The sequence below is a fragment of the Ruditapes philippinarum genome, unplaced genomic scaffold (assembly GCF_026571515.1).
Source record: "Ruditapes philippinarum isolate M1 unplaced genomic scaffold, ASM2657151v2 ctg12_1_1_1_1, whole genome shotgun sequence".
In the NCBI taxonomy this organism is placed as follows: Eukaryota; Metazoa; Mollusca; class Bivalvia; order Venerida; family Veneridae; genus Ruditapes; species Ruditapes philippinarum.
In genome coordinates, this window is record NW_026861084.1 from 712,622 (window position 1) to 822,664 (window position 110,043).

Consider the following 110,043-nt stretch of genomic DNA (forward strand, 5'->3'; position numbering starts at 1 on the left):
AGCAACTAATAACATCTACTTGAAAATTGTCTGATGATCAGACACTACTTCTAGTATCATTAAATAGCGTTTAAAATCTGATATTTAAAACAAATAAGAAAACACCACGTAGGCCGTCATTGCATTAAAGGCAATGACCATTCAGACCGGATGATCAATTCATTACTTGAAGCTCACATTGTGAGGTGATATATAATTGTCTATTTTTTATATTACAACACTTTTTAAGCTGCCAGAACTATTGCAGATTATTGTCTTGAAAGCATTGTAAAGGGAATTTGCGGTAACATCTAATGAATGGTATTGACCGCTCTCATATTAAAAGAGTAACAAGAAAACTGTAATTATTTATATAATTTATTTTAATTAGGATAGCAAATATAACAGTTTACAGATATATATTTTACTTCACAAAAACATCACGTTTGTCATTCCGAATTCATTGTACATAATTTGCAAGAAAATCTCAGTTCATATTTTAGCTCTGCAAGTTTTCATCAATGAAGTTTCTATTTCTTAAAAACAGCCTTTTCTAGTCCCATCATAGGTGACTCAAAGAACAACGAAACCACAAATGCAGCACCGTACGACAGAACAAGGTTGCCAAGGAAAAGGTATACCTGAAATGTAATCAAAATATTATTTTGAAGTTCGATATTGTAGAGGCTTCTGTTTACAGTACATATATACCAGTTTCATCACATAAACCACGACACAGTAATAAACCTTCAAAATAAAGCAAACTAATAAAAACGATATTTCACTATTGTAATAACGCTTGGACGTGGCGTCATTTGCTTTGCAGTATAATATTATATAAACATATCAATAAAGCGCGCTAATGAAAGCGTTACACTGTATACGCGTCAATGGCTCATTTTAACAATAAATCGTTCTTATTTTTGGATATATAATGAATAGAATAATTATTATATTCGTGTAGGTTCAATAGTATTTTTCTTGTATAGAGCTCACACATCTTAACAATTGATAAACATTGGCTTGCAATAAAACTTAATTAAATATCTCTGGCGAGAATGTTGTCCTGTGTTATCTCTGTTTCCCTAAAATAGCCGCTATAAAACCACAGTTCTTTTGCATTATACTTTAAATTAAGTTACAGTTACATGTGCTTTAAGCATTCAGAGAGTTCTAAAGAAATCCTGTTAATGCTTCCGTAGTACATAACTGCTGCCTTGATATGGCATTGATATTTGAAATTACCTTGAACTTTTTTGGAGAGATCGCTGTAATGTATACAGTTTGCAATTGAAGCTTACATATTCACATAGTCACATATGTATAGTTATGAATATAAACCCTAATCATATTAATTTTTGTTATGAGTCAATATTTATATCTAAATATTGTATCAATTTTTGGAACAGTTTTTTTGTTTAATAACGTCTTGCGATAAATGGCCGTTGCTTTGTATCAAAGTCAAAATCTGTGATAAATAATTTAGATAAGTGTTTGATAATAACAAATGTGGTTATCTCTTTCAGGCGTAATTTGATAAAAATAGGTTTGATATTTTGATAAAATGTAGGTGTAAATGTTGACAATGTCACGGGACATTCAAACACCTGTTGGTGAATTTGTGTAATTAAAATCAAAACATGCATTTAACTTAGGTCTGCATCTACTATTTCTATATTAAATATTAAAATCTAAACGAAGGCATCTCGCAATGAATTTATGTCAAAAAATTGTGTTTATAGTATCCTTCCTGATTTAATGTTATGTCTTTGTGGCTCTATATTTCATTGAATTTCTTTATCATCTCCAGTAATTGTGCGCATTTCCTCATGTTTATCAACATAAAGAAATGATCATTTTTGTAAATTCAAATTCTCAAAAGTGACTTTGTACCTACATTGCTGTTTTAATGCTTTTTACTGGGTCATAGAAGACTGGTGAAGAATACTTTCTTTCATCTTAAGTAAGATTCAATCCTAAACGATTTCCCTGTTTTTAATTATATGGGTATAACAAACGAAGCACAAACCGTATCATAGTCTGTAAAGTATAAAGGTTGCATTCTGTTTTCATAGTACTTTGACATCACAAGAGGGTGGAGCAGATAAGCACAATATGTTAGTCGCCCAAGAGGAACGTATGGACTCCAGGACAGCACGTCATTGACAAAACCTAAAGCAAATGTTATAATATAGAGAGATGATATTTTCCGCTTATTCTAAGGTTGTATCGTTCATTAAATATATTTTCAAGCAATTCACTGACACTCTTAATATAGTATTTGTCGTTCAGCAGATATATTCCTTTGTAAAGGTAATGGTATTAATCTGAGAACCTTTAGCACGTGTGTTTGTTCTCTTATCCCTTTTTTACACTTTCTGTATTTTGTCATTGGAATATTATAGGAATCAACAAGAATCGCGACGCCTTCATTTAAGAAATTATCATCTGTATTAATATTGTGAAAACTGATGCTGTTCTCATAGTTTTATAAACTTGGCGTTCTTGTGGTTTTAGATCAAATGGACAGGCGCTTCAGACATAATAGTTCCTGATATGTTAAAGGTGTACTTAACATAAGAGCTCAAGATATTAAGAATAATTTCACGGTGTTGTATAGCATGGAAAATATATTTTTAACAATTATAAATGCGAAAGGCAAATACTTGTATCATTCATGATTGTATTATTGTTAAATGAATATATACGTTTGTATTTAATGTTATTTCTTGACTGTCTATTTTAAAAATCCGCCAAAAATTAATATAAATAACTCACAAAATACATATAGCAATTACGTGAACATATATCAATATACCTCCATTTCCTGTGGCACAGGCAAAAATGATCCAACACACAGCTACACCCCAACCTGTCCGGTGTAGTGCATAATACGCCGCTGAGTCGTTAGTACTCATGATGTGGTTGTCTTCATATGTAAAAGGACCATAGATTATTGCTGTAGTCATCAGCACACACATTAACCAACAAGATAGATTGATCCACTGGAATATAAAAACAGTTCTTATATATACATATGTTGAAGAATATTATCGTTTCATATTCTTATTTACAATTGCTTGTATCTTAAAGAATAATTGCTTTGGCAAAATATTTATATCAAAACTGAACCATCTGTAAAACCACTCCAAACTTCCTTTACTCTATATGGCCAACAAAATGTTGTGATTTCTATTTTAGAGAATAACTTAATGATATATTCTAAAAGTGAGATAAAATAGTGTACAAGATGGGGGATCTGTTCTGCTATGAAAGATAACATAATCACAATTTAAAAGAAATTGATACATTCTTGGCCACAATACCTTTGGTAATTTGCACTTGCAGTTGCATTTATACAGTATGTATCCGGTCACAAGGCCGACAATGTATGGCCCTATTCTAGTATACACCGGGATGTACATCAGCTCCCCATAGTGTTCATCTTGTCTTAAAATACAATAAGGAAACATATACAAGAAGGTTTATTAGTAATGCTAATTCCATTACTAACACCGTCATATATATCATCATTACCAACATTGTCATTATCAGTTTCGTCGTCTTCATTATCATCATCTTGAGCACCAGAACAACATAGCAACATTACCAATGATACCAAAGACAAAAATTAATGTATTATACAGGATTAGGCATGTGCTCAGTCAGGACATCGGCAGCTGGTCCGCGGTTTATTTTTGCAATCCAGAGTTCTGCAAATATTCTGCTCATGCCCTGTGCCTCTCAACAAAGTGCACGTACCGAGTGGAAAAGAAAGTTGGGCATATGCTGTTTTTTCAATTAGTTTATTTACAAAAATAAGTTAAAAACCAAGTGAAATTTAAGAGCTTTTAACACAAGTGTATATAATTGTAACTTATATGAGAAATATAGATATAAAAACATCATCATTCATAAGTATTGTTTTGTTTTTTTTTAAATGATACATGCTACACAGTTGATAATGTGATAGTACAAATTTTGAGATGCTTATAACAGACATGCATTTTGTAGATTTTTACCATTAAATATACATGCATGTTCATGTTGCAAGTTATATATCTCTAAGTCTTTGACCTACTTACTTTGTCGGGGCATACTGTGAAAATGATTGCACGGGAAATTCGTGAATGTGGGAAATAACGCCTGATGCAATAATTGTACTGGCTAAGAAAACTGCCGACACTATCCCTCCAAGTATTTTGTTACTGGAATAACATATATTTAAAGTAAATTATCTTACATTTATCTAACTTTCTTACTGTCGGGTAAATTGTACTGTAACATTGAAAAAAAACACCATTTTTGTTATTCGAGAGACAATGTTCATGATAAGTATGCAAAACATACAAAATTTAACTTACAAAATAGTTTTCATAGATTACTGTCATTATTTTTTCAGATAACTCTCACTAGAACAAACTTAAAAAAATGCAATTTTGATTAAACTCGCAAATCTAAATTTCACCATGTTACTTTATCCTGATATCTACATTCCCTTGAATATGTCCTCTTATCTTACTGAAAGATTTTATTAGATAAGAAATTAGTTTGCAATTGTTTTCATATTGCCATATATGTTTATAGAAGTTTGTCATTTATACCGAGAAACGTACTAGAAAATTGGAACCAAAATCAGCGGACTTAGGATGTACATCTGCATATCATTGGCTAGGTACCAGCTCCATCCCATACACTGAAAACAATGGGGGGAAAGAATGTGCATTAGACAGGAAATATAATTAAACTTATATGATTTAAGGACTCCCTTGACATGACGGACATTGAGATTCGTATACCTTGATGAACAATAACTTTCATATATTTCGCTCACTCCGTTTTTCCATACTAATCATTTGAATTAGGTAAAATGGCCGAAAGTCAAAATCGTTAACTGCTTTTAACTAAAACTAGATTAATAAATCGCACAAATAATGTTAATTTTCAATGAAATTTTGTGTATATTAATTATTTTTTGCATATTTTTTCTGTTTTAAGTGCTCCAATTGATCTATGCAAGAATTTCAAATTTCATATTTTAAACTGTATTTGGTTCCATTGTACTTCCTTTAATGTCAATCTTTCTGGCTTATTATTTTAATAAACACTTTGTCATTGATGTGTTAAAGCTTTAATTACTTAACAAAATGTTAATGTCTTCGATATCAATATTGATATGCACAGGTCATATTTGTTTTATATAGTAAGCCTTCAAATCACTTACTTTTCCAAAAGAAACTTCAATGTAAATCTAGCAATTTGTCACTGAATGTTAATTCTCTTTAAAACATATTATACTTTAAGGTCAGAAAACGCTAATAGCCGGCAGAATCAATTAACGAGACATTCATCATTCCTATATCACCTATACATTGTATAACATTTAAATCAACGACGCCATGGGATAAAGTTTAGAAGTGATGGAAGCAATTTGGGACTTTACAAAATAATCAAGCACACCATGGATTTCAAGCGGTGTAGACGAACCTCAATATGATTTAGTTCTCTTTTCTTTCAAAGTGGGTGGGGTGATTTACTTACCATAACAGAATGAGTTATGTGGTGACTTTCCGGCTTGACTGGTGAAGAAGACAGGTGCCCCTCCATGTCTTACTTCATGCAAGAGCGGGCATATGAGTAGAACCAACGACGTTCGTAAGCTAGCTTTTGAGCTTTCTCACATGAGGAATCCGCAGTGAAGATGTTGCGGGATATTTCTTTTCATGGTATAAAACAATTTGAACTTTTAACTTTTGCTAATACTGTTAAAGTATTCACCATTTCTTTTGTTTTGACAAAGTTGTTGACATACAAGAGATTTGTCCACCAATTATCTCGACAGCTCCCCATAAATGTATTATCGCCATCGGGTTGAAGAGCACCGTTGCCGATGTATCGATACAATATCGTTCCGACCAATATGATCAGCATGTACGGAGGTGTCAGCCTAAAAATTACAAATACTGCATTATTTGTAACAATACAATTTTAAACTGATTTTCCATGGATGATTTGAAGTTATGCTATTTCAAAGACCGGCGGGAATATCGCAATATTTACTTCTTAAATATAAACGTCCTACAACAAACAAGTTTTAAACAAAAATGCATAAGATGTTTTAATATTGCTGCTGTTATTTTTTCCTTCATTTCTTTAAAAAAATTTGATTTAAGAAGAAAAAATGAAATGAGCCGCGTTACGACAAAACAAACATAGTGGGTTTGCTACCAGCATGGATCCAGACCAGCCTGCGCTTCCTTTATACTGTTTGTAAGCGAACAGCATGGATCCATGCTGGTCGCAAACCCATTATGTTGGTTTTCTCATGGCGCGGCTCAAATATTGTTTGTTTTACCTCCAAAATCTGTGAAAGTAGAACATTCCCCAGTTGAGTTTTTTTGCTCCACCGACCTTTTTCATCTCACGGAGTGTCAAATATGCTACCAAACAACCACTGTTGATAACAGAAGAAACAAGATTGGTCAAAACAAACAAGATGTGTTGTGTATAAGCGTAAATGCTCCAGCTTTTGAAATGAGTTTTAGCTAGGATTCAATCTTCTTGAGGCAAACAGAAATTCAGGAAATAACCAACTCATTTGCCCTTTGGCTTTTTACTTGGGTAAGAAACCAAGAAATGAAAATAGAAATCTCATTTAAAAATGTTTGTTGTTGTTGTTTTTCTTTCAATATCCGATTCATAATCTCAAATATGATAACTAGTTAGTCACGTTACAACATACCTGAGGGCGAAGAAACTGTCTACCGACGGTGTAGCATTGATAATTCCCATAAATAAATACTGGTTAATCTTTGTTTTTCCAAACTCAAACATGTTTGCTAAAAAATTAAGATTAAATATTTTCATATATCAAAGTTTTTTTGCTCATATATCAAATTTTCACTTCCTTATATCAAATGTTCGCTGCTCTTATATCAAATTAAATTTTCACCAATCATATATCAAATGTACCATGTTCATATAATTATCAAATTTTCCATGTCATACATTCATATATTAACTTCTACCTGTTTATCTATCTCTTTTCATGTATGAAATGATCCGTGTTCATATACCAAATGATTCCTGTTCATATATCAAATAAATACATTTCATCATAGGACAGAACAACGCTGAAATACTTATTGAAATGCTTATTCAAAACAAACTTGATACGATAAGCTTGTACTTTGATCCGTCTTCTATGTATAAATCTTAAATCGAAGAAAGCAAATGTGCATTTTACAACGTCAGATTTGACCCATACGTAGACCTAAAATTATATAACGGTATTTGGAAGCAATATACCTAAGAAGAACAATGTGTTCCATCAGTCTTCAGTTACTGTTTGTTAGTTTAAATGTCGAGTAAAAAAGATATTTGATAGAAAAGTTCATATAAAATTATATTGCTTTCAATTTTTAAATTACATTGACAAGGTTCTTACAGGTATAATTCAAGCCGAAATAATAGGTGTGTCCCAAAATGACCCAAGCCATACTCAAGAAACGAATGCCATTGATAGCGCTTAAACTTCCTGCGGCTTGATTGGTGCCAAGCAATTTCCGTGCATTGGTATAGGCGGAAAATGCCAAAAGCGCCTTCACTAATCGACCTGAAATATGTAAAATACTAACAAGTGATTTAACCTGTGATCAATGCATATACAACAAAACAACTTATAAACAATTCTTGTCATACATAAGTAAAACAGATACAAATGTTGGGAACACGTGTTTAAAACAAATTACACACCAACCTTTCTTTAAAATCTAGATTTCTTATTTCAGGTTAGACAGTACGATATCTTAAAAATTAAAATATTTTACTTTTTTCATAACAGTATCAAACGGCAGGAATATTAAATTTGTATTCAGTTATATTGCGTGCTTATTAAATGAATTTTAATACCTGAATCAAAAGTGAAAACCACGGATACCTCAACAGTTAACTGTTTTGTCAGTTTACGAACTGACAGCGGGGCGGACGGACAAGGGCTAAGTTATAACATGCTTTTGATGTAACAATGATTAAACTTCTTTTTACCATAAGCTAGAGCTTACTAAATTTCTTTTTTCTTTTTCGAAACTGTTCACTATTATTGTAATTATTATAATTATTATTTGGAATATCTTGATGAAACATTAAAAGTCAGTGAGCCGACTTAAAAGTCAGTGAGCCAACTGTATACAGCCTTGTCAGAATACATGAATGTGTTGACTGACCTGGTTTTATGCAAGTGTCAAAGTCTGAACACTTTCGGTTCTACATGATATCATTTGTTTTCCTCGGATAATCTAAAACTTGACCCTTTGTAACTGTTGCAGGATATTTGGAATGATTTTGTCAAAACCCTAGTAGTTTTATATCAAACAAAAGATTTTAAAAATAGCAATAATCAAGTTTACATTTAGGTTATTTACATACTCATTTCTTGGCATTCTTACTTTGTTCATTTCCTCGGGGTTTACTTGTGCTGAAGCCGGGGACATGTACCGCACCGTTCTGCTTTCCAAGATCTTGTTTAAATGGTAGAGGACCATTTTCAACTTCAGTCACGGAGTACCCACCGTTAACATGAATGTTAGTCATCTTTATATCATCGCTCTGAAGACTGTATGAATTCGGATCATCGTCACGTGGGTTAAGTTGAATAGCCACAATGTCATAAATAGTCGCAACTGCTACGACGCTTCCAAGGATTGCAAGAAAGCATCTACAATTGATTATAAATCATAAAATAATTGCTTAGCTTTATAAAAAAAAATCTTATAATTTTATTGTTAAGTATGATTGAGGAACAATGTTTGATAAAATGGACCATGTACTTGTAAACTCCAAAGAACCTATGAATTGCAGCGTTTGTTTTGAAAAATATTTTGGTAATTGTCGTACTTTACATTTTGCTAATAATATATTGTGTACTACAATGTATATGTGGAATTGTTTCCTTTGAAACTATCCATCTCTTTACAAAATTGTGTAATGTCGAGGAGCATAGATCCTTATAGTCACACCATACAGAATATAACTGTCAGTCTCATACTAAATGGCGGATTTTAACTTATCCTGACAGAATATAAGTATTTACGAAGGACGGATCTGAAGTGGAAATAGAAATTAACTATGAGAAGTTGAAATTCATAACAACTGCATAAAATATCTTTGCTTATTATTTATTCAAACTGACAAGAAATATTGCGGTTATCGCGAAACCTTTAATGTGACACGTTAGTGCCAGCGTATGGTTCACTTAATAAAAGAATGCGTGTACCCTAAACCAGAAAACAATGGGCGAAGTTAAATAAAATGGAGTTTTAAAATGGGTTACATGTTTTGAAGCCTATATATCACAGACAAAATGTTCGTAATAGTTATTATCATAAATAATCATGGTGATAGTAATACGTACAATACTTGACATGAAATCACAAAAGAAATATGTATGGGTGTTGTTGGTAAGGGTGAAATACATTATCCGATATTTCACATATTTATATTTTTAAATTCATCCATGAATATAAGAGATGCGATGTCTTATAGAAATACCTTAGATGAAGTAGATAATACAGCTTAAATATATTAATAATTCATCCTATATGTTGATTTGAAAGGCACATGTTTCGATCTGATCTTGAGATTTATGTTTATATGTGCTGTAAAATTATTTATATTTATATTACGATGTATAATTGTACAAGTCAAATAAAGTATCTATATGGCAGATCATAAATTGTTCTAGAACAAAATTATTTTTCGTCACATAAATGCTCATTTTAAATCACTTAGAACTTTATCAAACATTTAATTTTTCAGAAATATGTTATAAACATTTCTATTATCTTTAACAATAATTGAATACTTTGGAAAAGTATCCGTTGAAGACGGCTTGCAACAATTTAACAAGTAAGATAACATTTCTTACATAACCGCAATAGACTTGGAGTCTAACGTTTTCTCTTCAATGCACGAAGCAGTGGTTTCGATGGGCACTGTAGGTACAATTGCCTGTATAGCTGTAAAATAAACACATAATACTATTATAAAGATAAATATTAATCTTGTAAAATTATTTGCAATCCCGCCATGACAAAAAAAATCATTAGGTCCCTTTTATCTTTCACCCGTTGAATTTGTGTAAAAAAATTGTCCAGTTTTTAATTTGAAGCATATTGAGCAGTCAGTAGTATAGAGCATGGCCAGATTGGCTCTAAACAGGTGACAAGATTTTTATTATTATCATGTTGAAAAATTTCATACCAAGCAAATGCAGAATGAACTTTATTTGTGCTATATTTACAACATTTTACTCAATTACTTACTAATAAAGGATAGTGAGTAAAAGTAATGGTCATCCAGGATATCAAAATTGTGCCGGTTCTTGTAATATTTATTTAATACACATAAGGGATTCCTAAATTATAATTTTGAAAAAGAATCTTATTTGAATTTCTATGTATATTCTATTCATTGATTGGTATCATAACTTGGTTCCTTGAATTATTGGTGCTTAAGCTGGTTATGACTCAGAAATGATCTGTACCGTTTTAGATATGGTAAAAATGTGTTCAATAACGTTTAACAATTGATTTAGAGCATATTGTATGCTTTCTGCCGGAAAAAATTAGAGCTGAATTTGTCATAGAAGTAGCAAATGTAAAACAATGTGTTTTATTAACCAATATTCCAAAATGCAAAAGAAGCAAAAGATAGTGCATATTGATCATTAACTTTTAGGAAGCTGTACGAAAATACAAAAATGAAAAAAAGTTAAGTATAGGTTCTTTACTTCATGAGCATTTTGTGAAAAATGGCTGTTTTCATTGAAAAGTCTCCCGTTACAAGTTCAAATTGCTATAATACTATAAACACTGCTTCAACACTAATCAAACTTGGCACAAATGTTGACTGGACCATTGCCCTTGCAACAAAATGCTCAGGCTTAAATTTTCTGTTACCATGGCAACGAGGGGACATCTAGAAATTGCCAAAAATCACTATTTTGCGTTGATTTTTTCCATCAAAATTGATTTCAAAGTGCTGCAACTTCTCAATGGATTGAGATAGAGTCAAATGATTTTCAGCGTTGCTTACACATTACCTTATGATCAATCTGGGGTCATTCATTTATAGCCTCTCACAAGTCCAAAATTTTCTTGGGCACATCCCCCTTCTGGCAACCCCCTGATGTATCTTTTGGTTGGGGAGCCGCGCCGAAGATTTTTTTTTTTTTTAACAACTTTTTTCAAACAAAAACAAGTGTTGGGGGCCTAAATAAGGCATTTTTTCACCATTTGAGACAACAAAAGGGGGGGGAGGCGTTAAAAGGCGTGTAAATAACGTAATGGTTAAGGTTATATATACAGAATTTTAAGAAATCAATTTTCGAGCGAGAAAATTTAGTTTATTTAAACTCTGTATATAACCTATAACCGACTTACAGTTAGTTCCGCCTATTCAAATTGAGTGCATTATGTAATTGGCGGAGTCCATTTAAATCGGCTCATTTAACGTATAGGCTTAATAGGCCTTAAATTCAGTGAATTACATATCCGACATCATCTTTAAAAATAATTAGGATAAGAACAAAGCGCTAAATAAAGTGCGGCAAAATCATTTCACAAAAACAATATTTTCATTATTTAAGAAATAAAATATATCCCAAGCGTGATAAAATCACTGTTTGGAGTTCGGATGCGCGTCGTGATATAATGATGCGCATTCGAAGAACAAACAGTGATTTTATCAAGCGATAAAATCACTGTTTTGGATATATAATTTCGATTCTAACACGATATCAACAAATAAATGCTGCCGTACCTTATATCGAGCTATATTTTATTGCAAGATACACACACTTTCGGTCCTTCTTTGTTCAGTAGCGAAATATGCGGATGTTTTAGAATATATCATGCTATATGATATTGTTTTATTTGACAGTGTTTAATCAACACAGAATCCCTCCAATGTCGGACGATACAGTCCCTCATTCGGGCAAAGGTAACTTGGCAAACAAACAGCTTTGTTTGTTTGTACATTACTGTCTCGGACAAATTACGCTGACAAACAAAAAAAAGATTTCATCGGTTGCTTTATAAACTCTGAATTACTTAGAATACGTAATAGTTATCATTATTAAGTTATAGATGTCTTACAACAAATATAAACCAATGTTATCGTAATGCGACTTTAGTATTGCTAGAAAGGGCAGTTTCTTGGTCAAGCAATATGAAGTCGTCTTGTCTCACAAATTATCGAAAGAAACAAGGTGCATGTTTAATCAAACTTTTAGAACGAATGAGAGAAGTATCAAAATATCTATGGCAATAGTATTATACCAACCTGCGTCTAAGATAATCTTAACATCGTTGTTGGAGCAATGTCTTGACGCACAGGAACCGAGAATCACCATTTGAGTGCCATACTGAAAAACAGACTTAAACAGTAATGATTTGTAAATATGAATTTGTATTTGTTATTGATGAAACATTAAATGAGTCATTAGCAAATAACTATTTTGCAGATTAAATATGTTTAACACTTTCTCAGATATAAAACGATAAAATTTAAAAACATTTTTAAGCCCGATTGCGTAACAAATTCTTACAATTTATATAAATCACTAAAAACTGCGCTTCCTGGAACGAACCAGTACTGGTGTCATTAGAAGAAACATGGTCTTGACCCGAGTCTGACTCGAACCCATGATCATTTGGTTGAGAGGCAGACACCTTAACCACTAAACCACAGCTCCCCACATAAAATATACAAAAGGCTACAATGTATATGTTCTTTATACAATATAATAGTCTTAAAAAATATCTTTGGTGAAAGTCGCGTCCGGTTTTGTTTGTGTGTTTTTTGTTGTTTTTTGACTCACAGATTGCTTGTTTTTCGATATTTTTCTCTCATTGTTGGCTTAAAATGTAACAAAACTAAGAAAATCTTTATTTTGTCCTTCATCATGTACGATAATTTTGTTCAAAATTTCATATACTAGCAGAATATGTATGTTTAGCTGGATAATGGATACAGGTTTGGAAATTAAAAAAAATCAACGCACCCAAAATTTTTGAAAAAGGATAACGAGAGTGTTGCACGAAAAAAAAACAACAACAAAGCTCTGAATTTTTAAAATGCTTAGAAATAGACAAATCAAAGTATTTCTTCTTAAAAAGAACATGAACTCATCTCCTAAAAATATTCTAAAACCTTGATCTAAAATGTGCACTACCTGTGGGACTTTTAATGGCAATATAAGCCGGCAATATTTTCCGTCAAAATCCTGCATCTTATTTGTATACTTGTTGAAGGACTGAGCATGGATACCGACGCATTCAGTCATATCACCCATTGCCTTTAGATTAAAACCGGCTAAATTACTTGGAATCTTGAAGCCAGCATCAAGCACTGTAAGTAAAGGAAGATAATCTCTGAAATAACTGTGACCGTGTTTGATCTAGCAGGTAGTAAGTAATTCATTCAAAAATGCGTGATCAACATATGAATTTCAAAACTAAAATATGATAAGCAAGATCAACCAGGAAAGGCGACGTTCAACGAACGCAACCCCCTCACGACCAGCAAGAATAACAAGCGTCAAGGAGCCCAAGATGGCTCCAAATAAAAACAGGACAGGCTAATCTCTTAAATGAAACATACGAAATAATGAATAATAATGAAATAACGAATAAATTTTCATTTCAAAATGGCAATTATTACAGCAATAGTTTGCTGATTGGTAGCAATTGATTGACGTATTATTACAATCTATATATTCATTTTATTATAGTACATGCTATGATTTTTTGTTTGCATGATTTCATCATTTTATGGATATTAAGTTTTTGACACCCCACCATGGCCGTCACCATTTTGTGTTACCGTAAAAATTCATACCAATAACTGTCTCTTCTTTTGTTTGAAAACAGTCACAAGAGTTCATTATACTAAGTTAATTAAACCAAGACAAGCAATCTATTATGAATAAGTCAACAGTTGTGTTGCATAAGCCGTTTAATGAGTCTGAAATATTTGCTTTTCAAATAAGATAGGGGATCGTATCGACCTAAATAATTACGCTGGAACAGTCTCACTCAGTGATTAAGGGAAAATATATATTCACGTATTCTGACGGCTGGAGTAGATAAAAGAGTAATACAAAACAATATTATTTAGCATAGAGTATGATTAAAGGACACAGAACGATAAATGAATTTTTAGTTACATTACCTAGCACAATGTAATTGATATATTGCCTCGAAACTTAAGATTGTATTGTTCTTTTGTATTCTTGAAAAAAGTCTTGTATGTATTTTATAGAAACACATTATATGGTTTATAATTTATCTGATGGGTCTAGTGTAATATAATGCTATATGAAGGTGAATTCTACAGTAACATAATGTTTGAAACGTTGTTATAAGTCCACTTATTTATTTTAGAAATATCTTTTGCCCTTAAACAAGTAAAAAATAAGTCTCACCTATTTTTTCTCTTGTTAAAAGACATTGAGTAATTATATTAAAAATTAGAAACGATATGTAATGTAAATAATTAAACTATGTTTTTGAAATGAATACTAAATATTCGGGGGTCACCGCATAAACGTTTATTCTTTGACGTTTGACTGTGATAAGCCTTCATTATAATTATTTAGAATTCATAACGTGATAAAAATGCACATATCTATATTTATAGCCATGAATCCAAACCAAATGTTGTTGTTGAAGTATATGAAATGTTTAAAACAGTTAAAGTTACAATTGGAAACATTTTTTATATCTGATAGAGGTAGTTCAACTTACGTTTCCATGCCCAGCCTTGGTATGCTTGAAGTCCATCTTTCCACATGTACAAATCGTTTATACATGCCTCACTCACGTTCTTTTGCTCAAGGGAATTAAAACTAGACGAAATGTATTCTATAACAACAGGTAATAACTTTGTCAAATCGCCTATTGCGGAATTTGACAATTGCAAGGAGCCTAACAATGATGATATTCCATTATCACTATTGTTCGCGCTTCCTATTAACCCCTCAATAATTTTAGCAGTATCTCCTCCCTTCGAATTTCCAACCAGTCCCGCAAGTGCTTTAAGTAACCCTTTAATCCCGCTCTCATTTCCCAATATGCCATCTATTGTATTAGCTATATCTGGAAGTCCGTTCCCGTTTCCTAATATTCCCTCTATTGCTTTAGCGATCTCTGGAATTCCGTTCCCATTTCCTAATATTCCCTCAATCGCTTTCGCGATCCCTGACATTCCGTTCCCATTTCCTAATATTCCCTTTATTACTTTCGCAATCCCTGACATTCCGTTCCCATTTCCTAATAATCCCTCTATTACTTTCGCAATCTCTGGCATGCCGGTCCCATTTCCTATTAATCCTTCAAACATTTTAGCAATATCTGTCATACCACTAGTATTACCCAACAATCCCTCTATTGTTTTAGTTATTTCTGCCATTCCGCTCATATTTCCACCTCCAAATAGATTGTTGAAAATCTCAACAGCATTTCCGAGTGCGTTTGTTATATTTTTATCATTTAACAAATTCTCGAAAACATTTGATACATTTGTATTGGTTAGATTTCCAAGAAAAGTACCAATAACATTTGTAACATTTGTAATATTTGCATTATTCACTGTGCTGTGGGCTATATTTGTGGTGGTAAAATCTCCAAGATGATTATCTAGAACGGTAGTTAAAATGGCATTGCTAGCCTGTCCGAACGTAGTCCCTGCAATGGTCACTGCAGCTCTCTGCAGCTTTGTTGTCTGGCTTGGTGCTGTTGTCTCTGAACTTCCAGGACCAGAACGACACATTAACGCAAAACCAACAAGGAATATCGTACGCATCATCTTTTACAACTGAAACGTTACCGCTACCCTCTTCGTTCAAATGCGGTTCACTGTATAAATTTATATTGAGATTCGGTTATCTTTTGATAATAGTATTTCGCAAATTTGGAAATGTGTAACGATGTTTATGACTCAGCTATCGTGTGCTAAATGTTTACATAAACTTTGCCCTATATATTTAGGTCAGATGTTGCAGTTGATGATGGTTAGTGTGACTTTCAATTTATTGTAAGGACATTCACTTGAAAATGTTAAAGAAATTTAAGTTCCTTTAACGGCTTAAAAATGTACATGAAGACAAATCTGAGTCTGCAATATCTTACTAGGATAAAATTATTAAATATAGAAGAGTCAACTAAATTTCTTTCTTTTTTTAATAAAATAAAGAAAATGAGAATCTCCAAAGCAAGTCCAAACGGCAAAGTTGAATATGTTGCAGGCTCAGTTTCATTGAGTCTGTTCGTGGGTGTTACTGGAATCTGTGTTTGTTTTTTGTTGGTTGTGTGCTGTTGGTGTTTTTTTATTATTATTTATTTATTTATTTATTGTTGGTGGGGCGGGGGCTTTTTCTTTCTTTCTTTCTCGATTTGATTTTTTTTCGTTTATGTATTATTATTATTTGTTTTGGTTTGGTTTTTGTCTTATATACCTTTAATGACATCCTTTTTAAATCCTCTACGTCGCTAACTTATTTGATATCTAGAAAAGCAGATTTCTCTGGAATAAGACTAAAGTGGCAAAACAATTTCATTACTTTATTTATATTACTGTATTGACTGAAATTTAACTTATCATATTATCGTGTTCAATCGTAGAAAAAAAGATATTCTTAAAATTTATTCATTTTAGGAGACTATTTTTTTGTATGCAATGCATGATGCAGATACGAGAACGTTAAATAGTTATAAGTCAGTAACTAGTACATGTAAATATTTCATCACATATTAAAAAAATTCAGACAGTTTAAAATGGTCGAGTCACCTATAATTGTGTTTACGTATGTGTGAACCTCTGGCCTATTGTGCCTTCTTATTTGTGAACCTCTTACGAACGTACTTTATATAAAATTGACATTTCTTAAAACGTTCTCTTTAATTGTAACTTTTTTGAAAACCCATCATAATTTAAAAACCATTTTTAAAATTTCGTTTTGCAAATTTTTCCTAAATATTATTTTTTAATTTTTGTATTGTGTCATTGTAGAGTTAATACATTGAAACCGATGTTCACATCTTGAGACGACAAGCCAAGTGAATTCGTTGGAATGATAACAAGAATAATTATTTTTAAATACAATTTTCAAATCATAAAAATAAATCCTGGTTTCGTTTTCTCATTTGTTTTCTCGTTTTCTACATGTACAGTTATAAAAAGGTTATACGTACCTTCAAAATGCCCTAGATTTACCTAAATTTTAATAAAAATTTTATTTTATTAACGACCTAATTTTCAAAGTCGTCTTTATAGCTTTTTAATATAAAAGACAGGGGTTAAATGCCCAAGTGGCAAATACTGGGGTTTTTACCTAAATATAAAAAAAAGAGTTAGACCGAAAATAAACTATGTGTATAAGACATACAGTTTAAAATCGTCAATACGGGTAAATTTGCACAGATCCATGAGGATACTGTATTGACGTAACTAAAATACATTGTGGTCTTCCGCTTTTATTCCGCTTACATAAAATACAAAGCATTGAGTTATACCAAAAGTTTTCAATGCCAAAACAGTATTTGGTAGTGATTTAACGGATCTATAAAATCAAAAGGCTGTTGTTTTTTCTTATGATATGATAATCATCACGTCAATTACTAGATAAGTAGATTTTTCAATTCACTTACTTATGTCATGAAATAGGTTAGACTTTACATTTCAATATCAAGTTGTGATAGAAATTGACCTCAAAACTCACAATGTTTACATTAATTTATGTGATAAAAGTTATCTACACCTCCTTGTTTTGTCTGGGTGCACTTTAACAGATCATAATCCGACGTTTTGTACTTTAACGAAAATATACACTGTATATATGTATTAAAACATGTCCCACGTGATGAACTTTAAAAAAACATATAAACTTTAACTAAAATTAATATAATTTTTTGAAAAATTTAAAATTAGCCAAAAAAAAAAAACGGAAATAATATCAAACAACCAAACAACCATTATTTGATTGGTCACTGAACGTTCATTGTCTGTATAAATAATATGAAATATAATAACGGTTTAAACTAAATAAAATGGAACTTTGAAAGGGGATCAGGGGTTTTGAGCCAAGTATAAAAGCAGTCAACTTATCCTAAGAGTGATTAAACAATATTTCGGTTGAAGTATACTGAAACCACACAACTAGAAAAAGATAGAACTTAAAGTACCACAAAGACACATTGATGTCGTGGTGAACGATCTTCAATAGTCAGATATATAACATCTCGATATCATGTTGAACGTACGGGGCGATTTTTTACGGTCTCCACACGCCATAAACAACGATAATTTGGCAATGAATAGAAAAATAAGGAATCCCTATATAGAACATCCAAAACGCCGAAACTGAAAAAATACAGGCTTGGTTTGATAGAACCTAGCTTTCCATGGACAATTCTGATTATATACAATAATATGCAATTAATTAAACCAAGATTCTTATTCTTCATTTAAAGCAATTATTTATTTAATAGAAACACATTATATAATTGCATGGACTATAATGTTGATATAAATCTAAAAAATTGCAAATTGAATACATTTAACATTTAAGTAAGGTAAATGCCTATGTTTCCAATTCAAATAAAGGAGAATTTATTCATATTTTCGATCATCAGATATTCAACCGTTCTTTTATGGAGAAGTAACTTAATAAGAGTCTAACACTGGCTCATTCTAAAGACACTGGCAACATTTCACGCTTGCTTCTGATAAAAAATATAACAACGTGTAGTCCTATATATGACGTCGCTTTGAGATATTATTGCTTCTGGGCAAAGCAACGTCAGGCTTGACCGACATAAACTATAACAAGCCTGTAATGTCTAATATATTGGACTAAACAACGTGTAGCAACAGTAGGACCTAGAATTCACGAAGAAAAAACGCAAACCTATAGCTAAGAACTCTTTTCAAGGTCATCGGTTTCCTACTGCAATTAATGTACATAAGATGTACATGAATTGGAATTAAATGGCGCCGACTGTGTTTTAGTTAAAAAATGGACTTTAACATATGTGTTTATTTAAAAGTCCATTTTTCCGGGGAAGCTCTTTCTGTCTGTTGGGCCTTCTTTTTTCTATTTTAACTCATTTAGGTTCAATCGAAAATGAACAAGCGCCTAGTGATTAAGATTTGATTTAACGAAAAACTTTTGGTTTAAAGGGGTCTCGTTTAAAGTGGTGAGTTGGATCAAATTCAAAGGTAAACCATTTGTTATCCATTGGTTTATATATCTTAAGTCAATTTTGTCCTCCCCCTCGTGTAATTATCGATTTGTTTGTTTACAGGCAAAAATAGCACATGTTTTCGCGATCACTGGAACGTCTGACCTTGGCAATTTTCCTGTTTTGTACAATTCAATCAAGTTTTCTTTGTTAATGAATAAAAAAATTAGGAGTATAATATGGAAAAGGCAAAGCCTCAAAGCGAGTTCGATTTTTTTTTTACCGTAAAATATTTTAGAATAATCTTTCATTTTTATTTTAAAGTTTCCGTTTTAAAATTGTCATTCTGTATTTTATACACAGCTTCCTCCTTTCTGTTATGGTTCAATTTTCAATCAGAGTACATCAGCTTTTATCGTTATCATGTCATTCGAAAAGTTGCGATGTGTCAATTCGGTACTTCGGACGAAAGTTTTCAAAACCATTACCTAGCAGGTACTCGCATTACTGTAAAGCTCGCTTTGCAAGCAGGCCCTTCAAGCGAGCTCGTCGATCGCACTATTTATACGAAAAAGGTAAAATGATAAAGCAAGGTCTATTTACTTTTACAGGGAAATAGTATAAAATACTCGTTACTTTTTATTTTACATTTTCCGTTTTAAAAACTGTCATTTGGCGGACATTTGACCCTATGTATGTTTTGAAAGGTTGGACATTTGCCCTCTAAATAAATTTTGTTTAAGCACGCTGCTGTTTAAAGAAAGTGGCTTATTCACAGCCATATGGGCCCAAACGGCTAGCCAAAAGTTCTAGCCCTGCATATAAGTCACGTATGGTTAGCCATGACACACTGTCTTGTCTAGCCGCACAGCACTTTTCAAAATTATATGAAAGTCGAAAATGCATACATTATTTTGCATCTTTAAACAAGTATTTTTTACCAAGAACCGGCATTTGTCCTCGTATGTTTACTTAAATAAAGATGCTCTGCCATTTTGTCAAAAAAATAAAAGAAAACTATGGAAATGCAAGTGTTGTCATTTTGATAAAAGTGTCAAAGTTACATGTATGACGCATGATACAAAGTTAACTGTATATGTGTATGCAAAGTTATATTTATGATTAAAAAATAGTTTAAGTAAGAAAGTTGTTGTTTTTAGCTCACCTGACCACGAAGTGGTCATGGTGAGGTATAGTGATGGGGCTATGTCCGGCGTCCGTGCGTCGTGTCGTCGTTCGTCGTCAACAATTGGGTTGTTAACAGTCTAGCAGTCACAGTTTTGATTGGATCATCATCAAACTTTGTCAGAATGTTTGTCTCAATGAAATACAGATCGAGTTCGAAAGATGGGTTATCTCGGGTCAAAAACTAGGTCACAGGAGCTAAAAATAGAAAAAGCTTGTTAACACTCTAGAGGCTGCAGTTTTCATCCAAATATTCTGGAAATTTGTCAGGAAGGTTGTTTTTGATGATATCTAGGCCAAGTTCGAAGATGGGTCATCTCCGGTCAAAAACTAGGTCACAGGAGCTAAAAATAGAAAAAGCTTGTGAACACTCTAACAATTGGGTTGTTAACAGTCTAGCAGTCACAGTTTTGATTGGATCATCATCAAACTTTGTCAGAATGTTTGTCTCAATGAAATACTGATCAAGTTCGAAGATGGGTTATCTCGGGTCAAAAACTAGGTCACAGGAGCTAAAAATTGAAAAAGCTTGTTAACACTCTAGAGGCTGCAGTTTTCATCCAAATATTCTGGAAATTTGTCAGGAAGGTTGTTTTGATGATATCTAGGTCAAGTTCGAAGATGTGTCATCTCCGGTCAAAAACTAGGTCACAGGAGCTAAAAAATAGAAAAAGCTTGTTAACACTCTAACAATTGGGTTGTTAACAGTCTAGCAGTCACAGTTTTGATTGGATCATCATCAAACTTTGTCAGAATGTTTGTCTCAATGAAATACAGATCGAGTTCGAAGATGGGTTATCTCAGGTCAAAAACTAGGTCACAGGAGCTAAAAATAGAAAAAAGCTTGTTAACACTCTAGAGCTGCAGTTTTCATCCAAATATTCTGGAAATTTGTCAGGAAGGTTGTTTTAATAATATCTAGGTCAAGTTTGAAGATGGGTCATCTCCGGTCAAAAACTAGGTCACAGGAGCGAAAAATAGAAAAAGCTTGTTACCACTCTAGTGGCTGCAGTTTTCATCCAAATATTCTGGAAATTTTGTCAGGGAGGTTGTTTTGATGATATCTAGGTATAGTTTGAAGATGGGTCATCTCTGGTCAAAAACTAGGTCACAGGAGCTAAAAATAGAAAAAGCTTGTTAACACTCTAGTGGCTGCAGTTTTCATCCAAATATTCTGGAAATTTGTCAGGAAAGTTGTTTTGATGATTTCTAGGTCAAGTTCGAAGATGGGTCATCTTGGTCAAAAACCAGGTCACAGGAGCTAAAAATAGAAAAAGCTTGTTAACACTCTAGTGGCTGCTGTTTTCATCCAAATATTCTGGAAATTTGTCAGGAAAGTTGTTTTGATGATTATCTAGGTCAAGTTCGAAGATGGGTCATCTCCGGTCAAAAACTAGGTCACAGGAGCTAAAAATAGAAAAAGCTTGTTAACACTCTAGTGGCTGCAGTTTTCATCCAAACATTCTGGAAATTTGTCAGGAGGGTTGTTTTGATAATTTCTAGGTCAAGTTCCAAGATGGGTTATCTCCGGTCAAAAACTAGGTCACAGGAGTTAAAAATAGAAAAAGCTTGTAAACACTCTAGTGGCTGCAGTATTGAGTCAAATATTCTGGAAATTTGTCAGGAAGGTTGTTTTGATGATTTCTGGGTCAAGTTCGAAGATGGGTCATCTTAGGTCAAAAACTAGGTCACAGGAGCTAAAAATAGAAAAAGCTTGTTTACACTTTAGTGGCTGCAGTTTTGATTAAAATATTCTGGAAATTTGTCAGGAAGGTTGTTTTGATGATTTCTGGGTCAAGTTCGAAGATGGGTCATCTTTGGTCAAAAACCAGGTCACAGGAGCTAAAAATAGAAAAAGCTTGTTAACACTCTAGTGGCTGCAGTTTTCATCCAAATATTCTGGAAATTTGTCAGGAAAGTTGTTTTGATGATTTCTATGTCAAGTTCGAAGATGGGTCATCTCTTGTCAAAAACTAGGTCACAGGAGCTAAAAATAGAAAAGGCTTGTTAACACTCTAGTGGCTGCAGTTTTCATCCAAACATTCTGGAAATTGGTCAGGAAGGTTGTTTTGATGATTTCTGGGTCAAGTTCGAAGATGGGTCATCTTAGGTCAAAAACTAGGTCACAGGAGCTAAAAATAGAAAAAGCTTGTTTACACTCTAGTGGCTGCAGTTTTGATTCAAATATTCTGGAAATTTGTCAGGAAGGTTGTTTTGATGATTTCTGGGTCAAGTGCTAAGATTGGTCATATCCGGTCAAAAACTAGGTCACAGGAGCTAAAAATAGAAAAATCTTTTTAACACTCTAGTGGCTGCAGTTTTGATCCAAATTTCCTGGAAATTGGTCAGGAAGGTTGTTTTGATGATTTCTAGGTCAAGTTTGAATATGGGTCGTGTCTGGTCAAAAATTAGGTCACATTGCCCAAATATGTAAAAATCTTTATAACACACTAGAGGTCACATGTTTGACTCAGTAGTCATCAAACTTGGCCATGATGCTTGTTTAAGACATTGCTTGGATGCGGTTGTGTCAGGTGAGCGATCCAGGGCCATCATGGCCCTCTTGTTTATGTTTATGACTTGTTGTTTTATTTATATGAAAGATGAATTATTAATTTTTTTTTTTTTTTTTAATTAAGCACATTGAATAAATAATCTTAACGGCCAAAGTAGCTAATTTTCGTTGATTTAAAGAATAAACTCATTGTCACTAGAACCCTGGTGTTGTGTGTTTATATGTATAATTGTATTGTTAAATAGATAAATATTGATCATAGAGGTAAAGGTATATCTGTAATAAATATTGAACATATATATAAGCATTATCAATTAGCCTAACTTAATGCCTATACAGGGAATGACAATAGAATTTTAGAATGCGTTGCATGGAACATGCAAACTTTCCTAGATGATGAACAAACTTCAACTGTTAGAAATTTACGCAGTTATCAGAGCCAAACAACATTTATTTCGGTGCTTTTTTCATTTCTAAAGGTGTTGAAAATTAAACTTATTGAAACAGAAAAAGGTTATTATAATAACTATGTAAACAATTTCAATTGGTGTTATTCAACTGCATCTAAACGCTCTTTTTTTCTTGCCATCTGAATCATAACAAAAATTGATACTGATACATTCTTTTAATCTTTACTGTAGCCAACATTGCGATTAATATCTAAAAAGTAAACATACAAAGACAATTGCTGTTTCTTGGGTTAAAATCCTTGTATAAAGACATAAAATAGCATATGCATTTTTAGCTCGACTATTCGATAAGAATAAGTAGAGCTATTGCAGTCACCCGAGCGTCGGCGTCGGCGTAACCACTTATGTTAAAGTTTTTGTAATAGTTCAAATATTTTCAAAGTCCATAGACATATGGCTTTGAAACTTTGCACACTTGTTCACCATCATGACCCCAACCTGTAGACAGGAGGAGGTAACTCTAATAAGCATTTTGACAGAATTATGCCCCTTTTTCGACTTAGAATTTACGTTAAAGTTTTTGTAATAGTTCAAATATTTTCAAAGTCCATTGACATATGGCTTTGAAACTTTACACACTTGTTTACCATCATGACCCCAACCTGTAAACAGGAGGAGGTAACTCTATTAAGCATTTTGACAGAATTATGCCCCTTTTTCGACTTAGAATTTACGTTAAAGTTTTTGTAATAGTTCAAATATTTTCAAAGTCCATTGACATATGGCTTTGAAACTTTGCACACTTGTTCACCATCATGACCCCAACCTGGAAACAGGAGGAGGTAACTCTATCAAGCATTTTGACAGAATTATGCCATTTTTTCGACTCAGAATTTACGTTAAAGTTTTTGTAATAGTTCAAATATTTTCAAAGTCCATTGACATATGGCTTTGAAACTTTGCACACTTGTTCACCATCATGACCCCAACCTGTAAACAGGAGGAGGTAACTCTATTAAGCATTTTGAAAGAATTATGCCCCTTTTTCGACTTAGAATTTACGTTAAAGTTTTTGTAATAGTTCAAATATTTTCAAAGTCCATTGACATATGGCTTTGAAACTTTGCACACTTGTTCACCATCATGACCCCAACCTGTAAACAGGAGGAGGTAACTCTATCAAGCATTTTTTTACTATCAAGCACTAAGAATAGTCGAGCGTTGATGTCCTACCGACAGCTCTTGTTGACTTTGATGTTATTTTGAAAAGTGCCATACAGCTAGACAATACATTACAGTGTGTCCTGGCTAGCGGCTATAACTATTGGCTAGCCGTATGGACCGATTATAGATATATACTAGATATGCATAAAGGAGATACTTTATGCTCTGGGCAATATTCAGACAATATCAGGATATTTTATCATCTCTAGTGACCTTGACCTTGCAAATATTAATCTAAATTACATGTGTCACACTTGTAATCATGATAATTATCATTAATCGCACTCCAGAAAACTGAAAACTTATGCAATAACATTTTAATTCAAACAATGCTTGTTTAAAAGTAATTAAATCACTGTTTTATATTTCTCAGATTTCATAAAAACAAAGCAGACAAAAAGAGGGTTTTCTAACAATGCGGTTATGTTAATTCAATGTCTATAATTTACATGATAATGATCCAACAAAGATATTTATATGACCCCGGGCATATAGTAATTGAACGGTCCGTCCGCCCTAGCAACCTAATAGGGATAGGGGGCCATCTAACTGTAAACAGAACAAAAGTGAACAATAGAGTTCATTCCGTAACAAAAGAATAAGGGGCCATGGCCCTCTATTAAACAAAAGAAAATAACAAAAGAAATGGCCCCTTAGTCCATTTAAGTGGCAATTGTCCATCCGTCCATCCGTCCGAGCAAACATTTTGGGTTTAGGGGCTATATATCAGTAAAGAGAACAAAAGAGAATTAACAGTAAAGAGAACAAAAGAGAATAATAGGTTCATTCCATGATCAAAGGGTTTAGGGGCTAGTAGTCCTTAAGAAAACAAGGAAAATAACAAAGAAAATAGCCCCGAAACCCAAAATGTTGGAACATCCTTCTGTCTGTCCGTCACAAAACTTGTCCCGACTAATCCATATAAACTACTGGTGCAATTTCATCCAAACTTTGCAGGAATGATCAGTACCAAGTGTAGTTGTGCATATTGTCAGCATTTTCCGGTTCAATGATTTTTGTAAGAGAGACCCTTTAATAATTTTTATTTTTAAAGTTTGTCCGGACTACTTCTCTTGTACCACTAATGCAATTTCAATGAAACTTTACAGGATTGATCTGTAGCTCAAGTCCTTGCGCATATTGCACAGGTTTTCCGGTTGAATTATTTTTGGCCGAGTTATGGCCCTTTGATAAAAAGGTGTTTTTTTCTGTGTGTTGCCAGATACACAAAAGCTTGTCCGGACTTATTTTTATAACACCTCATAAATTGCTGGTGCAATTTTATCCAAACTTTACAGGAATGATCAGTACCAAGTTATGTTGTGCACTGTCCGTCTGTCTGTCCGTCTGTCACAAAACTTGTCCCAACATGAAATTGGCCATCATGAGGCGACACATGTGATCACTGATCACTCTTGTTTGTAATAGTTTTTTTGTTCAATTATGAAATCATTGTAGTTACATGTTATTTTGTTACTATTAAAACATATGTTTTATATGTGCCCCCACTTTAGTGGCAGGCATTTAGATTTACCCTTGTCTGTCCGTCTGTTCACTTTTGACTCGCATGTAACTCCAAAAGTGTTTGACCTAGAGTCATGAAACTTTACAGGAATGTTGATCAGCATGTGTAGTTGTGCACCTGGGTATTTTCATCTGGATATTATTAGTAACTTTAGAGTTATTGCCCTTGACTTCGTAAAATTTTGCAATTTTCAACTTGTGTCGCATGTAACTCAAAAAGTATTTGACCTAGAGTCATGAAACTTTACAGGAATGTTGATCAGCATGTTTAGTTGTGCACCTGGGTATTTTCATCTGGATATTTTTAGTATTTTTAGAGTTATTGCCCTTGACTTAGTAAAAATTTTTGCAATTTTCAACTTGTGTCGCATGTAACTCAAAAAGTATTTGACCTAGAATCATGAAACTTTACAGGAATGTTGATCAGCATGTGTAGTTGTGCACCTGGGTATTTTCATCTGGATATTTTTAGTATTTTTAGAGTTATTGCCCTTGACTTAGTAAAATTTTGCAATTTTCAACTTGTGTCGCATGTAACTCAAAAAGGATTTTAACTTGAGTCATGAAACTTTACAGGAATATTGATCAGCATGTGTAGTTGTGCACCTTGGTATTATCGTCTGGATTTATTTAGTATTTTTAGAGTTGTTGCCCTTGACTTAGTAAAAAAATTTGCAATTTTCAACTTGTGTCGCATGTAACTCAAAAAGGATTTGGCATAGAGTCATTTAACCTTACGGGAAGGTTGCTCAGCATATTTAGTTTTGCACCTGGGGTTTCGCTTGTGGATTTATCCAGTATTTGTAGAGTTATTTCCCTTGACTTAGTAAAAACTGTTTCATTATGTTGTTATTTGTTCCTTGAGTTAGAATCAACCAACTTAACCATAGTCTGGAGAAATCATGATCGCATCTGTGCAATTTACAATAAAATTAGTTATAGTTTGCTATTTGATATCTATGTATTATAATTAAGACACAAGTCCATGAATAATCATTTCTTGTAAATTTATCATTTCTTTTGTTTTTGAGGGGTTTTTTTTATTTTATTTTTTTATTTATTTGATTCATGCTTAGATAAACAAAAGAAGCATATTGAATAAGTCAAATATAACCTTGACCATCATAATTATGATAATGTTACTGATTTTGCTTCAAATATTGTTTAACTCGGGTTGTACAAAGAAAGTGGTCATTGCCTGATAGCAAAAAAAACAAACAAAAAACTTCCAATTTTCACCAATTACAATGTTTGAACATAAAATCATTTAATTTTCATGATTGGTTACTAGGCTTCTTTAGAAAACCTGAAACAAAACAAAAGTTCATAATTTGAGATAGGAATGACATTATCTATACAATTTATTAGGCTGTCATTGATTCTGTGCATAGCATATAAAGGATATATCAATATCGGATGACAAATATCAATGATACTCCGAACTATTGATAATAACCTAAAATTACTTGTCTGTCATTCACTTTTATACCTGTGTTGAAAACATGTACTGTTTATAAAAGCCCATTGCATGATTTTTTTTCCACACATGGTATTTTTTTGTCATTCACTACTGTGAAATATTTCCACTATATAACAACAGCATAGATAACTGTTTCTGTATATGTTTCAGGTGCATTTTCATATTTTCATATTTTTTTGACATTTAATTAATTAGTCAAAATGAGCAATTAGTCAAAATGAGCAATTTTTTAAAATGATATTGTCTCTATCGATGGAAGCTCTACAATTGAGTATTATTGAGGCAGTTTTTTTTATATTAAACAGACATATTTATTTTTTTCTTTTCAGGAAGATGAACCACCTAACCAGACTTTTAAAGACATTTCAAGTTTTGCCTTCAAAGATAATAGTAACTGTCCCATGTTACAATGTTTTGTCGAGAGGATTTACCTCCCTTCTTAGTAGTTCAAAAGCAGCTGTACCAGTGAGTTCATTGTTAGATATTAAACCACTTGAAGTTCAACAGCACCGTAATTACAAGATGCGTCATATTTTGAAGAAAAGATGTCGGGGATGTTATTTTGAGCGTCGAGAAGGAAGGTTATTTGTTGAATGCACATTAAGACGGAGACATAAACAAATGCAGTTTGTTAAAGGTTATGGAATACCTAAAGATGACTATTGTAAAGGGAACTGGAGGAAGGCAGTGCACTGGGCTTATAGAACAGATGGAAAGCTATATAAGTGGGGTGACAATTCACAATTTTCCAAGTATCCCTGGCTGAAAGACAGATTAGGGCATGAAATTTGATTGGGAGAGAAAACTCTAGTTATAAAGTTATTACTAAGTTTGTGTTAGTTTCTGAAACATGTACAGACAAAAACTAAAACATGACTGTTTAGCATTTATGCAAAGGCTATCATTCTTTGGAATATTGATTCTCTAATTCAAAGGAGTTACAAATTACATACAACACAAAAGTGAAACTAACTGGAAATAAATTTTTTGATGCAAGTTAAGTTTTGTGAAAGTAAAGAACAAAATCTTATCTTTTATTTGTGAACATTTACTAGATTCTAAAAAAGTTAATTTTGTCATTAATGTTGAAGCAAAATATAATTTGGTCAATAAGAAAAATATCATTTAATGCAAGCATGAGAAAAAATGAAAGGAAAATTTATAAATGATTTTAATAATTACAATATGATCAGTTTTATTTTGGTATAGCTTCTTCTTGAATTTAATTTTACTTTATTATTAAAAATTTGATCAAAATTAAATCACAGTGAGAAAAGTGTTTATATTGTCTTACATGAACTTGTCAACATGAACTTGTCATTTCTTCAATTTGAACAAAACTGTTCATCATTTTTGGGACAATTTCTATATATGTACTGACTGAATAGGGAACAATGTGCAGACAGACCATGGTCAAACAGCATGGATGTGCCACAGGTGAAAATCAAATTGATTGGTCACTTCTCTAACCTTCCTGTATAACGGCCTTCCAGACTTTTCACATATAATTTATTTTTTGAAATAAGGAAATTGTACCACAATCTTATATTAGAATATCTAAACACATTTACATATGTATATAAAAAATACTGCAGTTACATGTAAGATTTTATGGAAAAGGTGTAGGGTTATGATCAATCAACACCCCCTTTACCTGTAAGATGTGCTGGCTAATCTTGGTCTTCACCAGTTACATGGATAGGATCATTTGCTAGAAACTGAGTACCCTTCATCACTGTGGGGTCCTCTTTTTTTATGATGTTATTTTTGGCTCAACTATTTGATAAGAATAAGTAGAGCTATTGTAGTAACCGGAGTATCGTCCGCATCGGCGTAACCACTTATGTTAAAGTTTTTTTTGTAATACCTAAAATATTTTTAAAGTCCATTGACATATGGCTTTGAAACTTTGCACACTCGTTCACCATCATGACCGTAACCTGTAGACAGGAGGAGATAACTGTATCAAGCATTCTGACAGAATTATACCCCTTTTTTTTACTTAGAATTTATGTTAAAGTTTTTGTAATACCTCAAATATTTTTAAAGTCCATTGATATATGGCTTTTAAACTTTGCACACTTGTTCATCATCATAAACCCAACCTGTACACAGGAGGAGATAACTGTATCAAGCATTTTGACAGAATTACGCCCCTTTTTAGTTTGACTATTCGATAAGAATAAGTAGAGCTATTGTAGTCATCCTGTCGTCGGCGTAACCACTTACGTAAAAGTTTTTGTAATAGTTCAAATATTTTCAAAGTCCATCGACATATGGCTATGAAACTTTGCACACTTGTTCACCATCATTACCCCAACATGTAGACAGGAGGAGGTAACTTTATCAAACATTTTGACAGAATTATGCCCCTATTTCGACATAAAATTTATGTTAAAGTTTTTGTAATACCTCAAATATTTTCAAAGTCCATTGATATATGGCTTTGAAACTATGAACACTTGTTCATCATCATAACCCCAACATGTAGACAGGAGGAGATAACTGTATCAAGCATTTTGACAGAATTATACCCCTTTTCTGACTTAGAATTTACGTTAAAGTTTGAATACCAGATATTTTCATATACTATTGAAAGAAGTTGAAATTTTATACTCTTCTTTGAGAGCATAATAGGATTCTCTTCAATGCCTATAACAGTAACATGGATTTAAAGGAAAATTTGGCCCTTTTGTTAGCTTGGAATATTGTACATTAACAAGGGTCTTTTACTATCAAGCACTAAGAATAGTCGAGCGTTGCTGTCCTACCAACAGCTCTTGTTTTATTTAAATTTAAAGTTTTATACCAAGTTCTAACTTAATGATGATCAGTGATGACAAGGTGCCTGCCTATCACAGAAAGACATATGTTTATATTTTAACATTAGAATTTCTGAAATAGGAGGAAAAAGATTGCAATGACTGCATGTGCTATTATTAAAATGTGATAGTTTATTGTACTTGATAACCTCATATCTTATAGCCTTTGCATATTTCAAGTAAGGAAATGGATAGAAATTACATTATATTACTGAGCTTTTGGATATGATGAGACTGGAAATAATTTTCCGAGAATAATGTTCCATTTTAAATAAGTCTAGACAAATAACTTGTGCACAAAATCCTTCAGTCACTCCCTTTTTTCAGAATAATTATTCTAATTTTGAAAAAGATCCAACATTGAAAATTGTTGCCAAGCTTATCACTCAAATCATGCAAATAATAGCACAAAAATACCATTTCCAATTTATTTCTGAGTATAATTAATTATTTTATGCATATCTTTCACATTTGAGTGACCCAGGTGATCTTTTTACATGTTGTTAGAAATTCAAACCGTATTATGTTAGGTTTAAGGACCATAGTGGAGTTCCTTTAATAAGGAAACAAAGAGGTGATCTTTTGACCCTAACAGTTTTTGTGTCTCCTAGAATATAACCAAAAAAAAATTGTAATCTACTATCAATAGATAGTAATGGGTCATAAAGGAGTTCAAACTTTGTTAATTGTGACATGTCCATGAGATAGATTAGCGGTGAGAAATTGTAACAAAAGTTATATTTAAATGACTGGCTGTGAACTTAAATGTCTGTGAAGAGTACTAAATTTAAATTAATATATATACAGTTAAAAAAATCAAGTGATCTGCAGGTTCATAAGAGTTGTACATTATCTAATGACTGCTTCTGTTTACTTGGTATATGGAGTGTTAAATTGTTCAAGGTCATTTTAACCTATAGACTATTATTTGTTAAATTAAGATATGTGTCTTGGAATAAGTCCCATGTTTCATAAACAGGTTGCCACTTTTTAAATCAATTAAATTAATTCAATGTTATGTAGCATCAACAAGATTGTTTTGTGAAAATAAATAAAATATACTGGGGGAAAAAAGGGGGACAAGAACGACACAGCCTAGGGTAAGGGGGACAACCTTGAGTTTTCTTTACAACTCACAGTAACAAGTGTTACCTACCTTTTTTCAAAACATGAAATGTACAAATGTTTATTTTTTATGCCACCGCAGCATCTGCGATGCGGTGGCATATAGCGATTCACCTGTGTGTATGTACATGTATGTGTGTGTGTTTGTTTGTGTGTGTGTGTGTTATATAGATTATATAGTGAACTTAAAAAATCTTCTTGTGAAAAACCACTAGTCTAATTTCAACCAAACTTGGCAGGCTTGTTCCTTGGGTGAAGGGCTTCCAAAGTTGTTCAAAGAATTTCATTCCATGCAGAAATCTGGTTGCCATGGCAACCAAAAGGAATTATACTGATAAATTAAAAAAATCTTCTTGTAAAGACCCGAAAGGCTTAGAGCTTAGATATTTTGCATAAGGCATTGTCTGGTAGACCTCTAACAAGATTGTTCAAATTATAGCCCTGGGGTCAAAATTGGCCCCACCCCGGGGGTCATTGATTTTCATTATGTACATATAGTAAAAACTTAAAATACCTTCTTGTAAAAACCCAAAAGGCCTAGAGCTTAGATATTTTGCATAAGGCATCATCTGGTAGACCCTTACCAAGATTGTTCAAATAATAGCCCGTAGCCCTTGGGTCAAAATCAGCCCTGCCCCAGGGTCATTGATTTTTGCTATATGTACATATAGTAAAATCTTAAAACACCTTATTGTAATTTTAGACCCAAAAGGCCTAGAGCTTAGATATTTTTTAGTTATTTAAGGCATTGTCTGGTAGACCTCTAACCAGATTGTTTAAATTATAGCCCTAGGGTCAAAACAGGCCCCGCCCCAGGGGTCATTGGTTTTCCTTATATGTATTTAGAAAAAAACTTTAAAAAAAATCTTCTAGCAATTGACAAAATTTTAATGCTAGAGGTTAGATATTTTGCATGAAACTTTGTGTTGTAAACCTTTAGCAAGATTGTTCAAATTATAGCCCTTGGGTCAAAATTGGCCCCACCCCGGGGGTCATTGATTTTCACTATGTACATATAGTACCCCGGGGGTCATTGATTTTCACTATGCACATATAGTAAAAACTTAACACACCTTCTTGTAAAGACCCAAAAGGCCTAGAGCTTAGATATTTTGCATAAGGCATTGTCTGGTAGACCTCTACCCAGATTGTTCAAATTATAGCCCTAGGGTCAAAATAGGCCCCGCCCCAGGGGGTCATTGGTTTTCCTTATATGTATTTAGTAAAACATTTTAAAAAATTCTTCCAGCAATTGACAAATGCTAGAGGTTAGATATTTTGCATGAAACATTGTGTTGTAAACCATTAGCAAGATTATTCAAATTTTAGCCCCGGGGTCAAAATTGTGCCGCCCTGGGGGTCATTGATTTCAATATATACATATAGTAAAAATATAAAAAATGTTATTATCTGAAGGTACAAGGCTTAGAGCTTTAATATTTGTTAAATAATATCATCTAAAGGTACTCTACCAAAGTTGTTCAAATTTTGCCTCTTGTGTCAAAATTAGCCCCTCCCTTGGGAGCCATAGGTTTATCTTATATGTATATAGTTAAAACTTAAAAAATCTTCTCTAAATTTACAAAGGATAGAGTTAAGATATTTTGCATGAAACATTGTGTAGTGAACCACTACTAAGATTGTTCAAATTATAGCCCTGGGGTCAAAATTGGTTCCGCCCCAGGCTATAATTGATTTTCATTATGTACAAATAGTGAAAAAAAAACAATTTTTGTCTGAAGGTTCAAGGCATAGAGCTTTGATGTTTGATATATAATATCATCTAAAGGTCCCATACTAAATGTCAAAAATTAGCCCTGCCTGGGGGCAGTGATTCTCATTATGTACACATAGTAAAAACAGAAAATAAAACAAATGTTTTCTGAATTGGAGAAAGCTATGGCTTAGATATTTGATTTGAAATGTTGTTTGTTGGTTCTGTATCAAGATTGTTATTAAACCCTTGGGTCAAAATTATGCCTTGCCCAAGGGGACAGTGACCTACTTTCTTGTCCTTTGATGTACAGCAATGACATTTTGACCATGTGCACAGTTTTAGTTGTAAAATTGAACTTTGACCTAGATTTTGATGATTTGATATACTTTCTTGTCCTTTGATATACAGCTATGAAATTTGAACCATGCGGTGGCATAGCATTTTTCTCAAATGCAATCATGTTTAAAGCTGATAAAAGTATGGGATGCACAGTGCAAATTTGTTGATCATTGTTTAACTTTTACATCTTGTATATTATATACATGTGAGTAGTTCAAATAGTTTTGAATGCTTTTCAGGGATGAATTGAAAGTTCACTGAAGACTTGCCTAAAAAGTTGTGTTTAAAACTATTACTCTCAAAAGTACATGTTTGTACTATTTAATGCATGAATCTAAAGCCTTCTTAAAATCAGCACAATTTGTGATAATTTACCACTTGAAATCCATGCAAGCTACTTACTACTGAAGATTTAGTAACTTTATTTGTTTGGTTATAGTAAGTGCTACTGATACTGAGGACATTCCATTCCAGGAAGAAAATCTTCAGTTTTGAACATGCTACATCAAGGTCCATTACACTAGATCTCTAATTAATTACCAGAATGGTGTACAAAAGTCTTGGAACCAACCTGATATTCCTGGATTTGTTGGTAGACAGTTTTACATTACCTTTTATGATAAGCTTTTTCTATCAGTTTTGCAAAGAATTTAGTGAACATATTTGTTAAAGTCGGGACAACATTGTTTGTTAAAGTATGTTAACATTTTTATGAAAGTCAAGACAGCATGTGAGTAAATGTCAGCTCAGCATGTTTTGTGAGAAGTCTAATCATATTATGTTTGTCAAAGTCATGTGACCATGCTTGTTAAGATCATGTCAGCATGTTTGTCATGTCATGTCAGCATCTTTGTAAGCTGATGTCAGTCTTTTTGTAAAGTTCATGCCAGCATAATTGTCAAGGTCCTATGAACATGTTAGTCAAGGTCATGCCAGCATTTTGTAAAGGTCATACCATCATCTTTGTCAAGGTCATTTCAGCATGTTTGTCAAGGTCATGTCTGCATTTTTGTAAAGGTTAAATATTTACTTAATGTGTATGTAAAAGGTCATGTCAGCGTGTTCATAGAAGTTAAATCAACATATTAAGGTCAAAAGTAAGGGCTAGTCAACGTGTTTGTAAAGGTCAAGTAAACATAGGTATAAACGTCAAGTCGGCCTGTTGGTATAATTCAAGTCAGTGTGTTTGTAAAGGCCAAGCCAGGTTAAGTCTTAATGATTGTAAAATTCAAGTCAGTATGCTTAAAAAGTAAAGGGTCAGAATGATTTTTGAAATGTCATGACCGTGTCTTTTTAAAATTCAAGTCAGCATTTTTATAAAGTTCATGTCGGCTTGTTTTAGTAAAATGTCAAGTCAGCATGTTTGAATAGAGCGTATTCATAGACTCAAACGAGCAACAAATGTAGTTATGAGGATATAACATGAACGTTTTTACTCTAGATGAAACGTTTCAGAACTTTTCAAATATTATTAAATTACTTCAAATTACTTCTTCACACATATTTAACAAAATACATGTTTACATGTGGTTCATACACTGATAACATATCTCTTGAACTAGATCAGAATGGTTACAAAAAGTTTTAATCCGAATTCAGGATGACACCATATTTTACCAAACTCGCATGTGTGTTGTAAAGTTGGCTACAGATGTATAAAATGTCAAATGTGGTTTGACAAGTTCTAACATTAGAGCCTAGGCCTCATAAAAGTAAAGCTTGGCATCATGTATAGCATGACAATTAAGTTCTAAATGTAACAACTTCCTCTCATTTAAAGTATATTTCTTGGTCAGTTATTGTAGGGAGTCCGGTAATGCGTTTATTACGGCCCTTTAAGGTCTGAGCCACATAATACGCTTCGGGTAATATCGTGTTCTGTCGACATTTCCCGTGCTATTCCGTAGCCTCCATCGTAACCACTCGACTTGTTTCGTAAATAATTTCTGGTTCCTGGTTACCACTCAACGGTTAACACGATAGTGGGAAACCATTACGTCATCCGAATGTTCAAAATGGCTGCTCGCGACAAACGGGGCAGATATTCCAAAACTATTTTGGGTAGGAAAACGTCCGTAGACGGTAATTATTTTGAAATTGACCACAATTATACTGATACGTTAACGATGTGTAACGGACAGGAATGTAATCGGCCTTACTGTGAGTCTGATATCCATATTGACCTGCCAAATAACGTGAAACGCGATGGTTGGAGAGTTGGAATGCGTGTACTAGATCTGGGTTTTTTGTTGGACAATTTGAAGTGTTGTTCTGTATGTAGGCTCGGACCAGTGCCTTTAACTAATAGAAGTGTTGTTGGTGAGCTTAGGAAAGGACTGGGTGGCTTTCTATACGTCAAGTGTCAGAATATAGACTGTGGAGAAGTCAATCGTGTACCTTACTGCAAAACTCACAGGGTCAAAAAGAGAGGCATGCCATGCTTTACAGCGAACACAAATCTCGGAATAGGTAAGCAGTCAGGAAGTTTGTTTGATTTCATTGTATTTTATTATTTTATTGAATTAATGTATAACAGATCAACAACATGTATAGTATGCCTATGAGTGTTCATGCTGCGGTATGACTAAATACCGAATATGAATTCATATTCACGAATATGAATGGAAGGGCTTACAGACACTTCACCCCCCAGACACTTCACCCTAGGCCCTTTTTTGCAGACACTTCACCCCTCAGACAGTTCACCCCTCATTTTAAGAAATTTGATTGAGACACTTCACCCCTCATTTTTTTATTTTGTGTTTAAAAATTATGCCAATTATTTATGTAGATTATGTTAAATACATTCAATAGTGATTGAGTATGTTTATTGTTTTAACCCATTGTGTAATAAATTTTGAGTTGTTTTAATTCTTGAAGTTTTGGTACTAAAGTTTGTTTTCAGTTTGATCCTTACCATATAATAATCATTGAGTTACGTTCATTTGGTGATGGTTTGTGCTTTATCCTTGTGCTTAATTTACATAACTGGTGCTATTTATTTGTTTAATAAATGACATTATGAATGATCTTTGTATTAAATGCAGGATAATTGTGTCTGATAATGATGATAAATAATTTATATTTACTATATTTTATAAAGCAATCGATTCATTCATTCATATTCATTTATATTCATTTTATTTATTTATTTAAATAATTTATTTATTAAGAATAAATTTAATTTTCATACAATTATACCATTTTAATTCAATTATCTAATCAATTTTGAGATAACTGTTGAATAAACAAATAATCAACATGTTGAATAAACAAGGTGACATGCAATAAACACTTAATGGATGACAGTGCTGTGATATATCATTTGGCAATACAACCAATTAACCTAAATCAGCTTAAAACTTAAAAATTAAAGTAATAAGCAAAGTTTTTAATCAAATAATACTAAAAATAATAAATATAAACAGATATAAGCATTTTGCTGTTGACCAACTTGTTTTATTTACTTTATAGAAAAAAATGGATGAGGGGTGAAGTGTCTTACTGATTTTGGGGGGTGAAGTGTCTTAAGGGGTGAAGTGTCTTCAAAATTTGAGGGATGAAGTGTCTGGGGGGTGAGGTGTCTTGCTACCAATGGAAGTACCGAATATGAATATTATTTTCTTAAAATCACCTCTTATGGGATTATTTATGTCAACAGACACTATAATAAATTCTAATCTTTTGGTTGTAAATTATTTACTGTGACCAAAAACTTACCCGAATAGGAAAATAGGTAGTCTAGGCCTCATGTTTTCATTATATCATTTTTGGAAAATATGTCAGTAATGTCAAACTCAAATGTGCATCAATTTATGCTGCACTGAATTAAATCGCCTTTAGCTGAATACAGTGTTCGAAATTAGCAGTAGTCCTATAGCCCCCGACTACTAAATTTCTTCTTGGGCTACCAACTTTTCACAGTAACAAGCCCGACCAGGCTACTGTATTTTCAGAGGCAATATATAAACAACTGTTTTGAACAAATAAATCGTGCTAGTGAAATGTCTTTTGGGCTAGTGAATATTCCAATCTGGTAGTCCGACCAGCCTAGTGGATTCAAATCTGAATTTCTTACACTGTGAATACGGTATGTACCGGAAAATGGAAAATTACTTTTAGACCCTGTTGATATTTTAAAGGTTAACTCCCTTTACTTTAGTCACGCCATTGCTGTAAAATATCACACATGAATTGTGAATATATAATATTGATATTGGATTTTTTGCAGCTATGATTGACAGTGTTGGTGGTGCAGGAAAAGTGAATAATCTGTTGTCAACACTTAATATCCAGCCAATACACAGGAAAAATCTTAAACACATTGAAAGGAGGTCAGGCAGTTTCGTCGAAGATGTTGCTGAAAATTCAATAAGAAGTGCAGCAAAGGATGCATTTAAGAAAGAAATGAGGTGAGAATTTAGTTTCAATTCAAATTTGCTGATTGGTATACACTATATATCATCATTTTTATCTTCAACTCCAATAATATTTCAGCATGTTTTATAATGAAATAAATACAATGTATGTTGTTGATTTTCATTAAGAGCATGTGAATCTTACACTAGTAACCAGGGCAGATGGGAATTCCCAGTCTGACATGCAAGGAGATATTGTATATTTACCAAGGAATAAATGAAAGTTACACATTCAATATTATTTTCCTTTTTTAGTGATATTGCTAATGAAGAAACAGAAGAGGCAGCTAAACATATGGAAGGACTTATAGATGACCTTGGAGTTTGTCCAATGCCTGATGCATCACCATCATTAAAGTAAGTTTCTATGTTGTATTTAAGTGCAACATACATTGATTTAGTTGTACATGATGAATAGTATAAAAAAATCTGGAAAAGAGATATCTCGGAAGAACTGAAAAACAGCAAAATTATATGAAAGTTGCAAACTCTGTTTGATTGAGTCTGTTTATAAGAGATTATGAAATGTTCAGTATTAATGAAACTTGCGCTTTCTAGCACCAGCTTGAGCAGTATCCAGTTTTCTACTGATATCCATATTTATAAACTGAAAGTCTGATTTGAATTGTTACCTTTTCTAGCCTTTTTTCCATTAATTTTGGCTGTTTGCATAATAAAATTTATTTTTTGTTGAATTATTTATAATACCTATTTTGATTTTAGAGCAGTTAAATTTTGTTTTGTACAATTTTGCCATCATGTGTTTTTCATGTAATTAATTTTATTAAGCATTTAGGTATATTTCTTCTGATACTTTTAAGAGAGAGAATACAACAGACTACTGTGGATTTTGACTCTCCTGCTTCGGAAACTCCAGCAAAACATTATAAAAGAAAATTCCGTACAAGAAATGCTAGTGATGTTGAACTGAAGGCTAAGAAGAAGCTAATGCCCAAATTTCCATGCAAGCGGCGATATGGAATGTCCTGTGCAGTGGATACTGCATGGCAGAAACGTGGATTTGACAGTCAAACAGGTAACTTAATGTGTACAGCTGTAAATACTTAGTAACTGATACATTCTTTATCATGAAATACAGCATTTTTTTACACTACTTTGGGAATGGTGCTGGTACCAGGCTGATTGGGGAAAAATGTGCTATTTTTACTTAAATTGGGAATTTTTTTATGCATTTTTTTCAGCTACAAGTAAGATAAGTCATCATGAATAAAGAAAAAAAAACACTGAAATATAATAATTAATAACAGAAATATAATTCTAATTAAAAGGTATCTTAGCTCTTGAGAGACATAATTATTTGAAATCATCATTGTAGAGAACATAGACGTTTAGCTGTTATTAGAATCATGTATAGCTTAGTTTTCTGAGTAAAAAGGATTTTCAGAACAACTTATTTATTAGTGCCAACAAACATTTTGTTGTTTCAGCCCATACTTTTTTCATGAGCAAGTCTCGTTATGGGAAGAAAATTGTGAAGGGTATAGTTAGTCATAGGCAGTGTTCAACGTGCACATGGTGGAGACGAAACAGACCAGGGAAGAAAGTCCGAGAACACAGATGTGTACGTAATCATACCGGAAGCGCGAGGCTGATGGAGAGCACAAGTGGGGAAAAGGGAGTCTTAGAGCTTGCTAATGAAGGTACACCTGTAGAATACATTGAAGGGGATGGAGATACAACTCTTCTAGCAAGACTTAAAAATAATCAGAACATTTCATTGAAGAAAAGATTTGATAAAAACCATATAATGAAAAACATTGGCAAAAGTTTGTATTCTTTACAGTCTCAAAAAGGTGTGAAATTAAGTAAAAACACAATAATTCATTTACAGAAATGCATTTCATATGCTTTGTCAAAAAATAGTGGTAATGAGGTTGCTCTTCAAGAAAATTTATGTGCTATAGTTCCACATAACTTTGGTGACCATCAGTTGTGCAAAGCCAGCTTTTGTGGACAGTTGAGAACCCCTGATGAAAAGTATGTTCACCGTTCTTTACCGTATAAAACAAATTTAACTGGAGAAGTTTTGCGTGAAAAGCTTGATGAAATAATGAAGCCAATAATACTCAAAGCTAGTCAGTTTGCTGATCTTGGCTCCAGCCAGCAGTGTGAACATGCTAATCGAGAAGTCACTCTCCGAGCACCAAAGAATATTTATTATGGTGGCACAGAGGCATTAGATTTTCGAGTCAAGGCAACAGCTGCCTTCATCAATGAAGGGAGACATTATATTTCTAAGGTACATTTCTTTCAATACAGATTTTCTCGTTATATTTGAGTTCTGTTGAGTTATCTTTTAAGTTGAGTTGCCTAGGTGAATGATCCAATATATATAACACAAACAAAGCATTTTTTTTTTTTATGAAGTTTAATAAGTTAAAATGTGGAATTAAATTTTGCGGACACCCATATTAGATAACAATCTGTCTTTAACAGCCGCATTTCTTGTTTTTGTAAGTTTGTCTGCTCTAGAACAAGACAAGTGTGTTGGAATGATATTGCAAATGTTTTCCAGTGCTTTGAATGAACACAGACATCATCAAAAATGTTATAATATTACACTTCTTTTTTTTGAAGTTCTTTTTTTTGTGTGTTTGTACATAAATCAAACAGTTAAAAATATTTATTATGCAATCAACTTGATGTCTTCTGAGACTTCATTCTGGATTTTTTTATTTGTTTTCCTTGTTCATGTTTTTTTTTTATTGTTCTATTTTTATTTTAAATTATTGTTTTTTGTTTGTTTGTTTTTTGGTTTTTTTTGAAGCTCTTTGTTGAGAGCTTTTATAATTACTGTTTGTTCATTACAGTTTTCTGGTTCTTGTTCTGTGCACAGTTTATAGACATATACCAATGTCACTTCACAGTCCAATCTTGGTAAGTGATGTTAAAATGGATTTAATTAAATACTTATTATTTATGTTAACATTTCCTTATAATACTACACGTTTGGTGTCTTTCCACTGGGTAATTATATATAAATAGTGTTCTATAATCTATATTATCTGTACACCCAGCTGCTGTTATCTTAAGAAGTTATGTTAATTATTTTTTCTTGAATATATCTACAAATTAATTTCAAGTTGCATTGATTATATATGCAAATAACCACTCATATACATCCTTATAACCTGTCAAAAATCTTTATAAATAATAAAACGTTTGACTAAGAGATGTATGTAACAAATATAATACACGTATAGTTCCGAATATTATATAGTTCCGTGGTTGACTTTGTTTATTTATGAAAATTCTTTTCCATGTATAGTACATATTCTTCTCTTTATCAAACAGGTGAAAACTGTTGCTGGTATTTCCCCTGGTAAGCATACTATAGATTATGCTGACAAATGTCAGAAAAAAAGACAACATAGTCAAGAAGTGACACAGTTGCCATCGACAAAAAAAGGCGCCTTATCTTGAAACAAGAGCGAGCGGTTACCCAGCAGGCACATGAAACACTAGAAGGAGTCTCATATCAATCTGGTAAATATATTTGCCCTCACATGACAATTAATATTGAATGGCTACTGGATGTTCGGAAAATTTAACTTATTCCTTCCATGAATTTCAGACTGTAAATTGAGGTCTTGCTTGATAAACTTGAAAATAAATTGAGTGTTTTTGTGACCAAAGTAATTATTACACTCTGTTCTTTTCATTTATGTGTATTTACTGTTTGCTGACAGGCATTGGTCATGATCAAGAGGTGGACATTGAAAGACTACCTGATCCTATTCCACGTGGAGTGTTCAAGCAAGTTATACCACATGGACCACCGACCTACATTGTAGCTGATCTGGAAACCACTGATCTAAGTAAGTGACTTTTTTTCAACCTATAAATTTAGCAAATCAGATGGAGCACAGGTCTCTAGATCAACAGATCCTGAGTTATAGCCTGATATGGCAATAAGTTATTACGTGGAAAAGTTGAAAGGTACAAAGTACTGGTAATTTCACAGGTAACACTGGTAACAGCAGCTGGGTAATTTGCAATTAACTCTCAATAAAGAAACAAAAATAGTTGTTACCAACCATATTAATAGTGCATAATTGGGAGACATATGTTTTTGTTTTGATTTTTTTTTTGACAAAAAACCTTCTAGTTCTTTGGTATTTGTTATGTTTTAAAAGAATACATGAAGTATTGTGAACTTGGATAGAAAACTGATCTTATTTGTTTTTATTCAATGGTTATTGTTACCTTTGAACATAATTTTTATAGTAAATTACGATCATTTATGTTTCAGTAAGGGGAGATCAAATTCCGCACATCACCCAGATAGCTGCTGTTGAAATGTCAACTGGTTCTACATTCAACAAGTATGTTATCCCAAAAATTCCTATCACATCAGCTGCAGAGAATGTTACCAAAATTATTATGGTTAATGAAAAGGTGATGGCAGTGGATGGTGTGACAGTGGAGCCAGTTCCGTTACATGTAGCATTGAAAAAATTTCTTTCATGGCTTGAATCGTTTGACAATATTTACATTATTGCCCATAATGGAAGGCGATTTGACTTTATAGTATTGACAGCAGCATATAAAGTTTGTGGATTGCTACCAAATTTCTTGTCGGCTATCACAGGGTTAGTAGATTCATTACCTGTGTTCAAAACATGTGTATCCTAATAGAACTTCATACAAACAAGAGGATCTAGCCCGTGATCTTTTGTGCAAGGGCTACAATGCACATAATGCAGAAGCTGATGTAAAATGTTTATCGGAGCTTGTGTCCCTGATGGTGTCAACGCAAAATGATTGTATGATTGTAAAAAGTTTTCCACCGATTGATATTAAATTCAATATGGACTGTAATAAAGAAAAAAAGAAAAATTTTCCAACTCTCGAAGTACTTATAGCAGCTGGGGTGATGAAGAATGCAACTGCTGACAATATTGCAAGTTCCGGTCTGAACTTTGAACACTTAAAAACAATATTCAGGAGAAAAGGAGAAGATGGACTGTTAAATGTTTTTACTGCAAAAAATAGTGAAGGCCAACCTCGAGTAACCAACGCAAAGAGGACTCTAGAGTCTGTGGTGCCTAAACTTGCAGCTTACTTTGAAAAAAATTGTTAAAGCTCATTTTGTATGTGCAGTATTTTCTAAAGGGTAATATGGTAAACACATAAAACATATAATGTGTTACACTTATAACATTGATGGCATTATTTGTTAAATGTCAGACCTGATTTTTTGTATGGATGGAATATGACTTAATGTTATTTTTAAAAATAGTGAAATGTTAGTGGGTGGGATATAGGCTCATATTGTTCAATTTTTTAGTGTTATTAATACTATTTTGAGCCTTGAAAAGCAGTTTTTTCACAATAGTTTAGCTAAAACATTTGGTATTAAATGTATTACTATTTTGAAACATTAATTTATGATGGAAGCAATCTAGTAATGTTTAAATTTTGATTTTTTGCTACATAAACAAATTTATTCAGATTTTTCATGTGTCGACCAGTGAGCGACAATAAATTTGAAAACTTTTTTTTTTTCAAAACTAGACGGTAAATCTTTTTGTAATTTGGTACAAAGCTTTTTATACATATTGATATCAATTTCTGGTAAATTTCAGGTCTGTCACTTTATTCAATTTTTTTTGTCGATTTTTTAAAAACGTTCATAGTTTTCTGAGAGTGGTAAAAGCTGGGGTGGGGGGGTAATGATTTTTTATTTTTTTCAAATATGTTGAATGAAATCAATATTTATGAAGTATTGTATTGTTGAGCAATATATTCTGTATGACATTAGGCCAGTATGAATGAAATTTTCTTTCAGTTTCAATAAAGAAGAATTTTTATTTATTTACTGTTGGTTGGATTTTTGAAGGTTATGGGTGGGGGTACAAAAATAACAATTACTACCTTAATAAACGGTGAAAGTTTTTATTATTTCATGTGTAAGTGTCTTACCTGATATAGAAAAGAACTAGCATGAATTTTTTTCAAATTGCAATATTGACCATTATGGGGCTCATTTTGTTAGACTTCAAGGCATGGGATAATTCTGGTAGTTGAGTAAAAAAATGACTTGACGAATTTGTCACATCACGTTCTGTTATTTAAGTGGTCCCTCATATACACTGGGAGTCCAATAAATTTTTTATGGTGTCAAACATCGAATTTAGGCAGTCCGACTCCTTATTTAACCAAATTGTTTAAGGATTTTGAATGTTTTATTATGTTAAACAGGATTTCTGCTGCTGGCATTATATTTTAATGCATCCATTTGTTTGCAAGAGCCTGAGAATTGTGCATCCAATTAGGCCCTTTAAGGGTAAACTGATGCAGGTCCTACAAAAATGTGCAACATTGTTTATCAGATGCTACAATACATAATGATCTGTCATATACAGTTCATTAGGACACAACCATTTAAATCGAGTTACATTTCTTTAAACATTTTGATTAATAACTATTTCATCACGTAGCGAAAGTAAAGTGTAAACTATGTGAGTTATACATTGTAATCTAGCTGATATTTCTTATATTTGCATCACAGAGATGTCGTACTTTTTCTTACCAGAAGCTATAAATGTGAAATATGGAAACATTTATGGTCGGCTAACACGGCAAAACTGAAAATTTCACAAGCTCGTTTAATTCAGTATGTTCTTGGACGACATTTGGGAGTACAAGCTATAGGCTTACGTTCGATTTTTCCAGGCATAACCTCAATTAAATTTGTAGTATATGTTATCCTTCAACCCAAAATAATAAAACCAAATTCAACTCCCGAATTTATCTTTTTCCAAGTTGCATTGGCATATTTGACCGTGCAAAGTCCTATTTCATAAGTTATTTTTATAGTTTATGTACGAAGAATGTAAAACAAAATGACCATCACCCAAAATAAATGCTACATGTAATATACATGTACATATGAATATCAAAATCCAAATATATGGGGAAAAACATGATAATATTGTTACACACAATAAAGTACTCATCATTTTCAAGTTCATCATTTCTAAAACATACTATATATCAATAAGTACATATATAAGCACCGCATGAAAATAGTTAAATCACATCAATTGTAGTATTTACCATTGAAGAATTCATAAAATTAAAGCGGCAGGATTTGGTGTTTGTTTGATTGGGTTTTACGTCACACGGACACAGTATAGGTCATTTGGCGATGTTCCTAATTTACTGGTGGAGTAAAGATCCCTTCCGTAAATTATTTCTGGCATGAATAGGCACCTGAGTAGAACCACCGACGGATAAGCTAGCTGGATAGCTTCCTCACATGAAATAATACAAAGTCCCTGTCGGGACTCGAACCCACATCGGTGAGGGGCAGCAAGTGGTTTGAAGTCAACGACCTTAACCACTCGGGCACGGACGCCCATGATTTGGAGTGATAAGAACAAATTTGGTTATGTATGTCGCACTCTTATCATATGGCGCGTTTTCCTAGATCTTTCGACTTTTCATATTGAGTTGAGAGAAAAAATTCAACCTGTAGACTTTCTATAATCAAGTATGCTTTTGCTTTTGTTGTTGTTGTTTGCTGTTCCTGACATAATAATAACTCAAAAGCAAAGTCGGAATGATATTAAATTATGAAATCTTAGTAACTTTGCACGATATACTGATTAGTGTTTCCAAATATCTATTATGATGGTATCCTCATTTTGATATCGTTATCATAATGTTCTACCTTACGTTAAAAAAATCAGCAGTTACATTTATATAAAAAAATACATTTGTCTAATGTAGTTCTTAAAAAGCGAAGGAAACAAAATTAAGATTCATATATTTCTTCTTTATTTCTTTCTGAACACATGCCTGGTGCCAAACATAGACAATAAATACCGGCGTTATGTTTGTAACAGCTCTGTTCGTTATATATAATGGCTTAATTTTGACTGTGTTAATAGTCATACATGTAACTGGTGTAATATCAAAGCACTGAATGCACTGATTGGGGAGGCTATGACAGAATGTTTCAGACTTCTTTTCGTTTTGCTTAAAATTTGCTGTTATTTCAATTATTACCAAAATAAGAAGATATGCACATTGCGCTATTTATCCTTACGGTTGTGTTCAACCATTCATATATATGGTTAATATGGTTGACTATTCATTTTTCTAATATTCCAGAACATTTCATTGAGGTCTACATTCGGACTGTTTATCATGCAAATTTTTGAAAAACCTAAACTGTCTATAATAAATGACATACCAGCAAGTATGACGACTGTTCATTATAAGATAACAATAATATTTTACAAACTGACGGTTTCTTTATCAAAATATTCTAGGACTGTTCATCATAAAAACTTTATGTCATTTTAATATCATTGAATGATAATAACAACTGCAAGTTATGCAACATTTTTATTGGACGTAAAAATTATACACATTTACATGTACCATAATTGAGATCAATATCTTGTCTTAATATCTTAATCAATGTCTTGTGATGGGTATTAATATTCATGCTCTACGGAGAGAAAGTTGTCTTCTCCAGAAGCAAATCTCGAATAAAATCACGTTTCAGAAAAATTATTCCCATTTTCATTACTGACAGCGTTGGATAATATGAAAGCTAAATATTTCTTGAAAAAAATACATATCTGCAAGCTTATTCAAAATTGAATCAACCTAAGTGAAAATTGGATCAGGAAGTTTTATATCTTTTTTTTTACCGCCAACACTCAACCATGCAACTTATGGTAGTTAATCGATAGATTATACATGGATTTTTAAACCTCATTAGCTTGAAATATACTTACTGCGGAAAATCTGTTGTTAACAGGGTTTGCGGTTATTATAGGGTGTTTTCCCTGTCGACCATTTCCCGCAAATAGATGAGAACATCGAAGCGTCAGTGCTATGAAGGTGTTATAAATTGGGCGTGTTTTGGGAAATTTTTGTTGAAACTTCTCCAATCCCATCCAGAGGGCGTGCACGTCGCGGAGAAGGCACACGGCAAGGTTATGGTCAAGTCATCATAAAGTACCAGAGGTGATTGGTTGACCTGTCGTGACTTACTCTAGAGGTTTGGCGCTAAAAATGCCATTTTTGTTATCGTCAGTCAGAGAGTTGATGCCTTGACAGTATTGTCGTTTCCTTTACGACCAACAAACGAAGAATGGGCTACCAGGAAGATTTTGCTTGAGAAAGACGTCCCCGATGCTATAATCTCGGACATATATGGTTATTCCGGCGCCGAGTAAATAAACTTAAAACACACACACTTTTGTTGAAAACAAAACAAAAAAACAACAACACATTTTCTGTAGTAATTTTTCAAGTGTTGTAAAATGAATACGAAATTCCTCTTATGCCGCCGTTTTTTTTATTTTTTTTTTTTATTTTTCAAAAAGACATTAATCACTTCAGCGCGCGCAACTATCGTTTTCAAATTAAAGTTTCTTTTTTAAAGCATCTTATTCTTAAATATTTTTATGTATCTCATAATCTGTATTGAAACTTTGAATTTTATTACACATGGACTATTAAATTATGATGCGTTGCCCTAGAATTGAATAAACTTTCAAATTACACAATACGGGGTCATTCATTTGATTGAAGGCTGATCTTTGCGTCTTTCTCTTAAATAATTATTTCCTTGTTAAAACATATTTGACCATATATTTCTGTCATTTAACTGTTCACTTTACTTCCGATTTTTGTTGTACGGAAACACATATGTTTCTATTTGTGTTTTCTAATAAATTCGAATCTATAATCAGTTTAATGGGATCACCACCTGTACTACTATTAGGTACCTTGGTCATGTTTTTTACCCCAAATATTTGAATTTTTCTATTGGGATTAAAATGAGCGTAGTTAACTTAACAACTGGTTGAATAAATCCCTGACCTGTCAAATTCTAATTATGAGATTAGTGGGTATATAAGACTTTCAAAATATTCCTAAACAAAAGAGCACATGTTTAAATTTATTCCTATACAAATAAAAGATCAGAGTAGGAAACTGTCAATTGCCAGACATATTTCTAAAAGATACTTTTATGTTAAAAGTTTGATTAATGAATAATGTAAGATGAAAATATATAAGTATTGCTTTTTTATTTTGCTAAATTTAAATGTAAAATGTAATCTTGTGCTGAAATTTTGTCGGAGGGTCCTTACGGGTTTTGTAGTAAAATAGATTTTTTAATTAATGGTTCAAGAATATAATGTTTTCAAATTATATGTTCATCACCATCAGTGAATTTTTAGTTAAATGTATGCAAAATATTTACTAACAGCTATATGATATAGCGGTTTATGAGCGTTTTCCGCGTACATCCTCCTAGGGTGTACTAATAAGTTAGTTTTCCATTGTTATCACGCAATCATGATCTGATGTAAGCGACAGTTTACAATTATTTGTCTTTAAAAATAATTAAGGACTATTAATGGCTTATAACAACAAAAGAACATGCATGATATTGAGAATACGGTGTTGCAACGTTCTAGTTAATGACCCGTCATAGACAGTTGGTCGCTGCGTAGTAATTGGGAAAATTGTTATCAAAAAATAAAAAGAATATTTGCCCCAAATTAAAGCATTTAGATCTACTTATAAATTTTTTCATTTATGCTTTTTGTTAAAAAATATTGATAAAGTTTATTTATATAGAAGGGTTTTCATACTAGAACTATTATGACCAACGTAATACGACTGCCTAAACCTGAATTACCGCGGCAGTATGACGTCACGGAGTAGTGATTTTTGAAAAAATAAACAAAAATGTTTCAGATAATTATTATCTTTACAAAATTGCAGATATGAAAATTAAAGAATGAAAGTATTTTCATATTGTAAATGTCTGTGGTGAGTGATGAGTCAGCTTTAAAAAAAATCAAGGTACTATTTTTTTACCTGATTACCGCGGCAGTAAGATTTGACGAATGGTATACACATTGGGGAGGCATAGGCCTCCCCCAAAAAAAATTATGCAATAAAACTTGGGTTTGATATGCCTAGAATAATTACATTGGGGGAAAGCAATTCATATCAAACGATAATTTATGATTTATAAGGGGCTGTATTGAACCCGCCCTTCTCCAAAACAAACTGTGGTATTAAACCCAATTTAATATTTTTGAAATTGTTGCATCGTTCTATTTATTCACCGTTAAAAATAGATGTTCAAATTGATGTGAACCCAACGACCGTTCTTAATCTGTGAATTTAACGTTATTCCCTTTAAGTCAAGGTGATAACGGTCCGTGGCAATTCCCAAATAACTAACGAACAAATATCTAAAGAATACACCAAATTGAGTTAAAGGGCTGAACTTGAAGCAAGTTAGGCCCTTTGATTGTTACGCCAATGATTTGTCGGATTTTTTCCCTGGTGGCGTTTTTCGTGTTTGCTGCAGAACATTCGCGAGCCAAGACTTACACACTGGCAATCCGGTGGCTGTGGAAATTTTCCGTTGAAAGGGTTAAAAAAAATTAATTTAAAATTTAGATAATTTCAATTTAAAATTGAAAAAAATGTAGAAAAACCGTTTTATTTGTGAATCATAAAATTGTCCCCTTTTTCTTTTAATTTTTAATATTATATGGAATTAAAACAAATTTTTTACATATTTCCCCCTAAATTTGAACGTTAAAAAAAGGGAAAAAATAATTGATAAAAAATTTTCATTTTAAAGGGGTATAAATTTATAAACTGATGAATTATTTTAATTAAAAAACCCATTTAAAAGCTCCATTATTATATGGTTGATTTCCGAAATATCTGTAACATAGTCATTTATTAGAATGTCTCTGTTATTTAATACAGATGAATAATGTACGTAAACAGAATAAAATGTTCCGGAACAAAATATAATTTAGGTATTTTAAAAAGGTTTTATCTGTTTAGCAATGATTTTTTGCGCACGCGTCATTCGCTTATAAAGCAATAAATTTCCAATTATTTTCTCATTCAAGCATTTTCAAGTTTTTAAAAAAGAAAATCTTCGATCATGGTTCTTGGTCAAAATTTAATTTTGTCATTTGAAATTATTGATGTAGTAATTTTGGGAATAAATAATGACGTGATAAGTATGAATAACAATTCCATCCCCTTCTTTTAAGTGCGTGCAAAATATCCATGTTTCAGTATAGTGCTTTACAAAAACAATGCTTATTTCTTTTTATAGGTGCCCCTGGAATGAAGGTGTACGATGTAAAATATAGTTTTAAAGGAAATAAACACCAAGGACCATTTCACCAAGGAGGTTAATCTTATTTGAATATCCAATACATGATAAATAAAAGTTGTTAAACTTGGTCGTTTAATTAGATTTTCATGGCGGTTGGTCAAAATGTAATTTTCTTTGATATAGTGTACATGCACGTCATGTTTATAAGCATGTGATCTGAGGAGTACAATAACGTGTTTGCTTCTTTGAAAAGAAACATGCAAGAAGTCTTTTTGCAGCTGTTTAAGATTTTTTTAATTGTTCAAATTACAGTAAAGAATTTTTGATCGGTCGAACTGCATCTGTGAACAATTGCAATATATCTGTAATTTTCGTCAGTTTCCGGAAAATCTCTTAATTAGGAATAATCAGCGAGATGTTCCGATGTTAGAGGAGCAACAAAATTTCATAACATAGTATTTTGTAGCTCTATTGCTTAGCTGTTACTATATTTTTCGAAACATTAAATTGTATACTATTCAGATTTAAAGGGTGACAAACGGAAAGAGCCATTTATTGTAAAGTAAATTATATTTTTCGACTTTTCCTTTACCGATTTAAGTCGTATTTAGAAGCTGACTATGCGCAAAACAATATTGTAGATTGGTTGTAATGATTTTAGCCATTAATTAAGTAAGATTTATTAACTTCAATTTGATAACCAAAGAATGGATGCCACCAGCAATCATCCTCAACACTGTGGGGAGGTCTGATTACCTCTCCGATGATGACTTTCACTTATAAGATTGATGTATGTGCTTTTCCTCATGTTGGTAATATGCAATAGAAAATACTTATCTTGCTTCATACATACTTTATCGGTATTTAACTTTAAAATTATTTTCAAAATCACCGAGTGAACTTCAAAGTCTTAAGTTTTGTAATACAAAACATATCAAAGGCCAGTCTAAGTAATAAAATCAACCAAAATAGTTCTAATTTAAATCTGGCATTGCGGAAAGACTTGAAAAATATCTATCTATTGTCGCTCATTTATTGAGAGAGGAACCCATGTGGTCAGCAGGAGAAATACCAGTCCTTTCTGCTGTTATGGAGGTCACGTTTGACATTCCTCAACATATTGTTGACTTCATTATTGCCTTAAAGTCAGTCCAAACAGATACGTTACTCTACAGTCTGATCATCTCTAAATAACGCTATGCACTTATATAAGAAATAATTATTAGATTGCATTACTCCACCGCCTAAAAATTAGCAGTGAAAGACGATTTTAAATGCATTTACTGACTTTTTTTACTGTTCTCGAATCAATTATTTCAATCATTTTGAAGATTAAAGATTAAATTTGTTTAGAATTAATAATTAAATAAAATCTGAAGTCATATTATAATTCTAATCATGCACTTCCGAATATTCTACAATTTGTCGCAACATAACTCACTGAATGATTTTTCAGCTGATGGTCGCTGGTACCATAGAAATCACAAAACGGCATACAACGGGAAAGAAAAGATCAAGTATACAATTACTGCTGAAATTGATGGAAAAACTGTAGTATCCAAAGGCAAAATTCACCCAGGTTAATTTTACACCATTTGTTATTACATATCTTTTTTAGATAAATATGTTACTGCCGATAAATGTATACCCGCATAATTGTGTACTAGTATTTTGGTATAAAACATTTTTTTATTTATTTCAAAATAATACTCATTTTGTACAGTGTACTATTTCCATGAAAATAAAAGTAGAATGAACTTCGAAGATTGTGAAAATGTCAATTTTCTTAGTATATAGTATATTCCGCTGTTATTAATGTAAACATAAAAAATTATATCAAATACAGCTTTAATTTCCTTTTGATAAACAATTAATCTATGAGAACATTTGTCCTCTGGGTTGTATTAATCTAAAGAAAATTGCCGTTTTTGTAGAAGAAAGAAGCGTTGCCTTTGCTCCACCTAAAATAGTCAAAAGATGTTCGTCAGTTTTCCGAGATGATTTTAATGGAGCATTTAATCCAAACGGCTGGAACTATGAAGTGTCTATGTATGGTGGATATGTAAGGACATTATCATTATATAATAATACTTCACTCTTAACTTCATATGTAATGAAGAGAACATTTGACCATTCATATCAATAAAAAGCAAAACTTAAACTGAGACAGCCAATACGATAAAAGTTATTGATAATTTATATTTAAAATACTTTCGTTTGTTTTGTCGGGTAATTTTCCTAAGAGAAATTTAACCGTCCATTATAATATAGGAGGCTAGAGAAGGTGTTACTTTTTTATTTTATTCAGAAACTTAAGGAGTTATTCTAAAATTTTCTGTTTGAAACTTGTTACACATATATTTTCAGAATTGGGAAGTACAGGCTTACGTTCCTGATGCCAAAAATATTTTTACAAGAAACGGACATCTTTTCATTAAACCCGTAAGTGATCCCTTTTTTCAACACATTTTAAAAGCCTTGTGAGATGTAATACATACGGAATATTATGCTGTAGTAGCTATCTGAGGCTTTGTATTTTTCTACGAGCAGCGGTGGAAAATTGATATCAGTTGTCAAGAAATAAATTCATGACTGACGGATGAATACGCAATTCTTGCAAACTTGCCACGCCTTTAATAATTTTGGTTCCCATTTCCAAATGCAACGTTATACAAAGCTATGATCGGAACCAACGTCAAATATTGTCCGGCTCTTCCATATATGGTACCGTATTTGTCACTAACATAATACGGAAATTTCTATCCGTTGAAGCGTATTTGCGCTTCAATATTTGTGTGTATTTTAGGGAGAAAATTTATAGGTATATAATAAAAGGCAGTGTATACTGTTTATCCGCATCGTCTTGTTCATCATCATTATTAGTTTTTTTTTTCAAAATATTATCTAGCTCTGTATTCATCAAATTATCGTTTATGTAAACACTAATTCCTTACAAAAACAGGTATACAGTAATGTGATATATATAATTTCTTTCGTTTGAGCAGACGAATTAGAAAGAAATTATTTTCCCTTCAATCGTGTAAAGTCTCCGATAGGGGTCGCGATTAGCGCACGAAGTTTTCGTGCGTAACGGTAGTCAAGTTATGTGTCAGTTCAGCTTTGGGTTACTGACCATTCTACACGTCGATTATTTTCTTTCTTTTTTTTTTTTTCAGTATAGCGACCCAAGTGCTTTCCGCAATTAAATATGAAATTATGAAATGATAATTGTGTTTGTTTGTTTCTTCTTAGTTAAGGAGACGATATAAGGTTTAAGGGAAAAATAGTGCTTTACAGAGCACGCGTGTCTATTTATCTTGTCTTCTTGAACAGGTGTATTTTGTGTGTACGTGCACATGTCTTAAGGAGATCTACATTTATTTGAATCTGACAAAGATGTTAACACAATTTATCCTATACGTTAGGCATAAAATGACTCTTCGTGAATGGCACATGTATCAAGACAAAGGGAACACATTTATGTTGGCAATAATACCCATACGTAGAGCTAGAAAATGGTCTTTTTTCTACCGATCATCATAAAAGGTTTTGTAAATATTTCAGACTCTGACAATAGACGATCCTAGGTTCACTTCACTTACAAGTGACGTCATGGATTTGAAAGGTATATGGCAGTATTATCAGTAATAAGTATTTTACATAATACCATTATGAAAAGTCATGATAAATGTCCAAATAGCCGTACTCAATTTTTAATGTGACTTTTACAGTGTATAGTTGTATGCTATAAGTATTTGTTTACTGGCGTTCTGTCGAATAATTATTTATACATGTACGTATTGTAGTCTTAGATAGATATGTTTGCTTCGTTTCAAGAAAACTTGCTCAAGTAAAAAAAAAACGAAATGAAAAAATAAGTCACAGACAATATGGATGTTACACTGACTGCCAATACAGAGCGGAATATCTAGCTCGAGAGTAACTGTTAACGGCGGTATCAAGGCTCTGCTTATGTTTCTCTAAACAGTTACCCGAGATATATATATATAGATGCTCCGGTCTGAGACAGCCTGTGTTTGATCCTTATTTGATAATATCACACTGGCCATAGCTTTCGCAGAAGCGGTGGGTCTACCGGTGCGGCGATGGAGAATTCGTCGCAGAAGCGGTGGAAAAACATGGCTGTCGGATAGTTTTTTGCTGGTGTCGGTAAGTTTATGACTTATTTGTACGTTATGTTTTTATGTTTAACTGATAACACCTAGTGAGACTGGAGCCCACATATGTACTCTTCCAACTTATTACACGCATGGGGTGCAAATCATGACCAGTTATGCAAACACTTCTGTACAGTTTGACGGAGGGGACGCCACTTTTGCCTAATTTTGTTTATAACACTATAAATGTACTCAAAACTACCCCTAGATACACTGGCATCGCATTCGTATGTATGATAATTACACAAAACAACCATATTTTGGAACTTTTGGAAATTGATATTACCATTTTAATAAAAGAATTGACAAAATATTGATAACAACGCAGACGGCGGTGGATTCGGTTGCAAAGCAGTGCGGTGGTCCCGATATCATTTATGTCTTTTTTTAACGTTAAAGTCACAGACACTTAGGAGTTGAGCTCCAAACACCTAAAAATACAAATGAAATATATATTTGTTAATCCTAACACATATAGTTGTTATATATATCAATGAAAGTAAATATACGCTTTTTTGCATCATGTACATTATAAATATGTTTTTATAAAACAATCCCTGTTTAAGATACTAGTTTAAAATATTGGGGTTTATGTTAGCTACATTTATCACACACCCGTGCCGATTTTGCGACTTTCCTTAGCGTCATTAGCGTTATGCTAACATAGTGTAAAGACGCGCTTAATGTTAGCGTTATACTATAGGCGCGTCAATGAAAACTGACTCTTATTTCACTTTAAACGGTCTCTATTTTGGGTATGTGATAAATAGAATATTAAATTCGTGTAAGTTCATTACTGAATTTATTGCACTCGTTGAATAAATTAATATCATGCTCGTCAGAGGCTCGCATAATATAATTTTATTCAACTCTTGCAATAAATTCAGTATTGAACTTACACTTATTCAATGTCCTCTATGTATGGGTTGTCTAAAAATTAATTATAATGTATATTTCTATTTTCAATCTATGCATCATGTACCTTATCAATATGTTTTTATAAAACAATCCTTATTTTTGATTCTAGTTTAAAATATTGGGATGTATGTTAACTTTGTAGTGCTTTAATGGTAATTTTAACTTATAAATTGAATTAAAAAATACCTAAAGTTTGTATTTTCTTTACAAACTATGCATTCATTTAAGTTATAAAATGTCTTGATAAATTAAATCCTAGTTTGGACACTAGTTCAACATATTGAAGTATATGTTAACTATGTATCGCTGAAATGTTAATTATAGCTTAAACTCGTATATTGAATTTAATTTATCAATTTAACAAATCAAAATGTTTTTGTAGTTTAACACACAAGAGTCATCATTAACTATGTATTACTAACACATTGGTCATAAATTTATTTTGAACTTTATTTTTACTTATGAACAGTTGTGATAACATTTTAATACATTGATAAGATGAGATGAGATGAGATAAGATCTGTTGATAGTGACACTAATTTTAGCTTTACTGAGTATTGCTTTATCTATTTTTTTATTTAATTTTATTTCATTTTTTTAATATAACTTAGCATGTTAACATTAAATTATATCAAATTTTTATTTAACATGTACAAAGCTATAAATAGGCTGCATGTAATATAAAAAATTATAGAATGCATTTTGAAATAAAATATTACAAAATACCTGACAAAAAAGGTAGACGAAAATGTTGTTTATTGGCCTATGAGCGAATTGCACATGCACGCGTTCAAATTATCGTATATTTTTGTTTGTAAATTGTAATTGTAATCTTTAAGTCACAATTTAAATTGTCGCTCTTTCGTTTTCGTTGCTTTTCACGGTCTGTCGTTCCTCCTTTGGTTGGACAGTTTGGTCGTTTTTGTTGTCCAACTTTGTGTCATCTATTATAACGTTTGCTACAATATTTTTCTATATGAAAGCGTATTTGAAGTTTCTGGTTAATCTTTTGATTATATCATAATCTATTTCTAGACAATAAAGACGTCTGGCTCTGCCAGACATTATCAATCAAATTTCTATGTTTGTATTTTAACTCTACTGAGGATGACACAAATTAACAAGGAGGAACATGTACCGTGGTAAAAGTAAAACATAAATACATTTTCAAACTTTTCATGAAAATAAACATGAATATTGAGGCGTGCTGCTTTAAAATCCTAATAATTATATATTTATTAATTCCAGCCTATATACTTATCATATATTTCAATAAAACTTACATATATGCTGTTTTGAAGAAAAAGTAAATATTTATACGTCAAAAATATACACAAGATAAAAAAAAATGTGTTAGAAAAAATTCGCACATCCTCCAAATCACCTTGCAATTGATTCTATTTCCAATATTTTCACATTATCATTTTGTCAACAGGCGACACGAGTCATCCATTAAACATATATTACTGGTACTTATTATATATTTTCATCATATTTTTCTTTTTCAACAATATCAAACTTCATCTTCAATATACAAACACACTATGTGACAAAATGTAAACTATCGCCGTTTTATTTATTTACAAAATATTTCAACAAATTCAAGCGTTGCACTCAGCTCTGTCGTATTTAAATGCGGTGCGCTATGAATGTGAGAACCCGCATTATCCCGAATGACTCCGATTATAGCAAGGCTGGTTCAAAGCGCATTTATATACAGCATATCTGAAAGTCATTTTGTTTTCAAAAAAGCGTATATTTACTTTCATTGATATATATAACAACTATATGTGTTAGGATTAACAAATATATATTTCATTTGTATTTTTAGGCGTTTGGAGCTCAACTCCTAAGTGTCTGTGACTTTAACTTTAAAAAAAGACATAAATGATATCGGGCCCTTCGCACTGCGTTGCAATCGAATCCACCGCCGTCTGCGTTGTAATCATTTTTTGTAAATTCTTATATGAAAATGGTAATATCAATTTCCAAAAGTTCCAAAATATGGTTGTTTTGTGTAATTATCATACATACGATGCGATGCCAGTGTATCTAGGGGTAGTTTTGAGTACATTTGTAGTGTTATAAACAAAATTAGGCAAAAGTGGCGTCCCCTCGTCAAACTGTACAGAAGTGTTTGCATAACTGGTCATGGTTTGCACCCCATGCGTGTAATAAGTTGGAAGAGTACATATGTGGGCTCCAGTCTCACTAGGTGTTATCAGTTAAACATAAAAAACATAACGTACAAATAAGTCATAAACTTACCGACACCAGCAAAAAACTATCCGACAGCCATGTTTTTCCACCGCTTCTGCGACGAAATCTCCATCGCCGCACCGGTAGACCCACCGCTTCTGCGAAAGCTATGGCCATACTTAATACATAATGATCATAATGATCTTACAAGGGGAAGAAAAACAGGGTTTTCTTGAACCGGTGTAAACAGTAGATATAATCATGATTCACGTGCAAGAAATTCGGTTTAATTGAAAGTATATCTAAGTGGAAGCAATCGTTGAGGCTGAAATAACAAAGGGGCTTCGAGTTTGTGGTTGGCACCTTTTCAACATAAATAACAGCTGTCATTTGACTTTAGCTATGTACGGATATTGTACCAATGCCGACAGATATGGCTGTCTGAGAGAGGGAAAATACGGAACGTTGCCACCAGTCATGTCCGGAAAAATCAAGTCAAAAAGTGCCATCAGATTTGGTTCTGTCGAGGTCAGAGCTAGAGTACCAAGAGGAGATTGGATTTGGCCAGGTATTTGAAGTTTCATTATGTTCTGTTATAAGGGTTAAAGACAGATCTTTCACTTAAATAAAACTGACAGTGTGTAAATATGGTATTCATTTGGTTAACACATATACAAAACTAATACTTATTATATGATACGAATTATCAACATATTTACTTTGTCATAGGACAAAAATTGCAGTGCATTACTTAACATTTCACTGTCATTAATATTGTTCCATTTATTATCTGGAACGAGAAATACACAACCTGACAAGGACTGACACTATAAATGGGTTTAGTTCTTATCAGTTGAATATGAGACAATTGTCACTCGGAGTTGACTTCGTCGCGTTATTTAACCTTACAATCAAGTCTGTTATAAATCGTCACGAAAAGGAAACATGTTAGTACAAGGTTATAGAACTGTATCATATAATGAGATCGTATCATAGTTTGGGGACATTTCTGTTGAAAATGTGTATACATATACACGCACAATGCGTTAACTGGAGTGCAGGTATAAGTTATACGCACTCAAGAGAATACCCATTGATTGTCTCATTTTTGCTGGGGTTTACTTATTGTGACGGCAGAGGAAGGAAAGGCGGTAGAAATATCATATTCAAATGCTTGTTCATTGGTTACTTTTTTTCTGGGGTTTCATATTGTGGCAACAGGGAACGTGTTTTTATGTTTGACTATGATACAAAAGAGAAATAACATAGAAACAGTCGGCAATCTGAATAATACTCAGGGGCTACGCCCCCCCCCCCCCCCTCGTACAAATTAGATAGCCTCGTGATTCGATACTCTTTCTATTACTAAAGAGTACTCGACAACAATTTATTTGTAAAAAATGTGATCGGTACATGTTTAGGTAATTTACAAATGCATGTAATATGCATGTTTTTAAAATGCAGTTCAAAACACCGTCCGGATAGCTCAATGGGTAGAGCGTTGGACTGAATCGGGCGATGCAGGCTCAACTTGTTTTACTTATAATAAAAATTATATAATCAGTTCAACAAAAACAAACGCTTTTCTTAATCTTTCGACGTTTAGTCTTCTTCAGAAAAAAATGACGTTTATAAAATAATAAATGACAAATGACGCAACGTCCGTTTAACTATACGCTAAACAGAACGTGACGTTAACACGGGAATAAAAACTTTGTCCAATAAATACAGAATCTTTCATGAATATAAATACAGCATTATACAATAAATTACACATATAATATGGATCTGCACATGTGATACAAAAATTCTCATAATTAATAATACTAAAAAACCTTGAAATGAGCAAAAACATACTACATGTATACGTATACCGGCTCAATAATGACAAAGTTATATATTGTACAAAACTTTGCATTCATACCATGAGGAGATAATGTCTTAAGCTTATTTTTTTTTTTTTTTTTTTTTTTTTTATAATTAACTTTGACATAAATGTATAGTAAGATATCAGATTACATTTTCGTAGGCATTGTATTAGTTTTCCCAAATGTTTTATGTCAGATTATCTTAATTTGAGCAAAGAGTTCACATATATCCAATTTATTTCTTTACTTATTTGAGATACTAGTATCATGATTTGGTAAATGTACATTTGTCCAGTATCATACTCGATAGTTGACATTTCAATTATTCCGACAAATTTGTACCGTATACATTATCTTATAGATATGATAGTTCAGTGTTAAAAGTACATGTATTTACTAATTGACCAGTGTATTGTAGCTATTTGGATGTTGCCAAGGGATAGTCATTATGGTGGATGGCCAAGATCAGGGGAGATCGACATCATGGAGAGCAGAGGTACCTGATATGTTTATTAAGATAACTCATGCTTTACATAACTTGTATGCATTTTGTTGTTTTTTGAGGTTTTACTTGTTCATCGTTAATTTCTAAAGATTTGAAGAAGAAATTTAATACGAGGCAGTATACATGTATAGTCTGGTAACAGAGCATATGTTGTAAATAAACCTAATTTGAACAAGTGGCATTATCACCACAAATTGAATTCTGTTCCCATGATACCAATCTGGTAAGACTGCACATATATGTGTAGACTTGCCTTGCTCTAAACATTTAACATAGATGTGTTGTTTTTTCATGTAGTGATCACAGGGTAAATATGATCAATAATATTCCTTTTACTTATATTGATATTAATCAATCCTCACTTGCCTTTCTGTTTTAAACTACATTAGTACATACGCATATTTTTGCTAACCATGGTTGTTATGCAGAAATAAACAAGAACATTTTTTATATATATTTACGATATTTTGCTATTGCTATTGCTACTTCTCCAGAAATCGTTGGCTACTTCATTATCAAGGTCACGGAAAAAGGTGTGCAATTTACGTGGGTTTTACCCTACATTAATTTTGTTTCAACTTACCACAGGGAACACACAGGCTATTGATGGAAACAATGTCAACCATGGCGTTGGTGAGGTAGGAGCTACGATGCACTGGGGACCTGATGCAGGGCAAAACAAGTTTTACCTTACACACGGGGATGTGTAAGTTGGATATTAATTTGCTCTTCTTAACTTTTTAGCACTAGAACTGTTAGATTGATAATAGCGATCATTTTAAAAATAAAAAAGACAGATATATATTTACGACTAGATCTCAACATTTTGTTACCGATGTCTAATGTTAAGATTTAAGGAAACATGCTGTTAAAGTTTTGTAGTCTTAACTAATGTATTACTTTTTGACAATTTTGATCTTCTTTTTTTCATTTAGACACGGTGACTGGAGCCATTCTATGCATACTTACAAACTGGATTGGGATGTTAATCATATTCAGTAAGTATAAACTAAGTGATTTATGCACAGATTGTCGTCATCCGAAATTATCTGCATTGACTTGGTGAACGCGTTACCGTAATATATCCAATATTTTAGTTCACCTGAGCTTTACCACTCTATGCAGGTTAACTCCTTGTAAAGAGCCTTTAGGTCACCATTTTGCTTTTATATTCGTCAAAATTTGTTAAAAATGCTTATATTAATGTTTGAAAGTTGGACATCTTTTGTAAAAGAACTAGGTCATCAGATTCAATCAAGAAAACAACATGTTTACATTCTAATAGAAGATCATAATTTATCAAAGTCTGTAGTAAGTTTTAAATGTATAGATTTTACCTTCAAAACTGGATGAGGAAAAGCGACCGAAGATTTTTAGTTATAGTCCTCGGATTTTACCTTTAACAAGACAGCTATATGTCTTACACTGCTGGATCATTTGAATTATATGTAGAAATTTTCAATTATCAACTGTACAAAATAAGTTTCTACACTTTTGTTTTACCATCATCAGTTAGACAATTCGAAGAATAGGGACAGCTATTGTTCCCACACCTACATCGGTATCTCCGACAACACAATTTGGTTAAGGTTTTGCGCGCAAGTTGGTATCTCTTAAACTACTGAAGGGAACGGGTTTAAACTTAACACATTTGTTCACAGCTATTGTCTAGCATGATTGGCACATGTTTCATTACTCTGAGCTCAGAGCTACTTTATACGGAGTAATGCCCATTTTCTTACTGTGAAGTACTGGGTATAGTCTAGGGCACTGTCATAGAAAAAACTCTGTTTTTTCCTATTCTAGTATATCGGTTGACGGTCGCACTATGATGGATGTTCCAATAACACAAAGTTTCTGGCAGAAAGGTGGATTCGGTGGTAATAATATCTGGGGAAGTGGTACAAAGGCAGCACCTTTTGATCAACCGGTAAATTGACTAAATTATTATATCATAAACCGTTGCAAGCCAGACATACGATTTGTATTTTTAACTTTCTTTTTTTAAAAAGTGTGAGCTTTTGCTACAGTTATATGTTGTTGTTCACGTTGACGTTGCTGTTTGCAATGCCGTATCCTTCCGAAAACTTCAACGTTGGTCATATTTCTTTTGTTTTGCAATGGATTGCATATATACTTGGACAAAAACCCTTTGGGTAAAGTCTTCAAGTTGTATGAATAAGTTCTGTAAACCATTTACTACAAGGTCTACCCTGATGGTCTTGCTCTTGAAAATTAAAAAAATCTTGCTTGGTCGCCGCTTAGCGGTGGCTCATGACTACATGATGTACTCGTACAATGTTATTACTTTTCCTCACTTTTAACTTATCTTAATATTGAACTTTTTTCTTAATTTCATTTATTAATTTCGTTTGCACCAAACCATGTCAAATTATTTTCATATCTTACCGTTACGATTTCGATTTGGCGACTGAAGACTGTCGTACATTGAACTTAAACTACCAAATAATGTCAACCTAAAATAGATCTTTTATTTTTCCGAATAGCCCATTTCACCAGCCTTTCGTAATTTATCGGAAACATTTGTAGACACGCATCACGTGGGAGGTAAAGTGCTAATATGTTTGACCAATGAAATACTGGTTCTCGAGTGTACATGTATTGTTTATATTTACGACAATGGCGGGTGATTCAGCGGCTGACGAGCGAGTGTTTATTGAATTAAAAGATGCTTATTCTTCTGGAAAACTCTCACAAACACTTTCATTTTGGTGTACGGACATAATCCCCTTCAGTCAAAATCCCTACTTTCATTTTTTAAACTGCTTTCTGATGTCAAATTTAAACATTTCATTATCAGAATCCAATGGATTATCTTCCGCATCGGTCTCAAATGCTGACGATTTCTGATTGGCTTATATTTAAATATTCTCGGGGAATACCTCGACACTACAACGTGGCGACCGGGAAGTAAAGCAAGTCTTATCTAGCCGCATATATGTGACATGCAGGACAGGTGTAAAGTCGATATCGACTCGTTATCGTGGCGTTAGGTAAAGGAGGAAGTTTAAACTGATGTATTATCGTCAATGAGTTAACTATGCCGTATAACGGCATATTTCTCGAAATATTTCAACTTTGTGGTAAGAATCCGCCATGTAAATTTCCTTTGTTTATTTTTATGTTACTATTATTAGTAATAGATTGTACATGCATCCACCAGCATTTGATTGGTCAGTTGATTATATGCTCGGAATCTGATCGTAGCACTTCGCTAATTTACGTGAGAAATCGTAGTGAAATGGGCTATACTTTTGCCATATACGAGCACTTGTCTTGCATTGCAGTTTTACTTGATTCTAAATGTTGCTATTGCTGGAACAAACGGATTCTTCCCTGACAACTGGAGATATAATTCACCGAAACCATGGAATAACAATTCACCAACCGAACCTAAGGACTTCTGGGACCATAGAGCTGACTGGCTACCATCATGGCATGGAGACGATGTTGCCATGGAAATCGATTATATTGACATGCAACAATGTTAAATGTAATGTAACTATGTAAAATTACTAGAATAAAATAAGTTTTTTGATGAATATTTAAAATTCTCAGGTACTTATCTTATACATGGTGGCGTAAAATAAAAGACCATCATATAAGGGTTTTTTTATTTTGTAATACAAATGAGTGCTTGTGAATATCTAACTAGACCACATCATTGATTATGGAGAAAATAGTAATTGATGTGAAACACTTCAGCACCACTACATGTTTTATAGTTTGTTCAATGCTTACATGTACATAGAAAACTGGCCTAATTAGTCCCAATAACACTCTATTATAGAACATTTAGTGGTGTGAATTGTTAGAACTTCCTGAAAAGAAATCAATGAATTAACAATGTTCCTCATTTAACTATCATTACTCATGACTCCGTCAGTTAAGGCATCTGGTTCAGACTAACATTACCACTTGCAAGGTTTTTCAACAAACTTCTATTAACATATGTAGTTCCCTCTCCCTGGAAACTTGCCAATGTATGTTTAACTTATTAAAAGTATAATCCTTCCAAAACATGTAACTGCAGACCTTTATCTCTCCTTAGCTATTTCGGAAAAGTTATTGTAAGATGTATCCATTAATACTTGTATAACTACTGTATGTAATTTCCAATAATTTTCTTAAACCATTTAAATTTTGGTTTCATTACAAGGCATTCAACAATATATCATCTAACCGTTCACAACAGCCCCAGATGAAACAAAACTTGTTTTCATTTTGTGATATACTCCACGCTTTCGATATTCTTTAGTTGGCATCAAGGACTCCTATACAAACTTTCTTCTATCGGCGTACAAAAGTTTCTTCTTCAGTGGTTCTCTTAGAATCGTGCTATAAGAAAACAAGGGGTCATTGCATCAAATACTTCTGTAACTTTTAAATATCAATACTCGAGTCCTTAGAGGTCTTTCTAAGGCTTTCTAGTATACATTAATGACAGGATTTCTAATATTCAAGAAAATATTCGACTATATGCTGACAAAAGAAATACATTATCTTCAAAACAGGATGAGTGGTCAGTAAGAAGTTTTGACGTTGAGATTTAACGTATGTCTGACGCTATATTCAAGAATGTCAAGAAAATCGCAATACCTAGTATATGTTTACAGAGCGAGCACCTTTTACTTCATACAGTACTCATATAAGCACTTGCAAAATGGGAAGATTTCAATGAATTTCTGCTTTTAGTCCTGAATGAAACCTATGGTCATGCTCAAATTAGTTAAAACCGATGGAAAAGTACCATAACATTTTGCAATCATTGGTGAACATGTTACATAAGAATTATATGTCACGGGAAAGAAAAAATGCAAAATGGGATGCCTGTAGTCAAGCCATCATGAAAAGTGTATTGTTAATAAGGACACGTATCAAACATTTTGCAGTATCTCTGAAATTAAAGACTGTAAAAAACTTTGAGTGTGCTGAAATTCTCAAAGACAATTTGTGTATGTTCTAAAAAATGGCTTTGATTTAAAGTGTATCCCTTCCAGAGGCGATACTAGTACTTTGAAAAAAAAACAACAACAAAAACAACAATTCACTAAACTGATGCCATTTTATATGACCTGTCCTGATTTATGTAAGAGGAATACGACCAGGCTTGCACATAACACAGTTTAATGTCATAATTTGGATAGAGATAAGACTATATATCAGATCCATACAATAAGTACAGACATTTCAATTTGAAGTTAGTATCACGACTGAACTGATTGCAATTAGAGTCATCGGATAGAAAGAATGTTTGCCGTTGTTTTGTGTAGTTTGCTGGTAGCGGCCGCTCTCTCGGCTGAAATACCAACACCAAAGTTGAATCACCTGGCTTCAGGAGATGTTGAAATATCTGTGGAAGGTAATAACAACCGACAGTTAGAGGTTTTTAATCAATAGCTCGTTTAGCTTAGCAGAGCATAGCTCATTTCTGTGTCTTCTACATATTTACATAGATTTAAACTGTCATGACAACCAAAGTGATCGCGATCAAGTAAACTCGTCTATGGTAAATTTAAGAGAAGTAAATAAAAAAAAATGGATTATATGATGAACGTATAGCTCTTAAATAAATATAATTGACAGTGTTTATTATAGGTGTAGTGTACCTTGGATTTTACTTATCGAAAAGTGAATGTAGGTGGTGGTATCCATTACGATAAAATGTTATAAAGGTCACGATAAAGTACGATTGCAAGCGTTATGTTTCGATTCTTTACACTAACTTATAGACTTTAAATTAACTAATTTAAGTCTTATTTAGGTAAGTATTTTGAAAGAATAAACTAAAGATAAAGTTTTAAAATCCAAGATGTACGTAAGACCCTAATAGACAAATGCATGCTACTAAAATATATTTTATGCTTCAACAACAACAAAAAAGCGTAGGAAGTAAAGAAAAGAGTACAAAGAAAATTCGCACGTAATGATAATTGATATTATTCATGCAATAAGCAAAATCATCCGTTGCTAACGATTTATCTATAATGATATCTTTTAAACAAGTGAAGAGAATTAGTTGTCTATTTACAGAGTGTATTTTAACACAAGAAAGGACTGCCGTAAATATATACTACATGTATATTTTTTGATTTGGAGATAAAATAAAACACAGATATAAAAAACGTAGTTACTGTAAATTGTGTACATTTGTAAGTTTTATGGTTATTTTTATAGATAAGAACATGGGTTGCTATATGTTTTATTGGAATTCATAGTCACTTTACGTCAATTAATACTTGGATGTTTTAAAAATTGTAAATTGGTAGCATGTTAACCAAATCAATCAAACGGGCAGAACACATGGAATAACAGGCGATTTTTTTGCGTTCCAACGGACATATAAAGTTATGCAAGTGGATGTGATTTTATATCGTAGTGTTGGATTTCTTTGATTCTGATTTGGTATATATTCATTTTAATTCATTCTTATTCATTTACTTAAATTGCATGAAGGCATATTATTGGATAAACGATAATGTTGCAGTGTTCATGTAGTAAACACCTAAATAATGAAACGAAGCAGTCATTCTTTTCATAGTATTTTGAAGGGTTAAATCATGTTAAGCTTTGTAAATTTTTGTTAATGCATATCTGAAATTAGTTTTGTGAACCATTGGATGATAGTAACTCTATTCGTTAAACTTTTGAAAACATCAATTTTGCATGAATTTGTTCATGGTTAGATAGTTATTTTTTCATTTGACAAGAGCGTCCTATTGATTTAATATTAAATGTTCAGCACCCACAGAACCGAATATCGCTAAACAGTAATCCCGTAAACCGTACCTTTTGTTATTATTTAATTACACTCGACAACAATTACAAAACATATCTGATTATGGAAAAAAAGTGTTGTACCGTACACAATTAGATATCATGCAATCATTACTGCAACATTATAATTCAACAATATGTCATATATTGTCTTAAATAAACAAAGGTAATGTTAAAACCCAATCTGAAATGCCTTTATCTGTTGGTCTTATGCTAACCTCGGTTGGTTTCCAGTTATTTAATTCCTCAACCTGTTTTTGGTCAAAAACCGACCGAGCCCGTTTAATCGTTACACCCTTATTCCGGACAACAAATTGAAGATTTTTTTTAATTACACATAGCTTCGAATACGTGTCTGTGTATTGCAAATACGCAACGCATGATGTGTTGTTTTATAGTTTGACGTTTTTTAATGAGAGTTTTTCTTTACAATGAAAACATCAAATTTTGATTTGAAAAAAAAATAAAAAAAAATTCTCTTACACACAAATAAGTTGTATATTTTAAGTAAAACGGTGATATTGCTGTTTCCTAATAATTGGATAAAACCATAGTTAGTACAAAAGCAATGTCAGTTGTTCAATTTTCACTAAACATTGACCGACGTTCTTAAAGCTTTAATATGCTACAATGTAAAAAGTGAGTTCTGATACTTTGCATAAAACGGGTAAATCTCCAAAATTCATTCTAGTTGAACAAACTACCTTTTTCATGAATGTGTTATATTACACATTTACATTTGTATGGATAAACAATGGTCGGCAACATATATTATGGTATCTTATACAGTTTTATAACACTATAATATATATAATTACCATCGTTGTTTACAATATATTCTTGAGACCACTTTCTCAATTTCTCAATATAACTATATACGTATTATATAAAAACCAGCATGATTACTAATTCTAGCATTGAAATAATGATAGAATTGAAGTAAATGATATCCCAGACTATTGTTTGACGTAAACGCTTCTAATAGTTGCAAACATGTGTGTGAAATGGAGATTTTTTTCTAGAGATGATATCAATGAAATAAAATTAATAAATTAAATAGAAAACATAATCATTTATTATTTCTGTACATTTAAAGTGGTTAGCATTTTGAAAATCATGTTATAATTTTCAAAGATGACAAGAAAACCTTTTTCATTTTCAACTTATCTTATGCCAGCTTTCTTTTGGTTAACACAGCGCAAATCTTCAGAGCTTTTTTCATCTATTTCGGTAGGAATTTCGAGAGTCCTTTTCAATCTTGTCAATAACGAAAGTAAGAGTAAACCATATTACATTTTGCTATTTCACTACCAAAACGTTTCTTTGCTGACTGTTTTTATTTTTCTGTTTAAAGGTTCACCTGGAATGAAGGTATATGATGTTAAATATCATATAAAAGGACATAAACACCATGGACCATTTCACCAGGGAGGTACAAAATATTGATTTGTTGTACGCCATTGACAATACTAAATATATAATCTCGGACATTTGGGTGATGATACATGTGCTATTTCATTCATTTAAAATGTCACGCCTGTTATAATGTTATGAACTGAATAATTCCTTATCAGTAAAAGCAAGTCAAAATTTCAGTGATTAAATCTTGCATAGTTAAAGTGTCAGAATATACAATTATAGCGTTGATAACGTTTGTAATGGGGTACAATTTAGTAAAAAAAAATAATGAATTCTGTCAAACAATTGCATGAAACATTCACAATATCGCTAAGATTGTAAAGTTTGAAACATTTCTAAAACTGTCAACATGATTTATGATCGTTCGATTTTATCAACACATCTTGAGTCAAGGAAAACGAAATACGAAGGAACAAACATGAACAGTTTGGTCAGTTCATTTGGCAATGAGTTTATGTGTTGATATACACAATTTCATTGAAACTGAAATTAGTTTATTCAAATACCGGCCAACCCATGCATGCCTCCGCCTTAACCTGTCAAGCCTTCGTCGTTGGCTTTTTTGTTTTCCGTGAATCACAAGAAGCGTTATTAAAATGGATTTAGACAAGTCTAAATTTGTTCCTTTTTAACATCAGCAATGTACTGAATGTTTCTCATTTATCTTTTATAACTAAACCATGTAAATTATCAACTTCAATATTAGTGGTTGCGTTGACCGAAGAAAACCCATGATGACTTAAATAATACATTTTGAGATGCTTTTCTCATGTAGATATTTAATCAGTGAACTTTGAAATTCTATAGATAACTCTCAAGTTGTATGTTAATTTTTTTCTTAGTGCTCACATCCTTGTACAGATTATAAAATGATAATAAACATATATATAGCTATTTGTTTATAAACTTAGAAAAGTATATTTGATAAAAGATAATTGAGTAAAGAGGATAGAAAAAACTGATCAGTCTTAAACTTTTGACTTTCAGCTGATGGGCGATGGTATCATCGCATTAATGCAGCTGCATACAATGGGAAGGACAAGATAAAGTACACAATTGTTGGAGAGATAGATGGCGAAACTGTTGTGACAAAAGGAAAACTTCATCCACGTAAGTAAATCGATGTCAATATAGACGTGGTTAAGTTATATATAATTATACTGTATATAATTTGTAATATAACAGACTATATTTATGATTTTAATTGTAAAATATGTAAAATACTTTAAGTTTCATGTAATTCTACTCAACGAATGGCTATATATAATGACCTGATTATCTCTTATGATGAAATCAATGTAACTATGCATAAATGAGACTATTATAAATCAAGATATATATATTTCAACGTGTATTGCCATTCTTCGATAATTTTTGCTGAAAGTTAAAGTAATTTCACACCGAACAATTCAGTTTGAAAGGCCTGGCTTTTATATGGAAACTATTTAATTAAAGAATGTACTACTTTTTGTCAAAATAAGTCTTATTTAAAATGTTAAAGAAATAAAGATTAAGGAAAGGTATTTTAATATTTTTTATCTTTTTGACGGATTACACAAGGCAAGTTGGCTAAGGTCTGATTTCTTTTATCATTTACACATTATTTATAAAACAGTAACTATTTAACTACTTCTAGTGCACATATTTTTAACTTTTACGCTTGGTCATTTGGTGGTTACAGTATATCCCCTTGCTGTATTGGTATCTAGATAATTTGTTTATTCAATGTTATTCTTCAGAGGAAAGAAGCGTTGTCCTTGCTCCACCAAGGGTACTCAGAGCATGTAGAACAGTATTTCGAGATGACTTTAACGGAGCATTTGATGCGTCACATTGGAACTATGAAGTGTCTATGTATGGAGGTTATGTAAGAAAATTCTATTTTTTATTTATATTTAGAAGTTATTCTATTAACATAAAAACATGATTCGTTGTAAATGTATACCTTATATTAATATATACTATTTTGTTTTGTATAAATCGAGTAATATTCTAACAACATGAAAACCCTTTACCCGTAAATATATACCTGTTGAAATAAATTGTTTTGTTTTAACTTAGTTAGTTTGCAAGAGGAGTGTAAAAATAGTGAAAAGAATGAAAAGTATCGTTTAGTTTATTTCTTTATTTTCTCAAAACAAACTAATATTCATTTACTTTCTGACTGGGAGCATTACATTGACATAAATTACAGAACTGGGAAATCCAAGCATACGTTCCAGAGGCCAGAAATATTTTCACTAGAAATGGTCATCTTTTCATCAAACCTGTAAGTTATTCCCAACTCATTATAAAATGATTAATAACAGCTCTCTATTACAAAAATCAAAAACTGTCGTTTTCTCTTTAATAACCTATTTTAAATAATCATTTAATATCATTAACTTTTGGCATATTTCGTCCCTACCCGTGTCGTTTTATAGATATGCAATCGACAGTATTATGAAGAGCACCAAAGCTCTTGTCAGCAAAATGTTTTACTGACACACGTCATCTTTTCTTAAAAGTTGTATCAATGATTTTTAGTATTTAATACATATTTTGCTTTTATAATGTTTCAGACACTTACAACAGATCACCCCGAAAAAACTATCCGATTCTACACTATCAAACGGAGTCATGGACTTGAAAGGTTAATATCTAGAAGTTTACATCAGTCAAAACTCAAAAAATCTGTATAAACCTAAAGAGATGCTACTTGCTAATCAATCTTTAAAACTAAAAATGTACCATTGAACAACAAAGCTCTTGTCCACAAAAACGCTTTTAAAATGGAACATTAGAAATAGATGTGATAAAGCTTTAATTTTTTTTTATATATTCAAATATATAATCTTTTAAAAATAAATGATACTTTATTTAAAAAATATTCATATTCAGTCCATGTACGGATACTGTACGAACTCCGACCGTTGGGGCTGTTATAGAGCTGGAAAAGATGGTCTCCTACCACCAGTAATGTCTGGCAAATTAAAAATCAAAAAGCACTATCAGATTTGGAGAGGTTACTGTTTGTGCCAGAGTACCAAGGGGGAGAACTGGATTTGGCCAGGTTATCAGATTAACTTACATATTACATTTTTACAGAACTTGCATTCACTTCATCTACATACGTGCAGACAAAAAATGGCATTAAGGCCAAATTTACACAAATAAACATTATTGAAAATTAAAAAAAAATGATATTGGCAATAAATATATTGAAAATAAATAATCTTTTGTTCAGTTCTGATATTTTACATTTAGTAACCGAGATTAAAATTAGCATTATTGTTGGGTAGAATTTATAAATATATTTCTATTTTAGCCATCTGGATGTTGCCTAGAGACAGTCATTATGGCCAATGGCCTAGGTCTGGAGAAATCGATATAATGGAAAGCAGAGGTAAGCAAATAGTCGGAATATTATTTAATGCATACCGGTATAAAACAGTCGTAACCGTTAGTTGTACCCTTCCTAGAAATTTCATCTGTCATGGGAGTTCCAGATGTGTCGCACTCTTTGAAATGACGTCATGTTATCATATTTTAAAATGAAACTGCATGTCTAGGATGACATCTTTTGCTGTTATAAATTTCATACGCTATTAAAGGAAAATAGGTACGGATGAAATCACATTCATTTCCAAGAAAACGTATGATTAATTTAATGAGGTTGACCTTTTGAAATATGATTAGATTTGGTAGAATATGCAAGAAATAAAATCTAACGTGTTTTAGGTTCATATCGAAATATCCGTCTTGTGGGTACCCGCCCATGGACCGTACATCCGAAAGCCTTGCAAGCGCCCAATGTCCTCGACCGGATATTCGTTACATATGACAGAAATAAGTAATCTTCGGCACCCTGAAAAAAGGCGTCGAAATGAGGAAGTGCATATTGAGAATGGCTCACATATTTGCTATTAACTCGTCCTTTTTCTTTTACATTAATTGTAATACCTGTAATTGTAATAAGCCTCTAAAATGTATTCTTTCTTGTTTATTTGTGTATGTAGAAATCGTGATTTTTTCCACGTAAACATTAAAGGTATATCTGGTGAATGATTCTGTAATGAATTAAAACAAAGCAGTTAATGTATTTTCGTTACCAATGGTCGTCTCTGGTAGGATTTGTAACAAAGAATATCTATGTGATTTGATATACACGAAAATTATAAGCCAACTGTTATTTTAATAGTATGTTTTGCGATGATTTCATGCATGCCAAAATCAGTTTCAATTATTTCTATTCTAGGTATTTTGTAATCATTTAAATCTTTATATAAACAATAATTTTACAATACATGGGCGGAACATATATAACTTCATGCACTTTAGGAAACTCCACTGAGGTCCATATGTCTAAAGACATAAAATTGAAAATCCTACTTAGATCAGCAATATAACGAAAAAAATGTGAAAAAAAAACATAGAAAAGATATTCACTCAGAATTAAATTGGAAGTTGTAATCAGTACGATTTAAGCGCGAGTTATTCTACAGCGTTAGAACATATACACAAATAATTATTTTGGAAAAGTTGGAGTGACAGAATGAACTTAAAGTTTGAACAAAAAGTCCTTATAATGAATCATTACTACAGTGTTGGTAATTTGAATGTTTTTCACAACTTTTGCTGTATTTTAAAATACCTTTATGTTTGGACAAGGTATTTTATTTTGTGAAATATTGTTAAAATCTATCTTTAGGCAATTCACAGGCCACTGATGGTAGTGGACACAATCATGGTGTCAATGAAGTTGGAGCAACTATGCACTGGGGACCTGATGCTGGTCAAAATAGATTTACACTTACACATGGAGATATGTATGTACTGGCTTAGTGATTTTTCCAAAATATTTGCTATCTGCTCTTTCAAATTTTTTGATTTTCTTGTTCTTTTAAATTTTACTGTGTTTTGTAGAATGTCAACGACCTTAGTTCTGTGTTTTCTGTTTCTGTCAATTTCGACAGGCTTGATTAATTAAACTTTTTTTTAAAACCGTTTATCAGATATAAGATCTTTGAAGAAATGCAGAATGATTTGATATGTCTTTTATGCCGAAATATAAGCAATTAAAAAAAAAAACATTTATTTTCGTGAGTCTTAAAGTTATGGCTAGGGTTGGTTGCCATCCTTTTGATTTTTTTGTAAGTTTTAAGAAATACATTGACAATCAAATCACGTGATCATTTTTTCCACTCCTGTTAGCGCTTTCTTCAAACTTTTCTACTTTGAATTATATTATGTCCGTATTTTGATTTTAGCGTCACCTTCACTTTTCTGTTATAAAAACAATGGTTGACCCATATCATGACTGCTTATGTTTGAAATAATCTAACAGAAATTAGAATATTTGCTCGTTTCCGATATATTCAGCTTAACACACAATTGAACACACCATAGATAGATAGACCTTCACTTGCATTGTAAATTTGAAGGCAATTTAAAACAAATATACTTTGCTCGGTCGCATGCAAGAGTTGAGCTATATACTTCCTATTTCAGTCAAGGAGATTGGAGTCATGCCATTCATTGTTATCATCTTAGTTGGACTGTGGACCATATACGGTAGGATTATTTTTGGCTCTGTTGTTGCAAAATGTACTTCTTACTGTTTTGAACTCTGTTTTTTCTCCTTCCACTATTAATAATTTAAAGTACATAAAAAAGAACAACGAAAAGTTTAAGGGGTGATTAGACTACTATGTTTACTTCGGCAGGCTTGTCAAGCAATATAAGGATTGCTAAGAGACGTAAATCTATCGGTTTTTTTTTCGCTCTTAGGCTCATATACACCTTATAAAAAGTCAAAATTATTTCGTAAAAGTATTTTGTAGACTTGATCATGGTCGTTAACCAAAAACGGTTGTCCCACTCAGTGTTCTAAAATTGTCACAACAGTTTACAAGTTTATAGGTAAATACAACAACCTACACTAATGTTAAATATTGAATACCTGTATCAAGCCGTTTGAATATTCTTCTATTTTGTTATTCATTTGATTTAAGCGTGACTGTTGATAACCGGGAAATAATGAACATCCCCATTCACCAGAGTTTCTGGCAAAAAGGAGGATTTAGTGGCAGCAATATCTGGGGTAGCGGTACTAAGGCAGCTCCTTTTGATCAACCGGTAATCTAGTAAAATGTACTTTTTTTACTAAACAAAAACCAGTGGAAATTGAAATTTTTCCATGTATAGAGAATAATTAACAAAATGTTCGTTCGATCAATTACACGTTAGTATAACACATAAGATCCACGTGTGCCACTCATGTTTTGATGATGTTTTTTTGCTAGCGAGGCTGATTAGTCAGATAGTTACGTGTATGCTTTGTAGTTCAAGTATGTCTTATCAGTTGCTAATTTTAAAGGTTATTGATGCATCATAAATAACCACTGCACACTTGCTCTACCTAGAACGCCTAAAAGTATTTGTTTCACGGATGCTGTGTTGAATTTAATTTACTCTATTTATATTAGTATTACATCCAACGCAATGAAAACAAATATAGTTTTTTTTTTAAATTTTCTTTGTAGTTTGAGCTTGATACATGTAAATACAAATTTTAACAGATGGTTATATGCAAATTTTAATCATAATTTCAGTTCTATTTGATTCTGAATGTTGCTGTTGGTGGTACCAGCGGATTTTTCCCTGATGGATGGACGTACAACTCGCCTAAACCATGGAGGAATGATTCACCACACGAAAACGCTGACTTTTGGAACGCTAGAAACAATTGGCTTGGTTCTTGGCATGGCGATGATGTTGCCATGGAAATCGATTATGTTGAGATGAAACAATGTTAATATTGGTTACGTAATAAAACTAACTTATAATACCGTTGCTGTTTTAATACTGATTAAAGCCTGTTTAGTCCCAGAATCCTTTTTGCATTAATATTCCTAAAGCTTTTCGTTTTGGCCTTCGAAATGATACTCATTGGTCATGAAGCTGAACAATGGTTTATTCCTGTGTTTTTTTTTACCGTTAGATCAGACAAAGTATTTTATATGGAAGCACGTGTTGAATCAGGATGGAATAAAATCCACTTGTAGAAGTTCAAAAATTTGAATCTGGATAGAACGGATATGTTTTATGCGACCTTAATTACTTCGGTTCTGGAGATAACACTTTTTATTGCGTGCGGAACATGAATTTTTTTATTTTGATAATACATTTTTTACATTTCAACTGGGTTCAGAAAACATTAAATATTACTAAATTCATTACATTTGACAAAAGCAACATAATTATCTGATTTTGCTTTAAAGATAAAATCATCTACTGTTCTCTTTGAATTAATTAATTTTGTTTTGAAATATTAAGTCATGGAAGACATGGTGTGTAAAACAAACTTGCACGTTTATTAGTGTGGAGTTAACCAAAGAAACATTGAGCTAATATGGACACCTCACTACTTTAGTATTTTAAGTTTCTCTTTAGTTTAAATGGTACACATGGTACTGCGTGAACTTTCCTTTTGTTTTGTCTAAAACCATTTCTCCTGGTAAAATAGATCTAATGAAAATGATAACATTGTGTTCTATCTATGATTCTTTAAACTTTGTCTTCAGTGTCATTTAAAGCATTTTAAAGGTCTTTTATCTGTTACTGATATTTTTTCATTACAACAAATCTATTAAATTATACTACACAAAACAACGCATTTGTTCTAAGCAGTTTTTACAGGCTTTATCAAATGACGTATGCATTTTATGCATACACATGATTTTTATACGCCCGTTTGAAAAACGGGACGTATTATGGGAACGCCCCTGGCGGTCGGGCGGGCGGCGTCCAATTTTGTCCGGAGCATATCTCCTACATGTATGGAGGGATTTTAATGAAACTTCATAGAAATGTTCACCACTATGAGGAGCAGTGTCGCGCACATGAACCAGGTCTCTAGGTCAAAGGTCAAGGTCATACTTAGAGCTCATTGAAAAATGCTTGTCCGGAGCAAAACTTCCACATGTATAGAGGGATTTCAATATTACTTGGCACAAATGTTCACCATTGTGAGGCGGAGTGTCGCGAGCAAGATTCAGGTCCTTGCGGCCAAGGTCAAGGTCACACATAGAGATCAAAGTTCAGATAAAAATATGAAGATGTGTATATGGACCATTTAGTCATCATTTATTGAGGGATTGTAACACAAATGGTCATTATCAAGACTATGGCTGTGATACATATAATTTAGGTCAATATATACAAGGTCAAGGTCACTAAAGATGATGAAATATCCAGATTTTGTCCGGAGCATATCTCCTACACGCATGGAGGGATTTTAATGAAATTTCATAGAAATGTTCACCATTATGAGAAGCCATGTCACGCACATGAACTAGGTCTCTAGGTCAAAGTCAAGGTCACACTTAGAGCTCATTGAAAAACGCTTGTCCGGAGCAAAACTTCCACATGCATAGAGGGATTTCAATATAACTTGGCACAAATGTTCACCATTGTGAGGCGGAGTGTCGCGCACAAAATTCAGGTCCCTGCAGCCAAGGTCATGGTCACACATAGAGGTCAAAGTTTAGATAAAAATATGAAGATGTGTATAGGGACGATTTAATCAACTTTTATTGAGGGATTGTAACACAAATGGTCATTATCATGACTACGGCTGTGAACATGTACTTTAGGTCAATATATGCAAGGTCAAGGTCACTAAAGATGGTGAAATATCCAGATTTTGTCCGGAGCATATCTCCTACATGTATGGAAGAATTTTTATAATACTTTATGGAAATGTTCACCACCATGATATGTATTGCTCCATGCATGATCAAGGTCTCCAGGTCAAAGGTCAAGGTCACACTTAGAGCTCATTGAAAAACGCTTGTCCGGAGCAAAACTTCTACATTCATAGGGGGATTTCAATATAACTTGGCACAAATGTTCACCATTGTGAGGCACGCAAAATTCAGATCCCTGCGACCAAAGTCAAGGTTACACATAGAGGTCAAAGTTCAGATAAAAATTTGAAGATGTGTATAGGGACCATTTAGTCATCATTTATTGATGGATTGTAGCACAAATGGTAACTATAATGACTACAGGTGTGACACATTTAATTTAGGTTAATATTTGCAAGGTCAAGGTCACTGGAGATGATTAAATATCCAGATGTTGTCCGGAGCATATTTTCTACATGCATGGAGGAATTTTAATGTTACTTTATAGAATTGTTCACCACCATGAGACGTTACGTGCCCTGCACATGAACCAAGTCTCTAGGTCAAAGGTGAAGGTCACAGTTAGAGCTCATAGAAAAACGCTTGTCTGGAGCAAAACTTTTACATGCATAGAGGGATTTCAATATAATTTGGCACAAATGTTCATCATTGTGAGGCTGAGTGCCGTGCATAAAATTCAGGTCCCTGCGACCAAGGTCAAGGTCACACATCCTGTGCATATCTTCCCTACTGATTTGTTTTAAGGTTCATTTAACAACACAGTGCCAAGAATAAAAACTTGCTTGCTAGATAACACTTATCCATAATGCCCCCATCTCCATCTAAAGCTTTCGTAAACGGGCGTATTTTGTGACTATGGCACCCTTGTTAAACATGTAAAGTGACTGTTAATGAGTGTTCAAGTTTTGCGAAAGTAACGGCTTTGGTGCATAATTCTGATAGAGAACGAGTGTACACTTCTTGTAAAGTGAAATAAGACAAGATTTGATTAATAAACCTCAATTTTTTATTATAACAACAAGGCATATAGAGAAATTTCTGTTTTTGTTCGCAGATTTTGGTATAATTTGTTGCATTACAAAATGTTTTTCCACCAAGACATATATTTGATTTAGGTGTATAGACATGAAGATTTATTTTTAATGTGAAAATTTTATGTTTCATGTCACTTACAAAGCTTTAAAGTAGCTTAGCACTAAGCAGTTTATGTTTAAACTCCCCAGTTGTTAACTACCACTGACCGTTCCAAGGCGGTACCCCTCTGAGTTCCTTCACGTGTTTTTTCATGTCTGTATTATAACTTGTTTTGGATGTTTACATGTTTTGTGATGTCTGTCTTGTTGGATTGTCGTTGACGGTAGGTATTTTCTCAATCCCCCCCCCACACCCATTTTAACCCCCTCCCCACCTTTTCACCCTTACAGCCCTTATCACTTTAATTCCTTTATGGGCCCGTTTTAGTTGATATTATTTCACATTACATGTCCCACTCCTTTCACCCTTGTGTCCGCTCCGGGTTTTTGTTTGGTGCCTTCTGGGTGCCATGCTTGGGTGTGTCGGGGGCCGCGTCCTGTGAACGTTGCCTTTGCCTTGTTGATCTTTATTCTTTTCTTTTTTTTTGTATGATGTAAGTATGCACTCACGCACATACATATTCTATATTTATATGAATGAAACAATGAAGTTCAAAACCCTGTTACGACTTCCTTGTTTTATCAGCAATCTTCTCATATACCTGTACAAACTGGTATTTTCAAATCCTATGCAACATTTTGTGCATACAAAGGGCACATTTGTGCCAAATTGTTATCTATACACGTAACTAGTTGTGTGAATTGTACTTTCAATTTCATTTTTGAAGTAAATCGACTAGGTCGTCAACATCTGATAACGATTAAAACCCCTGAGAAAAAGAGGTTACACAAATAAATTATCAACCAAATGGAATGCTTTATCCTCAAGTATCAAGATATTGAGATAAAACATGTTGCGAAAATGAACGCATTTCTTGCGGGAGATTTGTTTCTGATAATTTGACCACAATTTTAGACAAATGTCCCGAACGTCAGTGTTTAATACCAGTTTTGGGTTATGACACGTAGGAAAAGCCACGAAAGGCGTAAGCCTGAGTGGGGTTTTTCTTTTCGCATCAAAACGGGTTTCCCTTGAAAGAATTTGGTAAGCTTAACTTGTTTAAACGTACATGTCCGACTGGATTGTGTTTGTTTACATCGATACCCGATAAATGGGTCTCCCACCAATGGCAATTTAAAATGACCTCATTCTGGCGGCTTAATGATTAAGGATGACGTTATTTCGCTGCTTATGAACTGCCGAAAATTTTGTAAAACTGCTGATGATTAAATCTGTGGTGTATGTGAAATGTTATTCTAGCATCATATGAAAAGATAACCTAATAAGAACGGAAAATATCAATTAAATGTGTTATTATTGTTGCCTTAAAAGGCTTTCTTCATTCATCTTATCGGACGGAGATAAAAAGCCGCATCTAACCTTTGTTTATTAGCAGTTAAGTAATTTTTGTTTCTTTGTTTGTGCGTGTGCGATTGCGCGTGCGTGCGTGTGTGTGTTGTGACAATTTGTTTCTTCTTTGTGACAAAATCAAGAGGGATGTTAGAATCAACATTTAATATATAGATTAAAAAGAAAATGTATTTGCTTTTCGTGAATATGTTAAACATCAACAAATCGTAGTAAGAAAACATCCACAATTTTAAACATTTTTTCTCATCTGTCATCATGATTTATTATATGATCTAAAAATAGCTGCAATCTCATTGGTCCAAACAGTAGTCAACAGAACTTTTTATAAACTCATATTCACTGGGTGTAGTATCATATTCACTGGCTCAATTGGATTTTCCCAGTCTAAAAATAGATTGAGACTCATATTCAATGATCATACACCGTAGACTGATATTTAGGCGTGCTGATTAAAAAATAATTGTTGCTTTTTGTTCTTTATGGCATATTTCTCGATTGAAATATCATTACTTTACTATTATACTATAAGGCTACACTGCAATGATGAGTATAAACTTGAATTATTTTTGTATGCGCAGCGTTCGCGTACTAGTCGTTGCACGCCTAACACGTGCGTCTTTTTTCCCGCGCTTCAACGTGACAAAATTTGAACATGTATATAAGGTTGTACTTTTGTGATTTTTTTTATTAATTAGACTATTCATATAATAAAACAATTATTGACTAGTGAGCCATTAAATATGATGTGATATTCACCGGCAGAAAGTCATATTGACCTCGGCTATCGCCTCGGTCAATATGTCATCTGCCGGTGAATATCACATCATATTCAATGGGTCACAAGTCAATAATTGTATAATATAGCATATTCATTCAAAACAAACAAATATCTATTACAAAAATATAAAAGTCGTCGATATGACTATTGCAGTGCCTTAGATGGTGTCATTTTCCATTGTATGAAGGGTGCCTAATCTGGTGCCCAAACAGGTGAACTGTTCTGCCGTTAAAGAGTAGTAAAAATGATTTCTAAACGATATTGCTTTGAAAGATATGTATGGCCGTTACATAACACAAATGATTAATTTATATGAACGTCCCTCGAGTCATTTGATATACCAAATATCGCGAGTTAACAAATATCAAAATTATATTGCTACACGTATGTTTGCTATATGTTTGCTATGTCGTGTGATTGTAATGTCCTCGTACGCAAAATAAAAAATATATGATAAGTACAAATACCGTAAGAAAACAATTTTATTTATATATGATTAGTATTTTTCCCTACTTGTGAATATAATTAGCCATATTAAATCAATTTTTGAATACTTAAGTTTAGTTATTTCATTATCTCTAAAAATATTTGGAGCGTAAGTAATAGTTTGTGCAGTTTTGGGATAGGTAAAAAGAGAGTAAAAATAAAGTCTTCATATTTGGTAAAATGGGAATAATAAGAATTCCATGATGAAAAAGTTTCAAAATTGTTATTCATAATTTTCTTTTTCAATTTATTCTAACAATATGTTATGTAGTTTTAACTCCTACAAAATACTCGTTTGCAATTTAAATGTAAATGTATAAAGATTAGATTTTTAGTTTTTGAATAACGTTTCTAATACATAAAATCAAAAACCATACACCGGCATATAATGTTGGAAAATTTTTCTCTTTTGCTTTAAAATACACTATGATGTCCTTTACAAAACTACATTGCGAAAACAATGTTCAATTATATCTTTTTCATTTTTGCAAAAGGTGCAAAAAGGGTTGTCATAATTTAATTTACTTAAAAAATAGTTGGTGCTAATTTATCTGTGTTTATACTGGTGCTAATTTATCTGTGTTTATACTGCTTGATGTATATTTATTTTTCCTTTCAAATTACATTCAAATTCAAAGTCTTATCAAATTTTACATTAAATCCCGATAGATGCGTAAAATTTGATAAACATTAATACCTTATTTAAAGAATTGCTTGACCCGTCAAATAATCTGTATCATCCGCAAATTGAGATAGTTCTATTATATTCTAGATTATTTATCTTGAAACCTTTGATCTACCTAGAATTTCTTATTTACTTTTTCTATCCTTGCACCGGTATTACAGTTTCGCGCCAATATTCCTTGTTGAACTGTCAAATAACCAGCGTGCTCCACTGATTGCATACTGCACAATTTTTAAATAAGGAAATATTTGAATTTAACGTCACATTCACTTCAAATGGGCTGGGCAGGCAAAACTTATCGTTATATATGTACGAATTGTATGTTATAATTTAAGCTATTGAGTCGTACTGATCATTAACAAAAACATATTTAAAAAATAAGTTCATCTCGACCTTTACCTTTGATCAAAAATGGGCATGGCCAGTAGGACACATCAAGGTTAATCTACTCACAAAGTTTAAAAATAATCAGTCAAATAATAATTAATTTCATTAAAAAGTGTATGCATTGTAATAACAGAACCCAGTGACCTCGGCCTTTGACTTGTTGACATGAAAATAGGCTATTTTGATTGCTATCATAGAATGTAACATCAACTTATATACTGCTACTTTGGTTCCATACATTAATAAAATGGTTTCATATATTGTAAAAATGACATAATATATTGATAATTCGGTTTCATATAAGGACATCTGGTTCCATATATGGCTTCTTTGGTACAATATATTGAAGAACTGGTATCATATAAAGTGATAATCAAGTCATATATTGCTACTTTGGTTCCATACATTGATAAATTGGTTTCATATATTGTAAAAATGAATTAATATATTGATAATTCGGTTTCATATCAGGACATCTGGTTCCATACATGGCTATTTTGGTACCATATATTGAAGAATTGGTATCATATAATGTAATAACCAACTCATATATTGCTACTTTGGTTCCATACATTGATAAATTGGTTTCATATATTGTAAAAATGAATTAATATATTGATAATTCGGTTTCATATCAGGACATCTGGTTCCATATATGGCTACTTTGGTACCATATATTGAAGAATTGGTATCATATAATGTAATAACCAACTTATATATTTTTACTTTGGTTTCATAAATTGATACATTGGTTTCATATATTGAAAAATGAATTAATATATTGATAATTCGGTTTCATATAAGGACATCTGGTTCTATACATGGCTACTTTGGTACCATATATTGAAGAATTGAAATCATATATTGAGTAAATCAACTTATATATTGCTAACTCGGTTTCATACACTGACAGTATGGTTTCATATATTGTAACTGAGGATTAATATAATGAATTCCGGTTAAATAAAAAGGTGTTTTCAATTCATATATAGTCGAAGTGAACTCATATAAATTATTATCCAAATGGTTACATAAATTGAAAAAGAACAATATCAGACAGCTATGGCTTTCCATAAAAGTGCATCGGCATATACTGGATACGTGATTCCATACATTATAATATTTGATTGAATTGTTATTTGTTTCACTATACTTAAAAGTTTTATGCAAAGGAACTTTGTATTCGCATTTACAGCTTTAAGAAAGATTTTATCCTTTTTAAGGTCAATGTATATTTGGTGAAAAATGGCAGGGACGTCATTGTTGCAAAGATTATAGCCTCAATTTTGACATAAAGGGCACGTTATCAAAACTTCTGATAAGATATTAATATAAATGCACCTTTTTTTACATTTAAACATATCGTCTGCCAACGCAGCGACAAAAACTTTGGGCATGATTGTCGTGTGCTTCCTTTGCCTAATAGTGTCGGTGTTTTCCGCGGATGTTCCTCGTCCGAAACTAGCGCATCTTGCTTCTGGAGATGTGGAGATTTCACTAGATGGTCAGTGTTATTTTCTTTCCTTATTTATCTTATTTTCTTTATTTTAATATGTTTCCAATTTCAGAAGTGGATCGACATTTATTTCCTTAAACGTTCTTTTTCATCAACTTTAAATCTACAATCAATATTGTTGATGAATCGTTTTAATAAAATACCTATTTATACAACCGACCAGTATGTTTACTTCTAATCAATATTGGCAGAAGACGATACCTGATTCTGGTAATAATATTGAAGTTTTTAAAAGCCTTTTTATTATGTAGGTGTTCATATTACTTGTAAGTTATCGTTGTACAAAATGGCAGAGCAGATGTCAATAAAGACAAGAAAAACATGTTATTTCTTTTAATATGATTGCATCCTTACACTACATTCCTTAAACTATTAACATTAAGATAAACCTTTTTTCTTTTTATGTTTGAATTACTTCATACACGTTGTTGTAAAACCTTTTATAAATAACCTTAATGCATGTAATTATACGACCTAAGAAAAAACCCTATATTGCAAACTAGGCAGTTGTTTGCAATATGTGGCGTTTTGATGGTTAACCAACATTTGATTTCTCTTCCCATACATGCATAATAGTTGATATTTTTTGCATTGTTGCATAATTGTATTTCTAACAATTGCATTCATTTGAAATGTTGTGTTGTTTTAAATTTGTATGTTTAACTATTATGCATTGTTCACATTTAGTCATTTAAATAGCATTAAATGACAATTTCACTATATTGTGTCTTGTTTTTATCTGAAATCAAACTGAGAAAAATTTCGAAAACAAACAACCGACATACATAAATTATCATTTATTTTAGATAAATACATTTATGGATGCGACATATTATTGTATTCAAGAAATATAATTCAAGAAGTACATTGACATAAATTAGCAGCCATTTTGTATTAACAAAAAGATAAGAAATAATTGCTAATTCAATAAAAAAAAACTCTAAAAACAAAATAATATATTTTCTATTTGTAAACTTTTAAACCGGTAAAACATGTAAACTTTTATGTTAAACGTTACATAAATCATGTAGATGATTGCTTATGACAGTGGAAATGTTGATAGCCTTTTTCATAATTATTTTGCTTAGATTTTCGCGAGTGACTTGTCCATATCGTCAGTACTAGTACCTGCGGAATTCATGCCATTATACGAGAAAAAAGGATTTTTTGTTGTTGTGTTTTCCTTTGCTCTTCCAGAATGAATGTACTTTACTTACCAATACGTTCTTGTGCTGATTTTATTACTTTATCTGTTTAAAGGTACACCTGGAATGAAGGTATATGATGTCAAATATCACATAAAAGGACATAAACACCACGGACCATTTCACCAGGGAGGTAGAAACTTGATTTGTTATACGTTCCTTGCTGTGTCATTGGTAATGTTGGACATTTTCATTAAAAATTTTGTGATTCATATATATGCCTTTGATTAATTTTTTTGCTCAGACTTAAAGTGATTGGCCAGAAAAAAGGTTTTAGTAAAACAAAATTCTCTTTTTGAAATATTTTGAAATCCTAAATTTCATTTTATTTTTGCCAACAGTTTGTTCATACATAGAAAAATTGTTAAAATGTATTTGGACAAGCAAGTCGTCCAGATTTTGAGCCTTTCAAGATAATTAATGTGCTAAATGGTTTCTTATTAATATGTGAAAACAAAACCATGCCCATTATCAACCTCAACATTTTTCGGTTAAGTTGAACGCATTTCATCTAGTGCGCTAGTTTTCTCTATGCAATGAATGCAACGACCAATTTAAAATAGTCTAGCAAAGAAACAAATCATTCGACTGAAGAAAAACCATTTAATTAGCTGAATGTCTTGCACATTTTGATAAGTGCTCTTTGTCTAAAAAGTAATTTGTATAGATACCTTACAAGCTAAAATAAGATTACTTTTTTCAATCTTTACATCTTAAGAACCGATCATCTATTGATAAATATAGGTGCTCATTTATCACCTTGGTTGACGCTTGAGAAAAGAGCATTTGGTCAGAGCTCAAGTTAAAAGAATAGAAGAATACAAATCTGACTTTACTTTTTGACATTCAGCCGATGGGCGATGGTATCATCGCAATAACGCAGCTGAATACAATGGCAAGGACAAGATAAAGTACATAATTGTTGGAGAGATAGATGGCAAAACTGTTGTCACCAAAGGAAAACTTCATCCCCGTAAGTAAACTGATATTTTACACATGTCTCGCTATGCGATCTCTTCCGTAAGTAGTTAAAATGTGTCGTGCATCAGCAAAAGATTTAAAGGATTTAAAGAATTTGGACGGCAAAAATAAAGAAGACAGAAACGTATATACTGCGCATCTGGTACCAACTGAGGCAAACAGGAGTATCTCTACAAAGTAGGTAGGAACAGCGAGGAAAATATTACAGAACGTACGCCCTTAGTACGCAGTGGCAACTTTAAAGACAGGCCTTTGTTAAGTGTGTCTATCGAAAAATCATAATGAGTAAGGAAATTCGTGGAGCTTCATACTATAACATTTTTATTACACAAGATGCTCACGTAGAAATGCTTCTATAATTATATTCAACTCACTCGATTACTTCAGTAAGGAACCTTTCCATTACATATGTATATCATTTGGCAATTTCGCATTTACTATTTCTTGCAAGTCAATAAACTACTTATCTAATGTTAATCTACAGAGGAAAGAAGCGTTGTTCTTGCACCTCCAAGAGTAGTCAGAGCATGTCAAACAGTATTTCGAGATGACTTTAACGGAGCATTTGATCCTTCACATTGGAACTATGAAGTGTCAATGTACGGAGGCCATGTAAGAGAAAATTATTCTAATAACATGATATAATGATGTTTTTTGTAAATTTATACCTGTCATTTATTATATATTAGTTTGTCTTTTATAAATCGAGATACTTTGCAAGAGGAATGTAAAATATAGTTGAAAGAGCGAAAATATCACTTTATGTATTTTATATTTTTCATCTCAAAACAAATTGGCGTAAATTTCAGAACAGGGAGGTCCAAGCATACGTTCCAGATGCAAGAAACATTTTCACTAGAAATGGACATCTTTTCATCAAACCGGTAAGTATTTCAAAAATCGTTTTAAAGTGCTACATTACACTTCTCTATCACAAAAACTGTTCATAATCATTTCAATATCCTTTGTAATACATCATCGCAATTTTTTTTAAAAAAATCGGTATAATTCGTACCTTTCCCTGTCTTATTCTAGATTTGCAAATACCGGTATGATTTAGAGGAACAAATGCAAATTGTTACCAGCAAAATATATTCCTGGTACACACATCTACGTGTCTTATAAGAACATCTGTAATTTTATCTGATCATCAATGACTTTAAATATTTTATACGTCTTTTGATTTTATAATGTTTCAGACACTTACAACGGATCACCCGAACTTTTCCGAATCTACACTATCAAACGGTGTCATGGACTTAAAAGGTTTACATTTAGACCCTTATATTTGTATTCCGATAAAACTTTGAAGGTCTATATGCTTTATAAAATTTTATAGGTGGTTAAATGACATTGTATAAACGGTTGTATTAACCACATGTTTAAAGTTATATGTAATTTTCGTAGACAATAATTGCTAGTTTTAACAAAGTACATTTACTTACAATAATGTTTTTCATTGACAATAAAGGTTAGACGTGCTTTTAATAAACAAAAATCAAAAGGTAGCAAAATGACTATTGCCAATACTTTAAAATTTTCATAAATATTTTATCTATTAAGAACGGAAAGTACGGGTTTCAACATTTTTCTTTCTGAAGTAAACACATTAAAATCCAAGTAAGGCACTTTATATGATTGATTCTTTGATGATACATTAGAGTATTATACACTTTAATTAAAATTTTAGCACTGTATGGATACTGTACAAACTCCGACCATTGGGGCTGTTACAGATCAGGAAAAGATGGTCTATTACCACCAGTAATGTCTGGCAAGTTAAAATCAAAAAGCACTATCAAATTTGGAGAGGTTACAGTTGTTGCCAGAGTACCTAGGGGAGATTGGATCTGGCCAGGTAATCAGACTAACTATCATTTAAACCTTGCATTTCACTTAATCTATATAGATAAAGGCAGTAAAACAAAATTATATAAAAAAAGAATATGTTTAGTTTTATTTTATATTACGTTATTGAGATTTTGATTATTAAGTTATAGTGGCATCTTTGTGAGATATATTTTTATAATATTTTGCTATTTTTAGCTATCTGGATGTTGCCTAAATACAGTCATTACGGTTCATGGCCTAGGTCTGGGGAAATTGACATCATGGAAAGTAGAGGTAAGGCGAACTTTCAAATTATGTCATATTAGTGATTATGTACCTTAAAATTATCTTAAAATCATTCCTTACATAACTGAAAAGAAAATTAAATTATAATGCAGTTTGTACGAAACTGATTGTATTATTGTAATTTCTTAAAATGTATTAAATAAGCATTTTAACTTGTCGAATAAATAAAGAAAATAAGAATAAGAAAATAAATAAAGAAAGCTCAACACGTCAATATTGAAAATGTTGCAGGCTCGGTTTGATTGAGCCTGTTAATGGACGGTACTGTCAAGTGTAAACTACCATCAACGCCCCCCACCTCCCTAGCATCGACTGATAAGCAAAATTCAACATTGTGATTAGTTTCGAATTTTCGGCATACTTTCGCCTCTTTTCGTTTTTAAAAGGTATCGAAATGAAAATATCTGACATACTTTCTGTATCATTCAATGAATATTTATATGATATTGTTTACAAATATATTTTAATCGCACACATTAAAGCAATTGAGTATCAATTACGAGAGAAAAAATACATAAACAGGGAAAATAGGAATCCCAAAAGAAGAAGCCCCAAAACGGCATAATTGAAAATGTTGCAGGCTCGGTTTGATTGCGTCTGTTCATGGACGGTACTGTCAAGCGCAAACTACCGTCAACGCCCCCTAGCACCAGCTTAAGCAAAATTCTACATTTAAACAAGAAATGATAAAAGTTTGAATTAGGAAACATCCCCAGATGTGTTCATACGGCGTTCATCATAGAACCTTTAATGCCACACTTCCGTGCAAATCCATGAAAAGCGGCGTATGGTCCTCAAGTCATAGCAAGGGTGTGCCCTAAACAAGAAAACAATGGGCGGAACTAAACAAAAGGGAATTTTGAAAGGGTATCAGAGGTTATGAGGCTTGCATATCATAGATGACGTCAAAAGACAAAGTTGAAAGTCAGGCAACATACCCTAAGGGTGATTTAACATTATTCAAGTAGGAATATTGGAACACAAGTCATTAAAGCATTTCTTAATTTGAATCTGTTTACAACTTATTCTGCAAAGATTGACAACTTAAAAATTTGACTAAGTATTTGTGGGTGTATTACGTTGTAAAATTATGTTCCTAGGTAATACACAGGCCACTGATAGTCATGGACACAATCATGGTGTCAATGAAGTAGGGGCAACTATGCACTGGGGACCTGATGCTAGTCATAATAGATTTTCTCTAACACATGGAAAAGCGTATGTACAAGTTTATCAAAGTTTCTTAGTTATTTGTTTTTGTTTTTCTATTTTCTATCTGCTATCTGCCGTCTCATTCAGTCTGTTTTTTTTTGTTGCTGTTTTTTTCCCTTTGTTTGAATTCGACTGTACACTGTAGCATTTGCACGACATTGGTTCGTTATGGTACTGTATGTTTTTGTTTTTGTCACGGTTGACAAGTTAAAAAATTTACAAATGTGAAAACAAAGTGATCCCTCGGAAGCATTAATCAAAACAATATTACATGAAAATGCGGTTTGAACGAGTCTGTACATGAGGGATTATGAATAAGTGCAACATCCCTCGAGAATACAAGCATTTTACAAGAGACAATTATTTTTGTTATTCTCTCAAAGTGAACGATATAGCTAGACATATGATGTACATGTATTTCAAAATGTGGTCTTTGTAGGATTGAAGAAATATATAGATAATCAAAGCTCACGATCAATTTGTTCATTCCAAATTGCATTTTTGCAAACTTTCCCACTTTGAAGTATACTATGTGCGTGTTTTTATTTTAGTTTCACCTTCAGTTTTCATTTATATATACAATGGTTAGCCCATATCGTGTTTGCAAATTTTCGTAATAATCTATACCTCATAATCAAACAGAAATTAAGATATTTGTTGATTTCCGATATTCCGTGCAACTGCAACATAAAATTGCCATCACCATATTATAAATTTAAAAAAATAAAAATTAACAAAAAATAGATAATAATAAAATAACTGATCTCGAAGCAAAGACAACCCAATATGAAGCATATTGTGTCTGGCGGCGTATAAGTCTTGGGTTATGTACTTTGTTTTTCCAGAGATGGAGATTGGAGTCATGGCCTACATACCTATCATCTTACTTGGAGTGTTAACCAAATACGGTAGGTTTGTTGTTTTTTCTCTTGTATTTTATGGCGTTTTATTGCAAGCTATACTTGGCACTGCTTTGAGATGGTATTTTTCTTTTGCTATTTTGAGGGATTTAAATATGAAAATACTTAAACAGATGCAGCTACGCAGACTGGTCAATCACATATAATGATGACAATTAGACCTTAATCGCTTTTGCTTTGTGCCGTTCTAGAGCTCACATTTTATATTCTTATTGTCAATTGTCATATTGGCTTTGTGGTTAAAGTGTTTACTTGTAACTCCAGGATCACATGCTTTATCCTGGCCTATGATCCTTTGTTGCTAGGTTGTGTTGGGGTGCGTTTCTTGAATCCCATCGTCCCTTGTTTATCTTGTTTTCATAGTTTACCAAACCGGCGGCTACTATCGGTTTTTCTTAAATTGTAACAACATTGACTTGTCTAGACATAATGTTTAACGGTAATTATAACAATGTGTAATAAAATCCTTTCAAAAGAAAACTAACATCAAACAAAGGTTGCAGACTTGGTATGATTGAGTCCGGAAATGAAAAATTACATACAAGTGCAACATCTCTTATGCTACCTAGCACTGGTTTAATTCAATTTTTAACACTAATTGAGTGTAATCAAAGATCCGAATGACTAGAAAAACATTGAAGAAAAGTACAGAATTTTTTTACATATTCCACATGGCACTTATTGCTTACTACACTATTCACAAATCTGTAGCTATTTTGTATCTATTATTTAGAGTACAACATTGATGAAGGCACACCTATTGCATATATATTCTCTTATTTTGTTAATACATTTGATTCCAGAGTGACTGATGATCATCGGGAAATGGTAAACATTCCCATTCACGAGAGTTTCTGGCAAAAGGGAGGATTTAGTGGCAGCAATATCTGGGGTGCTGGTACTAAAGCAGCTCCTTTTGATCATTCGGTTAGAACACTTTTTTCACATGTAATTAGTATATATCCGGTAACAGTATTTTATATCGAAAACAGCGGTACTTAATTATATTTCTCTAAAGAGTCCATTTAAAAAAGAATGTAAGTGAACACGCGGTATCTTTGGATCGCGCGTTCGATAAGGCGAATCACGTATTATACCTAAGACGCATTTGTACCACTTAGATTAATTTGGTTTAATTGCTACATAGTTTACGCGTCAGCCTAGTTGTAACCTTTGTACCCTAACGTCATTGATACTCAAAAGGCTAACTGAATAAAGGTCTTGTTCAACTTAGAACGCTTTTTTTTCCTGAAGCTTTGTCGTAATATTCAAAATTGTTTGATCAGTGTTACAGTTACTTTCAACGCAATAAAAACAGTTATCACATTACGAATACACTATGGCGTAGGTGTATAATTAAGCCATGTAATAACAACATAATTACAATTACATAATAACTATGTAAAAATCTTTAAGTTCAAAAAGGTCTCATTTGTTGACACAGTCTCATTTGTAATCCCTTTGATTCAACTTGTTTTATAAATTAGCACTCATGTAAGATCTTCTTTATATTCTTGATTTTTTTTGTTCCGTAACAGCTTGAGCTTTTTGGCTAAATCCCAAAACTGAGTCATTTTAAACAAGAATGTTGCTTGTGATTTACAAATTGAATTAAAATTTCAGTTCTATTTGATCCTGAATGTTGCTATTGCTGGAACCAATGGATTTTTCCCCGATGGCTGGACGTACAACTCGCATAAACCGTGGAGAAATGATTCACCAGATGTAAAAGGGTCATTTTGGCACGGTAGAAACAGTTGGCTTGGATCTTGGCATGGCGATGATGTTGCAATGGAAATTGATTATGTTGAAATGAAACAATGTTAATATTTTTTTAAATAATAAAGTCATGATAATAGTATCGAGGCATTCGAGCCCTTTAGCCCCATTTATCCCCCAAAAAGCTATCTTTTATTCTGTAATAATATTTACGTGAAACAAAGGGCGTGTTAACGCAAATAAATGCATAACCCATTATAACGCAAATCAAAAGCGATTATAACGATTATAAGGCGTTTAAAGGCAAATAAAGGTATAATTACGCGGAGCAAAAGGCGCAATAATGCAAATAAAGTCGAAATTACACAAACTTAAAGGCGTAATAACGCGGAATAAAGGACGTTATAAAGCGAAACAAGGCCTAAAAACTAGATTAAAGACGTAATAATGCCAATCCAAAGGCGTTTTAACACGAATTAAAAAGTGTAATTACGCTTAACAAAAGGCCCTATAACACTATGATTTATTACCCTATTAATGCTAATCAAACGGCCTAATGACGTAAGAAAGGAAGAACAATATTGATTTGAATCTTTTGCTTGAGATATATGTGCATCATATTTTTATTTATCTACGGATACGTATACGTCCTAATGCCACAGTACGATTTTTTTATCTCTTATTAGGAAATGCTTTCACCCAATTAGGAGTTAAATATTACCCACCTATAAGATAGTTTTACGAAATTTGAACAATCCTTTATTTACAAGTGAAATAGTGTCTCCTAATTATGACTTAACTTACGACGTCACCCTGTTAGGCATACGTACCACATAATTAAGATACAATTTCACCCTTATGCGACTTACCTTTACCCTTTTCACTCAGATATGTTTACCTATAGCCTAATTAGGACACAATCATGTAGATAGAATATACTATTGGGTTACATGTATGAGGTTAATTATGCGGACAATTGAAAATATGTCGCACACTTAAGATAAGATAAGGGATATGTGTACTATAGTGACTTGTATAAAATCAATGATATGAAACATGTGCATTAAGGGTAACTGCATTTACACTCGGCCCTACAAGTAAACTTAAACTGACAAATTTCAAAGAGTCATCATAAATGTATGGCATGTTATTTTTGGCGTGGAATAATTAAATTACATCAAATTATATATAATTCATGAAAATACAGTGGAATTAATAAATTACATCAGATTGTATATATATAATTATTCATCCCAGAATAAAATTAGAATTAAGATATTCTACTGAAAAACTTGAGTTTCTCGACGTAATGACGAAGATTCAAAATGGCATTTTAATAACAGACCTATACACTAAACCAACAGATAAACACCTGTACTTGCATAACAACTCGTCTAAACCGGAATCGACAAAAAAGTCAATACCATATGGACTTGTCCTCCGTGCTTAGCAAATATGTACTAATAAATTGACTTAAAACAACATAGGGAGAATATTTAACCTAGTTACAGAAACGAGGCTATGAAGATCGACATATTGAAACATAATTAAATAAAGTAGATAGTAAGAAAATAAGTGACTTATTACAGTATAATGAAGATAAAGAAAACACTGAAAGAATCCCCTTTGGTACTGACAATTTCCCGAGCGCTCCATAAAGTAGGACAAATAGTACAAAAACATCTACCTGAATTACACACCTCAGATAGAATGAAGGAATTATTTCCGAATCCCCCAATTGCGACATTTAGAAAAGAAAATAACCTACAGGGCATTCTTGTTCATAAGAAACACAATAAACTATTTTTTCAACAGCCGAATGCCTGTGCTCCTAGCAGATCCAAAAAGTATGTGATTTGTCCATACGTTATTGAAGCAGACACATTCATTGGTGTGAACGGGGCCTCGTATAAGGTTCGAAATCAGATCACGTGCAAATCTACGAATGTGGTGTATGCAGTTTATTGTAAGCGTTGCGAACGTTATATTTATGTTGGAGAAACAGGGCATACGTTGTACCAAAGACATCTTCTAAATTTATCCAGAATACGAACCAAGTACAACGATCCGTTAGCGGCGAATTTTTACACGAACGACCACACAGTTAATGATTTTTCAATAATTGGGTTGGAAAAGCTATACGGGAATGACCAATACAGAAAAACAATAGAAAATTGTGGAAAAATAAATTAAGAACCTATAGACCATATGGAGTTTATACCAAAGAATAACGCGGCAGACGGCAAACAACGCCACGGCGGGCGTCGTTCATTAACGTTACGTCACTTCAATCGTTTTGTTTTGATATTTAGTATGTAAAATAAATGCTGCTGAAGAAGGCCGCAAGACCGAAAGCTACGGCAAATTTAATTAGCGTTTTTGATTATATACGGCAAGTTAGAGATTTATATATATATATATATATATATATATAGAAATGAGAGAATATATACACACATACCACCACTTCGATATGCCAGTCCAATTACGGCACAGCGCCTAGCAGAACAGTCATGAAAGCATAGCCACTGCTCATCCACCATCACGAAAATGATGGTTTCAGAACAGCTTTATATACAGTCACAAACTGCACTACACATTGAAACAAGCTCAACATTCGCATATATAGAGTTTGTTCTCTGTTATCATGTCTCATAAATCAACGATGACATTTTTATTATCTTCTTCACTATTGGGACCAGAGAACTATTTATCTATTTCCGAAAGTCAACTGGATCCCGTAAGATCAGGTAGATCCGTAGGATACAATGAATTTAGACAGAAAAAGTATATATAAAGGGATATAGTTAAATTCAATACAGTTATACTTTCCCCTGCGTGGGATCACTTAAGATACAAGTGTGCAGATAAATTGTTATAGAAATGAGAGAATATATACACACATACCACCACATCGATATGCCAGTCCAATTACGGCACAGCGCCTAGCAGAACAATCATGAAAGCATAGCCACAATGATTTATTGATTGTGTTTTACGTCACACCGACGTTCAAGCTTGACTTGTGAGAAAAGACCTCAGGTGCACTTCCGTGCATTCTTTCATGCACGAACTGGCAACTGAGTTGAACCACTGATGTTCCGTAAGATACTAGTTAGAAAGAATCTAAAGACCCTGTCGGGATTCGAACACACGGCTGTGCATGTATGTATGTATGCGTGCATGCGTGAAAATGAAATGAATTTTTATGGCTTATTGCTTTAAATATTATTGATATCAAGGTTAATAAATGAATTTTATGCAGTAAAATATTTTATGGACGAAATGGTCACTTTTTAAGTTATTGATGTACAACAGCCGTTGTCCGTATTCAATTTTATCAGTTGTGCAGCGTGATTTCCCTGCGCGTGCTTTTTCTGCGCATGCGCTCTTATAAGCGTCACATGTTGTAGACAAAGGAATTCAGAAACTTTTGTCAGCTTTCATTTCACGATTTTCATCGGTTTATTGCGTTAACCTCCATCTCCCATTTCCTCCAACCAATAACTAGTGTATATTATTTTCAATGTCTAACTTTTGTTTTTATGTTGATCATTGTTTTTACATTTTTCATGTTTATTTTGGCATAATCTTTATGCCCAGATAAAACATAATAACATATTATTGTGTACTATTTCTAGTCATAACAAAATTTAAAGGTGCACTGTATATATACCGGCTTTAATAAAAGCCCAATTACAACTTACTCATTTGTTTGTCTTTATTTATTATGTTTAACAAGCTTCCCAAATTCTAGAACCTCGTTTTATTGGACCACTTGCTGGCCAAAACAAAAATTAAACATCTGTTATTAATTGTTTATGATTTAGTTTTCACATATATAAATGAATCACCAGTCAAATATTTATGTTCTTCATAATAAAACAGTCAATTTGGGCAAGTTTGACTTGCGCGTATATTTAAAACCTCAGTAAATGCGTTGCTGTGATTGTCAAAGGTTACTGCATACTCTTAGACACTTATTCTCTGATGGGTTCTTCTGTAAGCATACATTTTTTAAAACATCAGGATATACCAAAATAAAAATACACCACAGTACATTATTTTCAATATTTTTATTTAAGTAAAAAGGAAGGCCTTTTCTTAGAAAGCCCCAACATGCAACTTGATATGCAATAAATATTCGGTACAAAAAAATATCTCATCAATTTAAACAGTTTTTTTTTTCACAAAAAAGATACTCATAGTGACCCAAAGAATGATCTATAATTCAGCTAAGAATGAGCTATATTTCGCAGAACCCTAATATGTCATAACCGTATGGGCACATTGTACAAAATGAAAGTTTTTGAAAAGAATATGACGAAAATTACTGTGACACTTACCGTTTATATCCACCCCTGCATTAGTTGCCTGTGTATAGACAAGCTTGCTGTGTAATAAAAGAAACAACATGACGAGATATTCCTTCCATTATGTAATAAAATTAAAAAAAAGAAATTAGAAACAAGATATGTTCCTGGATTGATTAGATGTACTCGATTTATTTTGGAAGCTCAAATTACCTTCAAGTATTCATTTAAAAATCCTAAAAAATTCGAAAATGTTTATATAAAAATGTAATACATCTGTTTTAGATACAAAGTATGACATTACGTTTAAGTCAAGTTTTATTAATATATTTAACTTTAAAACAAAATAAAATAAAACCAATAATCAATATTTAAATTAAAACAAACAGCTTTAAGCCTGGGAAAAGTAAATCAGAGTTGTAATCAATTGAATATCTTACGTTGTAAGCTTTTCTAATTTCTCCATGTGCCTTTCTCTATCTTGTGAGACTGTGAGTAACATTTCCGTTTGAGCCATGGTCGTGTCAACTTTTCTATTCCACAATTGGATTTCCTGTTCCAATTCGATAAACCTTGCCTGGCTAAAATTCTTCTGTTGAGCTATGCTATCTTCCAAACATTTGATATCTAATGATTTAGCTTCAAAAAGATCGAGCAGTTTGTTCGCCCTGTTGTCAAAATCCTCCGTTCGTTTCTTTAGCAATTCCAAATTGTTGTCGACTTTTGATGCATATTCCGATATATATTGTTTCTGCATTTCATACTTCTCCTTAAGATTATTCAATTCGACACCAACCTTCTGAAATTGAAAGCTATCAATAATGTTAAGCTGTTTTATATTACTATGATAAATGATATGAAGCCCCCTTTTCAGACACCATTTCACGCAAGCACGAACTTGACAAAATAATTATTAAGAATACAAATAGCATCTTAAGATATCCTCTTGGACATCTATTACTTTTATAGATGATCGACAATAAATAATTGATTTACCTTTAGGTCCTTTGAGGTAGCTCCTCCCATTACGACTATGAATATTTATTTCAAATGTCAGTAAAAGGAAGACGAACAGATTTAATAATTTATCCACAAGTGTATATACGATAACATATAATCAGCTAATAACATATTTCACTTGCTTATGTTGCAATAATCTACATATATAGCATGTATAGTTGGATATTATCAGCAGTATAAATATGAACACTTATGTACATAACGTGGATAAAACATCTCACAAGGATGCTCTTGGATAAACTAACACATCTAATGCGCCTATATAAATATTTTTTTCACATTTATATAACCTAAAATAAACAAAAACCTTCTTATAATATCAGGAACAATTTGTAAAAGCCATTAAAGGCCACGAAAGTGACAACTGTATGTCCGCTGTCTGTTTTAGGGACCCGAAATGGTTTTTCACATGATAGTGATGGAATGACATAATTGAAGTACTATGGCCACCGCCGAATAAAAATATCTGAGTGTGTTTCCAAATCTAAACTTTGACTTTTTTATGTATGTTAATTTCTGCTTAAGCTCATGCTTAGGGTGCGGCCGGTATTTTGCACCTACCACTGCTGTCCATGAACAACCTGCATCAAACAGAGCCAATAAAACTGTTGCCATCCGATAAAGAATTTTGACACTGAGAGCCGGGTGTTGAATGCCTTGTCTGTGACAATGTAGCAAAGAATTAAATCAATTTTTTCCAGATTTTAAACATATTGATATTGTATTGCATGAAAAGCAAGATTGAATATATTTTGGGTCAGATCAATGTGACTAACACCTTGGCATGGCACGCTATTTTTTGTAAAATTATGAAAAAAAATGCTATGTTTCTGTTAGTAATGAAGATATTTATCGCAATACCCATAACTCAAATATACAAGTGTGGGGTGCGTGCGTGCTTGCTTGCTATGTTATACTTCAAACAACTAAATGTTTTCTTTGTTTCAATTTTGGTGAAAAATCAACCTAGCGTATTGCAAACCTACATACAATAAACTAGTTTATGTCGATTGATGTGTGCATTAAATACCTTCCTTTTTGATATTTAAACAGCACATTGACAAGGTCATCAACTTCTGATAATAACTGATAAAGAAAAGTAGGTAAAACAAGTAAAATAAACATGGCTCAATTAATTGCTTTGTGTTGAATGTTGTTTTAAGATTTAAATCAAAATTTGAATCACTTTTAAAAGGAAATAAAACAACGCAAACAAATAGATTGGAAACACTTTCGTTCTGAAAAATAGCCAAATAGAAAATGTTTTGAAATGGACTTTTTGCAAAAGTCACCTTATTAATTACTTACGTAAACAAAAAGAATCCTTATCCGATAACACGCCCGTTTAACTCACAACGAGTGTAAAATGTCCATCGGTAAAAATGTTGTGAGCAACTTCCGTTCCTCGTTGTGAGCACCCATCTAGGACGTGTGACACGATAAACGAGGTGAGGTTTTCATAATTTTTGAAGATTACATACATTTATGTAAAAATATCGGAATGCAGTTAGCTAGCGATGTGTTTTCCGAGTATGCACATGTAAAGATATTGCATATTGGTGGACAATTTGATGGAAATACCGTGCAACGCAGTCACTCGGGGTAGCTGGAAAACAGGAGACAACTTCTCTCCGGACCAAATTTAACATTAAAAACGTCGATTCTGATGAAGTTTTGTGCATTCTAACCTAAAACAGATGTCCAAAAGTCTTCAGCGTAAATTATTACCTGAAAGTCTTCATAGAAACGAAGATATACCCTTTTTTGCTTTAATCCTCGTTGTGAGCACCATAACCTCGTTGTGAGCAAGACAAGCGCAGTGCGTGTCTGGTTTTAATATGTAATTCAGATGGTGAAAATATAATTTTCAATCTACCAAAGCAATTAAAACGTTTTTGCACAGCAGCATTTCTTTGCAAGACGTTGTGCATACCCCGAAGGGAGGCATATTAGTTTTGAACTGTCCGTCCGTCAGTCCGTCAATCCGTCCGAAAACTTTAACATTGGCCATAACTTCCTTATTAGTAAACGGATTTGATTCATATTTGAACACAACATCCCTTAGCACAAGACCTTCCTACGGACCTGTATTTTTTACCTTGACCCCTGAATGGCCTTTACCTTGAAGGTCAAATTGTCCAAAAACATTTAAGATTGGCCATAATGTCCGATATTTTTACATAAATGTATGTAATCTTCAAAAATTATGAAAAACTCACCTTGTTTATCGTGTCACACGTCCTAGATGGGTGCTCACAACGAGGAACGGAAGTTGCTCACAACATTTTTACCGATGGACATTTTACACTCGTTGTGAGTTAAACGGGCGTGGATTATGTCCTTTAAAGTACCCGATATTTTGAACAGCACAGCGACTTTGTGCAGATGCTTGAACACGCAGATAATTCCCGACCAGTAATGTTCAGTACCAGACAGCAGACTCGAAACTGATTACTTGTTTTGCAGTCGAGCGAAACAATAGTTTAATATGAGTGTGCTGCTGTACTCCAAGAAATATTTGCAAATTTGCTCAGCGCCATCTCGCAGATACGCGTTTAAATAAATTGTTTGTAAGACACAAGTTTTTGGATCATTAATCTTAAATCGGCTGAATTTTCTTAGTTTGTTGCAAAAACGAACTGGTATATTATATAAGTGGAATAAATTTGATTGAACTTTTATCGTTAAAAAAATATACAGGTATTATAGCAACTAGATAAAGCAGCTTTTGTATCGTCTAGACTAATATTTTCTGGAAAAAAACGAAAAAAAAACCAACACTAACAAAAACAAAACAAAAAATAGAAACAAAAACAAAACTGTGAAATACTGTGTTTAAAATAAGTGTTTAAATTTAAAGATAGATGCAATTTTATGAAATTTGAGGTCAAAGTATAATTGGTGCGAAAGTTATATATAAAATGTTCTTTATAGCAGGGACTATATCCTCAATTCTGACATAAAGGGCACGTTATCAATTTTACAGATAAGATTTTCATATAAAAACTTCCTTCCCTTGTACATTAATACATACCGTCTGCAAACGCAGCGACAAAACCTTGTGGCATGATTACCACGTGCTTTCTTTGCCTAATAGTGTCGGTGTTTTCCGCGGATGTTCCTCATCCAAAACTAGCGCATCTTGCTTCTGGAGATGTGGAGATTTCACTAGATGGTCGGTGCTTTTAGTTGTTTATTTTTTAAATTTATTTCTTTTTCTTATTTGTGTTCATTCCTTCATCTTCAATCTGTTTTTACATTTTTGAACTGTATCAAGTTTATTTCTTCAAAACCTTTTTTAATTCACTGTTTATTTCTAAATTTAAAGCATCTTAAACCTTTTGTGATGCCTAGCTTTGCTCATATCTACTGTATTTATAAAAAAAAGATTGAAAATGTGCTTATAATAATGAAATGCTGATACTATTCATAATTGTTGCTCGCATTTTTTACATAAGTCTATAACCCTTTGAATGTTTAGTATCTTTAACTTATTTTACTGTTAACAAAACCGACAAATATAACTTTGCGAATCGATAATGTCAGATGATGGTGTTCTACCTCCAGCAAAATCTTAAAATTTTGTAATATGATATCGAACCAAGCATTTGAAATTGATATTATATCCTTAAAAATGTAGTGCTTGTTTATAGGAGCTCCGGGAATGAAAGTGTATGACGTAATGTACACTATCAAGGGCAGAAAGCACCAAGGACCTTTTCATCAGGGAGGTATGTAAGAAATGTATAACTGCTACTGTTTTTGACAATGATGCTATTTAAAATGTTGAAGAAAATGCAGCCTACAACTGCAGTTTAATTAAATATACGTATCAAAGTCTCTCGCCTTACCTTAAACAAATGATTTTATAAGATATTTTTACCACAGCGGATTTAATAAAAAAGTGATTAAAAACTAATTATGTTCACCAACATAATTTGTATGTTTCAGCTATGATAACCATTGACGTTGATCAATAACTAAAATATAATTTATGTTAGTATAGTTACATGATTTTAGCAGTGTTGTCATGATATTAATCCTTAACTTTTTTTTTAAATCTCGTGTTGTTAAGTCTGACGAATTCATGCTGCTTTTGTCCCTAATTCAGCCGACGGTCGCTGGTATCATCGCAACCATGCTGCAGCATTCGACGGTCAAGGCAAAATTGGATATACCATCGTTGGGGAAATTGAGGGAAAAACTATAGTATCCAAAGGAAACTTACAACCAGGTATATATGTAGAAAAATAATATTTTATACAAATTTTAATCCTAGCTGTATCTTTATTATTTTTTGGCATTTTTTATAGTCTAAGTTTCATGCTTACGCACGTTCAACGACTTTACAGCTATTACCCCTGGTCATCAGGCTACTGCTTTCTATCTATCAATCTCCCTAGGGAGTCTTTTAACTCCGCTTAGTGCAGCCGACACTTTGACGCAACGGAATTATACCACCCTCGCATGTACCCATTTACCCCTGGGTGAAGTGAAGCAATCGCAGGAAAATGTCTTGCTCAAGGAAATTAGAAGTAACCCTGGTGGGGTTCGAACCCAGGACCTCTCGATCACTAAGCGCGCGTCCTACCACTGGACCTCTGCTCCTACTATCTTATCAATTATATATAAATCCACTTTCAGTGGAGAAGGTCAAGTTTTGTGCAATCTTAAAAGATTTTTATCATGAGCTGACGTCGTGTTGTTACAATTTAGACATTATGTCACGCCTGGTTAACGATAGAGCTACCTCTTTCGGAGGTATACGGTAAATTACTCTATCGCTACTTCCGAGCTAGTGCATATCGCTAAACTCAAGTGTCATGTGTTTTCATTTTTCAAATATTTTGTAAACTCTACATAAAATATCGAAATTCGGTGAATGCTATGCCATGTAGATTTAATTAATGTTTCAAGAAAAACGTTAAGTTGTTATATCTGTGCTTGAAATGTAGGCTAGTTGTGGTGGCATTATTCAGCGTTGAAATGGACCGTTTCATCGTGAAACGGATTAGTTTTCATCCAATTTTAATCTAAACAGTGATTCAGATTAAAAACAAATACGTTTTAAGTAGATATAAGGTATAGAAATTAAATAAGATTGGAATCAGATCAAAACATCAGTTAAAAAAGAAAATATTGAATATTTGTTCTAACAGACAGCTCTTTCGTTTACCAGACGTGATTGTTGTACTCTTTTATTTCCACAAATGAGCAAGCATGTAAGTGTCTAGGAGTACAAACAAATGTCATAAACTCAACACCATTTAACTATTAATCTGCTGAAAATGAAAGTGATTGGTCATCCGTTTTGTCTCACTAGGATCTGTACTATTGGTAGCCCAGTCTTTTTCATATTGAAATCCTTTAAACTTTAAATGGACTGTTCCAAATTCAATATTACACAAATCCATTACATAAATTGAGCAGGTAAGAAAATGAATATGTATTAAAAAGAAATGGAAACTTAATGAGGCGTTGATACCTTATATTAGTTGAGTAAAGATAATATTAATTTCGTTTTTGCAATGATGTATATTTCTTGGAAAATGATATACGAGAGGTATTTCAGGAGTAAAATAACTTGCCCTATAAAACAGTTTTTTTTACTTAAATTTACAATATATACTTACTTTATTCATAACAACGTACGTCAGTTTTGTTTGTACATGTATATACAGTTTAAATCTTTAAATTAATTGTAAAAATACTTTTTATCGTCCTTACATGGTATACCACTAGGATACTAGAGATCCCCGAGCCGACTTATTTACGAGAGCTTGCGAGAGATCTAGCATCTTCATAATACTAAGAATTTCATTCATTCAAAAATATATTATTCACAATATATAAGTCTTTTAGGATTTAATTGAATGAGCTTAAACTTCAATTCACCCATCGTATTTTTGTTACATTTTAGAGGTCACCGGTTTAGTTATTTCTCCACCAAGCCGAGTTGAAAGGTCATGTAGCCGTGTGCTCCGTGACGATTTCTATGGATCTTTTAATACAGGCAATTGGGACTATGAAGTTTCCATGTACGGAGGTTATGTAAGCAAATAATTTTGGCTAAAACCACAGCATGGTTTTCACTCTATCTTAAAAATGAATTATGATGTTCAATTCTCTACGCAAAAGAACTATCATTTATAGGATAGCGCACTAATATTTACAACTTTAAAGCAATACTGATGTTATTTATCTCATTTAAATATTCTGAAAATGATAGCACATCTTCTATTTTAAGAACTGGGAGGTGCAAGCATATGTCCCGGATGCAAGAAACGTATTCACGAGGAACGGTCATCTTTTTATTAAGCCAGTAAGTTAATTTCATAGACATAGTTCATGAAATTTCGGTTTTTTCTTTAGTTTTAATTGTAAAAATATAATCAAATTCAAATTATTGTTTGTATGACACTGAGGGAAAATAAAGTTGTTTTATGACTGCATTTTACTTCAAAATATCATTTGTGATTCAAGTATTACTTATACGAATACTAGTACATATATATATTTGTATATATACTTGTATATTTAATGAAAAATTTTTACCCCCCCCCCCAAAAAAAAAAAGAGTAAATAAATACAACAAAAAAAATAGAAAAAAAGGAAAATTGCAAATATAACTGGAAAGTTTTTTCTTATTAACTCAAAGAGTAATGGTATTGTTTAAGATCACGTGACAATTTATTGCATGCAATTTTCAGACTCTTACTACGGATCACCCCAACTATAACGATGCATCATTACACACTGGTGTTATGGACTTGAAACGTGAGTAACTAACCACCATTCAATGTGTCTGTGTTGTCAATATAATGGTGATCAGCTCAACTGATATTCTGAATAGTACACAAATTGCAATCATCTCAAATAAGATTTTACAATGTACTGATGAATAGATGTATTTCTAGCAGATAAATCTAAAAAATGTCAAATAAGAGAATATCTTTTTCCTAAATTATTGACTGAAACGACTCGGTACTTTTAAGTACAAATACAAATTTTACTTCTTTAAATCACGATGAAATGTGCATACAAGCAAACTATGGTATTTATTTTCAATGGTTTTCACATTGCATGATTTGCAGAGTCTCTGTTTTCGTGGAGTATCGTTATATCTTCCTGATTCTATAAAAAGATTATGTGATGAAGTTCTAAAACTTGACATAGTAGTTCTATATTTCTTATCAGTTATTACTTTCAAATATTGTACTAATTCGAATTCAAAATAAAGACACAATATGACTGTAAAAGATTAGAGTTATTGATATCAGCCTACCAATTTTTTTAAAAGTTATCAATAATTTTCTGTTTTATCAATAAAAAGGGAATTCCAATTTATTTCAAATTGATCATTCCATACATACAATAAACCTGTAGAATGCTTATTACCTTAAAACCTAGTTTTTCTCATTATATTTTGAATTGCGATCTGCATCTACTTTTAACTTTAAATAACTTCTTCTAACTATAGCAGTATCATTTTATTTAAAAATTTTAATCCAGTATTTAATCATATTTATTTCGCGACTTTATTTTGTACTTTATTGTTAAGAAATGTATGGATATTGTACCAACGCTGATCGCTATGGATGCTATCGCAGGGGTAGTGATGGCATTTTGCCTCCTGTCATGTCCGGAAAAATCAAGTCAAAAACAAACATCAGATTTGGCGTTGTTGAGGTCATGGCAAGAATACCAAGAGGAGATTGGATATGGCCAGGTATTATACGCTTTTGATCAATAGGTTATTAGAATCATCCTTTGTCTTGTCATTTTCATAGTTATTATATTCATTATAAATGCGTTCCAGAATAAAAAAGGAAATTCCAGATGTCCTTTTTCCGGGGGTCGACCTAAATGCACTTTTTCGACAACAAATTTACATGCCCAGAGAGAGATAGAGTATTCGCTAACTTAGAGGAATAATTCCCCTATCTTTTAAACCTCATACGAAACGCTTGGTACCTGTCCGTTCTGTGGATAATATTCCATTACCTTTTATACGAGTTTATTTTCTGACGATTATGTTGGAAAATCGTTTTTCGGGGGCTATTTGATGAATACATATAGAAGAAGATTTTGCTTGCTTTTAAATGGGTCAATATTATTGTCATTTGTGCGGATTACAAAAGCCGTTTTAATTAATTGTAGACGGCCAATGTATTTTTTTAATATAAAAAAAGGAAGGTTAAATAATAACGGAAATGTCTGTTAATTTTCGATACATGTTTTCATACTTTTATTTGAGAATATAAAGAAGAAACACAAAGAATACACCCAATAATAATTACATTCAATAAATAATATAATAATGGTTTATATAAAACTGTTGACATTTATCTGTACACTATTTCAACTTATTTTTTACAACATAAATATGTTTATCAAACAACCGTACACGTATTATCATTTAAGTAAATTGAAAACATAACAAATTGATAGGCATGCTGATCTTTATTTTTTTTATTCTTATGTAGTTGTAGTTGTTTATTCTATACTATACATGTAGTGTAAAGTATATGTTTCATTAATTATACACTTATGAAAAAATATTCAGATGTATTCATCAATGGAATGCGTATTTTAATGTTCCATATATTTCTCTGTATAAGATTACATTTACTGTTGTGTATCATATTTTCCGTACTTTCATTCGAGTCGTAACTTCTTTCATTAATATACATATTAAAATAAATAAAAATGGGACTGTAATATCTGTAACAATTTTAAATAAAATAACCGCATTTAATAAACAAAAAAGTTCATTATTTTTCCAAAATAACGGGATTAAATTTCATGATTATCCAATTAATTATATCTTATCCGTGTTTATAACAAATTGTATAATAATCATTTTCATACCACTCGATGAAATTAGCCATGTTATTATATAAAAAAAGTCCTTGATATCATCTTTTCATTATATCATTAAATATCCTAAAATATTGAGAAATATTGATAACATGAAAGTGAGTAGTTTGTTTCAATATTTTCTGTATTTATCTATTTTCAACATATTTCCGTATTTTCACTGGTGTCTTGCCGGACTACATTCTTCTAAAATCAGCCAAATCACGAAATTAGAAATATTCCAAATTTAAATGTCGAACAAACGGAATAAACAGAAAATTCAACTTTTTTTCTATACCTACGGAATTAATTAATTTTCACACTGTGGCATGAAAGTTCGAATATTTAAATATTCGCGAAATATTTATTTTCATACTAGTTTCAATCGATAAAAACAAATCCTGTATTTATTGAAAAGAACTTAAACATCGCCTATTTAATCATCTTTCTATCTTCTTCATTTTGCGCCTTTAAAATACTTATGAAAATTTGGTCGTCACTTATTTGTTATTTATTTTTAGTACGATACATCTATAATCTATTGTTCAAGATATGTTTGTTAATTGATAAAACGAAGAAAAAAAACAACAACAACAAAAATAAATAAGCAAAACATGATAAAATAAAGTTTGACATGCAATTGATAAAATTTTCATTCACGTATAGAGTGATATCTTGTTGGTTTCTTCTATAACGTCTGTTTCTTGACATTGCCTTTATCTGAAAACAAATATTGAAACAATATGAAATTGCTTATAATGCAACTTAGTATAACCGTTATCATTTACTTTATTGATCACAAGCATTAAAATGAAATAAACAGAATAAGTTTGGAATTATTTAAACTCTTATGCCAATATTGTAAAACCATATTCTTTATTTATGAAAAGCGTAAAATTTTAATGTAATAAGATAAATAAAAATAACTCTCATACGATGATTTAATAGCTCATTTGTTTCATTTATATAATATACAAGGATTGCATATCTTCTCACATTGTTTCTCTGTATACTGGCCTTTGCTTAAAGTAATTTTATATATCTTTTCTGCAATATAATGAATGGACTAAAGCAACAGATATTGCAACCCGCTGTAATAGCAGAGTATAAAGATGTTATACAATCAAAGCAATAAGGAAATAGCCCCGCCTATTTATAATCAAAAGCATGAATCTTTTCAGCTGATAAACCAGTTAGATCGATTACAGCTGAGATAAGGATGGGCTCAGACCACACGCCGTCAACGGCGAAAGTATTTACAATTAATCGGCTACTCGAAAGTTGTTTTACACGTGTCTGCAATTTGTATCAATTTCAACATGGCATATAAAGATACGAGTTACAGCGTTTTTATTTTATTATTATTCACATGTCCTATTATAAATGCAAGAAAAAAACGCATTTAGATATTTAGATATTGTCATTCTAATATCGTTTGAATTGTTTCACTCATATGTTTTTATCTTTTTTTTTTGCATCTATTGGTATTAAATCGATTTTCTTACACATGTGCAAAAGATAACGATATGTTACTAAATCATGTGTGTGTTTTTTGTAAAAAAACAATACCGATTTCTGCTCATTTTGTATTTCTTCCTTCAAATGAAAGTCACCTTTCTTTGTGTTATTGGGTCTCACTATAATCGATAATCGACAGAGAAGTGATGTACAATGCATATGTATATACGGAACAATATATTTCATAAGAAGTCAACTTATTAACCGTCAGCCCTTACAGATTTTCACATTATATTCTTAATCTATAACAAATACTAATACAAATAAACAAACATTACGTGGAAATGATACATATTTTTCCACATGAACTGAAAAAAAAACTGAAATAAATACCTTGATTTGCATCTAATCATAATATTTCGATGAATTTTACTGCACTCCTTGTGATTATAAAACAATAACACTCTACCACATTCTAACAAATGTATATTTTGTTCTGCTGAACATCTACTCTTCCATGACGGTGAGATAGCAATAAAACCGCCCGATTAATTCGTTCCAGATAGTAAATTGACATTACGCCGCATGTCAATCAAACTGGCAGGGGTCACAGAGATAAACCAATAAGCTGTCGTTATCGATTCCACGCTAAAATGCCTGCGAAGTCCGACAAGTACTTGGCTAAGACAATGGTACAGAAGTAATTATTCAGATTGCAATAATTTTAATTCTCTATCAATTTGAAGTTTTATTATGATATATTAAATATTTGTAACCAAATATACCGACATATTGACAGATCGAATAAGTTTGTTTATTTTTGCAAAAAGTTATTAGATTTCAACATATGGAGATAATAAGTACGAAATATTTTATTCTGGCTATATAACACAATGCATTGTAAATGAAAAGGTTTAAACAAAGCCACGTTTATTTATATTCTATCTATTCATAATGACATTATATATTATAAGGTCCCAGAATATCCAGACGATATGACAATTTTTCGTTTGTAACGAACAGTGTCAATAAAGACGCAGCCTTAAAAATGAAAACATAATGGGTAAATACAATAAAACATTGAGTGAAATTATATAACCTGAATACTTCTATTAACTTAAAAGTTTTAAAATATAAATAATAAACTAAAATTAAATATTCAAACAGATCAGCTTAATACGAAACTTATTACCAATTAACAACATGTCTGATGTATGTGACGTTTATTTTAAAGAGAATAAAATTGTATTTTGTCGTGAATCATGTCAAAAGTATGTTAACAATACATAATCACATAAAAATAAAAATGTATAAAGGGCATGCAATCTCTTCTTAATCAATTTTAACAATTTCTGAATAAATTAATGTATTATCTAAAACCGAATTTTGCACATAAAACTCGAAAAAATATTTTTAATTTTTATTTGTGTCACATATATAATTTTACTGTTTTTATTGTGCTACTTCAATTTCAAAATCAAACGATCATAACATAATCATATAATGTTCTACATATAGTATCCCTTTGAATTTGTAAATTGTAATGATATTTGGCAGTTTTTTAGAATTTCCTTGAAGTCAACAAGAAATAACACGATATTGGCAAAACGTTTCATGCGTCATTTATACGTGAATGCAGATATTGATTTTTACTTTTTTTTTTAAAAAACCGTTATACATTTATAAATTGAATAATATACCTACTATTCAAGTAAACTATTAAAAGCATCAACATTTTATATACACACACATTATATAAGGTAAATTAATTGGTAACATAAGTGGCATAACAGCTTTGTGAATACATTGGTACCGTATTTTGTCCAAGGTTCCTACTGACCGGGTCACGTGAATCAGTTGGTTCTCTGGCGTAATGTCAATTACACGCCTTAGCTCATTATAGAAATTACACCGTAGTGTGAATATACTTTTATTACACACATAATTATACAATTACCGCGCTAAACGTGCAAATTATTTTGATTTTCTGTCAATATAAAGCTATTTAAACGGTAAATCTAACAAATATTCTCACATATTGGACAGATGATGTCAGTTAGTTTATTATCATGCAAAAAATCAGTAAGTTTCTATTACGAAGATAATCAACGAGAGTTAATAGGGAAAGATCTGAGATAAGCATCGTATACGTCACTGATAAGAGACCTGTTCTAAAAATAGCCACATATCGATAACTTTCGGACAAGGAAACTGGTTAATCTACATGTAGATTATACAACATGTAATGGTTACGAATACTTTTATTCACATTTCTCTCAATGGAAATGATGTTCCTGGATTTAAACTTGCGTAAAGCATGATTGAGATGGTTTAAAACCATCAGGAAAATAAAGATGATATGGTGAAAAAGAAATAACTTTCGGGGCAATACTTTCCCTGCATGTCAATTTGAGAAAAATGCCGGCGCTTGGCAATTTGTTTTTTGTTTCACTGTTTATCAAAATTAGAAATGGTGATATGATATGGTATGATTTTTAAAGAAATTGGGACTAAAAATGAAAACGTATCTTTCTGTCCCAGAAATATACCGTACAAAATTTTGTTTATATGTAAAATACGCAGATTGGAGAAGTCATGAATCTATCCACCAAAGTGCTACGAGTATTAGATTAATGATTAATATCTTAAATTAATTCTTTAATAATTTTAGAATAAGCAAAACTCTGCATTTTTCCTATTTTACCTAATAAAAAATGCCGATTCTAGTAGTTACTTTATCAGAAATAATGTATACGTACATGCATGCTTGCATGTATATTTAAACTGAATTGACAATTGAGGTCTGTGATTTAACATACACTGTTTACGTATAGACAATAAAATACATTTGTTTTTTATTATATGTCTCGCACAAAATATTTGTTGTTAAAATCATCGCCAATTTAGAATTACTGGTGCATTTTTTTAAACTTCGCTTATCAATCAAAAGAGTCAAACTTTTTTCTGCCTGAATGACAAAAACCGTTTTATTGACAAATATAGAGGCCAGAGCAGATTGTGACATATGTTTAAATTTAACTTAAAAGTACAGTGTGTAGTTGTCCCTTTTCTTTTCACACTAAATTCCATTTCCAACTTGTTTGCATTCTACACGTTCTTAAAATATTGCATGTAAACAAAGTAAATATACGCTG

General features: G+C 32.3%; 9 protein-coding genes across 10 annotated transcripts; 7 read left to right on the forward strand and 2 right to left on the reverse strand.

Moving 5' to 3' along the window:
- Positions 1 to 341: 341 nt before the first annotated feature.
- Positions 342 to 15,906, reverse strand: LOC132714459 (nose resistant to fluoxetine protein 6-like). The gene is made up of 15 exons (XM_060697356.1): positions 14,787 to 15,906; positions 13,214 to 13,389; positions 12,322 to 12,403; positions 9,905 to 9,995; positions 8,427 to 8,695; positions 7,427 to 7,594; positions 6,722 to 6,818; positions 6,335 to 6,433; positions 5,758 to 5,926; positions 4,596 to 4,675; positions 4,065 to 4,187; positions 3,306 to 3,429; positions 2,798 to 2,984; positions 2,009 to 2,151; positions 342 to 620 (listed from the first exon to the last, which is right to left on the reverse strand). Exons 1-15 carry the CDS (start codon positions 15,844 to 15,846, stop codon positions 510 to 512), a joined length of 2,979 nt encoding a protein of 992 aa, XP_060553339.1. The 5' UTR covers positions 15,847 to 15,906; the 3' UTR covers positions 342 to 509.
- A 3,678-nt stretch (positions 15,907 to 19,584) lies between these two features.
- On the forward strand, positions 19,585 to 28,569 carry LOC132714460 (uncharacterized). Its single transcript, XM_060697357.1, has 2 exons — positions 19,585 to 19,715; positions 27,888 to 28,569. The coding sequence occupies exons 1-2, from the start codon at positions 19,600 to 19,602 to the stop codon at positions 28,348 to 28,350; spliced, it is 579 nt and encodes a 192-aa protein (XP_060553340.1). The 5' UTR covers positions 19,585 to 19,599; the 3' UTR covers positions 28,351 to 28,569.
- Positions 28,570 to 35,402: 6,833 nt separating this feature from the next.
- LOC132714462 (uncharacterized) lies at positions 35,403 to 42,614 on the forward strand. Of its 2 annotated transcripts, XM_060697359.1 has the most exons (9): positions 35,403 to 36,030; positions 37,793 to 37,973; positions 38,235 to 38,336; positions 38,801 to 39,015; positions 39,428 to 39,977; positions 40,811 to 40,877; positions 41,295 to 41,486; positions 41,690 to 41,818; positions 42,253 to 42,614. In XM_060697359.1, exons 1-7 carry the CDS (start codon positions 35,568 to 35,570, stop codon positions 41,421 to 41,423), a joined length of 1,707 nt encoding a protein of 568 aa, XP_060553342.1. In that variant the 5' UTR covers positions 35,403 to 35,567; the 3' UTR covers positions 41,424 to 41,486; positions 41,690 to 41,818; positions 42,253 to 42,614. The 2 variants fall into 2 exon arrangements, with proteins under 2 accessions (XP_060553342.1, XP_060553341.1); XM_060697358.1 differs by lacking the exons at positions 41,690 to 41,818; positions 42,253 to 42,614 and having other exon boundaries at positions 39,428 to 40,239; positions 41,295 to 41,432.
- LOC132714469 (uncharacterized) lies at positions 41,665 to 42,635 on the forward strand. Its single transcript, XM_060697367.1, has 2 exons — positions 41,665 to 41,818; positions 42,253 to 42,635. Exons 1-2 carry the CDS (start codon positions 41,665 to 41,667, stop codon positions 42,633 to 42,635), a joined length of 537 nt encoding a protein of 178 aa, XP_060553350.1.
- Positions 42,636 to 42,810: 175 nt separating this feature from the next.
- Positions 42,811 to 63,345, forward strand: LOC132714470 (beta-1,3-glucan-binding protein-like). Its single transcript, XM_060697368.1, has 12 exons — positions 42,811 to 43,078; positions 50,131 to 50,208; positions 51,590 to 51,712; positions 52,068 to 52,195; positions 52,501 to 52,575; positions 53,698 to 53,758; positions 57,829 to 57,996; positions 59,715 to 59,792; positions 60,390 to 60,507; positions 60,737 to 60,799; positions 61,608 to 61,731; positions 63,110 to 63,345. The coding sequence occupies exons 1-12, from the start codon at positions 42,811 to 42,813 to the stop codon at positions 63,311 to 63,313; spliced, it is 1,488 nt and encodes a 495-aa protein (XP_060553351.1). The 3' UTR covers positions 63,314 to 63,345.
- Positions 63,346 to 68,367: 5,022 nt separating this feature from the next.
- Positions 68,368 to 74,847, forward strand: LOC132714471 (beta-1,3-glucan-binding protein-like). The gene is made up of 10 exons (XM_060697369.1): positions 68,368 to 68,443; positions 69,006 to 69,128; positions 69,758 to 69,885; positions 70,213 to 70,287; positions 70,899 to 71,070; positions 71,326 to 71,403; positions 72,709 to 72,826; positions 73,509 to 73,571; positions 74,012 to 74,135; positions 74,612 to 74,847. The coding sequence occupies exons 1-10, from the start codon at positions 68,368 to 68,370 to the stop codon at positions 74,813 to 74,815; spliced, it is 1,161 nt and encodes a 386-aa protein (XP_060553352.1). The 3' UTR covers positions 74,816 to 74,847.
- An 8,046-nt stretch (positions 74,848 to 82,893) lies between these two features.
- Positions 82,894 to 91,380, forward strand: LOC132714463 (beta-1,3-glucan-binding protein-like). Its single transcript, XM_060697360.1, has 12 exons — positions 82,894 to 83,053; positions 84,326 to 84,403; positions 85,121 to 85,243; positions 85,736 to 85,863; positions 86,061 to 86,135; positions 86,451 to 86,517; positions 86,942 to 87,109; positions 87,298 to 87,375; positions 88,488 to 88,605; positions 89,445 to 89,507; positions 90,323 to 90,446; positions 91,143 to 91,380. Exons 1-12 carry the CDS (start codon positions 82,945 to 82,947, stop codon positions 91,344 to 91,346), a joined length of 1,335 nt encoding a protein of 444 aa, XP_060553343.1. The 5' UTR covers positions 82,894 to 82,944; the 3' UTR covers positions 91,347 to 91,380.
- Positions 91,381 to 94,913: 3,533 nt separating this feature from the next.
- LOC132714475 (uncharacterized) lies at positions 94,914 to 96,680 on the reverse strand. The gene is made up of 4 exons (XM_060697372.1): positions 96,548 to 96,680; positions 95,992 to 96,350; positions 95,585 to 95,631; positions 94,914 to 95,238 (listed from the first exon to the last, which is right to left on the reverse strand). The coding sequence occupies exons 1-4, from the start codon at positions 96,575 to 96,577 to the stop codon at positions 95,219 to 95,221; spliced, it is 456 nt and encodes a 151-aa protein (XP_060553355.1). The 5' UTR covers positions 96,578 to 96,680; the 3' UTR covers positions 94,914 to 95,218.
- A 2,915-nt stretch (positions 96,681 to 99,595) lies between these two features.
- LOC132714473 (beta-1,3-glucan-binding protein-like) lies at positions 99,596 to 104,317 on the forward strand. Its single transcript, XM_060697370.1, has 7 exons — positions 99,596 to 99,746; positions 100,225 to 100,302; positions 100,683 to 100,805; positions 102,492 to 102,622; positions 102,819 to 102,893; positions 103,282 to 103,348; positions 104,133 to 104,317. Exons 1-7 carry the CDS (start codon positions 99,638 to 99,640, stop codon positions 104,315 to 104,317), a joined length of 768 nt encoding a protein of 255 aa, XP_060553353.1. The 5' UTR covers positions 99,596 to 99,637.
- The last annotated feature ends 5,726 nt before the right edge of the window (positions 104,318 to 110,043 follow it).

Coding starts and splice junctions, on each gene's coding strand:
- LOC132714459 (XM_060697356.1), bottom strand. CDS start 15,846: ATGATGCGTACGATATTCCTTGTTGGTTTTGCGTTAATGTGTCGTTCT. Junction 8,696..9,904: donor TCCAAGTCTATTGCGGTTAT/GTAAGAAATGTT, acceptor AATCAATTGTAG/ATGCTTTCTTGCAATCCTTG. Junction 6,819..7,426: donor TTTCGGCTTGAATTATACCT/GTAAGAACCTTG, acceptor TTAATTTTTTAG/CAAACATGTTTGAGTTTGGA.
- LOC132714460 (XM_060697357.1), top strand. CDS start 19,600: ATGGTTCAATTTTCAATCAGAGTACATCAGCTTTTATCGTTATCATGT. Junction 19,716..27,887: donor TCAAAACCATTACCTAGCAG/GTACTCGCATTA, acceptor TTTTCTTTTCAG/GAAGATGAACCACCTAACCA.
- LOC132714462 (XM_060697358.1), top strand. CDS start 35,568: ATGTTCAAAATGGCTGCTCGCGACAAACGGGGCAGATATTCCAAAACT. Junction 39,016..39,427: donor TGGATTTGACAGTCAAACAG/GTAACTTAATGT, acceptor TTGTTGTTTCAG/CCCATACTTTTTTCATGAGC. Junction 40,240..40,810: donor GGAGACATTATATTTCTAAG/GTACATTTCTTT, acceptor TGTTCATTACAG/TTTTCTGGTTCTTGTTCTGT.
- LOC132714469 (XM_060697367.1), top strand. CDS start 41,665: ATGTGTATTTACTGTTTGCTGACAGGCATTGGTCATGATCAAGAGGTG. Junction 41,819..42,252: donor TCTGGAAACCACTGATCTAA/GTAAGTGACTTT, acceptor TTTATGTTTCAG/TAAGGGGAGATCAAATTCCG.
- LOC132714470 (XM_060697368.1), top strand. CDS start 42,811: ATGGACTGTAATAAAGAAAAAAAGAAAAATTTTCCAACTCTCGAAGTA. Junction 51,713..52,067: donor CAAAGGCAAAATTCACCCAG/GTTAATTTTACA, acceptor CCGTTTTTGTAG/AAGAAAGAAGCGTTGCCTTT. Junction 53,759..57,828: donor TGACGTCATGGATTTGAAAG/GTATATGGCAGT, acceptor ATTTGACTTTAG/CTATGTACGGATATTGTACC.
- LOC132714471 (XM_060697369.1), top strand. CDS start 68,368: ATGATTTATGATCGTTCGATTTTATCAACACATCTTGAGTCAAGGAAA. Junction 69,886..70,212: donor TGTCTATGTATGGAGGTTAT/GTAAGAAAATTC, acceptor CATAAATTACAG/AACTGGGAAATCCAAGCATA. Junction 72,827..73,508: donor ACACTTACACATGGAGATAT/GTATGTACTGGC, acceptor TTCCTATTTCAG/TCAAGGAGATTGGAGTCATG.
- LOC132714463 (XM_060697360.1), top strand. CDS start 82,945: ATGATTGTCGTGTGCTTCCTTTGCCTAATAGTGTCGGTGTTTTCCGCG. Junction 87,376..88,487: donor TGACATCATGGAAAGTAGAG/GTAAGGCGAACT, acceptor TTATGTTCCTAG/GTAATACACAGGCCACTGAT. Junction 88,606..89,444: donor TCTCTAACACATGGAAAAGC/GTATGTACAAGT, acceptor TTGTTTTTCCAG/AGATGGAGATTGGAGTCATG.
- LOC132714475 (XM_060697372.1), bottom strand. CDS start 96,577: ATGGGAGGAGCTACCTCAAAGGACCTAAAG. Junction 96,351..96,547: donor CTACCTCAAAGGACCTAAAG/GTAAATCAATTA, acceptor TTTCAATTTCAG/AAGGTTGGTGTCGAATTGAA. Junction 95,632..95,991: donor AAATTAGAAAAGCTTACAAC/GTAAGATATTCA, acceptor TTTATTACACAG/CAAGCTTGTCTATACACAGG.
- LOC132714473 (XM_060697370.1), top strand. CDS start 99,638: ATGATTACCACGTGCTTTCTTTGCCTAATAGTGTCGGTGTTTTCCGCG. Junction 99,747..100,224: donor TGTGGAGATTTCACTAGATG/GTCGGTGCTTTT, acceptor GCTTGTTTATAG/GAGCTCCGGGAATGAAAGTG. Junction 100,806..102,491: donor CAAAGGAAACTTACAACCAG/GTATATATGTAG, acceptor GTTACATTTTAG/AGGTCACCGGTTTAGTTATT.